We start from the raw sequence: 142,410 nt of genomic DNA, 5'->3' as shown, positions 1-142,410 counted from the left end.
GGCGTTATCAGTTGTAATACCTTGAATTTTCGATTCTAAACCAAAGTTTTTTAAATTAGTCTGAGAAAAGTCTTTAGAAATGCCATAAACAAATAGTATATTTTCTTTTTTTTTTTTCTTTTACTTCATCGAATTTTTTTCCAAGAAGTAAATCATTGCTTTTGAAACATCGAATACAAAAAATATCAGTTGAGGAAAATATAATTGGCGTAACTTAAGTCTTTACAATTTTCATTGATATACATAAGGCTTGTAAATATCTTGTGACTCTGGCGTCAGTGCCCTACTGTGCAGTGTCTTACTGTGCAGGAATATAACAGTTCTTTTTTTTCAATATGATTCGATACGGTAAGAAGGAAAATATTATTTAAAATTTTCAAGTCGCGAGACTGGCAAGGACTTTCGAACTGACTCTCTCGGTCTCGGTCTCGGTATCGTTTTATTGATTCAAGGCGGTCTCGGTCTCGGTCTCGGTCTCGGTCTCGGTCTCGCGTCTCGCGAGACGACGCATGCGAGACCGAGACTAGTCTCGGTACCGCATGAAGCCCTACTGACTAAGCGGAGTTCTATTACAAATGCGTCATGAAAACACATGACGCAATACAACATCAGGCCATAGCTTTTTCTAAGAAAAAGCAAATATAAACAACATAAACAAAATCCCAACGGCCGGGCCCTGTTGGACCCACTACTTCCTCTTGGTCGTCACTCGTCTCGGTGTGGTCTCATGAAGCGTATCGATCCAGATACATTTTAATTAATCTTGCGTCCATCTCGGATTGTCAACTGACTTATCATATTTAATAAATAATACTTATTAAAATATTTGTGTTGATTAAATTATTTCTAACAATAAATCATAGTAAAATAACTCTGTGTTTTAAAATAAATAATTTACATAAACTTGGATTATTTATTTTTTCTCTATTCACAAACTTTGTTTTATAGTCGTTTTGTCTAATAATAAAAAAAAAATATATAAACCAACATAATTATTATGAAATAAATGAATCATTGAAGGTTTTATCTTGTTGTTTTTTTTACTGATAAGCCCAAGTACTGTAGTGAGTCATGAATTCTGAAAAACTGAATAAGCAAGCTTTTTTTTTTATCATTTCAATTTTTATTATTATGAATTTTAAATATTATCAATGTAGTCATGATAATTTATCATGAATACATGAGAGTTGAATTTCGAAACAAAATAAAATATTTTTTAAAAACAAACTTAACTACTAAAAAACGGATAATGAGGTTTCTAAAAAAATAGGTCTATATTGATAAAATTTTATTTTTCAATATTTTTTTTTTATTACAATAGTGGTTTAGAAAAAAATTAAGTAATTAATCTCAAAATTTTTAATATAAAATCAATAAAACTGCTTTTTTTTACTTATTTTTTTTTTTTTTGTTTAAACAAAACCAATGGAACTTCTTCATTTTACGACTTTCTTAACTATAACTAACTATATTTGCTGACAACAGCAACTCCCCAAGAACATTTACAAAAATTTCAGGATGTTTTTTTTTGTAAGCTTTAAATGTTTCATTTTTCAAAACAGCTTGTAAATTTTTTTTCATAAATTCTAAACATTTTTCATTCAGTTTTTTAAGATTATATTTATCAGAAAAAACAAATATACTTGCAAAATTATCAAAATTTACCGTTCCGCTTATTATTTTTTCACAAACATTTTTAAGACAATCAACCTGATATTTTTCAGCAACAGCAAGTAGTTCAATTGGCATTTTGTTAACATTTGGCGATTCACCAGTATACATGAAATGTAGAAATTCTTCAAAAACATCTTCATCAATATCTTCAATGACAACTTCGTTTTTTTTATTTTCTTTTAATTGTTCGTGATTAAACAATGCAGAAAAAACTGGACTGCGTACTGCAAGAATTCCTTTGATTGCAGGAAATGATTTTTGACCCACTTGAATTGTAACATCAGATAATTGTTCATTTGACAAAAGTTTTTTCAAGTCTGCACTCAGTTGTTGTGTTGCATCAAATGTTGAAATTACATCAGAATTATTATTCGTTGGTTTTTTCGACATTGTTATTCTACAACAAATTTTGAGTACATTAGTATGTTGTATAGTATCATGTCCATTCACTTGTACAATTTGTTGGGGATTTCGACGTGCATTTGAGAAGTTTGATCTAGAAATATCCCATTTAATTTTGTCTGGAAATTTACTGAATGTATGTTCTCTATATATTTCATTATAATTATTTGATATTTTACATTCTATTTGTAATAAATATTGTGAAATATTATTAAATGATTGAAGTCGTAGCTCCACCCATAGGTATTGGCCTATATGTTCTATTTCCAAAAACCATTCATCATTAACATCAGAATAATGAGATGAAAAACTTGATGATATAATTTTTTCCGTGGCCGACTGACAGAAGTTCATAATTGTCCCCTCACATGCAAATTCAAAAGTTTCCATGCCATTAACAGAGTCTTGTTTTGACATTATCTGTTGCATATAAACCTTAGGAGATCCAGCATGGAACATGATTGTGTTGATTAATATTTCTTCTAGACCAATAAATTTTTTTTTTGGCACAATTGTGTTTGCGTATCTGTACAACTTAACTCAGACACTATGGTTGAACCGGTTGATAGCACTGGGCACTAAACAAGGCACTGGCACTGAATGAACCTCGAGAGTTGCGATCGCTTGCGATGCTAGAAGTGAAGGAGCCTCAAATTATCCGAGTTATATCCCCACTAGTCAGACGTAGCCACCACTTTTTAAATCCGTCACTCGGAAATATTCGGTATAGTGGATATATAACTTGAGGCTCTTTCTCTATTTCCTTCTAGCATCACGAGGTTCATTTAGTGGTTCAACCCGTTCACCATACTCAGGCATAATGGATTTTGGGTATTATGGTTGAATAAACTTATATCGATTAATCAAAAAATCTATACAAATTGATTGACATACGCGTTGATAACTATGATGATAATATACAACAATTAAAATTGAAAATTTTTTATTATAAAACAATATTTCTCAATAATAAACAAACACAGTTTTTTTTCGAAATAACTTTCATGTTGCGTTGGTTTTTTGTTCGATTTTTTTGACGATTTGTATACGAACTCTAAATCATATAAAACAGCTGTCCAGACCTCAAACGATATGTACCAATAGTATCAACATATGAGATATAGGTATAGCATTATTTTTCATTCAGATTTTTATACATAACTATATATATATAAAATTTATTTTTTTCACATACACAATATATTGTCATATATATAAATGATTCAATCATCAAAAATATATTGAATGCGATGTAAAGAACAATAACAACAAATAAAATAGAAAAAAAAAAACTGTAGTTATTTCAGAAGAAGCTGCAGAATCTGATGATGAAACTGTTGATATAAAAAGTGTAAGTAATTATTGTGATATAGAATAGCTGATTGTAAAAAGTGATTATCATTCTTTCAGCTTGTTGGTACAATAATTATCACTTACGAAGTTATACTATTACAAGTTGTAAAACATTAACATGACTATAAGCTGCAGATTATTTTATAAATTTGATATAGATAATCCTACAAATATTTTTGATTTAATGAGGATTAAAAAAGTGTACACGAATTTCTTCAGATTCCTACGTAACTTTTATGGATTAGCACATAAATTTAAAGTGATTTCAAGATGTTTTTGTGGATTTTCCGTAACTTTATTTAAGTATATTCCGTAATATTATTTTTACAAATTGGTATAATTTTATTTTGATAAAAGTATAAAACTTTTACAGTGTATATAAAATCGATAATTTAACACATTTAAAAAAAAACTAAACAGGTACAATATTGAATCTTAAATCATATGTTATTGACTCATTTTTATTATTTTTGTATTTAAAATAAATTATTATATGTTATAATTTTTATATTTAAATATGATATTTCAATTAACTATTTATTCATTTATTTAACTGTATAATTTAATATTAATTAAATCAGATCTCAAATATATTTAGGTAGGTTAAATAATTAGACAACATGTAGATGTAAATTATATATGTTCCTTTTAATGACAAAGCTATACATATAGTATAAACGATCATGCCAATGCAATTAATTTCGGGACCAAGGCCAAAGACTCAAAGGCCAAGACCGAATGTTCATCATAAACCAATACTTTTATTACCTATTCAGCTGGCTTCACGAATATTCCAATAAAACATTCAAGGCCACACGTGTACTATTTCGTATTACAAACACACCATAGGCATGTAAAATCTCATCCAAAAATTCAACATAACATAAATAAATTATGAATATAATGGAAGGCAAAAAAAAAAATAATTGAATTGGCACTTGCGATGGTGTTATTATTGTTGCAAGTTACAATATGTAACGTCAGTATATTTAAAAGTGATCAATCAACTTCTTCAAGCATGGTATATAAAATTAATTTAAATTATTTAAAACTATTAATTAACAAATTACTTAATTAATTTTTACTCAAGTGGAAGAATTAATATGATGTATATTTTTGTTTCATTTCCTTTGAATATGAAGACGAGCGTGAAATTTAAAGCTGAGCTCGCAAAACGTGTCAAAGTATTCACCAAGATTCCAAGAATATATGATAATGTTTGGTCAATAGGACTTGCTTTATCAAAACTTGAAATTTATTAACAAACTTAACTATCAATGAGTATACACTGTCAATTAGACGTAATGTTATTCAACGGCTATTGAAAGAATTTAAAAGTTTAAGTTTCAATGGTATGTCGGGAAGTAAATACAAACAAAATATAATAATTTGCGAATATATAAATATTTAATTGAATGTATTGACTTAATTCATTTAAAGTTTGAATGATTGATTATTTTGATTGGGGTCCAGTGTCTTTTGAAGGTGCTGATAAAATTGGCATTACAGGATTTTATCAAATACATGGTCAGTGCAAATAGTCATGATTTTTTCGAACTTAAGTCGAACATGTGTTCATCTAAAATAACTCATCAGTACCATCAATACCAGCACATTTTTTAAAAATGTTTTGATAAAGAACATAAATATCCTCTTATTTTATATTTGAGTCCTGGCATTGACAAATCATAATAAAATAACTCTGCGTTTTAAAATAAATAATTTACATTAACTTGAATTATTTATTTTATCTCTTATACTCACAAATTTTGTTCTACAGTCGTTTTAGCTAATAATAAAAAAATATATAAACCAAGATAATTATAATGAAATAAATGAATCATTGAAGGTTTTATCTTGTGGTTTTTATTACTGATAAGCCCAAGTACCGTAGTGAGTTATCAATTTATTCTTATTAGAATTTATACTTTACTTTTATATATTATTTCTGTAAATATTAAATTTCATTATTTATAAATATCAAGAAAAAATTATTTAGGATTAATTATAAGGTGATCAAATAAATAATGAACGCAGTGATATAATATTTAGTTTTGTCTTTAATGTTGTAAGTATAAGGTGATCTAGACAGAGCTATATGACGGTCAAAGTTAGACTATTAATTATCTACGCTTTTCCTTTCAAAAACGAAAAAAAATCAAAGACATATTTCGGCAAGGACATTTTAACATTGGGCATTGTTTGGTATACATTTGGGCTCACAGAACCACTCATAAAAAAAGAGAAACTTATAAACCCTTATACCTGAGACTTACAGCATAAAACATCCTTATTTTATTACTTCGTTTCACTTTTACCCTCTTGTTCAAAATAAAACTAAATTGTATTTAAAAGATACTTTTCCAACAATTCTGACAAACTGAATAAGAAGCTGGGTATTTTTTTTTTTTTTTTTTATCATTTGAATTTTTATTATTATGAATTTTAAAGATTATCAATGTAGTCATGATAACTTATCATGAATACATGACAGTTGAATTTTATAAAAAAATAAAAAATTTAATAATAATATTAATTTTTTAAAAACAAACTTTAACGAAAAAAAAGATAATAATTAATAAGGTTTTTAAGAAAATAAGTCTATTGATAAAAATTTATTTGTCAATATTTTTTTTTATTAAAAAAGTGATTTAGAAAAAAATTATGTAAGTTATTTTGAAATGTTTAATATAAAATATATAAAACTGCTATATTTAAATTGAATCAATGAAATTTTTTATTTTATGAGTCATAAATTATGACTTACTTAACTATAATTAACTGATTTTGCTGACAACAGCAACTCCCCAAGAACACTTACAAAAATTTCAGGATGTTTTTTTTTGTAAACTTTAAATGTTTCATTTTTCAAAACAGCTTGTAAATTTTTTTTCATAAATTCTAAACATTTTTTATTCAGTTTTTCAAGATTATATTTATCAGAAAAAACAAATATACTTGCAAAATTATCAAAATTTATCGTTCCGCTTATTATTTTTTCACAAACATTTTTAAGACCATCAACCTGATATTTTTCAGCAACAGCAAGTAGTTCCATTGGCATTTTGTTAACATTTGGAGATTCACCAGTATAAATATAATGTAGAAATTCTTCAAAAACATCTTCATCAATATCTTCAATGGCAACTTTATTATTTTCATTTTCTTTTAATTGTTCGTGATTAAACGTTGCAGAAAAAACTGGACTGCGTACAGCAAGAATTCCTTTGATCGCACGAAATGATTTTTGACCCACTTGAATGGTAACATCAGCTGATTTTTCATTTAACAAAAGTTTTTTCAAGTCTGCACTTAACTGTTGTGTTGCATCAAATGTTGAAATCACATCAGAAATATCATTCGTTGGTTTTTTAGACATTGTTATTCTACAACAAATTTTAAGTTCATTATTTTGTAAATTATTATCATTTTGTATATTGTAATATCCAACCATTGGTACAACATGTTTGCGATGTCGAAGTCCCTTTAAGAAGTTTGTTCTAGAAATATCCCATCTAATTTTGTCTGGAAATTTACTGAAAGTATGTTCTTTATATATATCATCATAATTATTTGATATTGTACATTCTGTTTGTAATAAATATCGTGAAATATTATGAAATGATTGAAGTTGTAGCACCACCCATAGATAACGGCCTGTCTGTTCTATTTCCAATAACCATTTATCTTCAGAATCAGAATAATTAGATGAAAAACTTGGTGATGTAAGTTTATGTCCTTCCCCCTGACCGAAGTTTTTAATTGTCCACTCATATGCAAATTCAAAAGTTTCCATGTCATTAACATAGTCTTCTCTTGACATTATCTTTTTTATAGTAACCTGGCCAGGAAAAGCACATAACAACATGATTGTGTTGATTAATATTCCTTCTAAACTTATCAATTTTTTTTTATTTGCGTATCTGTACAACTTAACTCAGACTGATCCACGATAAAAATGTAAAATTCCCACTATGGTCGAATCGGTTGATAGCACTAGGCACTAAACAAGGCACTGGCACTGAAGCCCTGAAGGAACCTCGCGAGTTACGCTCGCTCGTGATGGCTAGAAGTGAAGGAGCCTCAATCCTCAAATTATCTGAGTTATCCCCACTAGTCAGACATAGCCACCACTTTTTAAATCCGTCACTCGGAAGTATTCAGTAGTGGACATAACTTGAGGCTCTATTTCTCTCCCTTCTTCTAGCATCACGAGGTTCATTGAGAGATTTAACCCGTTCACTATGTAGTCTGCTCAAAAAATCTGGAAGGTCGTCATGGTCGGGGAAAACTGAAAAAAAAAATATGAGCGGGTCCGCCGGGAGATTAGAAATGGGGTGGTGGGTGGGAAAGTTGCATTAGGTCGCGGTTAAAAAATAAAACGTTTTTTGCGATATCTTGAGGAAAAGGTAATAGGGAAAAAAAGTTCAAATGAAAGTTGTAGGGAAAAAAATTTAGGAAATTTTTGGTATCTATGTTTTTTTTTTTAAATTGAATAGTTTAGGAGTAAATTAAGGTCAAAGTTCAGGAAAGTCATAAAGTAGTGGGGTAAGCAGCGCGAAGAGGAGAAATGAGAAAGAAAGAAAACCGTCACGTCTCACGCACTCATATAGTATACGGCGCGCGTTTCGGTAGGCTTCGGTCGTTTTCGGGATTCGGGCATACTACATTAGTGCTGTGTGTTGAAGAAGGACGAAGGATGAATCGGTTTTTATATTTTTTTTATTATTATTATTATCTTACTCTCGCGCGCTCACATATATTTCTTGGTTTTTCTTTAACTTTAATTATTTCTAAGCAAACGAAAAATAGAAAAATTATAAAATTTATGTAAAATGTCAATTAATTATCAAAGAATATGATGGGTTTTTTTATTTGTTAACTATAATATTTGTTTATAAAATATTAAATAAATAAACAATTACGACATAGCAAACATTGGCTATACCGAGGTTGTTCATTTATTTAATATTTTATAAACAAATATTATAGTTAACAAATAAAAAAACCCATCATATTCCTCGATAGTTAATTAATAATTGTGGTAAATTTTATAATTTTCCTATTTTTCGTTTTCCCAGAAATAATTAAAGAAAAACCCAGAAATATATGTGACTCGGTGATTAAGCATATTTTTTATTTAGTTTTTCTTCAATTATTTCTGAGAAAACGCAAATAGAAAAAATTATGAAATTTGCAACAATTATTAATTAACTATCAAGGAATATAATGGGTATTTTTATTTGTCAACCATGATATTTGTTTATAAAATATTAAATAAATAAAAAATCTCGGTAAACTCACGAGCTTTGTTCTTTTCCTAATTATCAATTACACATACTAATACATCGAATAACCTTTTGAAAATTTGACCAGAGTTTTATTATTACATAACAATGATAAAACAATTAATATTGTAGAGTTATTAGACGTAATTGTTTATAATAATAATTATTTAAAATCAAAAAAATAAAAAAAAAACTTTTTTTTTTTGCTTATTTTTTTTTTTACAAGTAATTACGTCTAATAACTTTACAAAGTTAATTGTTTTATTAATGACATGATGTAATGAACCTGTGGTCAAATTTTCATCAAGTTATTCCATGTATTAGTATGTGTAAATAATTTTCCAAGTTGTATGTGTAAGTGTGTTTATGTTTAAACGCATTGGCTCGGGGTATTTTAATTTTTTTCTAACACTAATACATCGGATAACCTTTTGAAAATTTGACCAGAGTTTTATTATTACATAACAATGATAAAACAATAAATATTGTTAAGTTATTAGATGTAATAGTTTATAATAATATTTAATTAAAATCAAAAAAAATAAAGAAAAAATTTTTTTTTTTGCTTATTTTTTTTTTTTTACAAGTAATTACGTCTAATAACTTTACAATGCTAATTGCTTTATTAATGACATGATGTAATGAACCTGTGGTCAAATTTTCATCAAGTTATTCCATGAATTAGTATGTGTAAATGATTTTTCAAGTTGTATGTGTAAGTGTGTTTAAACGCATTGTCTCGGGGTATTTTAATTTTTTTCTAACACTAATACATCGGATAACCTTTTGAAAATTTGACCAGAGTTTTATTATTACATAACAATGATAAAACAATAAATATTGTTAAGTTATTAGATGTAGTAGCTTATAATAATTATTATTTAAAATCAAAAAAATTAAAAAAAAAATTTTTTTTTTTTGCTAATTTTTTTTTTTTCCGAGTAATTACGTCTAATAACTTTACAATGTAAATTGTTCTATTAATGACATGATGTAATGAACCTGTGGTCAAATTTTCATCAAGTTTTTCCATGTATTAGTCTGTGTAAATAATTTTCCAAGTTGTATGTGTAAGTGTGTATAAATGCATTGTCTCGGGGTATTTTAATTTTTTTCTAACACTAATACATCGAATAACTTTTTGAAATATTAAATAAATGAACAACCTCGGTATAGCCAATGTTTGCTATGTCGTAATTGTTTATTTATTTAATATTTTATAAACAAATATTATAGTTAACAAATAAAAAAACCCATCATATTCTTTGATAATTAATTGACATTTTACATAAATTTTATAATTTTTCTATTTTTCGTTTGCTTAGAAATAATTAAAGTTAAAGAAAAACCAAGAAATATATGTGAGCGCGCGAGAGTAAGATAATAATAATAATAAAAAAAATATAAAAACCGATTCATCCTTCGTCCTTCTTCAACACACAGCACTAATGTAGTATGCCCGAATCCCGAAAACGACCGAAGCCTACCGAAACGCGCGCCGTATACTATATGAGTGCGTGAGACGTGACGGTTTTCTTTCTTTCTCATTTCTCCTCTTCGCGCTGCTTACCCCACTACTTTATGACTTTCCTGAACTTTGACCTTAATTTACTCCTAAACTATTCAATTTAAAAAAAAAAACATAGATACCAAAAATTTCCTAAATTTTTTTCCCTACAACTTTCATTTGAACTTTTTTTCCCTATTACCTTTTCCCTCCAAGATATCGCGAAAAAAAAACGTTTTTATTTTTTTTTAACCCTTTCCCGCGACCTAATGCAACTTTCCCACCCACCACCCCATTTCTAATCTCCCGACGGACCCGCTCATATTTTTTTTTTCAGTTTTCCCCGACCATGACGACCTTCCAGATTTTTTGAGCAGACTATGGTATTATGGTTAAATAAACTTAGATCGATTAATCGAAAAATCTATACAAATCCATTGACATACGCGTTGATAACTATGATGATAATATACAACACTAAAATTGAAAATTTTTTATTATAAAACAATACTTCTTAATAATAAAAAAACACAGTATTTTCTCGAAATAACTTTCATGTTGCGTTGGTTTTTTTGTTCAATTTTTTCGACGTTTTGTACAAACTCTAAATCATATAAAACAGCTGTCCAGACCTCAAACGATATGTACCAAGTACCAACAGGATGAGATATGCGCAGCATTATTTTTCATTCATATTTTTATATACATGTAACTATATGAAATTTATTTTTTTTTACATACCCTGGCAGAACTGGCGTGATCGCTTTTGTCGCCAAAGCCAGAGCAAAACCAGAGCAAAGCCAGAGATAATAAATACAGAATATTAACGATATCAAACGTTAATTTGGGCTTTATATAGATATATTATTTAAATTCAATTATTATTTAACTTATTTTTGGCAATAATATTGATGTAAAGAAATAAATATAAGTAGAACAAGTAATGTAAAAGTTGACAGATTTTGACGTTTTGAGGTTGACTTGAATCGACTAAACACAAAAATCCCTAGCGTGAAGCAATAGTAAATCCAGAACTTTTCCAGAGTAAAGCCAGACATTGTAAAAAAAACATTTATTTATAACAATTCTGGCAATACAAAAGCCAGAGGAAAGCCAGAGTAAAGCCAGAAAGAAAGATATTGATGATTAATTACAAAATTTTATTTTCGGAGTCACGGAACTGCACGGAACTGATTAACATTGGAATCTGTCAAAATTTTATTGAGGCAGATTAGTCGCACGAAGTTGGCAGCCCTGCTCAGTAAAACGCACTCACACAGATGAACATATGTTTATAATAATATTCCGTAGTAAACAAAACGACATAACCTATGAGCAATTGGACATTTATTTAAAAAAAAAAAAAAATGAACCAATTAATAATTGCACATGACCCACCGGAGTATTGAAAATTTTAATTTTCGTCACAAGTGATTTTTTAATTATTTATTTCTTTTTAAATCCATATGAAACGAAGTCCATAAATGAAAAAAGGATAATGAGGTTTTTTAAAAAATAAGTCTACTGATAAAAATTTATTTTTCAATATTTTTTTTTTTTTATTACAATACAGATTTAAGAAAAATTGAGGAAGTTATTTTAAAATGTTGATAAAATTGTTTTTTTTTTTTTCACTTAAACAAAACACCAATGAATATATCTTTCATTTTATGACAACACCATTAATTTCTCAAGAACACTTAAAAAAAATTCCGGACGTTTTTTTTTGTTAACTTTAAATGTTTCATTTGACCAAACAGCTTGTAAATTTCTTTTGATAAATTCAAAACATTTTTTATCCAGTTTTTTAAGATTATATCTATCAGAAAAATCAAGTATACTTGCAACATTATCAAAATTTATCGTTTCGCATATTGTTTCTTCACAAATACTTTTAAGACAATCCAACTGATATTTTTCAGCGACGGCAAGTAGTTCCATTGGCATTTTGTTAACATTTGGTGATTCACCAGTATAAATAAAATGTAGAAATTCTTCAAAAACATCTTCATCAATATCTTCAATGACAACTTTATTTTTTTTATTTTCTTCTAATTGTTCATGATTAAACATTGCAGAAAAAACAGGACTGCGTGCTCCAAGAATGCATTTGATTGCAGGAAATGATTTTTGACCCACTTGAATGGTAACATCAGATATTTGTTCATTTAACAAAAGTTTTTCAAAGTCTACACTCAATTGTTGTGTTGCATTTAATCTCGAAATTACATTAGGATTATTCATTTGTTTTTTATATATTGTTATTGTACAACGAATAATCATTTCATCACTGTCAAAATATTCAAGGCATGCATCGATAGTTTCGGGCGTACTCACATCCCATTTAATTGTTTCTAGAAACTCACTAAAAATTTTTCTTTTGGGTTCTTTTTTTTTTTTATTAATTGAAATTTTACATTCTGTATGTAATTGTGAAGTTTTATTGAATGATTGAAGTTGTAGCTCCACTGACTCACAAGTCGAATCATATCGAAAACTTGGATATATAACCAAAATCCATTCATCGTCGAAATCCGAATAATGAGATGAAAAATTTGGCGATACAATTTTTTCTCCATACATCCGTCGCCTGAAGTCTTTAATTTTCCATTCATATGTAAATTCACAACTTTCCATATCAATATCATTGTTTTGTGCTTGGTATGATGTTTTAAGTTTAATGGAATTTTCGGTAGTTCTAGCAACTACTGACATGATTGTGTTAATTAATATTCGTTTTTAGACTAATAAACTTTATTTTGGCAAAATCGTATTTGCGTATTTGTTAAACTTAACTCCGGCTGAACGGTGATGAAAATGTGAGTTTTCCACGAGGCAGTCGTCTTATACTGAATGATTTCCATCCAGTTCTCTGATCTTCCCAAGCCTAAGGCTTCCCCTTCCATAAGCGCTATCAAATGCGTAAGTCCCAAAATGAATTAACTGCGCACAATTAAACGTAGGACGCAAAGACGACTGTAGGCACAATAAACTAATCGATCAATCGAAAAGTCTAAACAAACGATTGTTATACGTATTATACACGCGTTGATAACTATAATGATAATAATATACAACACTATAAATATGTTTATTATAAAATAAGATTATTTTTTAATAAATAAAAAGCACAGCATTTTCAAAATAACTTTCATGTTGTCAATGTTTTTTTTTTTATTCGATTTCTCGACGTTTCGTACGAACCTCAAATCATAGAAAACAGTACGCAAAGCCTGAACGATACCAATTGGAATTTTAACTATTTTTAATTGTTGTCAACTATTCTTTTTACTATCATTATGACATGTCACGTTTTAATTGAACATCGGATTATTATATGATGTAAAGTCTTATAATCTATATAATAAAAAGACGTGGCCGGATCCTTGGAAACTTTTAAAAATGGACAAGACACCGTCAGTTAACTTCACGTGGCAACGTTTATTCGTTACTCTATTGGCTGACGCTGTCGACACATTTATTTCTATTGGCTCACGCATACATCCACGTTTTTCGTTCGATACATGCGATGCATCGATATATTTATAATAGTAGCTATGTTAATTCAATGCAATTTAAATATTTATTATTTGAACACTAATATTGAGTGGACAAAATAGTAGAAAAATACATTGCCACATCGTCAAGATTCACATGTGATGTGCAATAATGTCAAATATATTTTATTTATTTATGATATTTTTTCGATAATATATTTAATTATAATTATAAAATAAACATCTTGAAGTATATATTTTTTTTTTGGTTTCTACACTTATGCATTTGTTTATATAACAATAAAAACAATAATAAACAATCGGTAACATGTACGGACTTGTGATCGACCGCGCGACACCACAGATGTTTATTGTTATTATTGTTATAAAAAAATTCATCAGTAGAAATCCAAAAAAAAAAAAATATTTTATTTCTTCAAGATGTCCTTCATTCAATGGGATATTTTATAAATACTGTGCAAGGAATATTTATTGTAAAAAAAATTGTTTAAACTTTTAAGGATTTTTAACTTCATAATTTTTTATTGGTTTTTATTTTTAATATTTTTTTTTACAATAAATATCCGTTGCACAGTATTTCTGAAATATCCATCAAATAAAAGACATCTTAAAGAAGTAAAATATATTTTTTTCTGAAATTCTACTGATGCATTTTTTATAACAATAATAACAATAAACATCTGAAGTGTCGCGCGGTTGATCACAAGTCCGTATATATGTTATCGTATATTGTTTATTATTGTTATAAAAAAATGCATCAGTAGAAATTCGAAAAAAAAAATATATTTCTTCTTCACGATATCTTCCATTCAAAGAATATTTTAGAAATACTGTGCAACGAATATTTATTGTAAAAAAAAGATGGAAAATAAAGACCAATAGAAAATTATGAAATTAAAAATCTCTAAAAGTTTAAACAATTTTTTTGAGTATAAAGAAATATACTAAAAACCGTAACTATATTCCCATATATATTACATCGACATTCAAGTTGTATAAACACGACCGCGCAAGCGGGTGCTTAGTCTCGTTTCGAAAAAAAAAACATAACCGTTTATATCTGTACACTTTTAAAAAAAAAACCAAACGTAATTAGATTATTGGTACAAAACATTTCAGTCATTTTTAAAATTCAAATAAGTAATATTTAATAAAAATTAGTTTTTAATAAATTAATCAATAAATTTACAAATATTATTTTTTCAGTGGCTTTAGTATAATTGATATAAATAAAATCATCAAAATAACTGTTATAGTGATTAACTAATCTTAAGATATTTCAATAGTTACCACGTGATGTCCAAGCACTACACTATACATTTTACTTTATGCCTATCAAAATATGTAGATACTATAATTTTTAACATTATAACACATTCAAGTTATAGAATAAAAAAATTAAAATTTTAGTATTTTTAAATTAATCAGTTATTTTTTATTTTATACAAATTTATTAAAAATCATTTTAAAAATTGATACAATATTTGTGGCTATAAAAAATCATAGTACATTAAATAAATTAAATTTACAAAATGTTAAATTGAATTTTTTAAAAAAGTCATACATATATATAACAAATTCACTTGGATGGTAATAAATTAATGACACAAGGTAAAAATAGAAAGAAGTTTTGTGATAGTAAAAAAATATCCTAAAGATATTTTCTAATTTTATAAAAGTTCATATCGTGGTTTACTGTGGTTATATAATATTCTTTTTTAAGAAAGTTTGTAAAATCTGCAACAAGTTTAGTAACAGGATATGGTCAGTTATTTAATCAAAAATAATCTGACGCTGATAAATAGACTTTTATATATTTAGTAATCATTTTCAAAAATTATTTACTCATATATGTGCTATTATGAGTAAAACTTTTATTCTCAAGTAGATCTGGTGCAGCAAGTTCTTCAGACATTGACCAGTTTTCATCACAAGCTTCACAATCACGTGGAAATTGAAAAGGCCTTGATCATTCATGACGACCTTGTTTATCTTGCAAAAACCAATATGCACGATAATTGTCAAAACTTTGTTAACCTTTCATAATTGGACACATTGCTATCATGGCTAAATTTTCATTACGATGAGTACAATCGATACACTTTTTCCATTTGATAATAGTGAAATATCAAATGAATTATATTGTGCTACATTTATAAATTTGCTAACAGTTGTGCTTGTGTTTTACAATTTATTGTGCAAAATACAACTTGGCTACAATTATCACATGGTATACCAGTCCAAGTTTGTTTTTTACAATGCCAGCAGACATAACTATATCTCACATTCATCATGACAACACTTACATATGGCTTTTGAATGCCAATAACTTCACCAGTTTGGATATCTTGTGTTGCAATAACATGCCATCCATATTTTTTCGAGAATTTCAATTCAACTGAGTTAAATAACCCAAGTATTATTAGACTTTTTGACTTTAAACTTCCAAGATCTTACATTACCTGCAATTGGTAATATCACGGCAAGTTTAATGAAAAATTTTTTTGTCTAATAATATTTCTTCTTGATCATCTCCAATATTTGAACGATATTGAGCTTGATCAAGAATTTTTTAAAATAATTTTTTTTTTTTATTTTAAATTGTTTTATGGCACATGCAGTTTTTCAAGAGTATCATTCTGATTTTAATCTATCAGGATAATACCAAGTTGTTTTGCGGGTTTGATATTAATAACACAATCATTAATATAATTACCAAAGAAATAGCGCAATACTGCAAATAGCATAACCAATTGACAGTATTTCAATTTTTAAGCAGGGGCATGAACAATATACCGTGTGTAAATCCTTTATGAGCAGCTAGCCTAAATATTTTGCTTCTTCAAAAGTCCAGTCGACGATTCGGTCTCTAGCTTGGTTTTCCACAAAACGGTAGTCTCCATTGACCCTCCTTTTGTCTCTGAAATAATTTATAAAAAAAAAAAATTCATTAGATCAAAATTTTATTTAAAAGAAATTAAAAAAATTTTAATAAAAAAAAAAAAAAAAAATACCTGGATTATTCGACTCAGTTGAATTGAAATGCTCGGAAAAATATAGATGGGATGCTATTGCAACAAAAGATATCCAAACTGGTGAAGTTATTGGCATTCAAAAGCCATATGCAAGTGTTGTCATGATGAATGTGAGGTATAATTATGTCTGCTGGCATTGTAAAAAACAAACTTGGACTGGTATACCATGTGATAATTGTAGCCAAGTTGTATTTTGCTCAATAAAGTGTAAAACACAAGCACAACTTGACTATCATGATATTGAGTGTCTTGTTTTGCATGCAATTGTTAGCAAGTGTATAAATGTAACACAATATAATTCATTTGATTTTTCACTATTATCAAAAAGAAAAAGTGTATCAATTGCATCATCAATAATACCAAGTTTGAGTTTTTTTAATCACAGTTGTAGTCCAAGTGTAATACGTACACATCGTAATGGAAATTTAGTCATGATAGCAATGTGTCCAATTATGAAAGGTTAACAAAGTTTTGATAGTTATCGTGCATATTGATTTTTAAAAGATTAACAAGGTCGTCATGAACTGCTTTTTCAAGTAATTTTTTGACATCTTTATCTTCATCTTCATATTTAAAATCATTAAAATTAAATTCATCCCCAGCTTCATCTTCATTATTATCTTCATCTCCATTATCTTTATCTTCATCATCATCTTTATATTCAAACATGTATTCTCTACAGCATGGATCAACGAAATTGTCACATCGATTTTTGCATACTGAAAAATTAATTAAATATTAAAACAAAATTATTTTTTCTCTTTCACTCAAAATGATACTGTTTATTATTTCTTACTTTTTTCAAATTGTGGTAGACCCGCAAATAGTCGACGCATCCGAATCATTCCCATATCATATTGTGCTGCGGCTTTATTTCTAAGTTTTTTGTCAAACCTTATATGCTGGGTAAAATTAAAATCCGATGGTGGATCTTCATCGGGATTGACTCTGTCTGACGGTGAGTTAAACTATAAACAAAAAATTTATTTATAGTTAACAGAAAACAATTATAGCAACAATAAACTCAATTAATCCTTATATAAATCGCAACACAAAACAATAATTAATATATATATAAACATATACGTGGGTATAATTTAAAACTTACTCCGTCCTGCGAAATGAAAATTAGTTTTTCATGCCACTTAGTTGGACTCAAAATTATCCTCATTTTGATTTTATTGATTAACCTAAAAAAAAAGTTAATGAATTATTGTAATAGCTTTGAATAATAAATTTAAAAAATTCGATGAAAAATATTGAGTAAATTAATTGCACTTTATATATGTATAATATATATATACCTCTTTTCCAATGAACGTGAATGAATTCGTATCTATAACGTCCATTGCCACGTGGTTTATATAACCTGACTTTTAACTTGATGCAAATTTGATGGCTTCAAAGTTCTGGTCTTTTCTGGATTCTGGTCACCCTGGCCACAGACAACGTAGCTGTGCAATTTAGTTCTCTACTGCACTCTACTCAACTTAACTCCACCCTTTGATGCTATGTACTGTATGTATTTATAATCAATTTTTACTATAAGGGATCTGACCTATTCACCATGGCATCTGATGGCGCACAGTGAACCATTTCCAGACCATGAAAAAATTTTATATGGTATAGTTTGTTGACGATAGCTTACTATAGTAAAACGGTCTGGAATGCGCCATATTGCTTCACAGATAAGCTTTTACACAATAAATGTGTGCGTGAGCGACCAAACCCCGCCCATAGGTCAGATCCCTTATAGGAATAAAAAAAAAAAAAAATTATATTCGCTAAGGTAGCGGTGTCACGGTGTGTTAAGTGTTGAAAGCCGAAAAGATTAATGGAATCAGATGGAAATGATGGCTGATGCTAGCTAATGCCAGATTGCCAGCAGACACCGTCAGTTAACTTCACGTGGCAACGTTTATTCGTCACTCTATTGGCTGTGATTGGCTGACGCTGTCGATTTCTATTGGCCCACCCACACATCCACGTTTTTCGTTCAATACATTCGATGCATCGATATATTTATAATGGTGGCTAGGGGGCGGTTTTATTGTCCATAGTTAAGTTAACATGGTATAGTTTAGGGCCGGTTTTGTAGTCCATAGTTACAGTTTTTTGGTATAGGGATCTGACCTATGGGCGGGGTTTGACCGGTCACGCACACATTTATTGTGTAAAAGCTTATCTGTGAGGCAATATGGCGTATTCCCAACGATTTTACTATAGTATGCTATGGTTAACAAACTATACCATATAAAATTTTCAATGTGATTTCAATTATTTGGAAATAGTTCACTATGCGCCACCAGATGCCATGGCGAATAGGTTAGAACCCTTATAGTCTAACGTTTCTCTTCCCTATACTATACTATACATAGTTAAGTTAACATTGTATTACTATATGGACAATAAAACCGGCCCTAAGTCATATATGTAATACTACATTACTAAATAGTATTACATATATGGGTTAGGTTGACATTTTTGGTTACTTTTGATGATAGTTTCAACTTTCACCGCCAGAGAGAGATGTTTTATACAAATGGATAAAAGATAGAATTTCTCTAAAGAAATTAACATTTGTCAACATCCATTATTCCTCAGCTTGTTGATAGCTTTTATTTGTTTAAAAAAAAAATATTAACTCATGACTATTGGGCTAATGAATGGATGTTGCCAAATGTTAATTTCTCTGGAGAAATTTACAACAGTGGAGAAATTAATTTATTGAAAATTATCATTTTGCCAAATAATAATTTTTAATGAATTAATTTCCACATAATTTTTTGGGCTACATTAATTCCTTAGCTTCATTTTTTTCTTAGCTACTGCTTGTCCTTGGTTTTCTAATTTATTAAAATAATAAGCAAAAAAATTAGGTGGTAAGCAACATTAATTCCTTCCAAAAATAACTACATCAATAATTCTTTAGACATTTATTTTGTTTGTTTTGAACGGTTTTTAATAATCAATAAAAAAAAATATTTGTCGGTAACAACAGTATTTTCTGAAAAAAATATACCCGATATTTGTTAGAAAAAATATCGGATATCAATATATCGGGGTCAAAAAATATCGGCGATAATATACCGATATATATCGGTGACCATCGCACATCCCTAAGCGTGTGGCACTACTACTTTTTAATATTTATTTCATTTACATTATTAACACTGGTGTATACAACATGTTTATCAGCTCTTCTTCTTTCAATTCTTATCAAATCATCAATTTACCAGAAACAAGTTAAAATAAGTTCAGAATAAAATATACACATGTGTATATATGCATATATACTGAAGCAACTGAATCAGACAATGGTCAGTTTATAAAATATTTAAATTCAATATTTTGTTATCTAAGTAATTTACACAATTATTAATTGAATAAATTATACACATTTAAAGAAAGTGCAAGTTGGAGCAATTCTAGTATAGCTATCGATGTATGCAACAGCATGTGCACCATACGTTGATTTACAAACAGCAAACACTAAAAAAAATTTCAGCAAGTACAACAGTATTCTCCACAGAAAACTGAATATGTTTAAACAAATAATTTATGTTATAAATTGATAATAATATATAATATAAAAAGATCTGGTAACGTTTGTTGGGGCGTGTGGCCCGCGTTACCGTTGAAAATTAAAAATTTTCAATACTCCGGCTAGGGCCGTGTTAAATTTTATCTCTTAAATAGTTTTTAAAAGTAACAATACAATAATAGTACATTTTTTTTTATTTTTCTAAAAATCAATTTTTTTTTTTTTCTTTTTCGTTCAAGTTAAGGCAAGCTATAACTTCTGTTAGAATCAACGGAATTACTTCATATTAAGCTAAAAAAAACGTGGTTTTTAAAACTCTATCGCCCCTTGAGGAGTTCATCCTGATTCCAATAGTCAATTTTTTTCTATTTTTGAAACAAAAGAGACAAAAATATTTCAAAAATTCTATTTTTTACTATTTTATGAAAACTATAATTTTTTTTGAAAAAAGTTTCGACTAAAAGTTGTAGGATTTTACCACTCATGCTTTTTAAGTCTTATACAAAGTATCTAGGACGATTTTGTCGAAAGTTAGAGCGTTTTTCAGAAATTACTCGAAAACTAGGAATGCAATAACTTTTGATAAAATTGTAGTAGAGACTTCGTATTAGGCTCACACAACGCGTCTTCTGAAACTCCATCGCCCTTCATGAGAAAGAGCATTATCTGTTCACTCACTTTTTTTTTTTTTTTTAAAAACTAAATTTAAAAAAAAAAAAAAACGGTTTTTTTTTTATTTTTGTGAAAAATATGATTCATAGATCAAAATTTTTTCAAAGAGGCGATAGAATTTTCGAATACGCATGTTTTAAGCCTAATATGAAGTCTCTAACACCATTTGATCATGAGTTATCGTTTGCCTAAAAAATGAAAACGGCACAAGCTAGAGTAAAATATTACTCAAAATAGAGTAATCGCAGAGGTTTTATATTAGGCTTAAAATAATCGTTTTTCAAAATTCTATAACTTTTTCAAATGAATTTTTATCGTACGAATAGTATTTTTCGTGCAAAAAAAAAAATGGCCGAATAGATAATGTTTTTTTTTATTAGGGGCGATAGAATTCCCAGAGCCGCTTCTTTTGAGCCAAATCCGAAGTCTTTACGACAATTAGTTTAGAAGTTATGAACGTTTTTTTTTTTTGGGGATAAATCCAATACTGCGGCTGAGCCTTTCGGCTCCTAGCCTCCGTAATTTCTCTGAATCCGTATAAAGCAAAGTCAATAAATGAGAAGAGGATAATAGGGTTTTTTAAAAAATAAGTCTATTGATAAAAATTTATTTTACAATATTTTTTTATTTTATTACAACAGAGATTTCGAAAAAATTAAGGAAGTTATTTTAAAATGTTGATAAAATTGTCTTTTTTTTTCACTCAAACAAAACACCAATGAATATCTTTTATTTTATGACAAGGACAACACCATCAATTTCTCAAGAACACTCAAACAAGTAAACCTACAATTAGATTGATTTTTACTCATCGTATCAGATTGTTAAACACACAATAATAAAAAATAAAAAAATCCAAACACGACAGTAATTCATAAGCTTTTGTAGAGCTACATTCGGTTAGTAATATTTTTTAAATTAAAACATCATGTTACCAGAGAGTAGTGAAAATTTCAAGTCGACTAGTAATCGTCTCATCAAAAGAAGTCAGAAAAGTAAAATTTATCCTTTTAATAGTGCCAGCATCATCACTAAAGTTCGAAATACTTCAAAATTAAAAGTAAGATATAAGAATTCTATTTTTATTAATTTTCATTTTTAAGCAGTTATTATTATTTTTAATATTTTTTTAATTCAAAATCACAGAGTGCTGAGACCTTCAATAATGCTATGAAACCTATCATAATATTCAGTCAATTATTCGGAATGTTTCCCATCGAAGGAGTATCAAATAGTGATCCAACAATGATGACATTTAAAATCAAATCATTTAAAACATATTACAGTATTTTTATTGTTGCATCAATATTATGCATTTTCATGACTATGGTGGTTTTACTTATCCAAGGTATAAAATCTGGTGCACCGAAAATTTTAGGTAATAATTTTATCACTTTCTATGATTCATCACATGATTATTCAATGATTTTTTATATGTAATACTTCTATTTTCAGATTCAATAACACACGTTGTTTTTTTCGGTAGCAATTTGATGGTAGTTATGTTTTTTTTTTTAATCTGTCAAGCGTGGATAACACTTCAAAAAAAATGGGCAATTACAGAAAAACATATAAACAGGTTTAAAAAATGTTTATATATAGGCTTATGATAAAATAAAAACTAATTATTTTATATGCATGTAAGTATATGTATTTTTTTTTTTTTTTTTAAATTTATATAATAATTTTTCTAGTTTTTGTGATGAAAATTCAAACCTACGATTTAAATTAATCACAATATCATCAATAATGATGTTAGCTGCAACAATTGAACACAGTTTAAATTATTTCAACACAAAAAAAGCTTTTAGTATGTCCAAAGATTTATCTGTATTGTATAATCATTTTGCTGAAGCTTATAATTTAGAAAAATCTTATGATGTTTCTGCAATCTGTAAGTAGTATTTAAAAGAATAAAAATTTCTATTTTTTCTAGAGAAAATATTTCATATTTGATTGAGAATATATATATCTAATTTTAATGGAAATTTTAAATTGAATATTTTTTATTTATATATATCTTAAATGTAACAACCAAAATGTTCATCATAAACCAAGACTTTTATGACCCATTCTGGCCGCACAAATATTCCAAGAAAACATTCAAGGCCTAGTTCAAACTAGTTCGTTTTACACCATAGACATGTACAATCTCATCCAAAAATTCAATGCATGAATAAAATATTAAATAATCTTTTATTGTATTTCATTATTGCTGTCTTGAATAAACTAAAGTTATTAAATAAATTATATCAAAATTCCAACATTATAAATAGGTACACTGGAAGGCAAAAAAAAATAATTGAATTAAGTAAAAGAATATGATGTGTTTTTGTTTCAGTTGCTTTGAATATAAAAACGATAGTGTAATTTAAAGCTGAGCTTGCAAAGTGTGGTGTAACTGAGTCAAAGTATTCAGCAACAATATATCGTCGTCGTTTTGTCTAATAATAAAAAAAAAATATATAAACCAACATAATTATTATGAAATAAATGAATCATTGAAGGTTTTATCTTGTTGTTTTTTTTACTGATAAGCCCAAGTACTGTAGTGAGTCATGAATTCTGAAAAACTGAATAAGCAAGCTTTTTTTTTTATCATTTCAATTTTTATTATTATGAATTTTGAATATTATCAATGTAGTCATGATAATTTATCATGAATACATGAGAGTTGAATTTGGTAACAAAATAACGAATTTATAAAAAATTGATTTTTTAAAAACAAACTTAACTACTAGAAAACGGATAATAAGGTTTTTAAAAAAATAGGTCTATATTGATAAAATTTTATTTTTCAATATTTTTTTTTTATTACAATAGTGGTTTAGAAAAAAATTAAGTAATTAATCTCAAAATTTTTAATATAAAATCAATAAAACTGCTTTTATTTATTTATTTATTTTTTTTTGTTTAAACAAAACCAATGGAACTTCTTCATTTTACGACTTTCTTAACTATAACTAACTATATTTGCTGACAACAGCAACTCCCCAAGAACATTTACAAAAATTTCAGGATGTTTTTTTTTGTAAACTTTAAATGTTTTATTTAACAAAACAGCTTGTAAATTTTTTTTCATAAATTCTAAACATTTTTTATTTAGTTTTTCAAGATTATATTTATCAGAAAAAACGAATATACTTGCAAAATTATCAAAATTTATTGTTCCGCTTATTATTTTTTCACAAACATTTTTAAGAGAATCAACCTGATATTTTTCAGCGACAGCAAGTAGTTCCATTGGCATTTTGTTAACATTTGGTGATTCACCAGTATAAATAAAATGTAAAAATTCTTCAAAAACATCTTCATCAATATCTTCAATGACAACTTTGTTTTTTTGATTTTCTGTTAATTGTTCATGATTAAACATTGCAGAAAAAACAGGACTGCGTGAACTAAGAATGCATTTGATTGCAGGAAATGATTTTTGACCCACTTTAATGGTAACATCAGATATTTGTTCATTTAACAAAAGTTTTTTAAAGTCTACAATCAATTGTTGTGTTGCATTCAATCTTGAAATTACATCAGAATTATTTATTTTTAAAAAAAAACTTGACTTAACTTAACTAAAAAAAATAATAGGGTTTGTAAAAAAAATAGTAGTCTATTGATCAAAATTTATTTTTTAATATTTTATTTTTTTCTTTATTACAATAGTGGTTTAGAAAAAAATTAAGTAAATCATTTCAAACTTTTAATATAAAATATATAATTAGTTTTTTTTTATTCTATTTTTTTTAAACAAAACCAATGAAAACTTTTTACTTTTATTTATAATCAACTGAATTTTCTGACAACAATAATTTCTCAAGAACATTTAAAAAAAATTCAGAATGTTTTTTTTTCTCAACTTTAAATGTCTCTTAACAAAACAGATTGTAATTTTTTTTTCATAAATAGTGGTTTAAAAAAAAAATTAAGTAAGTTATATCAAAATGTCTTCAAAAAATCGTTACAATTGCTTTCTTTTACTTTTTTTTTTTTTAAACAAAACCAATAGAAGTTTTTCATTTTACGACTTACTTAAATATAACCAACTATATTTGCAGACAACAGCAACTCCTCAAGAACATTTACAAAAACCTTAGGATGTTTTTGTTTGTAATTTTTAAATGTTTTATTTGACATAACAGATCGTAAATGTTTTTTCATAAATTCTACACACCTTTCATTCAGTTTTTCAAGATTATATCTATCAGAAAAAACGAGTAAACTTGCAACATTATTTAAATTTATCGTTCCACATATTATTTTTTCACAAGCAATTTTAAGACAATCAACCTGATATTTTTCAGCCGCAGCAAGTAGTTCCATTGGCATTTTGTTTATATTTGGTGATTTACCAGTATAAATATAATGTAAAAAATCTTCAAAAACATCTTCATCAATATCTTCAATGACAACTTTGTTTTTTTCATTTTCTTTGAATTGTTCATGATTAAACATTGCACAAAAAACAGGACTACGTACTGCAAGAATTCCTTTGATGGCAGGAAATGATTTTTGACCGACTTGAATGGTAACATCAGATAATTGTTCATTTGACAAAAGTTTTTTTAAATCTGCACTCAATTGTTGTGCTGCATTTAATCTCGAAATTACATTAGGATTATTCATTTGTTTTTTATTTATTGTTATTGTACAACAAATTTTAAGTTCATCCCTGTCCAAATATTCAAGGCATGCATCGATCATTTCGGGGCCAAACACATACCATTCAATTGTTTCTAGAAATTTACTAAAAATTTTTCTTTTGGGTTCTTTTTTTTTGTTATTAATTGAAATTTTACATTCTGTATGTAATTGTGAAGTTTTATTGAATGATTGAAGTTGTAGTTCCACTGACTGATGTATAATCAAAATCCATTCATCGTCGAAATCCGAATAATGAGATGAAAAATTTGGCGATACAATTTTTTCTTTATGCATCCGTGGCAAGAAGTTTTTAATTGTCCATTCATATGTAAATTCACAACTTTCCATACCATTGTTTTGTGCTTGGTGTGATTTTAGAAGTTTAATGGAATTTTCGGTAGTCCTAGTAACTACTGACATGATTATGTTAATTAATATTCGTTTTTAGACTAATAAACTTTATTTTGACAAAATCGTATTTGCGTATTTGTTAAACTTAACTCCGGCTGAACGGCGATGAAAATGTGAGTTTTCCACGAGGCAGTCGTCCTATACTGAATGATTTCCATCCAGTTCTCTGATCTTCCCGAGCCTAAGGCTTCCCCTTCCATAAGCGCTATCAAATGTGTAAGTCCCAAAATGAATTAACTGCGCACAATTGAACGTAGGACGCAAGGACGACTGTAGGCACAATAAACTAATCGATCAATCGAAAAGTCTAAACAAACGATTGTTATACGTATTATACACGCGTTGATAACTATAATGATAATAATATACAACACTATAAATATTTTTTATTATAAAATAATATTATTTTTCATTAAAGCATTTTCAAAATAACTTTCATGTTGTCAATGTTTTTTTTTTTATTCGATTTCTAGCTATTCTAGACATAATTGACATGTACACGGGATAACATGAAAACGCTCGAAAGCGATATATCGATATAGTCGTTTGATGAAAACCATTCAAAAAAAGATACAAAAAAAGCTAAAAATTAAGGTAAATTTCCACAAAATAGTTATCCCAGTCGCTCGGGACAGGGATGGGCATGTATTTAACTTAATAAATTATTTAAACTAGTTTCAAACATCCTTAGTTTTATCCATCTGTATAAAACATCTCCCTTTACCGGAGAAAATTGGAACTATCATCAAAAGTAACCGAAATGGATAACAATCCCGGAAAAAGCTCAGGAATTGATGTAAAATATTTAGGACAAGCAGTAGCTAAGAAAATAATGTAGCTAAAAACATAATTTTTTCGGCTACATTAATTCCTTAGCCACTGCTTATCTTTGGACATTTTTATTCTTTATAAATGAATTACATGTATTCTATTTGTTAAATAAATAAATGACTTAGGACAAACAGTAGCTAAGGAAAAGATGTAGCTAAAAAAAATTATATGGTAAAAATTCTAGCTACTGAGAGATCACGTGGGTTTTATCCGTTTTATCCTGTTTTAAACGTTTTATCCATGGATAATTGTAAACAACTCAAAAACTCACAATATGCCCATCCCTGGATAACTTGCGAATAATTATGTCGAGAATAGCTATTCTGGATTGGTCAATCAAATAACCCATTGCAACTCCACCGTCCAATAAAATCAATGCTGGATCCGGCGTATCTCTTCTACACCTGACTAGACCGTCGGCACGGTCGGCACCAGTCGACACTACACTGCAGTTTCCAACACCTATACGTGCATTCAAGGTGCATCACTGTGACTCGCTGTATTACTTTTCATACTCCAAGTGATATATAACAAAAAGTGAAATTTTTTAACATTTGTCATTTCAAAGTTCAACTTGAAAAAATAACAATACAAGGTATTTATAAATATATTATAAATTTGTCGTTTATATTGTGATAAGAACTCAAAAAAAAAATTTTTAGTAACGGATTCGTTCTATTGAAAATTGAAAATTTTCAAAACTCCGGCGAAAGCCGGATTCATTTTAGTATTTTTTTAAATTAATAATTTTAAATTATATGATTAAATATTTTTTGTTTTTTTCGCGCTGTTTTTCACCTGTCAAATGATGTACAATGTACATAAATCAAAATATGTACAGATGAAAAAAATTTGAGGTTATACCACTTGTAATTAATGATTTTATTAGATTCGTTCAAAAAAGAAATCAATACAAATATAAAAAAAATAAATCGTTCAATTCACTTTTTTTTTAACTAAACAAATTTTTTTTAGAACCATTTTGTTTATTACTTTTATTTATAAAATTTGTCCATCGTAGTTTTTTTTTTTTCTTTTCAATAACATGATAATTTGAATAACTATTTTATCGATCAAGCAAATTATATAACCACAGCAAAGAAAGTTTTACGCATGCGCTTTGAACTCTTTTTTGAAGAAAAAATGTTTAAAATAAAAATCGGTAATTGTTTATATTTTGGATAACTTTTGAACAAATTAACATAAAAAAGTTTTCTTGATAAAAATCGCTAAAATCACTCCTTCGTTACTATTTTTCAACTGTAACATAAAGGATGATAGTGATTGTTATAAACAATTGCTGATATCTAATTAACAAATGATCAGAGCAAATTTTATCAAGAGAGGGTGGCTCTCGGTATCGAAAAGACAATTAATTTGAGCCATAAAAAAAGCTTATAATATAAGTTAAAATTTTAAAGAGTTATGCAAAATATAAAAAAACAGCAATTTTGTTTTTTTGTTTATGAACAATCTTCTAACGACAATAAAAACAATTTTCAACTTGATTATTATAAATTTTGTCATTCCTAATATCCTGGCAAAAAATCGCATCCATGATTTGTTCTCAGTTTTCTTATTATGTGGCTTTGAAAATTATACGGTGATCGTTTTTTGTTAATAATAAATTAACTAACATTGAAATTACTTTTTGTAAGTTCCCAGTTTTAGTATTTTCATAGACGAATAATTTGGTCCTAATACGATCCTTCTAACTTTATTACTTTGCAAGATATGATCATTTTTTAAAAAACGCGAGTGAATTCATTACTATAGGCTTCGCCTACGTAAAACTCTTTTTTAAGCACTATATATAAACACTATAGTGATAAAAATTTGAATTTTTGCCTGAGCTACGATTTGATAAAAATTAATAACTTTTGAACATTGAAAACAAAAATATTGACTTTGACGTAGCCATAAACACAAGCATACATTTTCGTATTCAGTGTACGTTTGGCATACTGCTTATAGATCAAATTTTTTGAGCACTAGTGATACTATAGTAGTCATGCTATAGCTAGTAGCACAAAATGTTTGCTCTTTATAATTATTCTTTATAAGTATTCTTTATATACATAGGTATATTATATATTTATATTTTTTCATTGTCAGAATTCGATGATGAGTAGGACAGAAATAAGTTATATAAAGAAGAAAAAACAACAATTTTTCGCTGATGTTGACCAAAAAAAAGATGTCATTAACTTCCTGGATACTTATTCATTAGCAGAAATATTCATGCTGCTGCCAATACCTGATAGAATGGCCATGGAAAAAGGTATAATAATTATTGAATAAAATTTTTATTGTATTTTATTGATGTTTTCACTGATCACTTTCATATCGTGATATTTTTTTTTTAGTTTGTCCAAAATGGAAAGAAGCCAGTAAACTTGCTTGGTCTCATATTAAAAAATACGAATGTAGCCATTCAATAGGTCGTGCTTATAAAGACCAGTTGCTGACACAATCATACGTCAAAAAATTATTACTACGATTTGGTATTTATTTGAAAGAATTGTCCCTTTCAAAAATTTGCAACTCAAGTATCATGCCAATGATTGGTAGACATTGCAAGTATTTAACGAGACTTGAATTTTCATTTAACCAAAGTTTGAAAGTCAATACTAATGACTACATTCGAGCTTTTAAAAAGTTAGATAAATTGAAATTTATCAAGATAAAATCAACTCCTTTGAGATATCGTGAGCAAACAAAGTTGAATCATGAAATACTTGATAGTCTTCCGAAAGAAATCAATGAAATTCATTTAATTAATCAGAGCAATACTTTCGAGACACCAGTAATTTTCGTAAGTACTTGTTGATAACTATATCAGTCGGAAATAAATAAATCCATCAAATTTTACCTCAATATATATGGGGCATTCTTAGTCAAATCACGGGGTCATCTGCCTGACCCCCTGCGATTTTGATAAGATGAGCTATTTTTGGTTGATTTTCGGCTGAAATTAAGTCTCTAATATTTTATTTTGATTTTTAAAAATTTTATTTACAGCAAAGAAAATTTTTGTTTTCAAAAAAAAATTTTTTTTTTTTCAAAATGGATATTTTATAAGTTTTCGATTTCAAAAAATTTAAATGAAACTAGATTTCTGCTCGGTGAATTTTTAGTTTCTGCTTTTTTAGAAATTGATTTTGCTGTAAATAAAATTTTTAAAAATCAAAATAAAATATTTATATTTCTGGGCCCAGATTTTTGCGATGCTTAAAATGCGTGTATTGTGTACCTTATTTTGTAAAAAAAAATTCAGGAAATAAAAAAGGGTCCCTTTTGAGAAATTCCATAATTAGTGATATTTAAGATAATGGAGTCTAGAAAAATTGATGAAAGAATTCAAAAAAATTAGAGGCTTAATTTCAGCCCAAAATCAACCAAAAATAGCTCATCTTATCAAAATCGCAGGGGATCAGGCAGATGACCCCGTGATTTGACTAAGAACGCCATATATACTTAAATTAATTTTAATAAATTTTATTAATTAATTAATTTTAATTTTTCAGAAATTAAAAAAGTATAAACATCTTCACCGTTTGACATTGAGGGGCTGGATCGTAGACAATATTATACAACAAATATCTGAACAAATATCACTAGTTTATCTAGATCTTAAATATTCTTTGGTGACTAAGAAATGCACGTTTACAGATACTTATATTTTCAATCGGCTTGTAAATTTGGAACATTTTTATTGTTTAGATAATTGGGAAAAAATTACTTCAAATTCCCCATGTACTATGTTCAATACGTGTCCAAATATGAGATACTTCAACGGGTCAACTGGTGAATCATGTCATATTTTACCTGAAAACTGGGTAAATCTTGAGAAGTTGGAAGATTTCACTATTTATTGGATACTCAATGATGAGTTGGCACTTAATATTGTAAAGTATTGCAAGAATCTAAAAAACTTAAATATACAACATGCAACTGAGAAGGATATTTTGGCAAAATTAACAGAGTTAGAAAATCTTGAACGTTTATTATATCCGTTATCTGAAATCAGTATTGAATCAGTAAATGCAATTGTAACCAATTGTAAAAAACTCAAACATCTGAGTACAAAATGGTGTGAAGATCGTGGTTATGATCATTATTTTGATCATAATGATTTGGAAGATGGTGTTGGTGACTTTAATTTTGATGTCGTCGAATATTATAATGCTATGAATGATAACACTGATGATGATAGTGATGATCGAGTTCTTTCTGCTAGTGTTTTTGATAAGTTATCAAAATTGGAATACCTTGAATATTTAAATGTGGAATATGTGAAAAACTTTCGAGACAGTAGTCTTATTGCTATTGCCAAGAAATGTAAAAATCTCGAGTATTTGAACATAAATAATTGCAAATATATCACTGAAAAAGGTTTAAAATTTGTAACCAAAATAAAATCATTACGAAGATTAGATGTTAGCTATCTCGAATGTGTTACAGACAGTTTTCTGGGAAAATTAAAAAGATTAAATCTCTTAGACTGTGGCGATTGTCAAAACGTTACTGATGTTGGTATTATTCAATTCATAAAAAATTGTCCAGATCTTGAACATCTTTTTCTCCAATTCAGTCGTATGACAATTAAAACTATTATTGCTGCCGACCAGGTAACCAAATATCGTAAAAATAATATTGTTTTGCATATATATGTAACTCGCGAAGAGTTTAAAAAAGCTTTTAAATCAAAAATTAAATCTAAATGGTTGGTTGCATCCTATTTGTGATAAGTTATCACTGATAACTTATAAATTATATGTTATTGACTACCCGTATATTGTATTTATTAATAAAAATTTAATAAAGTGTATTTATGTAAAATTATTGAAAAAGTAAAATTATATCACTATTTCAAATTCAGTTAAAATAAATACAATAAAGTTATTTTATAAAAATTAAATATTATATTATATTAATGTGTGTATATGGTATTTTAATTACGATGAATCATTATTAAATTTTTAAAAATATAATACTTGTGCGGTATTTGTGTAATGCTTAATAAGTTATTACTATAATAAACCTTTAAATGTGAGATGAAAAAATTTTGTGAATTTATTTTGATGTTATTTTCAACAAAACAAAAAAATAAAAAAACTACAGCATATATTGTTTTTTGTTAATGATAATAATTATGATAACCGTGTCATTGTAACTTGAACTGCTGTCTAATTACCTATGACTTTTTACGTATCATTGACTGTTACTATTAAAAAAAAAAAAATTTGATATCATCTATCGAATTTACTAAAATTTATTAAAATATCAAAAAATCATGATCGCGTGACTTATCTTTAACTGATAAAAATTATTTTTCATAAAATACCAAACTGACTTCATGAAAATTGTCAAGTTCATAATATGATTTGTTATCTGTAGGGCTGTATACAAGACCGCGATGATACCGCGTAGACAACCACCGAGACGATACCTAGGACTTTTTACTTCTGACTATATAGATTTTTTTCATATACTCTCAATACTTTTCTATACTTTTTCAGGCCTCAAGACTTTATCGGTATTCAAAATTTTCATCCTGAGACCTCAACCTTCAGACATAATCATAGGTAAACGTTTTACAGATGCAATTAATAGTCATTGAAATTAATTTAAATTTTAAAGAAACACATGTTGCTTATGATCTTTATAAAGATTTGGATCACGTAAATTTTACGGGAGTCTCCTTTGAAACATCAACAGACAGTGAAAGAAAATAAAAATTTATTTTTACGGGAATTTCACCTAATATTTAAAGTGCAATCACGGAAAACTTTCATGAATGCCCCCATAATATATTTTTTTTAATCTTCGTAAATAATTAAGTATGAAATACCTGCAATTAGTGGATGTTTACAAAATGATGAACTTAAAATTTGTTGTACAATAACAATGTCTAAAAAAAAAATGAATAATCCTAATGTAATTTCGAGATTAAATGCAGCACAAGAATTGAGTGCAGATTTAAAAAACTTTTGTCAAATGAACAATTATCTGATGTTACCATTCAAGTCGGTCAAAAATCATTTCCTGCAATCAAAGGAATTCTTGCAGTACGTAGTCCTGTTTTTTGTGCAATGTTTAAGGCAATATCCAAATTCAGCCCCGTGGCACTCCTATGGTGAGGGACGTGATTTATCGTCCATTCTGGTTTCCATGACCGTCCGTAGTCATTTTTATTTTTTGACTAGTTTCGTCTAGTTTTGCCAAATTTAAAATAATGAACTTCGAAAAAAAAATGAAATTTTACAAAAAAAAAACCAAGTCTCTTAAAAAACAAAAAAACTTAGATTTCTACATTATTCTACTTAGCTGTAATTGTAGCCACACAATCAATATCTGCATTATTTTACTTAGCTAAATTTTCTACGTAGCTTCAATTATAGCCAAACAATCAATATCTACATAATTTTACCAGCTTAAATTTTCCCTTAGCTGGATTTTTTACTTAGCTGTAATTGTAGCCACGGAACAATATCTGCATTATTTTACTTAGCTAAATTTTCTACGTAGCTTCAATTATAGCCAAACAATCAATATCTACATAATTTTACCAGCTTAATTTTTCCCTTAGCTACATTTTTTACTTAGCTTGATTTTTTACTTAGCTTTAATTATAACCAAACAAACAATATCTACATAATTTTACCAGCTTAATTTTTTCCTTAGCTATATTTTTTCTTAGTTAGATTTTTTACTTAGCTGTAATTGTAGCCACACACTAATATTTGCATTATTTTACTCAGCTAGATTGTTTACTTAGCTAGATTTTTTACTTAGCTTCAATTATAGCCAAACAAACAATATCTACATAATTTTACCAGCTTAATTTTTCCCTTAGCTGGATTTTTTACTTAGTTTTAATTATAGCCAAACACGCAATATCTGCATAATTTTACCAGCTTAATTTTTTTATTAACAAGAACCACCGGGCGCGCTTCGCGCGCCTGTTTTTCTTATAACAATAAGAAAATAGTTTTTTAAAAATAATTATCACAATCATACTCTCTCTTGTTGTCATTTTTCATTGAGCTATTTTGTAAAAATAGTAACTCACATTTATGTTTTAATTATTTTCATTGTTATTTAGTAATAATTTAAAAAAAAAAACAACACTCTCCCGAGTAGAAACTTGTTCAGGATAGCCTGAACACTGATCCAGGCCTGATCAGGATATCGTAAGGCTATCCCTATTCAAGTAACTCTATCACATCCTGATCAAGCCTGGATCAGGCAACTACATCTTTTCTTAGATAGCCTGATCCAGTCCGGATCAGGACTTGATCAAGATAAAAGTATTAAATTTATTCAATTTTTAAATAATTTCATCTTGATCAAGTCCTGATCCGACTGGATCAGGTTATCTGTATTTATTCCTTATAGAGTAGCCTGATCCATTCTGGATCAAATCTTGATCAAGAAAAATTATTGAATTTATTTTTTTCAAATAATTTTTTCTTGATCAAGATTTGATCCAGAATGGATCAGGCTACTCTAATAGGATAAGTACGGCTAGCTGCATCCAAAATGGATATAGAAAAAAGTATCACATTTTGCGTCTTTGAATTTTACAAATTGCCTGATCCGGATGGCATCAGGCTATCTGTATTTTATCCTTAATAGAGTAGCTTGATCCATTCTGGATCAAATCTTGATCAAGAAAAATTATTGAATTTATTTTTTTCAAATAATTTTTCTTGATCAAGATTTGATCCAGAATGATGGCTACTCTATTAAGGATAGAGTAAACTAGCTGGATCCAAAATGGATAAAGAAAAAAGTATCAAATTTGCGTCTTTGAATTTTACAAATTGCCTGATCAGGATAGCATCAGGCTTATCATTTTATCCTTAATTAGCCTGATCCATTCTGGATCGAATCTTGATCAAGAAAAAATTATTGAATTTATTTTTTCAAATAATTTTTCTTGATCAAGATTTGATCCAGAATGGATCAAACTATATTGAGAATAAGTAAGGCTACTGGATCCAAACTGGATGAAGAAACAAGTATCAAATTTGCATCGTGGCACTATACAAATTGCCTGACCAGGATATCATCAGGCTATCCGTATTTTATCCTTAATATAGCCTGATCCATTCTGGATCGAATCTTGATCAGAAAAAATTATTGAATTTATTTTTCAAATAATTTTTCTTGATCAAGATTTGATCCAGAATGGATCAGGCTACTCTATTGAGGATAGAGTAAACTAGCTGGATCCAAAATGGATGAAGAAACAAGTATCAAATTTGCGTCTTTGGATTTTACAAATTGCCTGATCAGGATAGCATCAGGCTATCTGTATTTTATCCTTAATAGAGTAGCCTGATCCATTCTGGATCAAATCTTGATCAAGAAAAAATTATTGAATTTATTTTTTTTTCAAATAATTTTTTCTTGATCCAGTCTTGTTCCAGAATGGATCAGGCTATCCCTATTAAGGATAAAATATAGATAATAACCTGATACTATCTGATCAGGCAATTTGTAGAACCTATGAGGACAAAAAGTTAGTACGAATTATCGAATGCCTCAATGGCCGAGCGTGTCAAGTACTAGCGTTGTAATCCCGTGTCGAAGGGTTCGAACCCCGGTCGTAGCAATAATTAGTTAGGTAAATTATCAATTAGGTCAGTTTGTAATAATAAAGTTTATCTGTATTCTGTTAAGCGTTAGATTTCAAATTAAAAAAAAAATAAATTTGAAATTATTAATTTTTTTTTTTTTTTTTTGAATAAATCATGTATCCTGATCCAGTTTTGATCCGGAATCTGGATCCATTATGGATCCTGTATCTTTACCACAGCCTGATCAGGTATCCTGATCCATTCTGGATCCGAACCTTACGAAAAAGCGTTACATCCTGATCAGGTTCGGATCCAGTATCTGGATCCATTATGGATCATGTATCTTTACTACAGCCTGATCAGGTATCCTGATCCATTCTGGATCCAAACCTTACGAAAAAGCGTTACATCCTGATCAGGTTACGATCCAGTATCTGGATCCAGATTGGATTTGAAATCAGGCAAGCCTGATCAGGGCTTGATCCGAACCTGACCTGAATTTCTACTCGGGCTGTTCACACGAATAAAAGACAATTTCTAAAAAAGATAGAGTTGAAACAAAACTCATTTCTTTATGACATTTTTGTGGATGTTTAGTTTGAATATTTTTTATTTTACTATTCAGTTGTTCATGGCTGAGTATTTTCGATAACTTAATCATTCAGTTACAAAAAGAGCAAACTATCATTATATTTTCTTGTGTCTTTTAAAAAACCCTTCACACAATTTACCCATAATACTTCATTCATCAAAGTCTCGATCACTTTATTTTCAATTCTTTTATTTCTGTGATGCTATTGCAAATTAATTAAATATTTCATTTCAAAATTACTCATGTTCATAATAAAATATTTCTAAATAGAATTTTCCCGAAATCATGATTCCTATATTCAAAAAAAAACCTCATGAAAAAAACTACAAAAAAATGAAAAGTAAATTTTATGAATTAATATAGTTAACCTTGTGTGCCTATTTTAAAATCTTCTTTTTCAATTATTTTTTATTAATGTTGATTATTAATTTTCAAAAAAATTTCGACATTATATTTTCACGAATAACAGATAATTTAAAAAACAATAAAATTTCCGGCAACCTTTGTTGAATAAAAATCCATTTCTTTGTAACATTTTTGTGCTTACTTTAAACATTTTTCATTGTACTATTCCGTTTTCAGGGGTATGTAAATTTTTGATGAATTAATTATTCATTTACACAGAGCAAATTATTATGTTCTTATGTATTTAAAAAAAAACCCTTCTTCATACATATGATCCCGAGTGAAAATCTGGTCAGGCTAGCCTGATTTGACCTCAAGTCTTGATCAAGATGTTTTCTTAACTCGGGAAGCCTGATCAAAATTCGATCAAGATGCTTGATTAAGGATAACTCGATCAAGATGCTTGATTAAGGATAACTCGATCAAGATTGGATCAAGGAAACCTTAACTCATCCTTATTAAGGCCAGCCTGATCAAGAATTGATCAAACCTGATCAAAAATTGATCAATTATTATACATTTTAGTACTTCTTATTTTTTCAAGAGCATTTTGATCAAGATTGGATTAAGAAAACCTTTACTCATCTTTACAAAGGCCAGCCTGATTAAGAATTGATCAAGGAAACCTTAACTTATCCTTAATAAGGCCAGCCTGATCGAGAATTAATCAAGGAAACCTTAACTTATCTTTATTAAAGCCAGCCTAATCAAGAATTGATCAAGAATTGATCAATTAGTATATATTTCGGTACTTGTATCTTTTTGAAAATCACGATCGAGATTGGATCAAGGAAACCTTAACTTATCCTTAATAAGGCTGATTTGATCCAAACTTGATCACACGGAAAAAAATTTTTAGCTGCAGTCACGAGGCGTTTGGATACTTAAAAAAGGATAGTTGATTTAATAATCAAGCCCGATATATTAAAAAGACAATCGGTTAGTTATTCCAGCCGACTGGATAGCTAGCGTGGCTAACCAACTCGTCAGATTCGACATAATCTCAATGTCAACAGCTGTTGTGTTCATAACCTCTCTTTTTTGACAGATCCACCAAATTATTATTAACAATGACTAAAATAATCCATATAGTTATTAAAAATTTAGCATAAGATTTTGTATTCAAGTTGGCGTTTATTTGGTGCATCAAATTTAGTATAAAATTAATTAGATAATAATTTTAAAAATTAGTAAATGTACATTAATATATTGTTTGTACTTCGTATGTCTATATACTTATAGTTATGCATATACGCAATCCTAAATAGCTACTACAGCGATACCAGCTTGTCAGGCTTTGGATAGCTACCACAGCTATCCAAAGTGTAGCTAATGTAACGAGTAGGCACGCTGTTTTCACAAGAATAGTAACCTGTCAAATGTGGATTGCCAAAATAACAATCCTCTGCTAACTATCCAAAGGTTAGTTAGCCGTGGATAGGAGAGACAGCTATCCAGCTCGTTGCTGCAGCTAAAAATTTTTTTCCGTGCAAGAATTGATCAGTTATTATATATTTCGGTACTTGTATTTTTTACATTATTAATTACATTAATTACATTATTCTTTCACTAATAAAATGATTTTTTCTAATAAAAACGACGCTAAGCATGGCCTAGTTGTGTTTCAAGACTGGTAGGGTAATTAGAAAAAAGTGTTATAATTAGAAATAATATTATCATTTTTGTTTTTTGATCAAGTAAACATCATCAAGTTTTGATTAAGCATCTTGATCAAGAATGGATTTGAATTTAATGTTGCCTGATCAAGTTTCGATCAAGACTTGATTTCAATTTCCACTCGGGATATACTTCATTCATCAAACTCTCGATTACTTTAGCAATACGTAACTGAATTCTGTGATGTAAATATATATTTTGTCATTTAATTGTCAAAAAAATGTTTGAGAACTTCATCGAAAAAATTGCCTATAGCTTAGATACATGAAAATCTTGTGAGACTAAAATATAATTTAAAAACTATTTTTTGTTCAAGCGATCTGTCAAATCTTGATTTCAAAATATATAAATAACAACAAATAAAATAGAAAAAACAAATCCGTAGTTATTTCGGAAGAAGCTGCATGCAAATCTGATGATGAAACTGTTGATATAAAATTTGTAAGCTTACTCATAATTTTTATTGTTTATTTCATTTACATTATTAACACTGGTGCATACAATATTTTTATCAGCTCTTCTTCTTTAAATTCTTATTAAATTATCAATTTACCAGAAACAAGTTAAAATAAGTTCCGAATAAAATATACACATTTGTGTATGCATATATACTGAAGCAACTAAATCAGACAATGGTCAGTTTATAAAATATTTAAATTCAATATTTCGTTATCTAAGTAATTTACACAATTGTCTTTATTTATAATAAATTTATATGAAACAATAAAAAATCAACATTTTATAGGTTTTTCCCCACTTTTTTTTTTTACCTCGTTTAGTCTCGTTTTAGCCTCGTTTTGACGTCGAATAGCGTAACATTCCGACATCGAATAAAGCTCGCTGCCGACGTCGATCCGAGCGTAAAGCCTCGATCCCCAAGACTAATTTCTACCTGGATAACAACAAATAAAATAAAAAAAAAAAATCTGTACTTATTTCAGAAAAAGCTGCAAAATCTGATGAAGCTGTTGATATAAAAAGTGTAAGCTTAATAATAATTTTTAGTGTTTATTTCATTTATATTATTAAAACTGGTGTATACAACATGATTATCAGCTCTTCTTCTTTAAATTCTTATTAAATTTTCAATTTACCCGAAACAAGTTAGAATAAGTTCAGAATAAAATATCCGCATGTGTATATGCATATACTGAAGCAACTAAATCAGACAATGGTCAGTTTATAAAATATTTAAATTCAATATTTTGTTATCTAAGTAATTTACACAATTATTAATTGAATAAAATATACACATTTAAAAAAAGTCCAAGTTGGAGCAATTCTAGTATAGCTATATTGATATATGCAACAGCATGTGCACCATATAATATATGTTAATTTACAAACAGCAAACGCTAAAAAACATTTCAGCAAGTACAATAGTATTCTCCACAAAAAACTGAATATGTTTAAATAAATAATTTATGTTATAAATTTATAACTTACAAAATATATAACTTGTTTAATAAAATAAAATAGAAATAAATAATAAAAAATGTTTTTAATTATTTATTTCTTTTTGAATCCATATGAAACAAAGTCCATAAATGAAAAAAGGATAATGGGGTTTTTTAAAAAATAAGTCTACTGATAAAAATTTAATTTTCTATATTTTTTTTTTTTATTACAATACAGATTAAAGAAAAATTAAGGAAGTCATTTTAAAATGTTGATAAAATTGTTTTTTTTTTTTTCACTTAAACAAAACACCAATGAATATTTTTTATTTTATGACAACAACATCAATTTCTCAAGAACACTTAAAAAAAATTCCGGACGTTTTTTTTTGTTAACTTTAAATGTTTCATTTGACCAAACAGCTTGTAAATTTCTTTTGATAAATTCAAAACATTTTTCATCCAGTTTTTTAAGATTATATCTATCAGAAAAAACAAGTATACTTGCAACATTATCAAAATTTATTGTTCCGCATATTATTTCTTCACAAATATTTTTAAGACAATCCAACTGATATTTTTCAGCAACGGCAAGTAGTTCCATTGGCATTTTGTTAACATTTAGTGATTCACCGGTATAAATATAATGTAGAAATTCTTCAAAAACATCTTCATCAATATCTTCAATGACAACTTTGTTTTTTTGATTTTCTGTCAACTGTTCATGATTAAACATTGCAGAAAAAACAGGACTGCGTGCTCCAAGAATGCATTTGATTGCAGGAAATGATTTTTGACCCACTTGAATGATAACATCAGATATTTGTTCATTTAACAAAAGTTTTTTAAAGTCTGCACTCAATTGTTGTGTTGCATTTAATCTCGAAATTACATTAGGATTATTCATTTTTTTTTTATATATTGTTATTGTACAACAAATAATAATTTCATCCTTGTCAAAATATCCATGGCATTCGGGCGTATTCACATCCCATTCAATTGTTTCTGGAAATTTACTAAAAATTTTTCTTTTAGGTTCTTCTTTTTTTTTATCAATTGAAATTTTACATTCTGTATGTAATTGTGAAGTTTTATTGAATGATTGAAGTTGTAGCTCCACTGACATACAAGTCGGAACGGGTGGACAAATTGGATATATAATTAAAATCCATTCATCGTGAAAATCCGAATAATGAGATGAAAAACTTGGCGATACAATTATATCTTCATTCATCTCTTGTCTGAAGTTTTTAATTTTCCATTCATATGTAAATTCACAACTTTCCATATCGATATCATTGTTTTGTGCTTGGTATGATGTTGTAAGTTTAATGGAATTTTCAGTAGTCCTAGCAACTACTGACATGGTTGTGTTAATTAGTATTCGTTTTTAGACTAATAAACTTTATTTCGGCAAAATCGTATTTGCGTATTTGTAAAACTTGGTAAAACTTAACTCCGGCTGAACGGTGATGAAAATGTGAGATTTCTACGAGGCAGTCGTCCTACTGAATGATATCGATGATATTCTTCCAGTTCTCTGATCTTCCCGAGCCTAAGGCTTCCCCTTCCATAAGCACTATCAAATGTGTAAGTCCCAAAACGAATTAACTGCGCACAATTGAACGTAGGACGCAAGGACGACTGTAGGCATAAGAAACTAATCGATCAATCGAAAAGTCTAAACAAACGATTGTTATACACTGAGAAAAAAAAATAACAATTTTTACAACTAAAATCAAATAAAAATTACTGTGCTGCGTAGTAAAGGCCGGGTATTTTGTAAGTTTAACATATATTACAATGGGAACAATAATTTTTACCCTTCGTGCCATTTAATTTTGTATGTTTGATAAAAAAAAATTACCATGCCAAGCACAGTAATTTTAACTATACATACACACTAAAAAATATAGTGTCGATAAGTAAAGTTTGATGTATTACCAACAATTTTTATTATTTGAATTAATAAAAATTCCAAATATATTATCTTTTTTTAAATATTGCTTAAAAAATAAATGAAAGGGAAATTAAATAACGATACTCAAAATAAAATTTTTATTTAATGTATTTTTTTTTATATCCAATTTTTAACAATAAATTCTGTATTTGGTGTTTGTGTTATATATGTTAACTTATAATTATATATTTTATTCAAATCTAAATTTTTCACGACAAAATTTTTTTTATTAACTTCATAATGCTCGGTGTGTTCATTTAAAAATACAGCTAATAATTTTTTTGTTATAAAATAATATTGTGTGGATGTTTCCATTAAAATATTGTTTATAATATAAAAATTGAGACCATCCTCACTGCTATCAAATTCACGATAAACAAATGAAAACTGCACACAAATTATGTTCACACTTCCATTTCACTAGTGATATCTATAAATAATTAGCGAGTAAAAGTACTCAAATTAAGTCGTAGATTTTTCTTAGATAACTGCACTTTTTTATTCACTTGAATTAATTAATATCAATATTATGTATAATTACGGAGGCCGTTAGACCGTTGGACGTACAAATACCTAAATGTGCGTCTCACAATAACAAAAATAACAAAAGCCTGACACGATAATTATCGAACAGCGCCGAAGATTACCGAGGGTTGAATTTTACCATGCTGCAAAGTAATGTTTAGTGTTCAGCACAATAAAATTATCCAAAGCTCAGTATTTTATTTGAATAAACCTATAATGGCTGTTTATCAATATTTGTTATACCAATAAATACTACCCTGGCATATCCCAATTTTTACTGTGCTGCAAAGTAATTTATATAATCTAAACAATAATTTTTATATATCAGAACATGAAAAAACCCCAAAATCGAGTTTTACCCGACGATTACCCTGCTAGCATAGTAAAAATTGTTATTTTTTTTTCTCAGTGTACGTATTATACATGCGTTGATAACTATAATGATAATAATATACAACACTATAAATATTTTTTATTAATTATTTTTTTTTTTTATAATATTATTTTTTAATAAATCACAAGCACAGCATTTTCCAAAATAGCTTTCATGTTGTCAATGTTTTTTTTTTTTTCTACTCGATTTCTTGACGTTTCGTACGAACTTCAAATCATAGAAAACAGTACGCAAAGCCTGAACGATACCAACGAGATTTTTAACAATTTTTAATTATCAACTATTATTTTAACTATCAATAGTGACATGTTCCATTTTAATTGAACATCTGATTATTATATGATGTAAAGTCTTATAATCTATATAATAAAAAGACGTGGCTGGATCCTTGGAAACATATAAAAATGTACAAGACACCGTCAGTTAACTTCATGTGGCAACGTTTATTCGTCACTCTATCGTGATTGGCTGACGCTGTCGATTTCTATTGGCCCACGCACACATCCACGTTTTTCGTTCGATACATTCGATGCATCGATATATTTATAATGCTAGCTAGGTTAATTCAATGCAATTTAAATTTTAATAGTTGAACACTAATATTGAGTGGACAAAATAGTAGAAAAATACATTGCCACATCGTCAAAATTCACATGTGATATGCAATAATGTCAAATATATTTTATTTATTTATGATATTTTTTCAATAATATATTTAATTATAATTATAAAAAAGACATCTTGAAGAAGTAAAATATATATTTTTTTTTTGGCTTCTATACTTATGCATTTGTTTATATAACAATAAAAACAATAATAAACAATCGGTAACATGTACGGACCTGTGATCGACCGCGCGACTCCACAGATGTTTATTGTTATTATTGTTATAAAAAAATGCATCAGTAGAAATCCAAAAAAAAAATATATTTTATTTCTTCAAGATATCTTCCATTCAAAGAATATTTTAGAAATACTGTGCAACGAATATTTATTGTAAAAAAAAAATATGGAAAATAAAGACCAGTAGAAAATTATGAAATTAAAAATCTCTAAAAGTTTAAACAATTTTTTTGAGTATAAAGAAATATACTAAAAACCGTAACTATTCCCATATACATATATAACATCGACATTCAAGTTGTATAAACACGACCGCACAAGCAGGCGCTTAGTCTCGTTTCGAAAAAAAAAAAAACATAATCGTTTATATCTGTACACATTTAAAAAAAAAAAAACCAAACGTAATTAGATTATTTGTACAAAACATTTCAGTCATTTTCAAAATTCAAATAAATAATATTTAATAAAAATTATTTTTTCATAAATTAATCAATAAATTTACAAATTTTATTTTTTCAGTGGCTTTAGTATAATTGATATAATTAAAATCATCAAAATAACTGTTATAGTGATTAACTAATCTTAAGATATTTCAATAGTTACCACGTGATCTCCAAGCACTACACTATACATTTTACTTTATGCATATCAAAATATGTAGCTAGATGTATCTAGATACTATAATTTTAAACATTAACATTAAAATTGTATTTAAACACACATTCAAGTTATAGAATAAAAAAATTAAAAATTTAGTATTTTTGAATTAATCACTTATTTTTTATTTTATACAAATTTATTAAAAATCATTTTAAAAATTGATACAATATTTGTGGCTATAAAAAATAATGGTACATTAAATAAATTAAATTTACAAAATGTTAAATTGAATTTTTAAAAAAAGTCATACATATATATAACAAATTCACTTGGATGGTAATAAATTAATGACACAAGGTAAAAATAGAAAGAAGTTTTGTGATAGCAAAAAAATATCCTAAAGATATTTTCCAATTTTATAAAACTTCATATCGTGGTTTACTGTGGTTATAATATTCTTTTTTAAGAAAGTTTGTAAAATCAGCAACAAGTTTAGTAACAGGATATGGTTGGTTATTTAATCAAATATAATCTGACGCTGATAAATAGACTTTTATATATTTGGAAATTATTTCCAAAACTTCTTTACTCATATATGTGCTACCGTGAGTAAAACTTTTATTCTCAAGTGGAGCTGGTGCAGCAAGTTCTTCAGACATTGACCGGTTTTCATCACAAGCTTCACAATTACATGAAAATTGAGAAAGTTTAGATCATTTATGACGACCTTGTTCATTTTGCAAAAACCAATATGCATGATAATTATCAAAACTTTGTTGACCTTTCATAATTGGACACATTGCTATCATGGCTAAATTTCCATTACGATTAGTACGTATTACACTTGGACTACAACTGTGATTAAAAAAACTCAAACTTGGTATTATTGATGATGCAATTGATACACTTTTTCCATTTGATAATAGTGAAATATCAAATGAATTATATTGTGCTACATTTATAAATTTGCTAACAATTGTATGCAAAACAAGACACTCAATATCATGATAGTCAAGTTGTGCTTGTGTTTTACAATTTATTGAGCAAAATACAACTTGGCTACAATTATCACATGGTATACCAGTCCAAGTTTGTTTTTTACAATGCCAGCAGACATAACTATACCTCACATTCATCATGACAACACTTGCATATGGCTTTTGAATGCCAATAACTTCACCAGTTTGGATATCTTGTGTTGCAATAACATGCCATCCATATTTTTTCGAGAATTTCAATTCAACTGAGTTAAATAACCCAAGTATTATTAGACTTTTTGACTTTAAACTTCCAAGATCTTACATTACCTGCAATTAGTAATATCACGGCAAGTTTAATGAAAAATTTTTTTGTCTAATAATATTTCTTCTTGATCATCTCCAATATTTGAACGATATTGAGCTTGATCAAGAATTTTTTAAAATAATTTTTATTTTTATTTTAAATTGTTTTATGGCACATGCAGTTTTTCAAGAGTATCATTCTGATTTTAATCTATCAGGATAATACCAAGTTGTTTTGCGGGTTTGATATTAATAACACAATCATTAATATAATTACCGAAGAAATAGCGCAATACTGCAATTGGCATAACCAATTGAAAGTATTTCAATTTTTAAGCAGGGGCATGAACAATATACCGTGTGTAAATCCTTTATGAGCAGCTAGCCTAAATATTTTGCTTTCTCAAAAGTCCAGTCGTCGATTCCGTCTCTAGCTTGGTTTTCCACAAAACGGTAGTCTCCATTGACCCTTCTTTTGTATCTGAAATAATTTATAAAAAAAAAAAATTCATTAGATCAAAATTTTATTTAAAATAAATTTAAAAAATTTTAACAAAAAAAAAAAAAAATACCTGGATTATTCGACTCAGTTGAATTGAAATGCTCGGAAAAATATAGATGGGATGCTATTGCAACAAAAGATATCCAAACTGGTGAAGTTATTGGCATTCAAAAGCCATATGCAAGTGTTGTCATGATGAATGTGAGGTATAATTATGTCCTCATTTTGATTTTATTGATTAACCTAAAAAAAAAAAGTTAATGAATTATTGTAATAGCTTTGAATAATAAATTTAAAAAATTCGATGAAAAATATTGAGTAAATTAATTGCACTTTATATATGTATAATATATATATACCTCTTTTCCTAGCTGATTAACCCGGCTTCGCTCGAGATTATTTTTACAATTTTAGAGATGTTATCATTTGTTCAAAAAAATTAAAGACTCGCTAGCTCCAAATAATATTCCTATTCCAAACTTGAGGTTAAAGTTAAATAAAATGTTGTCTAATATCTTTTCGACTTTTGGTAGCAAATAAAGTCAGAATTTTTTCAAATTTTCTTTCATGCTAGTTTTTTTTTTTCATTAATAGATGTCAAAAGTGACAACTTCCCACATAAGAATAGGGGAAGAATACACATTTATGCTTAATGTTAAAAAATTTTACTACTACACCATTTTTAATTATCAGTCTGTTTTCTTTACAATACGGATTACATACTATTGGGCCCAAACTTTGTTTTGACGATGGGATTTACTAACTTCAATTGTTTAAATGAAATTTTTAATTTTTTTGAATGGATTGATAAGGTATGATGATGATTATTAAATATTTCGTGCTGCCATTTTCATTATCATTAAAAAACAGAATTAATGAAAATCTAAACCAAGGTTAACTCAACAAAAAATTTTGAACGTAAACATTTTTATTTTATTAAACATTTTCTATTGATAACACATTTCATTTAAACCAAATATTTACCAAAATTTTTAAACTTGTAACTATATTTTTACCTACACTTCTATTTATCTATTGGTCTGATGATTCCTAAGCTAGTTGATTCAAAAATATTATTGTTAATTTTTTTTCAATTTTTGATTATGTTTAAAATGCAAATAGATAAATCATTTGGGACTATGGCGCATTCTCTTTTCCAAACTCTGTGATTGTATGCGTAAAGCAGCCACTACCGAAGCGCCGCCTGTTGACTCTGCCGCGTAGCAGGCTATTATTTATAATAATTAATAACTCGGTTGTTTATTGCTATAAATCGAATAAAAAAGCAAGAACGATCTCCGTGATAAGCTCTTTAATTTAAAAAAAAAATCATAATGACCGGTTGGGTAGTTGCTGAGAACATTTGCCTCAAAGGTTTTTATTTTCACATATATATATATAGATAATATATATATACCTCTTTTCCAATGAACGTGAATGAATTCGTATCTATAACGTCCATTGCCACGTGGTTTATATAACCTGACTTTTAACTTGATGCAAATTTGATGGCTTCAAAGTTCTGGTTTTTTCTGGATTCTGGTCACCCTGGCCACAGACAACGTAGCTGTGCAATTTAGTTCTCTACTGCACTCTACTCAACTTAACTCCACCCTTTGATGCTATGTACTGTATGTATTTATAATCAATTTTTACTATAAGGGATCTGACCTGTTCACCATGGCATCTGGTGGCGCACAGTGAACTATTTCCAGACCATTAAAACTACATAAAAAAATTTTATATATGGTATAGTTTGTTGACGATAGCATACTATAGTAAAACGGTCTTGAATGCGCCATGTTGCCTCACAGATAAGCTTTTACACAATAAATGTGTGCGTGAGCAACCAAACTCCGCCCATAGGTCAGATTCCCTTATAGGAAAAAAAAAAAAAAAAATTATATTCGCTAAGGTAGCGGTGTGCAGGGATGGGCATATTGTGAGTTTTTGAGTTGTTTACAATTATCCATGGATAAAACGGATAAAACCCACGTGATCTCTCAGTAACTCAAATTTTAACCATATAATTTTTTTTAGCTACATCTTTTCTTAGCTACTGCTTGTCTTTGGGATTTTTATTCATTAAATGAATAAAATACATGTAATTCTATTTTTAAAAAATAAAAATGTCCAAGAAAAGGCAGTAGCTAAGGAATTAATGTGACCAGAAAAATTTTCTTTTTCGGGATTTTGGTTACTTTTAATGATAGTTCCAAGTTTTACCGCTAGAGAGAGATGTTTTATACAAATGGATAAAACTAGGGATGTTTAAAACTATGTTTTAAAAATAGTTTCAAACATGGTTTAAAACATTATGTTTTATACATGCCCATCCCTGCCGGTGTGTTAAGTATTGAAACCCACCCACACATCCACGTTTTTCGTTCAATACATTCGATGCATCGATATATTTATAATGGTGGCTAGGGGGCGGTTTTATTGTCCATAGTTAAGTTAACATGGTATAGTTTAGGGCCGGTTTCGTAGTCCATAGTTACAGTTTTTTGGTATAGTCTAACGTTTTTTTTCCCTATACTATACTATACTATACTATACAATGTTAACTTGACTATGGACTACAAAACCGGCCCTTAACGTTCCTCTTTCCTATACTATACTATACTATGTCAACTTCACTATGGACAATAAAACCAGCCCTAAGTCATATATGTAATACTACATCCCTGGTAGAAATATTTCTCCAACTTTCTTCCAACTTTTCTCCGCCATTTCTCCACTTCTTTACGAAAATGACCCATGGTTGGAGAAATGGCGGACAAATTTCTCCAACCAAAAATTTACTCCAACTTTTTTCCGACTTTTCTCCAACTTTTTTCCGCCATTTCTCCAACCTGAAATTTACTCCAACTTCCAACCTTTCTCCAACCAAAAATTTACTCTAATTTTTTTCCAATTTTTTCCCAACTTTTTTCCAACCATGGGTCATTTTCGTAAGGTGGAGAAAGTTGGAAAAAAGGCGGAGAAAGTTAGAAAAATATTTCTACCAGAGAATTGTGCTCGATGAAAAAAAAGATGATGTATTGAAGCAACTAAAAGAATATTACAATGGGTATAAATTCAATAAACGGAGTAAAGACACTGTATATAATGCTTGGTTCGTGCTACAGTGCTTCGACAATAACGACATAATACCGTATTGGCCAGAAAAATGTCTAACTTTGTATCATGATATTATTATGAGGGATGCAGAAAGTATTTTGCTTATGATGAAAAATCCTTCATTCTTTGCGAATTCCACAGAATTAAATTTTGACAAGGAACTTGATCACATATCACTAAAATCACTGTTATTTCAGACTGGGTATTTAACCATCAAAGAATATGATTGAATATGATAGAGAAAATGAAATATATACATTAACTATACCTAATATAAAGAAGTTGAGACATTATTGAAAGAAATGATTGCTAATGATGGCTTCTTTATTAATGTAAAAAAAAAAAAGTCAGTACTACTAGAAGCTTTAAAAAATGAAAAATGAAAATATTAAACTATTTATTGACTGTCTATGGTCACATTATAGTACTTGGCCGTATTTTACTAAAATGTGTGAGGCATCAGTACACATGTATTTGCATGCCATACTACAAGGACTTGGTGAAATGACTGATGAAAACCGATGCACGAGTGAACGTATGACTTACCTAGGTAGATCAGATGTAACCATTTGCACTTCAGAAAAGATTTATATTAGTAAGTTAAAATGGGATAGTGCTGAAACAGATGATGTTTCAACAGAGAACGACTCAACAAAGCTCACAGAAGCAGCATCAAAACAAATAAGTAGAAAACAATACTATTTAAAATATATCAATTCTCCTAAAACTGTTATATTTCTAGTTATCGTTTATAATATAACAGGCATAATTAGTTACAAGAAAGAATATATATGAAAGATGCAATTAAAGAATATGAAGCAATTTTCCATAAAAAAGTTACTGATTAACACATTGAAATGGTTATTTTTTTATTTTTCTATTTTGTATTTTTATAAATTTATGTAATCCTCGGTAGAAATATTTCTCCAACTTTTTTCCAACTTTTCTCCGCCATTTCTCAACCTCTTTACGAAAATGACCCATGGTTGGAGAAATGGCGGACAAATTTCTCCAACCAAAAATTTACTCCAACTTTTTTCTGATTTTCTCCGGATTTCCCCGGATTTTCTACGTAATTGAGACTTCCGGAGATATTTACGGAGTAATCTCCAGACTATTTCTATAATATCTCCGGATTTTTTCCGGAATTTTGACTCAAAAAAACAAACACAAAAAAATGGAAAAATTGATAAAAAAAACCAGAAATAAGAGTTTACATACGATAAATAAAAAAGAAATTTTTTCTGAAAAAATCCGAAGAAAATCCGGAGAAAACCCGAAAAAACTCCGGAATAATATCTCCGGAAGTCTCAATTGCGTAAAAAATCCGAAGAATCCGGAGACGATCCGGAGAAATCTGGAGAAAGTCAGGAGAAAATCCGGAGATAATCCCGAGAAATCCGGAGAAAATCCGGAGAGATTATTTCTACCAGGGTTTATTGAGTATTTGATTTTTTAAGGGAAAAAGAGTATATTGATAAGGGTTATGAGACATTATCTCGTGACGCAGAAATGTTAAAACAAGATATATTTTCATATTCGGAAAGTACAGCTTCCAGGTACTGATCGTTTATCAAGATTGATGAATGTTGGTAAATACATTCCTTCTGATTTATCACCAGAATGTCGTCAAAAAAGACGTCACAATGATTATGGTGAAAATAAAAAAAAACCAGAGAAGAAATTTTGTCTTAATTTCCAAAAAATACCTGTTGAATTGATCAAAAGTGAAACAATTGATAAAGACGACCAGGTTGAAAAAGTTATTGGTTCTATTCAAACAAAAAAATCTAAAGATGACTGTTAAAATAACCATGTTAAAGATGATAAAGAAGTGATTTTAAATGATGTAACAATTGAATCATCATCGGTGACCATTGAAAATAAGCTGAATACGTTGAATTTTTTTCGTCAAAATTTTCATCAATCAGAAAGTGATTTTGGATTGACATCAGTGGGTCTTGACTTGTTGCATGATTTAAAGCAGGATGTAACATTCATCAGAACAATGAAAGTATACAATTTTATATTTGATAAAATGTTTGCTGCGTCAAAAAAGAACGAACAAATAACACCAGAAATATTTATAGAATGGGCAGTAGAAGCTGTTCAACTTTTTCCTTATCCCAAGGAATATAACACCTCAAAAAGAAGTATGTCCTGAATGGCTTGTTGGATTTGATTGTTGGCTTGAAATCATTGAATACAGTTTAGCTATGAAAAATCAATTGAGAGTACCATTTGATAAGTAATAAATAATAATTATTATTATTATTTCAACTTGATTATCATTTATGTTAAATAAATAAAAATAATAAAATTGTTAATTAGTTACAGATAATAAAGAAAAAAAACTACTGAAGGAATAAGATAATCATCCAGTCATTAACTGATGACTCAACTGATATTCAACAATTAGAGACAACAACATCAACAACATCAACAACAACAAGTGACTCAATAGTGAAGCTGATAACTCTGAATCATTATCAGTCCAAACAAGAAAAACCAATGAAAAATTAAATAAATATATAACATTTGAAGAAAAAGAAAAAGTTGTTCAAGCTGCAAATGCTCATCCTAAATATACTCTTGAACAAATAAAAATTGAAACTGGTTGTCAACAATTAAAAAACAAGAAACAATTGAAACAATGGAAAAAACATGTTGAATCAGGTAGTTCACTCGTTGATAAAAAAAACAAAAATTGAACGATGGGTTTATTCAAAATGTATAGATCATGATAAAGATATTACTTTACAACGAATTAAAATGTGGTTTGATGAGGCTGAAGAAAAGTATCAATTAAAAGAATTGAATTATAACGCTTCTAATCGATAGATTTCGAGATTTATCAACACTCATGGTATAACTATATAACGTCAAACGCATCAAAAATTTAATTTACTTATATTTTATGAATTATTATTGTCACTTCTTGATATTTCTTTTTCATTAACATTATTATTATTATTATTATCCCCTGCCAGAAATAATCTCTCCGTATTTTCTACGCAATTGAGACTTCCGGAGATATTATTCCGGACTTTTTTCGGGTTTTCTCCGGATTTTCTTCGAATTTTCTCAGAAAAAATTTCTTTTTTATTTTTCGTATGTAAACTCTTATTTCTAGTTTTTTGTATTAATTTTTCCATTTTTTTGTGTTTGTTTTTTTAAGTCAAAATTCCGGAAAAAATCCGAAGATATTATAGAAATAGTCTAGAGATTACTCCGTAAATATTTCCGGCAGTCTCAATTACGTAGAAAATCCGGAGAGATCCGGAGAAATACGGAAAAATCATGAGAAATCCGGAGAAATCCCGAGAAAGTCTGGAGAGATTATTTCTACCAGAGTCAATTCAGTATGTATGAGTACACTTATTTATACATTTGTGTAATTTATTTTTTTTTTCAAATAAACAAAAATATTAAAAGACCAGCAACACTTACCCTAGCGGAAGAGTCATTAATGACATGGGCGCTTATTCAATAGCAAATTAGTAGCAAGTCAATAGCAAAAAGAATTATGGATTACAAAGGCTCTACATTACACTAAACATATTAAATGATCTATAAATTAAGGAAAAATTAACAATGTTCCTACTATTATTATAGCTATTCGATGTCATTTCTCACAATGATAGCGAAGAATGATGTTAAATTTTTAGGTTATGTCCGAGCTGTCATTCGTTGTTGTCTGAGTTTTGGTAATTTATGGAAACTTACCGCGAGAATGGAATGACATGAAATATTCACTATTAGTTATTCATAAAAGTACAAAACACGATATTTATCATTATTATTGTTTAATTGTTTATTATATTGTTTTTTTAAAAGTTTTCAACAACAATACATGAAATTTAAAAATAAACAATATAATAAACAATTAAACAATAACAATGATAAATATCGTATTTTGTACTTTTTTTTTTTTTTGCTATTGACTAGCTATTGACTAGCTATTGAGTTGCTACGAATTTGCTATTGACCCATGTCATTAACAAGTCGCTATCAAACTGTTGTTGAGTGTTCCGCTAGGGTAGTGAAGAACTATAGTGTTTGCACCAATAGGTATACATATAAGAAGTAATTAAATAATTAATGATCTCTCTCATCACTACTGACTCGGCATTTGTCCAGTTTTTTAATAATTTAACATCCATATTTTTTAAATAAAACTATAATTTTCAAGTATTTTAAATTTTTTTATTCAAAAACATAAACAAATATAAAGCTTATAAATTATATTGTGACATATTCAACGAAACAGCTTAGCTTAATAATTAAGTATTAATTAATTTTTCTTACTTTTTAAACATATCTTTATAACTAGTTAATCTTTAGATTAATCAAAATAACAGCTCAATAGGCACAATAATTAATGAAAATATTAAATTTATTGTAAAATTTTATATATTTATATATTTTAAAAAAAGAAAACACCTTTTGAAAACTAATCAAAGGTTATGTGTGTGTGTGTGTGTGTGTGTGTATTTTTATCAAATTGACACAATTATTAATTCAATAAAAATTGACAGAAATCAACAACAATTAGTTGAAAGTAAACTAACAGTTCAATCTTTTTTTTATTTTTTTCAGAAATTATCCATTATTGCTATGGAAATTGTACATGTTGCTTTTAAAAGAATTCAAAAGATAGTTTGAACTGAAAGATCTGTGAAAAAAAAAAAAAAGAATTTATCTAGATAATTATTAAATTTGGTATAAATTTTAAATATGATTATTACAGACATTTAAATTTGATAACAAAATGAGTTCAAAAATAATATTCTATAAATAATATAATTTCAATTTTTTTTATTGATTTATTTTCCAATTTATTTTCATTTATTTATGACAACAACAATTTCTCAAGAACACTTAAAAAAAATTCAGAATGTTTTTTTTTCTCAACTTTAAATGTCTCACTTGACAAAACAGATTGTAAATTGTTTTTCATAAATTCTAAACACTTGTCATTCAGTATTTCAAGATTATAACTATCAGAACAAACAAGTATACTTGCAACATTATCAAAATTTATCCTTTTACCAATAACTTTTTCACAAACATTTTTAAGACAATCAACCTGATATTTTTCAGCCACAGCAAGTAGATCCATTGGCATTTTGGCAACATTTGGTGATTCACCAGTATAAATGAAATGTAAAAATTCTTCAAAAACATCTTCATCAATATCTTCAATGACAACTTTATTTTTTTCATTTTCTTTTAATTGTTCATGACTAAACATTGCAGCAAAAACAGGACTACGTACTGCAAGAATGCCTCTGATGACAGGAAATGATTTTTTACCCACCTGAATGGTAACATCAGATAATTGCTCATTTAACAAAAGTTCTTTCAAGTCTGCACTCAATTTTTGTGTTGCATTCAATCTTGAAATTACATCAGAATTATTTATTTTTGTTCTATACATTGTTATAGTACAACAAACTTTAATTTCATCATTTTTAACATATCCATAGAATGGTTCCCATGGACCGAATCCGAAAATATTTACATTCCATTCAGTTTTTCCTCGAGATTTAGTGAAAATTTTTTTATGAATTTCTTCATTTTTTTTATGAATTGAAAATATACATTCTGTCTGAAATTTCGAAGTATTATTGAATGATTGAAGTTGTAGCTGAACTGACATATAAGTAAGACTAGTTCGATAATTTGAATCTATTCTCAAAATCCATTCATCGTTAAAATCCGAATAATGAGATGAAAAACTTGGTGATTCAATTATTTCTTGATGATACCGATTCCAGTTTTTAATTGTCCATTCATATGCCAATCCACAAGTTTCCATATCAGTACGATTGTCTAGTAAATGTTGTGATGTTACAAGTCTAATGGAATCCTGGGGAGCTCTAGCAACTTCTGACATCATTATGTATATTAATTATAATTGATTTTCAAACTAACAAATAAATTCCTCTTAGACACAATTATATTTCAGTATTTGCACAGGTTAACTTGACTGAGAAGCAATGACATTGAATGACATCATGGAAAACATTAGAAACCTCATGGCTGGTGGGAGCACATGGCAGCACATATGGTTCATCATCGATAAACCTCTTAATAAATTTATCGATTTATCAATAAATCTATTTAATCTATCGATATATTATATACATCGATAATTATTCATGATCATCATAATAATGCATAACATAATTATAAAAATTTTCTATCATAAAATAACATTTTTTAATACAAAAATAAACACATGATTTTTCAAAATTTTTATGTTTTTGTAGTCTTGGTTTTTTTTTGTTCGATATCTCTCGACATTTCATATAAACATTCATACCAACATCAAATCATAATATCCTGAAATTCTTGAATAAAAAAATTTTATCGGTGACAGGTGACCTGTGTTGTTGTTGTTGTGTGGTTGTTTATAAACACGTGTAACGAGTAACGACCCTCGTGGTTAAAAAATTTGTCGTAGAAGTTTTTCGAAAGAAAAATTATACTCCAGTATACATTAGAGAAACGTTTAATTATTAATTGTTGAAATTAAATTATCGAAAATGGATACATTAAAAAATCAAGTTGATGTCGACAACGATGTTGGGAATCTTTCTATTTCGAATTACAATAAAATTGCTGTCGAAAATTTGAGGTTAGTACTACCAGAGCACCAGCGTAATAAAACCATAATAACTCCAATTATTTATTAGTTTTTTATTGTTTTATTTTGTTATTATAGAGAAAATACAGAAAATTATTTGTGGTCTAAAAACAAGGACAACACACAACTTCTCGTTAATGATATATTTTTTGATTAGATAGACAGAAAGAAAAGATAATGAACTTATTGCTGAGTTACCAAAAATTTGTACTCTATTACCAAGAGCAAGAACACTGCCTAAGCAAAAGGTACCTACCAAATGGCAACAATTTGCCAAGGAAAAAGGCATTAAAAATAAAAAGAAACCTAAGCTTAATTGGGACGAGGAACTTAAGGTAAGATCATTAATCTCACAGTAAAATGTAAAAATAATTTTTTATAAAATTAATAAATTTTATTTGTGTTAATTTGTTAAACAGAAATGGATACCCACATTTGGGTATAAAAAGGTTGCTGCTGAATATCAAAAAAATTGGGTTGTTGAATTAAAAACAGGGGACACTCCACAAGAAACCAAAGTAAGCTCAGCAAAAAGTGAAAAAATAGCAAAAAATGAATTGCAAAGATTACGCAATTTAGCTAAAGCTAAAAAAATTTCAATACCCAGAGTTGGCTATCTATCCATTCAATAAAAAAATATATATTATTAAATAATTATGTATTAATTGTTTGAAATATATTCAATTCATTCAGGATAAACATTTTAAAAAACAGTCATAAAAATAAATATGCAAGTGTTGTTTTTAAAAAAAAAAGATCAACTAATCTTTTTTTCTCTTGGAAATTCAACACATACACACTTGACACTCCACACACGAGTTGTTAAATTCAATATTATTATTAAATTTTAAGTAGCATATATACTTGCAGGATCAACAAAGTACATTGACTTCTAAAGTATACTATAATTATTTCAAATTACTAAATACCAAGTATCTACGAATAATAAAAAATGATATTATTATCAGTGTACTTGTTAATTGCTACACTTGTAACAGCATCAACAACAGCTAACAAAATAACTGACTCACAAAAAGAATATCGTCCATAAGGTCTTTAAATAATTATGATTGTTTATTATATTGAGTTATTTTTTTGTTTAAACTTATGGAATTTATGATAAACTGACTGATCACAAAGGCAACAGAACAGCTAAAAAAGTTGATGAAGGACTTGGATGTGGCAAGGCAAACAATCGAATGGTAAATTTGATAAATAAATAACTCTGTGTTTTTATTTTTTTAAATATGATTGAATATCATGATGAACGTGAATTCAAACGTAGTGGGTTCCATGTATTAAATTCAGTGGACATTATTTTACACTGACATTGATGTACAGTATATTTTATTGGGTATTTTTAGAAAAGGATAGATTTTGTCTTGGTCAAACTGGTACTGCTGTTGGTAAATTATTAACTCATGATGATCTTGGTGTATGGTGGATTATTAATGTATTTTTACTTGTTAAAAATTCACTACTACCTGAGAATTGAAGTCAATTAGAATCCATATGTGTAAAAATGATAATAGAGCCATAAAAATTTATCCAAGTAAATAATTGAAAAATTAATTTTTTGTTATACAAAATATAATTAATATTTATTTATAATTCATCATTTTCAGGATGATAAAGTTCAGATAAAATTCGATATACATAAGATGGTTCATTTCCTCCACTGAAAAAGCAAATAATCTTGTTTTGATATTTCTCCTGTCGTTACAAGGCGATTCGCTGAACTTGTCACCAGTAATATCCAATTAATTTGTGGAAAAAAAATTATATTAATGACGTTAGTATATACATTAACTTTCATATTATATAATTTATTTTTCATTTAAATTTTTATCTTTTCATTTTAAATGATAAAAAATAAAGTACTGTCTCGTATCATTCTTATTCCTTTGACAGGGAAAAAAATATCATGATAAAAATTAAAATTTAATTTATTAAAAAATTAAAGATAGCATTTGATTTTATCAAATAACGTCTAGATAATTTTTGCGCAGTTGTTGATTGTTTTTTTCTTTTATATATGCATTTATCACTAATAGCAGAGATGACCTCAGACCGACTTGATCAATGTAACCTTGAGATGATTATTTTTTATTAAACGACATTCACTTTAACAAACAACTGTGTGTATTAAAGTTTGAGCATCAGACTGAAATACTCAGTTGATTTGACACTTGCAAGACGAACAGATCTTCGACTATATAATATGTATATTTAAATATTTCGTTTTTTAATAATGGATATTTGGACGATACTTTTGAGTATTTTAGTTATTATAATTGTATATCTTTATTATGAATATGGAAAAGTGAAATATTTTGAAGAACATGGAATTCCACATGAAAAACCATGGCCACTATTGGGAAATGTTGGAGAAACATTGCTCAAGAAAAGAACAATATTTCAATATGTCCAAGATGTCTATAATTTAAATAAGGACGCTCAATACGTTGGCATATATCAGTTTAGTAAACCAATTGTATTTATACGTAATCCAGAATTGATCAAATCAATTGCCATAAAAAATTTTGATCATTTTGTTAATCATCCGACGTTTATTGATGCAAAAACAGAACCACTTTTTGGTAACAATCTTATCTCATTGCATGATAATAGATGGCAATGATGATGACATCACAAGCTTTTATTTTTTTTTTTGGAGTAAGTTATAATTATGTTAAAATTAAAATAAATATTATGTATATTATAATTAATTAAATATAATTTAAAAATCAGGGCTTTGAATCATCATCAAGCCTCATGTCATTTGCTGCACACGAAATCGCTGCTAATCCTGAAATTCAAAAAAAACTCCAAAACGAAATTGATGAAATGTTTGAAAAAACAAATGAAGATGTTACATATGAAGCTGTAAATGGACTTGTTTATCTTGATGCAGTCATTAATGAAGCACTCAGATGTTATCCCATTCTTGGCGTTCTTGACAGAGTTTGTACAAAAAGTTTTGAATTACCTCCAACGTTACCAGGAAAAAAACCACTTCGTCTTGAACCTGGTGATTTTATATGGATGCCCGTCTATCCAATTCAGAGAGATCCAATGTATTTCGATGATCCAGATAAATTTAATCCTGATAGATTTATTAAAGACCCTAAAGGCACTTTGAATTCACCAGCATATATGCCATTTGGTTTAGGTAATTGTATTGTTAATAATTATTTTAAAAATAGAATTGTATTGTTAATTGTTTTGAAATTTTTTTCAGGTCCACGAATGTGTATTGGAAATCGATTTGCATTATTAGAGACTAAAGTGTTATTAGTGCATCTTGTTGCTAAATGTCAACTCAAACTGGGCAAAAAAATGATTATGCCACTTGAGTTCAGTAACAGCATGATGATGAGTGCTAAAGGAGGTTTTTGGTTGGAAATTCAACCAAGAAAAAAATAAACAGCTATAATAATAAATAGCTAAATTTATTTAATATATTTTTGGTAAAGGAATGAAATTAATTTGAAAATTATTTTCTAAATAAAAATTAATATTATTTCTAAATAATTGTAAGGTCAATAGTGGCCAGAAACATGCAGTACATTTTAATCGAGATGATTGAAAAACAAAAACAAATCAAAATTAATAAACGAGATATTTTGCAACAAAAAAATTGAATATGTGGCCGTAGAAAGTTGATCCATTCACATATTAATGAGAAATTTATGTCAATCTATTTTGTATAAATGAATTTATCTATGAAATTTTGATTTTTATATATACATTGATTTGTTTCTTACATTACAAATTGATTCAATATTTTATAATAATTGTTTCGATTTAAAACCTAACATTATAAAAATATCTATATTTCTTTTTTTATTGTTATTCATTCATTGTTATTATTTTTACAACTTCGAGTTCAACAACTATTGTGTGTGCATGTGTGTGGATTTTTTTAATCAATCAATGATAAGGATATGCACTTATTAATTTAGGGATATTTCAAAATTATATTTTAATAATTTTTCTTTCTTTCTATTTTCGATCTGTCCATCAAGTTAAAAATAAAATGAGAGTGAATGGAAGAAACAGTAACAAATGTTGAAAAGCCAGTTGTTGTTTTTGACTAATGATTAGAATTTACAAATAATTATTGATATATGACAGATGAAGTTTATAAGAAAATTATTAAAATTAAAAATAGTATTTATTTTTCAAAAAAAAACTTGACAGCTAAAAAAAGAATAATAAGGTTTGTAAAAAAATAGTCTATTGATAAAGATTTATTTTTAAATATGTATTTTATTTTTTTTTTATTACAATATAGTGGTTTAGAAAAAAATTAAGTAAATCATTTCAAAATTTTTAATATAAAATATATAAAACAGTTTTTTTTTATTCTCTTTTTTTTTTTTTTTTAAACCAAACCAATGAAAATTTTTTACTCTTTTTTATAATCAACTTAATTTTCTAACAACAACAATTTCTCAAGAACACTTAAAAAAAATTCAGTATGTTTTTTTTTCTCAATGTTAAATGTTTCACTTGACAAAACAGATTGTAAATTTTTTTTCATAAATCCTAAACACTTTTCATCCAGTTTTTCAAGATTATATCTATCAGAAAAAACGAGTAAACTTGCAACATTATTTAAATTTATCGTTTCACATATTATTTTTTCACAAACATTTTTAAGATAATCAACCTGATATTTTTCAGCAACAGCAAGTAGTTCCATTGGCATTTTTTCAATATTTAGTGATTTACCAGTATAAATAAAATATAAAAATTCTTCAAAAACATCTTCATCAATATCTTCAATGACAACTTCGTTTTTTTGATTTTCTTTTAATTGTTCATGACTAAACATTGCAAAAAAAACAGGACTACGTACTGCAAGAATTCCTTTGATGGCAGGAAATGATTTTTGACCCACTTGAATTGTAACATCAGATAATTGTTCATTTGACAAAAGTTTTTTCAAATCTGCACTCAATTGTTGTGTTGCATTGAATCTTGAAATTACATTAGGATCATTCATTTTTTTTTTAGATATTGTTATTGTACAACAAATTTTAAGTTCATTATTTTGTAAACATCCACTAATTGCAGGTATTTCATACATAACTATTTGCGGTGATTGATTGAATCTATGTGTACCACATGTACATAATATATCATCATCTTTATTTGATATTTCACATTCTGCTTTTAATAAATAATGTGAAAAATTATTAAATGATTGAAGTTGTACCCTCATCCATAGATGTTGGCCTGAACGTTCTATTTGCAAAACCCATTCATCATTAGCGTCAGAATAATGAGATGAAAAGCTTGGTGATATAATTTTTGGCTTGGCCCATTGACCGAAGTTTTTAATTGTCCACATGTATGCAAATTCATAAGTTTCCATGCTATTAACATATCCTTCTTTTGACATTATAAGGTTAATGGAACCATGGGTTTTCGGTCCATTAACTGCTGACATGATTGTGTTAATTAATATTCGTTTTGCGATTAATAAGTTTTTTTTTGGCACAACGTATTTGCGTATATGTACAACTCAACTCAGTGGACCCGCGATGAAAATTGAAAATGACAGATTCAGAGAGATTCCCACTACATATGATAGGCAGCGTCCAGATAGATACACTGCCAGATATAGAGTATAGACACTGCTAGACACCTAGACACACTGAAATATAATAAAACTGGAAGCCGAACTCTGGCGTCATAAGTGTCGCCGAGAGAGAAACGAATTGGGTGTGTTCTTGTCTTTGTCGGTACAGTCACGTCAACTTAAATTGGTTGAGACTACTGAAATATAATGTATAACTTTTATATTGTGTAGTATCAATTTGTTTTGACGTTGACTGTACAGGATTAAATGTGCGCATGCGCGAGTGAGAGGTAAATACAGGTAAATACACCCAAATGTTGCTGTCTCTGGCTACACTCCCGTGCATTGGCTAAACCAGGCTAAACATAGGAATCATAGGAATTCTCAATTCAGCTTCCAGTTAAATATGTTTACATATATTTCAGTGTCTAGAGTCTAGACACAAAAAGCCACAATGGGAATCCCCTCATCCTCATGGGACGCTTTATCATCGATAAATCGTACATTAACTAATCAATTAATCGAAAAATCTATGCAAATTAATGATTAATATATGTACCTACCTTTTATATACGCCTTGATAACTATAATGTTAATCATATGATATATGAACACTTTTTAAATATAATCAATCAATTATTATTATTAATTATTATTAAAGGTTATTCTTTTTATACACACACACACAATATTATTGTTGCAAACTGACAATGTCAACATTACAGTGTCATGTCACATTCTCATTAAATAACTGATTCAATTATTAACAATATTAGATAATGTAAAGTACAATAATAATTAATAACAAATAAAATAGAAAAAAAAAATCTGTACTTAAAAATCGGAAGAAGCTGCAGAATCTGTTGATGAAACTGTTGATATAAAAAATGTAAGTTAAATAATAATTTTTTTGTTTATTTCATTTACATTATCAACACTGTTATATGGAACATTTTTATCAGCTTCTATAGACTTGGTTATCTTATCAAATTTTCAAATTACTAGGATCAATTATACTTGGTGAATCAACTGAATCAGATGATGGTCAGTTTATAAAATATTTAAATTCAATATTTTATTACGTAATTAACACAATTATTAATTGAATGAAATATACACATTTAATGAAGGTGCAAGTTGGAGCAGTGCTAGTATCGCTATTGATATATATGCACCAACATGTGCAACATATATTGATTTACAATCAGCAAACGCTAAAAAAAATTTCAACAAGTACAACAGTAATCTCCACAATAAACTCCGTATGTATATCAATATAATCAATATTTTTAAAATAGTAAATAAATAGTTTATGTAATAATAATAAAATGTTCATATTTATTTATTTTTCTTTAAAACTAGATGAAAGCAATAGGTCATTGAGAAATAACGTACGTTTAACTATCAATGAGTATACACTGTCAAGTAGACGTAATGTTATTCAACGACTATTGAAAGAATTTAAAAGTTTAAATTTCAATGATATATTAGGAAGTAAATAAAAACAAAATATATTAATTTAAATAGGTAAATATTCAGTTAAATGTATTCAATTAATTATTTAAAAAATTGAATAACTAATTATTGAAAAATAATATTTATTTTTCAAATAAAACTTAATAACTAAAAAAAAGATAATAAGGTTTGTAAAAAAATATTAGTCTATTGATAAAAATTTATTTTCCAATATTCCATTTTTTTTTTTTATTACAATAGTGGTTTAGAAAAAAATTAAGTAAGTTATTTCAAAATGTTAATATTTCATTAACAAACCACTGATGAATATTCTTTATTTTATGACAACAACAACAATTTCTCAAAAACACTTAAAAAAAAATCAGAATGTTTTTCTTTGTCAACTTTAAATGTCTCATTTGACATAAGAGCTCGTAAATTTTTTTTCATAAATTCTAAACACTTTTCATTCAGTTTTTTAAGATTATATCTATCAGAACAAACAAGTGTACTTGCAACATTATCAAAATTTATAGTTTCACAAAGTACTTTTTCACAAACATTTTTAAGACAATCCACCTGATATTTTTCAGCAACAGCAATTAGTTCCATTGGCATTTTGTTAACATTTGGTGATTTACCAGAATAAATAAAATGTAAAAATTCTTCAAAAACATCTTCATCAATATCTTCAATGACAACTTCGTTTTTTTGATTTTCTTTGAATTGTTCATGATTAAACATTGCAGCAAAAACAGGACTACGTACTGCAAGAATGCATTTGATAGCAGGAAATGATTTTTGACCCACTTGAATGATAACATCAGATACGTCTTCATTTAACAAAAGTTCTTCCAAATCTGCACTCAATTGTTGTGTTGCATCAAATGTTGGAATTACATCAGAATTTTTTATTCGTTTTTGGGACATTGTTATTGTACAACAAATTTTAAGTTCATCATTTTGTAAATATCCATTAATCGGTTTTAACAAGTCTGAAGTCAAAATATATCCACCCCATGTAATTGTTTCTAGAAACTCATAAAAACCATTCGTTTTAGTATTTTCGTTTCTATTATTAATTGATATTTTACATTCTGTTTCTAAATGTGAGGTATTATTAAATGATTGAATCTGTAGATCAACATTTAACCTATAAGTTCCACAATCTATTTTCAAAATCCAATTATCTTTAAAATCAGAAAAATGAGATGAAAAAATTGGTGATTCAATTGTTTTATGCTTCCACTCACTGAAGTTTTTAATTGTCCACTCATATGTAAATTGACAAGTTTCCATACCAGTAACATAGTCTTGTTTTGACATTAAAAGTTTAATGAAACCCTGGGTTATAGGTCCATCAAGTACTGACATGATTGTGTTAATTAATATTTGTTTTGAGATTATAATTTCTTTTTAGCACAACGTATTTGTGTATTTGTAAAACTTAACTCAGCTGGACTCGCGATGAAAATGCGAAATTTTCACTGGACACTGCTGAGTACTGGGCAAAGACAGCAAAGATTCTTTTAGACTGTTTGTCTGTTTTAGACAATAGACCACATATGCATGTAAATATATTGTGTAAGTGTAGAGTGTACACGCAATAAGGCACAATCAGGCACAATGGGAATGATGGGAATCCCCTGATCCTCATGGGACGCTTTATCATCGACATCATGGCGCTTTATAATTGATTAATCACAGTGATTACATCGAAATGTCTATACAATACGACTATGATACTACGCTGATAACTATAATAATAATAATAATAATAATAATAATATACAACATTATAATTGAAGTTTTTTTATTATAAAATAATATTTCTTGATAATAAACAAACACAGTACAGCATTATTTCGAAATAACTTTCATGTTGCGTTGGTTTTTTTGTTCGATTTTTTCGACGTTTTGCACGAACTTCAAATCATAAAAAACAGCTGTCCAGACCTGATTCAATTCTTGACAATATTATAAATGGTGTAAAGTACAATAATAACAAATAAAGTAGAAAAAAAATTGGTATAGTTATTACAGAAGAAGCTGCAGAATCTGGTGATGAAACTGTTGATATAAAAAGTGTAATAGTTTGATAATAATTCTTATTGTTAATTTCATTTACATTGTCAATACACTGGTATATAAAATATTTTTATCAGCACATCTTCTAGACTTAGTTTGTATCAAGTTTTTAAATTACCAGGATCAATTATACTTGGTGAATCAACTAAATCAGACGATGGTCAGTTTATAAAATATTTAAATTCAATATTTTATTACGTAATTAGCACAGTTATTAATAATTGAATAAAAAATACACATTTAAAGAAAGTGCAAGTGTAGATATTGATATATGCAACAGCATGTGCACAATATACGTTGATTTACAATCAGCAAATGCTAAAGAACATTTTAACAAGCACAACACTAGTCTCTATAAAAAACTACGTATGTATATCTATATAATTAATATTTTTTAAATAGTAAATGAGTATCTTATGTTATAAAATGTTGTTATTTATTTATTTTTCTTTAAAACTAGATGAAAGCAGTGGATCATTGAGAAATAACGTACTACGTCTTACTGATGAATCATATGATAATCTTACTGATCAATCAGTGATGATACTAAATTGACAATGGTGTCCATGAGTTGGGAGAAATCAACAAACATTTAGTCAAACGTGAATTAACTGTTCAAGAACTTGCATGTCAATTGAGAAATGGATCAGATGGTTGGAAAAGTACATTAGACACTATATAAACTATATATACTAAATAATTGATGCTAATTTTTTCAACACCTTAAAATTAATATTATTTTTAATTTTTTAAGAAGTTGTCCCCATTGATATGAAGATTGTAGATGTTGCTTTAAAAAAAGAACATGATCTTTGAAAAAAACAAGAAAAATAAATTCATCATCAAAGTGTTGCTTCATGTCCATAGATATACTACTTGTATTTGATGCAGCAAGTATTGCATCACAAAATTCAGCCACTCAAGATGTAATTCGAGAATTACATTTGAGAATGCATGTGACAACTCGAGATCTTGATATACTTAGAAATCTTAGAATAAAATCAAGCTTTTTTTTTTTTTTTTTAATTTGTATTTATAATTATTATTATTGTAGAATTTAAATATCATGAATACATGACAGTTGAATTTTATAACAAGATAATAATGAATTTAAAAATCATGCTTATTTTTCAAGAAAAACTTAATAAATAAAAAAAGGATAATAAGATTTAAAAAAAAATAAGTCTATATTCATAAAAATTTATTTTTCAATATTTTGTTTTTTTTTTTATTACAATAGTGGTTTAGAAAAAAATTAAGTAAGTTATATCAAAATATTTAATATAAAATCTATAAAACTGTTTTTTTTATTTTTTAAACAAAACCAATAAAAAAATTTTATTTTACGACTTATTTAACTATTAAAAATTAACTGGTTTTGCTGACAACAACTCCTCAGGAACTCTTAAAAAAACTTGAGGATATTTTTGTCTGTAATTTAAAAGTGTTTTTTTTGACAAAACACCTCGAAAATTCTTTTTCATAAATTTGAAACATTCTTCATCCAGTTTTTTGAGACTATATTTATCAGAAAAAACAAGAATACTTTCAACATTCTCAGAATTTATCGTTTCGCATAATATTTCTTCACAAATATTTTTAAGGCAATCCACTTGGTATTTTTCAGCAACAGCAAGTAGTTTCATCGGCATTTTGTTAATATTTGGTGATTCACCAGTATAAATGAAATGTAAAAATTCTTCAAAAACATCTTCATCAATATCTTCAATAACAACTTCGTTTTTTTGATTTTCTTTTAATTGTTCATGATTAAACATTGCAGCAAACACAGGACTACGTACTGCAAGAATTCCTTTGATGGCAGGAAATGATTTTTGACCCATTAGAATGGTAACATCAGCTGATTGTCCACTTAACAAAAGTTTTTTCCAGTTGACACTCAGTTGTTGTCTTGCATGATCCAATGTCGAAATTACATTAGTTTTTTTTGTTAGTTTTTTAGACATTGTTATTGTGCAATAAATTTTAAGTTCATCATTTTGTAAATGTCCATTAATTGGTTTTAACAAGTCTGAACTGAAAATATAATCATCCCATGTAATTTTTTCTTGATATTTATTAAAATTATATTCTTTAGTGACTTCTTTATCATTAATTGATATTTTACATTTTGTTTGTAATTTCGTAGCAAGATTATTGAGGGACTGAAAATTGAGATCAACCCACACATGTTTCGAAGTTTCCCAAGAACCTTTACTTGGATGTATGCTCAAAATCCATTCATCGTTGAAATCAGAGTAATCCGATGAAAAACTTGATGATACAATTTTTTCTATTGTCTTCTGACTGAAGTTTCTAATTGTCCATTCATATTTGAATTCACAAGTTTACATACCAGTAACATAGTCTTGTGCTTGTTGTGATGTTACAAGGCGAATGAAATTCTGTGTAAGTCCAGCAGGTACTGACATGATTGTCAATGATTAGAATGTGTTAACCAATATTCGTTTTTAGACTAATAAAATTCTTTTTGGCACAAACGTATTTGCTTATTTGTACAACTTAATTTAAACTGATCTGTGATAAAAATGCAAGATATAGATAATAGGCACAATGAGTTTTCGACTTTTCGGTATTATGGCAATCCCGGGAATCCCTTGATGAGACGCTTCATCATGGATAAACCCGATAAACCGTTACATAAACTAATCGATTAATCGAAAAATCTATACAAGTCAATTGATATACATATTATATGCGCCCATGATTAATTTGATTATAATATACAAAACTATAGTTAAAAATTCGATATACATAAGATTGTTCATTTCCTCCACTGAAAAAGCAAATAATCTTGTCTAGCTGTCTCTAAATATCTTAATCAGTAATATCCAGTTAATCTGTGGAAAAAAAATTATATTAATAACGTTAATATATACATTGACTTTCATATTATATAATTTATTTTTAATTTAAGTTTTTATCTTTTCATTTTAATTGATAAATAATAAAGTTCTGTCTCGTATAATTCTTTTTCCTTTGTCAGAGAAAAAAAAAATCTTGATAAAAATTAAAATTCAGTTTTTTAAAAAAATTAGAGATAGGCTTGATAACATTTGATTTTATCAAATAACGTCTAGATAATTTTTGCGCAGTTGTTGATTATTATTTTTTTTTTTTATTCAATGTATGTTACTTGTTTTCTTTCCGTGTATAGATACACAAAAAAAAAAATGTATTATGTAACCAGTAATAGCTGAGATGACCTCAGACTGGCTTGATCAATGTGACCTTGAAATGATTATTTTTTATTAAACGACATTTACTCAAACAAACAACTGCATGAGCATCAGACTAAAAGATTCAGTTGATTTAACACTTACAAAGCAAACAGGTCTTTGACTAAATTTCCATATTCTTTTCAATATTTTTTTTCCTTTTTTTAAAAATGGATATTTGGACGATACTTTTTAGTATTTTAGTTATTATAATTGTATATCTTTATTATGAATATAGAAAAGTGAAATATTTTGAAAAACATGGAATTCCACATGAAAAACCATGGCCACTTTTGGGAAATGTGGGAGAAACATTGCTAAAAAGAAGAACAATATTTCAATATATTCAAGATGTGTATAATTTAAATAAGGACGCTCAATACGTTGGCATATATCAATTTAGTAAACCAGTTGTATGTATACGTAATCCAGAATTGATCAAATCAATTGCTATAAAAAATTTTGATCATTTTGTTAATCATCCGGTGTTTATTGATGCAAAAACAGAACCACTTTTTGGTAACAATCTTATCTCATTGCATGATGATAGATGGCGAGAAGTAAGAAATCTTCTGACACCTGCATTTACATCAAGTAAAATGAAAGGAATGTTTAAATTAATGTCAAATATTGGTGAAAACTTTATTGACTATCTGATAGAAGATTCAAAAGATGGACCAGTTGAAATAAATTCAAAAGATGCATTTTGTCGTTATACAAATGATGTTATAGCAACTTGTGCGTTTGGAATATCAATAAATTCAATGAAAGATAAAGATAATGAATTTTATACACTTGGTAGAAAAGGTACAAAGTTTGAAGGTGCCTTAGCCATGATAAAAATGATGTTTATACAGAGTTTTCCAAATTTATCAAAATTATTTAACATCCAATTTATTGATAGTAAAGTAGATAGATTTTTTCAAAACGTTGTCGAAGATACAATTCGTACAAGAGATGAGAAAGGAATAACAAGACCAGACATGATTCAATTGATGATGGAGACAAGAGCTAATGAAACAGGACCAACTCTTTCAATTCAAGAAATGACATCACAAGCTTTTATTTTCTTTTTTGGAGTGAGTTATAATTATGTTAAAATTAAAATTATGTATATTATAATTAATTAAATATAATTTAAAAATCAGGGCTTTGAATCATCATCAAGCCTCATGTCATTTGCTGCACACGAAATCGCTGCTAATCCTGAAATTCAAAAAAAACTCCAAAACGAAATTGATGAAATGTTTGAAAAAACAAATGAAGATGTTACATATGAAGCTGTAAATGGACTTGTTTATCTTGATGCAGTCATTAATGAAGCACTCAGATGTTATCCCATTCTTGGCGTTCTTGACAGAGTTTGTACAAAAAGTTTTGAATTACCTCCAACGTTACCAGGAAAAAAACCACTTCGTCTTGAACCTGGTGATTTTATATGGATGCCGGTCTATCCAATTCAGAGAGATCCAATATATTTTGATGATCCAGATAAATTTAATCCTGATAGATTTATTAAAGACCCTAAAGGCACTTTGAATTCACCAGCTGGTTTAGGTTGATATTGTGTAATAATTGTTAAAATAATTATTTTAAAAATAGAATTGTATTGTTAATTGTTTTGAAATTTTTTTCAGGTCCACGAATGTGTATTGGAAATCGATTTGCATTATTAGAGACTAAAGTGTTATTAGTGCATCTTGTTGCTAAATGTCAACTCAAACTGGGCAAAAAAATGATTATGCCACTTGAGTTCAGTAACAGCATGATGATGAGTGCTAAAGGAGGTTTTTGGTTGGAAATTCAACCAAGAAAAAAATAAACAGCTAAATTTATTAAATTTTTAAAAGTCGAAATTCAAGTGAATTAATTTGAAAATTATTTCCTGAATAAAAATTAATATCATTTGTAAATAATTGTAGAATCAGTAGTGGCTAGAAAATACAGTAATCGAAATGATTAAAAAACAAAAAAAATTCAAACCAAAAAACGAAATATTTTGTAATAAAAAAATTGAATATGTGGCTATAGAAAGTTAATGAATTTCTATATTAATGGAAAATTTATGTCAATCTATTTTGTATTAATAAATTTATCTATGAAAATTTTGATTTTTATATACGTTGATTTGTTATTATTTTTACAACTTTAAGTTTAACAACTCTTGTGGGTGCATATGTGTGGATTTTTTTAATCCATCAATAATAAGCATATGCACTTATTAATTTAGGGATATTTCAAAATTATATTTTAATAATTTTTTTTTCTTTTTATCTGTCCATCAAGTTAAAAATAACATGAGAGTGAATGGAAGAAACATTAACAAATGTTGAGAAGCCAGTTGTTGTTTTTGACTAATGATTAAAATTTACAAATAATTATTGATATATGACAGATAAATTCTATAAGAAAATTATTAAAATTAAAAATAGTATTTATTTTTCAAAAAAAACTTGACTTAACTTAACTAAAAAAAAATAATAGGGTTTGTAAAAAATAGTATAGTCTATTGATCGAAATTTATTTTTTAATATTTTATTTTTTTCTTTATTACAATAGTGGTTTAGAAAAAAATTAAGTAAATCATTTCAAACTTTTAATATAAAATATATAATTAGTTTTTTTTTATTCTATTTTTTTTTAAACAAAACCAATGAAAACTTTCTACTTTTATTCATAATCAACTGAATTTTCTGACAACAACAATTTCTCAAGAACATTTAGAAAAAATTCAGAATGTTTTTTTTTCTCAACTTTAAATGTCTCACTTGACAAAACAGATTGTAATTTTTTTTTCATAAATAGTGGTTTAAAAAAAAAATTAAGTAAGTTATATCAAAATGTCTTCAAAAAATCGTTACAATTGCTTTCTTTTTACTTTTTTTTTAAACAAAACCAATAGAAGTTTTTCATTTTACGACTTACTTAAATATAACCAACTATATTTGCAGACATGCAACTCCTCAAGAACATTTACAAAAAACTTAGGATGTTTTTGTTTGTAATTTTAAATAAATTATTTGACATAACAGATCGTAAATGTTTTTTCATAAATTCTACACACCTTTCATTCAGTTTTTCAAGATTATATCTATCAGAAAAAACGAGTAAACTTGCAACATTATTTAAATTTATCGTTCCACATATTATTTTTTCACAAGCAATTTTAAGACAATCAACCTGATATTTTTCAGCCGCAGCAAGTAGTTCCATTGGCATTTTGTTTATATTTGGTGATTTACCAGTATAAATATAATGTAAAAAATCTTCAAAAACATCTTCATCAATATCTTCAATGACAACTTTGTTTTTTTCATTTTCTTTGAATTGTTCATGATTAAACATTGCACAAAAAACAGGACTACGTACTGCAAGAATTTCTTTGATTGCAGGAAATGATTTTTGACCCACTTGAATGGTAACATCAGATAATTGTTCATTTGACAAAAGTTTTTTTAAATCTGCACTCAATTGTTGTGCTGCATTTAATCTCGAAATTACATTAGGATTATTCATTTTTTTTTTAGACATTGTTATTGTACAACAAATTTTAAGTTCATCATTTTGTAAACATCCACTCATTGCAGGTATTTCATACTTATTCATTTGCGGAGATTGATTGAATTTATGTGTATTACATGTACATAATATATCATTATCTTTATTCGATATTTTACATTCTGCTTTTAATAAATAATGTGAAATATTATTAAATGATTGAAGTTGTACGCTCACCCATAGATGTTGGCCTGAATGTTCTATTTGCAAAAACCATTCATCATTAGCGTCAGAGTAATGAGATGAAAAGCTTGGTGATATAATTTTTGGTCTGGCCCATTGACCGAAGTTTTTAATTGTCCACATGTATGCAAATTCATAAGTTTCCATGCTATTAACATATCCTTCTTTTGACATTATAAGGTTAATGGAACCATGGGTCTTCGGTCCATTAACTGCTGACATGATCGTGTTAATTAATATTCGTTTTGCGATTAATAAGTTTTTTTTTGGCACAACGTATTTGCGTATATGTACAACTCAACTCAGTGGACCCGCGATGAAAATTGAAAATGACAGATTCAGAGAGATTCCCACTACATATGATAGGTAGAGTCCAGATAGATATCTAGTTATATCTAGACACAAAAAGGCACAATGGGAATCCCCTCATCCTCATGGGACGCTTCATCATCGATAAATCGTTACATTAACTAATCGCAATTAATCGAAAAATCTGTACAAACTACAAATTAATGATTAATATACCTTTTATATTGCCTTGATAACTATAATGTTAATCATATTACATATAGAATGCTATAATTAAAAATTTTTTATTAGAAATAATATTTTTTATAAATTATAATAATAAGACAAAGTACAATATTCTTTTATGTTGCCAAAGTCTTGGTTTTTTTTTTATTCGATTTTTCTACGTTTTGTACGAACTTCAAATCATAAACAAACAGCTGTCCAAAGACTCCGGACTTCAGAGAGTCTAAACGTTTTTTATATATAATAAATTATTATTATTATATTATTATTCTTTTTACACACACACACACACACACACACACACACACACACACACACACACACACACACACACACACACACACACACACACACACACACACACACACACACACACACACACACACACACACACACACACACACACACACACACACACACACACACACACACACACACAATATTATTGTTGCAAACTGACAATGTCAACATTACAGTGTCATATCACATTCTCATTAAATAACTGATTCAATTGTATTATTATTATTAACAATATTAGATTATAAAAAGTACAATAATAATTAATAACAAATAAAATAGAAAAAAAAAATCTGTACTTATTTTGGAAGAAGCTGCAGAATCTGATAATGAAACTGTTGATATAAAAAATGTAAGTTTGATATAGTATTTTTTGTTTATTTCATTTACATTATCAGCACTGTTATATGAAACATTTTTATCAGCACATCTTCTCATGAAATATACACATTATGTATCATAATAAAAAGACTCTGCGTTTTAAATCAAATAATTTACAACTTATACTGTTGATTTTTTCTCTATATTCAAGAATTTTGTTTTACAGTCATTTTGTCTAATAATAAAAAAAAAATATGTAGAATCAGATAAGTATAATAAAACGACTCTGTGTTTTAAAATAAATAATTTACAACTTTTATTGTTAATTTTTTTGTCTATATTCATAAATTTTGTTTTAGTCATTTTGTCTAATAATAATAAAAAATATACAGAACAAAATAAATATAATAGAATGAATAAATCATTAAATGTTTTATCTTTTTGTTTGTATTACTGATAAGCCAAAATTCTGTAGTGAGTCATCGATTCTAAATAAAACTGATAACATATAATAAGCAGGCATGCTTATCCAAGATTTTTTTTTTTTATCATTTGGGAATACATCTGACACCTGAAAAGCTTGATATACTTTAAGGATATAATTTTTTTTTTTTTTAAGTTGTATATATATAATATTACAGAATCCAAATATTATTATGAATATATGCACGACAGATGAATTTTATAAGAAAATAGTCTATTGATAAAAATTTATTTTTGAATATTCTATTTTTTTTTTTTATTACAATAGAGTTTTAGAAAAAATTAAGTAAGTTATTTCAAAATGTTAATAAAATATATAAAACTGAAAGTTTTTTTTTTTTTTTGTTCAAACAAAACACCAATGAATATTTTTTATTTTATGACAACAACAACAATTTCTCAAGAACATTTAAAAAAAATTCAGAATGTTTTTTTTTCTCAACTTTAAATGTTTCATTTGACCAAACAGCTCGTAAATTTTTTTTCATAAATTCTAAACAATTTTCATTCAGTATTTCAAGATTATATTTATCAGAAATAACGAGTAAACTTGCAACATTATTTAAATTTATCGTTCCACATATAACTTTTTCACAAGCATTTTTAAGACAATCAACCTGATATTTTTCAGCCGCAGCAAGTAGTTCCATTGGCATTTTTTCAATATTTGGTGATTTATCAGTATAAATAAAAAGTAAAAATTCTTCAAAAACATCTTCATCAATATCTTCAATAACAACTTCGTTTTTTTGATTTTCTTTTAATTGTTTATGATTAAACATTGCAAAAAAAACAGGACTGCGTGCTCCAAGAATTCCTTTGATGGCAGGAAATGATTTTTGACCCACTTGAATGGTAACATCAGATAATTGTTTAGTTAACAAAATTTTTTTTAAGTCTGCACTCAATTGTTGTGTTGCATCAAATGTTGAAATTACATCAGAATTGTTCATTCGTTTTTTGGACATTGTTATTGTACAACAAATTTTAAGTTCATCATTTTGTAAATATCCATTATTTGGTTCTAACAAGTTTGAAGTCAAAATATATCTATCCCATGTAATTCTTTGTAGAAATTTTTTAAAATCATATTTTCGAGTTTGTTCGTTTTTATTATTAATTGACATTTTACATTCTGTTTGTAAATGTGAGGTATTATTAAATGATTGAATCTGTAGATCAACCGCTTTATATAATCTATCATCACCAAGAATGTTACAAGTTCCACGATATATTTTCAAAGTCCAATTATCTTTAAAATCAGAAAAATGAGAAGAAAAACTTGGTGATTCAATTATTTTATGGTTCCACTCACTGAAGTTTTTAATTTTCCACTCATATGTAAATTCACAAGTTTCCATACCAGTAACATAGTTTTGTTTTGACATTACAAGATTCATGGAACCGTGGGTTATAAGTCCATCAAGTACTGACATGATTGTGTTAATTAATATTCGTTTTTATATTGATAAACTTTTTTTTGGCACAACGTATTTGCGTATTTGTACAACTTAACTAAGATGGACCCGCGATAAAAATAAGAAATTCTCACCAATTCTCACTATAGGCAGAGTCCAGATAAAATAGAATTTACCACAGTTAGTTTGTATTGGGAGAAGGAGACACGGCATCAAATATTTTTAAGGATAAGTAGGGGAAATTTTATGCCCTGAACTATAGCTATTAACTAACTTCAGTAAATTGCCTTATATAACTCCCCTCATATCAACTTCTTGGGATGTTTTATCATCACATCTATAAATCGTTACATAAACCACTCGATTAATCGAAAAGTCTATACAAACTACAAACGATTGATTGCAATTGATATAAATACCCTTTTATATATGCCGCTTAATAACTATAATGATAATCATATATAAACTATAATTAGCAATTTTTATTATAAAATAATATTTTTTATAATAAACAAACAGTAAGTACAGCATTTTTTCGAAATAACTTTTATGCTGCGAGTCTTGGTTTTTTTTGTTCGATTTTTTAACGTTTTGTACGAACTTCAAATCATAAAAAACAGCTGTCCAGAGCAGTCCAGAGTCTCCATACTTCAGAAAGCCTAAACGATTTTTATAAATAAAATTTATTTTTTTCACACAAACACACACTTTCATATACATATTATTGTCGCAAAATGACAATGTCAACATTACATCCTCATTAAATAACTGATTCAATTATTGACAATATTAGATAATGTAAAGTACAATAATAACAAATAAAATAGAAAAAAAAATCTGTACTTATTTCAGAAGAAGCTGCAGAATCTGATGATGGAACTGTTGATATAAAAAATGTAAGTTTAATAATTTTTTTTGTTTATTTCATTTACATTATCAGCACTGTTATAAGAAACATTTTTATCAGCTCAGCTTCTAGGCTTAGTTATCTTATCAAATTTTTAAATTACTAGGATCAATTATACTTGGTGAATCGCAACTGAATCAGATGATGGTCAGTTTATAAAATATTTGAATTCAATATGAATTCAAGTTAATTACGTAATTAACACAATTATTAATTGAATGAGCATGTGCACCATACGTTGATTTACAATCAGCAAATTCTTATGCTAAAGAATTAAGAACAACATTTCAACAAGTACAACAGTAGTCTCCACAAAAAACTCCGTATGTATATTAATATAATTAATATTTTTGAAATAGTAAATGAGTATCTTATGTTATAAAATGTTCTAATTCATTTATTTTTCTTTAAATTCAGATTAAAGCAACAAGTCACTGAGAAATAACGTACTCCGTTTTACTGATGATACTATACTGACAATGCGGTATATCCAAGAGTTCGGAGAAATCAACAAACAATTAGTCAAACTTGCATCAACTATTCAGGAACTTGCATGTCAATTGAAAAATGGATCAGATGGTTGAAAAAATACTTTAAACACTATATACATTTTAAATAATTGATGCTAATTTTTTTAACACCTTAGAAATTAATATTCTTTTTTATTTTTTTAAGGAAATTGTCCATTGATGTAGAAATTGTAGTTAAAAAAAAAACTAGAAAATCAGTGGAAACAAGGGAAGAATTTATCTATAGGTATTTATTTAGATATTAGTGTTATAAATTTTGAATATTATTATGAATACATGACAGTTGAATTTTATATCAAAATGAGAAATTTAAAAATAATATTTCTTTTCCAAAAACAAACTTAAAAACTGGAAAAAAAAAAACAATAATAATAACAAAACCAATGGAAATTTTTTATTTTACGACTTACTTAACTATTAAAAATTAACTGATTTAGCTGACAATAGCAACTCTTCAAGAACACTCAAAAAAAATTCAGGATGTTTTTTTTTGTCAACTTTAAATGTTTCATTTAACATAACAGCTCGTAAATTTCTTTTCATAAATTTTAAACATTTTTCATTCAGTTGTTCAAGATTATATCTATCAGAACAAACAAGTAAACTTGCAACATTATCAAAATTTATCGTTCCACCAATAACTTTTTCACAAACATTTTTAAGACAATCAACCTGATATTTTTCAGCAACAGCAAGTAGTTCCATTGGCATTTTGTTAATATTTGGTGATTCACCAGTATAAATATAATGTAAAAATTCTTCAAAAACATCTTCATCAATATCTTCAATGACAACTTCATTATTTTCATTTTCTTTTAATTGTTCGTGATTAAACATTGCAGAAAAAACAGGACTACGTACTGCAAGAATTCCTTTGATGGCAGGAAATGATTTTTGACCCACTTGAATGGTAACATCAGCTGATTTTCCACTTAACAAAAGTTTTTTCCAGTTGACATTCAGTTGTTGTGTTGCATTAAATGTTGAAATTATATCAGAATAATTATTCGTTGGTTTTTTAGACATTGTTATTGTACAACAAATTTTAAGTTCATTCTTTTGTAAAAAACTATCCATAAATTCAGTTGATAAGGTTGATCTTAAAATATAATTATTCCATGCAATTTTTTCTTGATGTTTACTAAAATTATATTCTTTAGTTATTACATTTTTATCATTAAATGATATTTTACATTTTGTTTCTAATTGTAAAGTATTTTTGAATAGACTAAGTGATAAGAGTTGTAGCTGTACTGAAACATATGTACCTTCTTCATATATTATGGATTTAAAATTCGGCCTTATTTTCAAAATCCATTCATCGTTAAAATCAGAGTAATTAGATGAAAAAATTGGAGAATCAATTGTTGTTTTGCCAAGAAACTGACTGGGGTTTTTAAGTTCCCATTCATATGTAAATTCACAAGTTTCCGTATCATTAACATAGTCTTGGTTCGACATGATAAGTGTAACAACACCGGAATCCTGGCTAGGTCCAGCAAGCACTGACATGATGACGTATATTAATTATAATTGGTTTTCAAACTGATAAATAAATAAATTTCTCTTAGGTACAATTATGTTCCAGTATTTGCACAGGTTAACTTAGACTGCTTTTGCTTTAGACAGCTGTCAGCTGATGGCTAATGGAATATCATCGATAAATTTTTTAATAAATTAATCGATTTATCGAAAGATTTATACATTCGATTGATATATTATAAACGTCGATAATTATTATTGATTATCATGATAATATGCATAAGATTTTCTATCATAAAATAACATTTCTATTAATACAAAAATTAATTTAAAAAAAATAAATTGCTTTGGTTTTTTTTTGTTCGATTTTTCTCGACATGTCGTACAAACATTCATAGCAACATCAAATTATCATAGAAAAATTTATATAAATTTTAAATGAATCACCAAAAATCGTAGAATTTCGAATGAAATCAGTGCATGTATAGCATGGATGTACTGATTGATGAGTCATGACTCCATTTATTTTAATAACACAATTAATTAAATAAAATTTCAAAAACCTGAAGTTAAAAAACCTGCGAAAAAAAAGAGAAAAATTTATCTTGATATTTATATAATATGTGTTATAAATTATAAGTTATATATAACACATTAAATGTTATTATAATAACATTTAAAATTTATAAATTATAAGTTATATATAACACATATTATATAAATATCAAGATAAATTTTTCTCTTTTTTTTGAATACTTATTATGAATACATGACAGTTGAATTTCATAACAATGCAACAAATTTAAAAATAATATTTATTCTCTAAAAACAAACTTAAAAACTAGAAAATGATTATAAGGTTTTTTTTTGAAAAAAAGTCTATTGATAAAAAATTATTTTTCATATTTTTTATTTCTTTTTTATTACAATAGTAGTTTAAAAAAAAATTAAGTATGTAAGTAAGTTATATCAAAATGTCTTCAAAAAATCGTTACAATTGCTTTCTTTTACTTTTTTTTTTTAAACAAAACCAATAGAAGTTTTTCATTTTACGACTTACTTAAATATAACCAACTATATTTGCTGACAACAGCAACTCCTCAAGAACATTTACAAAAACCTTAGGATGTTTTTGTTTGTAATTTTTAAATGTTTCATTTGACATAACAGATCGTAATTTTTTTTTCATAAATTCTATACACTTTTCATTCAGTTTTTCAAGATTATATCTATCAGAACAAACAAGTATACTTGCAACATTATCAATATCTATCATTCCACACATAAATTTTTCACAAATAATTTTAAGACAATCAACCTGATATTTTTCAGCAACAATAAGTAGTTCCATTGGCATTGAGACAATATTTGGTGATTTACCAGTATAAATAAAATGTAAAAATTCTTCAAAAACATCTTCATCAATATCTTCAATGACAACTTCGTTTTTTTTATTTTCTTTTAATTGTTCATGATTAAACATTGCAGCAAACACAGGACTACGTGCTGCAAGAATTCCTTTGATGGCATGAAATGATTTTTGACCCACTTGAATGGTAACATCAGATAATTGTTCATTTAACAAAATTTTTTCCAAATCTGCACTTAATTGTTGTGTTGCAGGAAATGTTGAAATTACATCAGAATAATAATTCGTTTGTTTTTTAGACATTGTTATTGTACAACAAATTTTAAGCTTTCTCTTTTCTAACAACATTGGAGTTGTTAAGGTTGATCTTAAAATATAATTATCCCATGTAATTTTTTCTTGATGTTTACTAAAATTATATTCTTTAGTTATTTTATTTTTCTCATTAATTGATATTTTACATTTTGTTTGCAATTGTGAAGCATTTTTAAATACATCAATTGATAAAAGTTGTAGCTCTACCGAAACAAATGTATCTTCACACATGGATTTATAATGCGGATTTATTTTTAAAATCCATTCATCGTTAAAATCAGAATAATTAGATGAAAAAGTTGGTGAATCAATTGTTGTTTTGCTAAAAAACTGATTGGACTCTTTAAGTTTCCATTCAAATGTAAATTCACAAGTTTCCGTATCAGTAACATAGTCTCGGTTTGACGTAATAATTTTAACTATAGCCGAATCCTGGCTACGTCCAGCAAATACTGCCATGATTATGTGTGATTATGGATAATTGGTTTTCAAACTGATAAATTTATTTTAAGCACAATTGTATTTTAGTATTTGCACAGGTTAACTCAGACTGAGGCGACTGAGGAGCAATGATATCATGGAAAAACATTGGAAACCTCATGGCTGGTGGGAGCACATGGCAGCACATGGCAGCACATCATCGATAAACCTTTTAATAAATTAATCGATTTATCGAAAAATCTGTTTAATCGATCGATATATTATATACGTCGATAATTATATTATTGATCAATAATTGCACAACATTTCGTTTTCATTCATGTTTTCAAAGTCTTGATTTTTTTTTGTTCGATTTATGTTGACATTTCGCACAAGCCTTCATACCGACATCAAATCATAAAAAAATTTATAAATTTTAAATAAATCACCAAGGATGGTGGAATTTAAAATGAAATCAGTGCATGTATACTAATCTACTGACTAATGAGTCATGACTTCATTTATTATAATTATTAATTAGTAATTATTCAGTTAATTACACAATTTATTGAATAAAATTTTAAATACAATTAATTGTACTTAGATGAAGATCAACTTAGCTTATATTATTGTTCATTGACATCGAGCATTAACAGATGCAATTTTTTTCAACTCGAAGCGATTAATTTTACCTGAGGCAATGTATGGCATGTGATCTAAAAATTTAACACCAGCTCTTAGCCTCATATAATCTGGCAAATTATCCTCAACTAATTTCTCAATATTTTTTTCAGATATCTAAAAACAAAAAATACACTCGTTTTATTAATTTTTTATTAATCGTTATTCATTTTAGAAAATACAAGAAAGATAATTACAATTGCATTTGGCAGTTTTGTAACGAAAGCTAATGGTCTCTCGTCATCTTCAAAATCTGGCACACCAACAACAGCAGCTGTTAGAAAAGATCGTTTAAAATTTAAATAAAGAAGTGACAAAATTTTTCAGACATACCTTCAGCAACTCCAGGAAATGTTTGTATCAAGTGTTCAACAACAACTGTCGGCACGTGATATCCATCCCACCTGAGAAGTTCTTTTAATCTATCTACTATAAAAATAAATCCATTTTCATCGTAATAACATAAATCACCAGTATGCATCCAGCCTTGAAAGAAAAAAACAATAACAATTAAATATCAATGAATTTAAGAATTTAAAAAATGAAAAATAATAATTTGTTTAACAATCATCATTGTCACCATCTGAGTCAACTGCTTCTCTTGTTTTTTCCAAGTCATTGTAATATTCAATCATCATATGAGGTGACTTGAAACATGCCTCTCCTGTTTCATTGGGTCCCAATATTTTTCCACTTACTATATCAATAATTTTCATTTGCATGTTTCTAGCTATTGTTCCAATTGAATTTAATTTTTCATCGTTCGTTTGATGAACTACTAAACCTCCAAACTCTGTCATACCTAGCATTCAAATAAATATTTTTATTTTTATTTAATTTCAAATCTTATAATATAATCTCTTTGATATTTATTCGCCAGTTTTTTTTGTATTTTAATAATTCAAATTTCGATTACCATATCGTTGAAAAATGTGAGCTGATGGAATTAATTTTTGAATTTTTCTTTGTGTTTCTTCTTTAAACATGGAACCTGTGATCCATAAATATTTAATCGATGACATATCGTATTTTGACATTTCTCCTGATGTTACAAGACGATTCGCTAAACTTGTCCCCAGTAATATCCAATTAATCTGTAGAAAAAAAATTTATATCAATGGGACAATCGAATTTTATTATTAATTGATATAATTATACTTTATATTTTTCAACGAATCCACACAGCTGTTTACCACTGAAATCATTTGCAACAATACGTTTACTATTTTGTGCAATAAACGAAAATGGACAAATTATTCCAGTATTCCAGCACAACGAAGAATAAACCAATGCAGTACAACTAGCATCACTAATGTTGGCCATTAATTTGATATTACCATGTATAGATTTGTGCGAAAGAAGTACACCTTAATAAAAATATTTTTTAAACATCAATAAATATATTTTTAAAATAAAATAATTTTACAGTTCAATTATTATATATATTTCACTTTTAAAATACCTTTTTGTAATCCACTTGTACCACTTGTATATAAGATAACAGCTGGTTGATCAACACTTTGAAATTTAGTGCACTCAAAGTTTTCAACTTTTAATTTTTCCTGTTTATTAATTATGTCATTGAAGGACAGGAAACCAGGAACACTACCAAAGACAATTATCTCGATATTAATATTTTCTTCTCTTGCAACTTCAAGTACTGTTTGAATTGTTTCTTCATTGGTAAACAAAACTTTTGGCTTTGTCAAGTTTATAAAATGTCTCATAACATCTATGTAAATTTAAAAAATACTTTTTATTTGTTTGTATTATTAATTTTAAATATACATCAAATGATAAATAGTTTATACCTTTGGTCAATCCAAAGTCAATCCATGGATTAAATACAACTCCAATGTATAAAGATGCTAAACAAAGAATGATTGAATCTAAATGATTATTTGTACAAATTGCAACAACATCACCTGGTTTTAAATTTTTATTTTTCATCCACAAAGCACATCTTATACTTCTGTCCATCATGTCTCCAAATGTATCCTCTTTTCCAGTTTCTGCATCAACCTGGTTTATCATAAAAAACAAATATTATTATCTCTTTTTTTAAAAAAACAAACTAATACAGAAATTTTTTAATTACCTGTCCAACAGTATTTACATTATTTTTCATTTTTTCCAACAACATTTCTCCACAGTTGTTATAATTTGGATCCACAAATGGACATTCTTCTCCTTTAATTATTCCATTTTCAATTTTAAAACTTGAAGCATTCTAAAATATTTAATTTTCATTTGAATAATTATTTACTTTTTAATTAATTTTACCATGTTTTTAACTAAATTTTTTTTCTAGATACAAACTTTCATTGTGAAGAATTTCTGTGCGTTTATCTCAAGTTTTTTTAAAAAGCAATTGATGTGGAGTTACGACGTGAATGAAAATTCTGACTATATTTATTATATTATATGGAATATTTCATACTTATACGGTGAAAAAACAAACAAATATGTACGTTTATTTTTTATATTTTACGTCACTCCTAAAAAATATGACAATATATTCATCTGTCATAATATTTGAGCACAATTACATGTATGATTGATTATTATAAAATAACAAAAAAATGATTCCACTAAATAATTTTATTTATTTTGAATATTTATATATCCATTGTAAATATTTTTCATGCTATAATAACTCTATATCGGTGTAAAAAAAAAATTGGTTTAAATGTAAATAAATTACAATGTAAATCGTTTAAAGTTATTGTACAATTTTGCGATATTCAACTTTTTTTATTCGAAAAAAAATCAAAATAAAATTGTATTTTTTTAATAATCATTTTGTTTATTAATAAAATCGTCCATTTCTAACATAGGGTTTTTTTAATTGATCAATCATAAAGACTTGCACTTATTAATTTAATGATATTCTAAAATTATATTTTATTAGCTTTTTTTTTTCTATTTTCTGTCCATCAAGTTAAAAATTACATGAGAGCGAATTAAAAAAAAAACGAGTACAAATGTTTAAAAGACAGTCGTCATTTTGATTACTTAGCAGTTTTTTTTTTTTGCCAGTGAAATAATAATTAAAATTTACAAATGATAGCTTGTATTATTTTTCGATTAAACACATTAAAAATATTTATATAATTTTTATTTATATTCAATATAAACGTTTAATTTTTTTGTTATTTTTGTTTATTGTCATCTTTTTTCTTGTGCACCAAAGTACCACAAAGCAACACTATTATCTCGTGGAGATTCTTCATCATCACAAATTCTTCGTCCAGTACTTACAGCAAGTATTGGTAAACTTTTATGAATATCAACACCATTAACACAATCTTTTGATAATTTAATACTTGTAAATGGTTCAATAGCATCACAATCAGATTCAGAAATTCGCCAAATTGAAGCATGTCCATCTGTACCACCTGTAATTTATAAACACATTCATTAAAATTTAGTTATAATTTTGTATAATCCAAAGAAAAAATAATATATTACCAGAAATCATATCATTTCCATCGTACGACATGGAAAATTGAATTCTTTGATTTGTATCTGATTGTCGTTTTTCAAATGAATAAAGTATAATACCAGGATTTCGTAAATCCCAACAAACAAATTGACCATTTTTACGAACAACTGAGTATAATTTAGTACCACAAGGACTAAATTCAATTTGTGTTACACCACTGTCAGTTTTTAACAAACACAAAGGTCCATCTTTATACAAACCTGTTAAAAAATAAAATATATTAATTTAATTTATTATTGTAATATTAAATTTTTAATAATTACCAATGCATTTGGAGTATGTTCCAAAGGCTAGTAATCCGGGCATTGTTGGATTTTCACGTATACACGATACAATTCCTCTTGCATTTGGAAAATCATTTTTTAATGAAATATCATCAACTTGTCTACCAGGTCTATCAGTATCAAATGATCTTAAGACACCTTTGTAACCAGCCCAAATTTTTTTTCCATCATCAGTAAATTGTACACTAAGAGCAGCTTCAACCTCATCAACTCTAAAATATTTTTAAATAAACATTGTAATTAGTATTATGATTATTATGATTAAATCATGATAATATATTGATAACATACTGATTGTAAGCACGATAAGTTGCTCTTAATTGTCCAGTAAATGCATCCCACAAATGAACAGGTGTTTCTTTACTTGTACTAATAAAACAACAAGTTGCTGGTTCCCATGAATTCATTAATGGATACCAAGCACAATCATATATAAGTCCACCGTCTTTAATTGTTAATGCTGGTTTTAATGATGGTAGTGGTGATGTTGGTTCTTTGCCAGAATAAAGTTCACGTGGTAAATCATATAATCTACATCTGAAATCTTCACATGGTACTAAAAGACAAGTTCCATCAGGTGACCAATGACAACCTTTTGTAAAATTTTCACAATCATCATTTGGCATGTATTCTTCAACTGCTGATGTTAGTAAAATTGGAGTTCTATTCCATTCATAAGAAACAGGAATATATGATTCTTCAGTTGTTACTGTTGTTGTTGTTGTTGATATTTCAGTCACTGTCTGGTCTATATTTTCATCTAACTCTGCTGGTTTTTCATTAATATTTTTCTCAGTTTCATCAATTGGTAAATCTGCCGGTGTATTGTCAACATCATCTAGCTCAATTTTAGACACTTCTACTATTGATTCTTCAATAGATTCAACTGTTTTAGGCACTTGAACATCATCAACACTCATAGTCGTTACATCCATTTTGTTATAATTAATTTTAATTTGTCAATTTTATTATTTTTTAATAATCAAATACATTCTTTTAAAATGTCAACAAATGTTTACACATTGTTTACAACATAAACATGTGTTTTTTTTTTTAATATGATGCCAACGATGTGTGGCCATTTGTTGAACTAAATACAAACTATTGCTCCAAAATATTATTATTATTTTTAAGTGGTTTTTTTTTCTTCTATCACACAAAACTCATTGATGCTTCAATTTGAATGAATTAATAAATATAAATAAATGACATTTTAATAAATAATAAACACAGTAGTTAATGTTTAAAAAAAAAAAAAAAAAAAAACATTTTTATTTTCATCAACGTTTACAACATTTCGAAATGATACTAATATATTTTATTAAATTTTTTTTTGATAATATTGTATCGTTATTATATTAATATATTTACATGATTAAAGAAATAATCAATTTAATTAAAAATTCAATGTCAAATACAGAGTAAAATTAAAAAATAATAATATGAAAAAAAAAATTGCCAATATTTTAATTCATTCACTCATGATGATTGTGAATTTATTTACAATGCTGGAAATATATACGATGGTACGATTTATTAATTTTATTAAATACCTCTTAATAATATTTATAAATTTTTTTTTTTTCTTCTTTCAATAAATCATACTGATTATAATTCATATTAATTATTATTACTATTACTAATATTAATAGAGATTAAAAAAAAAAAAAAAAATAATGTAAAAATATATATTTAACTATTGGTCCTGGTTTCTTCGAGAGATATGCAAGGATCACCACTGGTTGTACCAACAACAAGCATAACTGTTTCATGAGTTTCATGAGTTTCATGAGCACGTACACATTCAATTTGATGACTAGCCCAATCTTTGCGTTGACAAAATGTTGAACAGTATGATGTACGCCGACACATTGAACATTCAGATAATGCATCACGATCACAATTAACACACTGTAAATAATTTAAGAAAAAAAAAGAAATTAATAATCATCAAACAAGGAAAAGAAGAAAACAATTTTTAATATTTAAAATAATTACTTTTTTACTGTGTGTATTTGCTGATAATTGAAATCCAACTGTTTCAATAATTTCTTCTCTTGAATCAAGTGTTACAATTTGTTGCTGTTGTTGTTGCTGCTGTTGTTGCTGCTGTTGCTGCTGTTGTTGTTGTTGTTGTTGTTCTTTTTTTCTTTGTTTACCAAGTTCAATAGCTTCTTCAACAGTACGACGAAATTCATATGACATTTGTAACATTTTTTTTGATAATTCATCCCATTTTTTTAATGATTCATCAATTGGAATATTCTCTTGTACTGTATGAACATTTTGTATAATTTCTTGTTCACCTGATTGATGTACAACAAGACCATCTGTTGTTAAAAATTGTGGCCATACATCTTTATTTTCAGTATTATCAATATCACTATCATCATTATTACTACCATCATGTGAATTATCATTTTTCATTTTTCTAACTGGTGGTTCACCATCAATTGGTTCACGTGTTCTTCTACGTCTTTTATATGGTGTAAATAAACGTATTGGTCCAGTTGCACTTTCATCATCACAACATGCTGAACATGTACAACTTGTTGCATGTGGTTTAAGTATATTTTCTTCAATTAATGTTTGTAATGATCTACCACCAAATCTAATACTACGTTTCCAATCTTTACTTGATGCACGTCCACATACTGCTTCAAATTCACTTGGTGTATACCATTTATTATCAAGTTTAATACATTTGCCACGTCCACCAGATCCAAAACGTTCTTTATATAAATCAGCATTTGTATTTTTACATCTAACTGGTAATACAGACATATTTGCTGATTCAGTCCATGAACATAATGGTTGATTATTACTTGTTGTCATACGTATATCACTATCATTATCTTCATGTAAAACAAAATGAGCTGTTTTTACTTCTCCATTCCAATCTTTGTCGTGTACATATGCATTATCAACGCATAGCATGTGCTTGTAATTTCCAGAGGCAGGAAGCTTTAATTAATATTTACATTTCATCCATTCACATTCATCATATAGAAAATAACAGATCAATATTTCATTTTATATTAATCTATTATTTTCTATCATATTAGAAGATGTAAGATATAGATGTTTATGAAGAAAATATGGAAATGAGTAGTGAAAGTATAATTAGTGATGGTGATGATGGATGAATGAATGTTAAAATGATAATAACAATATGAAGCTGATTCTTACCTGTAATTGGTCAGAAGTGATGACGTTGTAGGTGCCATTGCTGCTATTAGCAACACCAATGAGTGAACCAAGTGGTACTGATACTGGTACACCCTGGACATTTGATACACCTTGTAATGATGTTGTTGTTGTTACAGCAACAGGATGTGCCTCGTGTTCAGTCGTCAAATTTGATGATTCCTCGGTTTCACTCGCTAATGATTCGGACATGTCCGGTATTATAGCGACATTTTCCGATGTTTGATTATCTTCCATTTCGGCAATTGTCGAGTTGTTGAAACGTTTTGTTATTCCCAACCTCTATTCAACATCTAATGATGGCGTCCACGTTTTTTTATTAGAACAACATATAACACTATTTACAATACTATCACTTGTCAAAATTTTTATTATTTTATTTATATATTTTTAGTTTATTGTTACTTACCCATTAAATATTTTATTACATTTACAAACTTCTTTTGTTGTAACAATTGTTACAACATTAGAATCTTTAAAGCTTTCTTAATTATTAGTTTTTTTGTTTAATACTTCAATTTAGGTGGTCGGTTTTTTTTTTTTTTTTACGGTGTTTATGTTGATAGTAACAAAATTATTATTTGATTATTCATAACACACTAGAAGGAGAGATGTTATAACAATACAACTGTACAGAAGACCTAGATGTTAATACTGTAATTTTTTTTTTTTTTTTGTTTTTATTTATTTTTGATTTTTTGTTTTTTTTTTTCTTCTTTTTTTTTGGCTTTTTGATGTCTTTCAGTGAGTAGCCATTTTGATTACACACCAAATTTAACCGTTGAGATGCTGCTAAGCGCCACCAACAATGCAACGTCCACCATTTTGTGTATTTTTTATTTTTATTTTTTATATTATTTAGCGGAAAATTCAAAAATGAAAACAACAAAATTCATAAACTCTCTATTTTTTGCTTTAAAAAATATATTTTTTAAATTTTTGTTTTGTTTTATTGTTTTATAATCTTTTAAAATTTAGTTCAATCATTATTGCAACATAGAAAATTTTTGTTTTTAGTTTATAAATTATTATTTTTTATTATTGTCGGTTATAAAGAACACTGTTAAATCGATTGAGTTAATTCGCGTTTCTTGGAAAAGAGGGAAGACAATAGTTTCGATTAAAAAAAAAAAGAAAAAAGAGAAGCCATTCCCGTTTTGGGGGGTATTGATCATCTTGATTTATGAATATATATATTCGTGTGTTGACCTATGACATTAAATCATTTTAATAAGTTTAAAAATACACACAAATATAATATTCGTACTTATTACATTGTGATTATAATAAACAAAAACTCGGTGTAATATTTTATATTTAAAAAAATTAATAATTATTATTTTTATCATTAATCTAAACATTGATTTTTGCGACGCAATAAGCCACGTTCTTTTTAATTTTTTTTTTTTTTTCTTTCTATAAACGCGGTAATGACGTCACTCGCGAGTTATACAAGCGTCATCGGTCAAGTCTATTTGATAAATTTTGAGACAAAAACACACCAACAACAATCTTGTAATTGTTAAAAAAAATATATATATAATATAATAAATGTAACTGTTGTTACAGTGTTTATATACTGATATATAAATTATATTTATTATTTAAAATTACTAATTATAAAATTGAAATATAAAAAATTATTTTTTCATCAAATGTTTGTGTCAAATGGAGTAACTTTATCATCGTTTTTTTTTTTATCTCATTTGATACTAAATATGCGACAAGAGGTAAATTAATAACTCGTCTGACTTCAAAAGAAATATAAAAAAAAAAAAAGATATACATTTATCAATAAAAAGCAGTAAAAATAATATAAATAAGGTAAATAAATTAAATGTTTACATTAAAATGTACAATTAACACTTAGTAATAAAAAATAATAAAAAAAAAAAATGAAAAAAAAAATTAAGAAAAAATAAAAAAAAACCAGCTTTCAAAGTAGTAATAAAAGAAAAAAAATTTGAAAATGAAACTTTCTCTTTTGTTACAGTTTAATAATCAAGAAAAAATAGTAAAAATAATTTAAAAAAACATTTAAAACATTAAATAAAGTATAAAAAAAATAGAAAAAAAAAAAAAAAAAAATGTCTATGCAACAATATTGTCTACGATGGAATAATCATCAGCCAAATTTCATTTCAGTATTTTCATCATTACTGAGTAATGAGACATTGGTTGATGTAACATTGGCTGCTGAAGGAAGGCATTTACAAGCGCATAAAGTTGTACTATCAGCATGTAGTACATATTTTCAATCATTATTTACAGTTAATCCATGTCAACATCCAATTGTTATACTTAAAGATGTTAAATATACGGATTTAAAGATTATGGTTGATTTCATGTATTATGGAGAAGTTAATGTATCACAAGATCAGTTGCCTTCTATCATCAAGGTAAATAAATAAATAAAAAAAACGAAAACAAAATAAAAATAAATAAATAATAATATTAATTTTAAATATAATAATATAATAGACTGCTGAGAGTTTAAAAATAAAAGGACTTGCTGATATGCACACAGCTCAATTAACAAAATGGCCAAGTGGTAGTAGTGAACCAAGTGAAGTTAATTGTGGTGAATCTTGTTCACCAAGTCCATCACCAATATCACCATCATTTAGAAGAAAAAGATTACGTAAAACATCAACTGGTTCAACATCTGGATCTGGTGAAAAACCAGAAGATTGTAATGAAATAACACTTGTTGCAATGAATGTCGTTAAACCAGAACCAGCAATTGTTAATCAAGAAGTTATTGATAACAGACGTCCAATTAATGTCAGTAATGAATCACAAGGAAGTATCGAAGAAGATCAAATATCAATTGTATGTTTTATTTATCATTAAATATTTTATTTTCATTAACAATTTAATTAATAATTTATTATTATTTTTAGATGAGCAATATGGAGAGTAATTCAGCAGTAACACCAGCCCAAAATGATAATTCAATGCAAAATGTTAATCAACAACCAACTACAAATGTCGCACAAACACCTGGACCTACTGGACATACACCAGCACATCAAGGTAAATTATAATTATATATTGTTTTTAAGCAATATTTATTTTGTTTTATTTGTTATTTGCGTTTAATCCCAATATTGATAAATATGCATGATTTAATTGTTAGCGAAATAAATTATTTATTTATTTATTTTCTTTTTAATTTATTTAATAAACAATAATTGTCTTTGAGAGTTAAATTATTATGTAATTAATGCATGTTTAAGAGTTATTAAGCTCAATTGTGTAAAATATGCTGGCACAGATGCGTTCAAGTATGTTGCACAATGGAATCAACAGACGTTTGACATGAAAATAGAGCGAATAAATATATTTAATTATTAAAATTTAAAGAAAAATTTTTTAAAGATACTTAACAAGTTAATCAATCACTCAATCAATCGTAAAAAAAAAGTGGCACACAGATACATAGCACACTAGTCATTATTAATAATTCATATTTATTCATTTTTTTTTTTTATCAAAATTATTTTCAAATTCAAGTGTCTATGTGTGCCTTTTCCTTCATTATTATCATTAAAAAATAAATAAACAAAATCAAATTCAAATAAACAAAAAAAAAAAACATAATTTAAAAAAAAACAAAACGAAAATCATACATGATGCTGTGCTTGAAAATGTATCTGTGCCATACCATGAAATTTTAATTAATAATTTTTAAAAATTATCTTTTTTAATTATTTTTCCTATTATATTTATTTCTAGATTTGTTTTTTTTTTATTTTTTTGTTTACATTAAATCATTACAAAAACAAATAAAAAATATTAAATTAGAATTTTTTTTTTATTTTATTTTATTTTAAATAGTATAATATTTTAACAGTAAAAACAAAAATATTAGTATATTAAATAAAATAGTTTTTTGATTGACAAAACAAAAAAAATGATTTGTTAAGTTATTGAAATAGACAAAAAGTGTGAGGTAAATAAATAAAAAAAAAAAGAAAGAAAAAAAAAAAACAAAATTGGTCTGTTCCACAGGATTGCAATGGACAATCATGGAGCACACGTACCCACGTTTCGCTCTATCCTCGTGTCAAACAAATCTGTCGATTCAAGCATCATCAGCATTTACAACCCCCGATATGTCTGGACCCCCAAATATCACGGATACATATGGTGGAACAAATACACCAGGACCAAGTTGTGCATTAACAAATTATGGTAATTCACCACATGGACAAATGGCACAACAACATAACAATAATAATAATAATAACAATAATAATAATAGTAATAGCAATAATAATAGTAATAATAATAATAATAATAATGGATCATCGTCATCATCATCATCATCATCAACAACCCCAACAACAAATAATAATCCATGTAATACAAATTGTCAATCACCATGTGCAAGTCCACAACAACCTGGACCACAAAAACGTAAAAGATCAACAAATCCACAAGCTGATGAAAATTTTATACGTGCACTTGATGCTGTTAGATATGGTGGTATTGGTTTTTGTAAAGCAGCTAGAATGTATGGTGTTAATAATCGTACATTATGGTTGGAATATAAAAAACGTGGTTATCCAAATAATCGTCCAAGTGTTAAAACAAGAGTTAAACAAGAAAATAATTCATCATCACCACCATCAATAACACAACAACAACAACAACAGCAACAACATCAACAACAACAACAACAGCAACAACAACAACAGCAAACAAATCCATCAAGTCCAACATCAATGGGACCACCAACAACACCACATAGTACACACAATCAACACAGTTCACCAACAATGATAACACCACATAGTCCACATGCAACAATGCTTGCAACTCACAGTCCACATTCAATGCTCAGTAATTATGTTGATACAAGACATACTGATTATTCAATACCAAATTCAGCAATGCCTATTAATTTACATGGTGTTAATTATAATTCCATGTGAGGTGGCGTTTATTCCTGGATGTACAAAATATAAACAAACAAAAATACAACAACTGCAACAAATATTTTTAAGTTAATTTTTTTTTTTTTTTTCTATTAGTAATTAATTTGTAATTTAATTAATTTTTATATGATCGACGTTTGATGATTTAAAACACAAAACACACACATTTTTTCTTTCTAAGGAATTTATAATTCATTTTTTTAGGTTTTTTTTTGTTTCGATTTATCAAGTGTTTAGCTGTTTAATGTAATACGATGCTTATTTATCATATATTTAGTAATTATTGTAAATGTTTTAATGTCAGTGATAAAATCAATTTATTTATATTTTTTTTTGTAAATATTTTGATTATTGATATTGTAAGAATAATTCAAGATAATTTATATATACATATATACACGTATATATTTATATAATTTTTTTTTTTTTTTAATTTTATTTCATTGTACCAGTGATTAGAAATTAGGATGTATTTTCATGGCATCTTTTAAGATAATAATTGATAAAGAATAATAATAAAACTTTGATACTCTTGATGCGTAAAAAATCGTACTGACGAAGGTATATAATATTAAATAAATATATATATTATATAAATAAGTTTAATAAACATTGTAATTAGGATTTAAATAACAGAAAAATTTAAAAAAATTGGCGTTTACTAAATTTTTTTTAGAAATAACATTAATGAGATAAATAATAATAATAAAAAATTGATTGAAGGAATAGATAAGTTAGTGTGTTTGAGGGAAAACGAAAATAAAAAAAAAAAACAAAAAAAAAAATGTTAATAATGAATATTCAATAGACTTAGTGTAAACGTTATTATTATTGTTTAACAAGTAACAAAGTATTACGAGTAAAAAAAAAAAGAAAATTCATGTAATGTCTGGACACAATTGGAGTATTAATGAGCGATAAATGAGTTCATGTAATTAGCAACATCACTATTATTATTATTATCATCATCATTATCATTTATTTTTGTTTTGTTAATTATTATTTTCTTGTTATTTCGTAGCATCGTTGGACATTGGTTGGCTAAACAACGATGTTCTAAATAATTTTTTTCTTTTTTTATTATACACCAATATAATAATAAATTATTGACCAGCCAATTTTTATTAATTAACAATAGCCTATTTAAAATTTTCAATTTATTTGACCGTAATTATTTATCAACTGTAATGCAGTTTATACTTAATAAAATTCCACTATAAAATTAAAGCTGTAAATTATCAATAATCCCATTTAAAAAACAAAAATTATTCAACTATTATATAATGCTTGATGTTTATATTTTTTTTTTTTTTATATTTATTTTTCTTCTTTATTTTTTTATTTGTTTTTTTTTTTTTTTTTTGTTTTTTTTTGTTTTTATATGTTTAGGATTTCAAGGAAGACATGTTGGAACAAAAAAAAGTCGACTTATGTTGGTGAGACAGCCACGAGTTAAAAAAGATGCTGAACCAGATCATAGATCACCAGAAATCGAGCCAAATCCATCAAGAATAGTATCACCAGGTTGTTCTGTTACACCAACACTTAGTATTCCATCAACATCACAAGAATGGCATAATAATGAACCATCAACACCATCAGCACAAAATTTATTAACATTAACAAGTACAACAAATTTACTTGCTGTACCACAATCACAATATTTAGTTAAACAACATTCACATCCATTATTACCAAGTCAACAACAAAGTGGATCTGTACAACACTGGATACCAAGACAACATTCAAATCCAGAATATCCAAGAGTAACAAGAACAATGTCAACAACATCAACAACAACAACAACTGATACAATACCATTAATTAAAATTGAAGAAGGACAAAATGATGATAAATTAACAAAAGATTGTGGTAATACATCAAGTACTGGACTTAGAATTGTACCTCCTGAATTTTTAAGAAGCAGCTCGACACCTCAGGTGTGCAAAAAATATAAAAAAAATGTATTATTATTTTTATTTTATTATTTTTTATCAGTTTTTCATTTAAAACATCCTTTTTTTTATTATTTAGATAACATTTTAATTTTTTCATATATTTATAGATTAGTACAACGTCGTCATCTTTGGAGCCACGAAGTAGTGATCAAAGACAAGGACATTGTCCTGTTCAAAGACCTGGTCCAGCTCTTGGTTGTAATCATTGTTGGAATACAGTTGACACACATGGAAGAACTCTCAGACGTAATTATAATACTTAATTTTATTATTTTCAGCTTAATAATATTGATGTATTTTTTTTTTACAGGAAAAACAAAATATCATTGTCCAGAATGCCAAATAAATTTATGTATTGTGCCATGCTTTCAAGAATTTCATGAACGTAGTAGGGAACCAACAACAACTATGTTAAAAACTTTACCAAAAACTAGCTCAATATAATTTTATAAATGTTTTATTGACTAGAATCAAAAAAACAAAAAAAAAAAACAACAAAACTTATTATTAAAAATAATAAAAAATATATATTCTTCTGATTAATTGATGTACATAACAAAACAAAAAAGATCTTTTTTATTTATTAATATAATTTTCCTTCATTTTAAATTGATACTTTTTTTTTTTCATTTATTATTTAGGTTTTATAAAATATACAAGTAAACGTATAAATTTTTTTCATAAATTTTATTCAAACTTACAATATATAAATTCAAACAAAAGAAAAAAAAAATATATATTTATAATTAAATAACCATTGCATCAATCTGAAATTCTGCATGTTAAAAGAAAAAAAATTTCGAGTCAATTTCTTTTAAATAATTCATAATAATATCAATTATTGAATATACCTCCCGATGATTGAATCAATGACTAAGAATTCTCAAATTTCCAGAAACAATTTTATTTTCAAGAATACTACCAGATGGTAGATCAATACGATCACCATGATTGGCAATGATAATAACAGTACCACGTAATGATACATCACGACCGAATGTAACATCACCAGATACTGTTAAATGATCAAGCTCCAAAAGATCCGGAATATTGATAAATCTTCTTTCAAATTCTTCAACCTAAATCGAAAAAAAAAACCATATATATTAATACACAATTAGCAAATATAAAAAAAACAGCAAACAAATTGATTAATACCTTTGAAAAATCTTTATCACCAAGTTTAATAAGTGGTGTTATTGGAAACATACGTTTTGGACTCATAACTAATGATCCATTTTTAAGTACATATAAATTACTTTTAACAAGCATTAAATCAGATGTTTTTTTAACTGGTAAAAATCTACTACGTGGTACATGTATACCAACACTTCCTTCAAATGATTTCATAGCAGCACCAACAGCTGTTTCAAGTTGTATTATATTCATACCATTTTCCAATACTTTTGGATTAACAATTATTTCCATATTTAATGAACCCTCAGTTAATATTCTTTTAATTGCACTTAATTTTGCCCATAAATTATTTGTATTAAAAAATTTAAATGTTTTTATTGATTTAAATTCATCAACATGTTCTTTTGGTACTTGTGCAATTTCTAATAAACGTAATTTATTTTCATATTGTATCAGTGTACCACCCTGTAAAATAAATAACAATATTAATTTTATTCAAATTAAATATGTCAATATTGATAATGATGATGATATTAATAATTATTACTTTAACATCTGCTCTTGTTTTGTCAGTAACTTCCATAACAAATTCATGTGATCTACCACTTGGTTCAAGTACCATTCTAAGTATTTTATTATCAACAGTTGCCCCAAGGTTATCAATATTTGATATAAAACAATATTCTCTTCCTTCATTTATAAATTCATCAAGTAAACCACTACGTTGAAAACTTTCATAAAAATCACCGTGTCCTGGTGGATACCATGAATCAATATCTTCATCAATATCACAATTTTTAGCAATTGGTAATAATGATTCTCTACATATACGTGGATGACAACTTTGATTAAATGTTTTAATATTAACATCAAGACCACGATATTTACGTATTATTCTTTCAGTATCAGCATCTGTGTTAAATGAATTCATCAACACAAGTGGAACACTGACATTAAAAGTCTTGTTTAATGACTATACAACATAGAAAAAAAGAAAAAAATAATGATGTATCATTTGAATATTCATTTATTGATGATGTAATATTTATACGTTGATAATATTTACCTCAATTTGTTGAACAGTTAAATCTAAAAATGTTAAATCATTACGTATAACAATTGATGATTTTGGTCCATGACAACCCATACTTGTACCAAGACCACCATTTAATTTAACAACAATTAATTTATTCAACATCATACGTATTTCTTCATGACTTGGTTCTTGTAATGAATCATAATCTCTAATCTGTGGAAAAAAACAGGAATTATTAATGAATAATAAATTACAGTTTAATAAAAGAAAAAAAAAAATCATAAAAAACATAAAAATAACTTACAGAATCTGGTGGAAGTTTTTGTATTTGTTCCCAAGCAACAGATGGTCCTTGATCTTGTAAAAATTTTTGAAATAATTTAGTAAAATCAGCAAATTCTGATTTAACACGTTCACGTGATTCTGGTGTTGCTGTTGATTCAAGATTTCCAAGTTCACGTACAAGTTCATTTTCAGCATCACGTTTTGTCCTTTCACGAAATGCCTGTGTATCTGATGGCTGACGGGCATGTCCCCGTGACTAATTAATTTAATTTATTATGATAATATTAATGAATGAATATAGTGACAAATAATGCTACCTATATCTCATCAAAACTAATTACAAGATATACATTTTCTTAAATTACATAACGTCAATATATTATAGTTAAAATTGTAAAAGTATTAATAAATTGAAAAATAAATTATATAGAAAAAACATATCATCTATTATTAGTAATAGTAATCGTTGAGCTCTGGCACTTGTTGTACAATATACACACAGTTCAAGGACACTGGAAATTTACTCAAATACGTCATAGTATTTATTATAATTACTGAAATAACATGAAAAATAAATTAAATAATATTTTTCATCAATAAAGTTATATAATTTATATCCAAACCATTATTTTTAATATTGTTTTGATCGAAATAAAAAATCATACGATTGAGATGACCAGTTAACGATAGAAATATCCGATATTTTTATATTCAAATTTTAATGAACTTGGCATTTTCGAGATTCTTTTTATTGATAATGATTAATGACAGTGAAATGAGGTGACTTGTTGATTTTGTTTTTTTAAAAAAACAAATTTTATTTACTTACTTTGAATAAATAATCCATTTTAAATAGATTTATAAAATTTTTTTTCTTTTTGCTTTATAAAGTTTCGAAAAATTGTTTTCTTACTATGTTTTTTTTTGATGATTTTAAATTGTAAATAATGACTGTTATTGCTGAGAGTCTTCAGAACGTTATGAGTGCTTCTTACAATTGTTAATGATGATATACTCTTAGTAAGAGAGAACGTTATGTATTCTTTCGTTATCAACACAACGCTATCAGTCGCCAGTTCTTAATTGACCAAACAAAAATTAAAAAAATAAATAAATAATAAATAAATCTGGATTTATTTTTGAACAATATAATATTAAATACTGTTTTTTATTTTGTTAATAATTAATTTTTTTATTTGATAAATTTCATTGTTGATGAAAAGAAATAAATCCTTGTTTATTTAGACAGACTAAATTTAAATTTTTCCCTCAATTAATAAAAATGTATTATGAATTTAATTGATAATATTAAATTAATGAATATTTTTCAAGCAACATTTATATTGATGTAATAATAATTCAAGTCCCCTAAGCCTAAAGATAACTTTAAGAATTTATGTCAATTTTTTTTTTTTTTCCTTCTTTTTTTGGTGTGTCAAGGCTAAATTATTTATCAAAAAATAATTCTTGATTTTTTTAAAAAATAATTCTAAATTATTTCATAATCATGATGACGTTGTTATATTTTATTGTAACATGAAAATATATATGATTTAATAATAATATCTTCGTTCTCGAAAATGCCACTTGTCATTGTTTATTTATCTAATTATTTGTTTTATTTTTTTTTTGTTATATTGAGGTTAAAGTACCAATTTGACTCCAATTCTGCTTGCTCGATCATGAACCTTGAAAAAATTATTAATTTACAATTTTTATGATATTTAATTGTTAATATTATTAATTACAATTCAATTTTAATTTAATGTTAACAAATAGATGAAAAATCGAAAAAGGGTTATTTTTTTTTTTAAATTTATTTTTTTATCAATGTCAGTTTTTGCTTTTTAATTTTGAAATTTTTTAATTTTAAAAAGAAATTATTAAAGATTGTTTTGTTAATTATTACCTTTTTATCATCAACTGACAGCATTGTTTGTTTGTTTTTTTTTTAAGGGAATTATAATTGTGACTTTGACACTTTACACCTGTACACTTACTACAGTCAGTAATACTTACTTTTGTCCTCTAATTTGCGTTAAAAGGTCACGAAGTTTACCGAAACTTAAATCGTACTAACCGACTATGTATGTATATATTTTAATTATTAAAAATAATATTATTATATCATTAAATAAATTGTTATAAATAATCATTAATATTATATTTAAAATATTCAAGAAAAATAAAATTTATCTTTAACCCTGATTATTTAAATTTTAAAACATATTTAGATTAAATTTTTTTTTTTTTTCTGTTTTTAATATATGTTAATTAAACTAATTTTTATCGTATGTATTAATGTTATCTTTTAAAAATTCAAAAGTAGATCATGATAATGTTTAAACTTCATAAAGAAAAATAATTTTTTAAATTTATTAAATTCATTTCGAGTGAATATATTTGCAGAATATTTATAAATTATTATTTTATTTTTTAAATCATTTATTACTTAAATTAATTTTTATAAATAAACAAAGATAATAATAATTATTTACATATTATAAAATATATTTAATTTATGACGTTAAATATTTTTTTCCATAAAGCTGAGCTTTTTTAACAAACCCAACTGAATTTATTGGTGTATTTATTCTGTAAAATGGATTCATAGAGTACTGAAAAAATAAATAAATAAATATTTATTAAAAAGCATATAAATATTGATAATATTTTTTTGTTTTTATTGCAAATGATAGATGACAATATATTGATAATTCATACCTTGATATAAGTCTCATACATTTCATTGAAAAAATTTTTAATTCCATCATCATTTTTAGTATCATGTACCATGATAAAACGTATTTGTGTTGCTGTCACAAATGCTGTTACAAACCATTGATTAAATTTATCAATCATTTTTAAATGCATATTTGTTGTTTTCCATTTATGTTCATCAACTAAATCCAATGCTGCATGAGCAATAAATTGATTTAAATGTGCATGATCCTCTTTCTACATGTAAAACAAAAAAAAAAAACTATAATTAATTTATCAATCAACAATTTGATTGTTTACTTATTTTGACATTTGTTTACCTTTGTATCTTTGTTGGAATTTGAAAATTCAATTTCATACAATGGATTATCAGCATTGCCCACAATAACAAAATAGTAATTTGCAGACATTTTTTTTCTATTTATTTTATTGTTAATTAATTATGTTTATTATTATTAAATAGTGGTATATTTATTTGTTGATATGTTGATAAAAAAAAGTGACATTTGCTTGACACATTTGTTAATCTGAACTCTGAAGTTGGCAACAATAACTTTTTTTTTTTTTTTTTTTTTAAACTAACCTGAGTGACCTCTGAAGTAAGCAACTTATTGATCCTTCGACGCCTTTTTCGCCGGATAAACATCTCATATTCTCAAAAAAAAAAAAATTACAAACAAATAATTTGTTTACAAAATTTATTTAAAATTAATAGACTTTACAAATGCCGCTCAAGGGTAAATTTCAAGAAGGTAAATATCTACATTATAAACATATTAAATAATAAAAAATTTATAACAACAAAAACTAATAGATATTGATAATTAAGAGATAGAAAAAAAATCTCCATTTTTTACAACAGGTGAAAAGGTACTTTGTTTCCATGGACCATTAATATATGAAGCGAAATGTTTAAAGCATCAAATAACAAAAGAAAAAACAGTTAAATATTTGATTCACTATGCTGGCTGGAATAAAAAGTAATGTATAACAACAATATAAATATTTAAAAACAAAAAAAAAAAATTGACATAACCTCAAAATATGTTGTCAAAATACATACATAAATGTTGTTATTGTTGTTTTTTTTTTTTTCTATAGTTAATTATTATATTAATTATAATTTATAAATTACAGTTGGGATGAATGGGTACCAGAAAGTCGTGTTTTAAAATTTAGTGATATTAATGTACAAAAACAAAAAGATGTACAACGTGCACATTCAGCTCAACAATCATCATCACAAAAAGGTAAAAAAAGTACATCAGTTGTTAAAACAAGTGGTAGAAAATCAGATGTTGGTAAAGATAAAGATTCAGACAGTCGTGCAAGTACACCGTTGCCAAATAGTGAAAAATTAACTGGAAGAGTACATAAAAATAGTAGTGGTTCTGTAACACCATCATCACATGATTCATCATCAGATGCACCAAGAAAAAAACGAAGGTATTATATTAAAACAAAGCATAATATTTATTCTCAATCATTATTTAATTTTGTTTTATTTTTTTTATTTTTTAGTCGTGTAGATCCATCAGTTGAAACTGAAGAACAATTTTTAACAAAAGTTGAAGTAAAAGTTAAATTACCAGAAGAACTTAAACCTTGGCTTGTTGATGATTGGGATGCAATTAATAGACAAAAAAAATTAGTTATTTTACCAGCAAGACATACTATGGATAAAATATTAGATGATTATGTCAAATTTAAAACGTCCAGTAAAACAAATACACCAAACAAGTATGTTTTATTATTAATTTAAAAAAAAACCAATATAATTTTACATTATTTAACTGAGTTTTTGTTTTTTTTTTTTTGTTCAGAGAAAGTGCTGTTGTAGAAGTAACAAAAGGCCTTCGGGAATATTTTAATGTCATGTTAGGTACACAACTGTTGTACAGATGGGAACGACAACAGTATGCTGAAATAATGATAGAAAAACCAAATGTACCACCTTGTGGAATTTATGGAGCCATTCATTTACTTCGGCTATTTGGTAATGAAATAATTATTAATGATATTTATTATCATGTTAATATATTCTTCATTTATTTATAAATATATATATTTTTTTTTATTTTAGTAAAACTCGGAAGTAACTTGTCCTACACACCACTTGATGAAAAAAGTATTCAACTATTATTGGCACATATGCATGATTTTCTTCGGTACCTTCATAAAAACAGCAATGACTTATTCAGTCTTCAAGACTACGGTGCTGCACCACCAGAATATCATCGTAAATGTGGATAAAGTGTCAATTAATTTATCAAAATATTACACAAATAATGATTGATTATTTTTTTTTTTTTTATTTCGATTATTTAAAATTTTCATCATAATTAAATGGAGAATTTAATTAGCAAATAGCAAGCTTAAAAATTATAGATAATTACAAGTTATATAAATTTGTAATTTCTATATATTTCATCAACTTGATTATCTGTGCCGACAAAAAAAAAAAAAAAATATCTATGAGTAGTGAAAGAACATTTTTATTTGACGTGACTCACTAGAAGTGAAAAATTTTATTGTAATGTTCAGTTTACTTAACAATCATATCATAAATTTGTTTTTTAAGAAAGAAGATGAAATAAATGGAAAAAAAAAACAATAAAATTGTGAGTATGATTAGATTATAAAATATAAAAAAAACAGAACATCGATAAGATACAAGTGACTGATTTAAAAAAAAAGAAAAGAGATATTGATTTACAGATTTTTTTAATTTCTCGTTGTATATAATTTTTTTAAAATAAAACCAACAATTAAAATAATTGAAAAATTTTACAAATAAACAAGTAACATCATTTTATTTTAGTTTTTTTCATTCTTTATTGATAATACATATTCATAACATATATATTTAATTATTGAAAATATTTTTTCGCATTTATATATCAATAAAAATTTAAAATAAAAAATATTCCACTGATTTTTTTTTTTACAGTTAATATTATTTTTTTTTGTTTTTATAATAATTTCTTTATTATTTTCTAAACATGACACAGATATTTTTTCAATAAACATACAGACAGCTGAATAATACAATTTTTTTCGTTCAATATACTTCTTTTTATTACAACATTCATCAAATATATTTTTTCATATTTAAAATTAAAATCATCATTCATTTAATCAAGCTTAATTGTATAATTAATTTGGCTAATTATACATATTAAATACCTAAAATTGGCAATGTTTAAATATTCATCACGGTAAAATATATTGCAACAAAAAAAAAAAAATATGTGTGCTTTATATTATATAAAAAATAATTAAAATGAAAAAAAAAAAATAGATCCTGCATATTTTTAACTAACCAAAATAATAGTGCATATATATAAAATTTATTTGTGCACAAACAAAAAAAAAAACAAACAGCCAATAATTATATAATTTAAAAACTAAAAAGACACCTAAAGATTTAAAAAATATAACAAATATTTACGACAATAAACTATGGAGAGAAAAAAAAAAAAGAAAATTAAAAATCCATTGGAATAATAAATGAATAACTTATTCATTGAGAAGACATGTACGAACAAGTGCATCAGTAACAGCATATGGATCACAATTACTACTTGGTCGTCTATCTTCAAGATATCCTTTACCATCTTCAGCAACACCACGTGGTATACGAATACTAACATTTCTATTAGCAACACCAGAACTAAAATCATGAATACTTGATGTTTCACATATACCAGTAAGACGACGTGCATTATCTTTTCCTCCACGTGGATCATATGCAGCAATATGACGTTCATGTTTTTTACTTAATTTAGCAATAGCTTTTTCAATTTCAGCAAGACCACCATCATTTCTCATTGGTTTTGTTGAGAAATTTGTATGTGCACCAGCACCATTCCAACTTCCACTAACTGGTTTTGGATCAAGTGTTGCAATAACACCAAAATCTTCAGCAATACGATGTAATAAAAATCTTGCAATCCATAAATCATCACCAGCACTAATACCAACACATGGACCAACTTGAAATTCCCATTGTGATGGCATTACTTCAGCATTTGTACCGGCAATTTTAACACCAGCATAAAGACATGCACGATAATGTGCTTCAACAATATCACGTCCAATAACTTTATCAGCACCAACACCACAATAATATGGTCCTTGTGGTCCTGGAAAACCATTTTTTGGCCAACCAAGTGGTTTACCATCAAAATCAAGAAATGTATATTCTTGTTCAATACCAAACCATGGCTCTAGTGATTTAATTGCTTCCATTCCTTTATTTGCAATATAACGAAGATTTGTTTTTGTTGGTGTTCTATCACTGTTAAATGTTTCACATAAAACAAGACGATTATTACCACGACGAATTGGATCTTTATATATTGCAACTGGTTTTAAATAAATATCACTGTTAGCACCATCAGCTTGGTAAGTTGAACTACCATCAAATGTCCATTCAGGAAGTTCTAAAATATTAATTTTAATTATTATTATATAATCATTTAATTATAAAATCAAGATACAAGCTTATTTTATTTACACAGTATAAATTACAAAATTAAATTTTTTATTTTTTTCATGATAACAAAGTATAAATGTTGATTGTTGAATTTAATAATTTATTATCTTTATACATTTATATATTTATTGCTTGATTATATTGATAAATTCCAAGAAAGATAATCTTAATTGTCGTTAAAATATAATACTGATAATATTTGCAAAAAAAAATATGAGTAAAAATTTACCTGATGGATCCTTTGGAAGAAAATCAAGTGTTCGGGTTTTTGATCTTAAACCTTCACCAGTTCCATCAATCCAAATATATTTTGCTTGAATTTTTCCATCAGGTTGAGGAAGTTCCATGTATCGGTTGATAATTGTTTTGTCCAAAGCTGCGTTTGGTGATTCTTTTAGCATTGTTCTCGACATTGTTGTGCTGGAAACAATAAAAAAAAATTAACAACAATTATAAAAAATATAAAATACTCATTTTAATATAAATACAATTTTTAATCGAATCAAAGTTTGCTTTCTTTTTTTAAATTATTTATCATTTTGAAATTACCACAGCTTTTACCAAGATTACTCGAATAAATAAGCCATTAATAATTTATTCAAATCAACAAATAGATATGTAATTTAACAGCAAAATTAAATGAACATGAGTGATGCATTCAACTGAGTAGTTATCAATCAACAGTGAATTATCAAGAACAAAGTTCAAATATAAAAACATTTTAACAACAAAATGATAAATTTCAATTTATTCTTTAAAATAATATATCAATGAAAAAAATAGTTTTTTTCTTTAAATTGAGTTGTGTAATACTTTTTAATAATTAAAATATTTATAAATAAATTGAATAATTATTTCCAATTGTCATTCATACGTCAAAGAAGTTTAATGAATAAATTTATGTCTCAATCTTACCCCTATAGTCTTGTTGTCAATAGAAACATAAGATAAATTTCGTTGAGTACATAGAAAATTTCGAATATTATTTTATTTTGATGGTTTTTCTTTTCCTAAAAATTAGTAAAGTTTAGTAATGAACTGAAGGCTCTTAATTATTATTTTCTATTATTTTTCTATTTCTTATATTTTTTTTTTTAAGAAAGAAGAAATCATTTCAGGTTACCTAAATAATCACTAAATAAAAAAAATTAATAAGCTAATATTTTGTCTATTTTAAGTTATAAATTTCTTACCTCAAACAACGATTCAATGCCATCAATTTCGGTAGAGAATTATTGACTAAATTTTTCGAAAATACTCCCATATAATTTATTCTCATAAAAACCCTATGACCCATTGATTAAATAATATTATTATTCTTTTTATAAATTAAACTATGCTTGTTTTGAATTAACTATAAAATATTGTACGTTAATTTTAATTAAATTCAATCATTAATTTTTATAAAGGACTATTTTTTATTATTAAATGAGTATTTTTTTTTTTTTTTCACAATGACATTTCCAAGGGCAAATGTTTTTCACTAATACAACTAAATTTTCACGTAGTAGATAAATAGTGGATATATGCATTGAAGGGGAAGTTTTCTTCCCCTAAATTTCGCCATAAAATTCGAAAATTAATATTTATATTGAAGAAAATTTGATTAAAAATTAATTTAACAATAAAGATAAAAAATATAAATTAATTTTAATTAACTCCTATTCAAATTAGTGAAATAAAAATAATGAGAAAATTAGTAATTCTAAAGTTACTGAATGATGACTTAATGGATAAATCATTGCGTTAATTTGATGATTGTTTCTACTGTGTGTATTCTTGGTACATGATTACGAAATAGTAAATACCAAATAATCACCGTGTTTATGTATATATCTTTCTCTTTTTATTATTAAAATTTAAATATCAAAATAAATAAATAAATTTTTAAAATGTTAAATTATTGTAATTTTGTTTTTTTAATAATATTACACAATTTTTTTTGAAATAAAATTTAACGATAATATTTATCTTTATGTTTGTTACAATTGAATATTTAAATAAAATTTTCTAATTTTTATTTTAAATATAAAAACAAATCTATTAATTTTTGTAATTATTTTTTAAATTTTATTTAATAAATTTTTACTTTTACAATTTTTTTATTATTTAAATTTTTTTGGCAACAATAATTTCTTTTGTTTTTTAAATATTTTACAACAAAGAAAAAAGAAATAAAATTATTTATTTTTAATAAGATTTGAATTTTTTGTAGACTCAGAAAAAAGAACATAAAATTTTTTATGTATTTTTAATTTTTTTCTTTGAAGAAAAAAATTTGGTAGAAATAATTTCTCCATCTTATTTTCGAAATACGTCATTTTATTTCGAAACTTGTCTTATTTTTTTAAAATTTATTTTATGTCGTTTCGGTTTATTTTATTATTATGTTTTATTTATTTTTTTTTTATTTCTATCTTTCTCATCAAGTGCCAGACTTTTCACGTGTCCAGTGCATGCACGATACATGTGTTTGGTAGGAGGTCTCATGATCTCATTGAAATTTTACGACTAGTACTTTTTTTTTTCTTTTAAATTTATGCTTTTTTAATAACTAAATACTGTAATTATTTAATTATTTTTTTTTTTGTATATATTTTGTTTGCTAATTATCTGAAATATATTCAATTTTTTAGACCTCATTATTTTTGTTTTCAATTTAAAAATTTATCTATTTATTATTTTTATAAGATTACATTTAATTTTTGATATTATTATTTCAAATAAATATTTTAATGATAAGTTTTTTTTTTTATCATTATTAGCAATTGATGTTATAATTTATCATTATTTTTATAATTTTATATTCTTTATTTGACCCAAAGATTGCATGCAAACTGATGTTGACTTTATATTGAATAAAAAAAATTATTATTGACTCGTTTCATTCAGTAATTTATTTAGAATAATAATTTCAAAGAGAAATTATTTCAATATATTTAATTATTAATGTTATACTTTATTTAATAAATAATTATTAATATATATTTTTTAAATCAACGCAGTGTTTCTCTTGATAAATTTCTCTCTTGTATATCGAGCACAATTTATCATTGACATGATCAACTCAGAAACCTTTTATTATCATTGAAAACAAATTCAAAAATAAAATAACACAAGGACAAAATTTTTTATTTGCCTAATTATTTATCTAAATGTTATTTATTTTCATTTACCATATATTAATAGTTATTTTATTTACAATAATACATTAAGTTTAATTTAAAAATACATTTTTCATATGCAAATCAGTTAAAATATTGACATCGTGAAGAAATTATTTTAAAAATAATTTACACATATCATATTTTGCTTATTTATTTTCTCTGTAATTTACAGAAAGATAATTTATTTTTACCTGAAAATTTAATCCATCAAAATGAGTAATTTATAATTTTTTTTTTTTTGAGTAAAAAAACAGCTGAGTTGAATAATTATTTGTCCTTCATCGATTATTATATCGTTCAACGAAATCATTGACTGATGAAATATTTATCCAGAATAACCAACATATGATTAACAAAACGTCAGTCTGGCTGTTCAATTTTTTACTTTATTCAGGATCAGAAAGTATCATTATTATTTCAACGAAGGCCACGATGTCTTTGATACACATTCAAGGAAACCCGAAAAAAAAAATATTAAAAAAATGACTATATACTTATTTAATAATAAATCTTAAACTCATAAAACAGTTCAAAAATTTATTTAAAAATATACAAAAAAGAGTAAAATAAAAAAAAAGTTTTCAACATGAATTTTAAAACGAAATTCTGTAATGTTTTTTTATTTTTTTATTTGAAATTTTTATCTACACGTTTATTAAATTTAAAAAAAAAAAAATTTATATACTATTACGTTTATAAACAATCTAATTAACTTTTTTTTATCAAGTACTTTTATGACTAAAAATTAGTATAAATTAAAACTTCAAGCGCAAAATAGATTACTTAATTGACTTATGACACAATTAACTAGTCTAACGAGAATAAATGTTACCATTTAAAAAAACAAAATAAAAAAAAAACTTTTTTTACTTTCTATTAATTTACTTAAAAAAAAAAAAACCAAAATAAAATAAATAAAACTTGATCACACGATGATGAAATTCCATTGGAGAAATTAAATTTTTAAATTTTAAAAATATTTTGTAATTTTTTTTTTGATAAATATGTATTTTTTAAATTGAAAATTCATTGTAAATAAATAATAATAAATTAAAACAAGATTGACCTGAATTTATATGTTAATTTTTTTTATTTGTTTTTATTAGTTATTATTTTTATTATATTTTATTAGGATAAATTTATTCAACTTTGTTGCACGTGTACAACTACTTTATTTCGATTATGATGAAAACAAAGATAAAAAAAAAATACGTTTCTATCGATTGTTTACGAAGGAAAAATTTATTTATCAGATGAGTTTGTGAATGGTATGAATTTTTTATTAAACCAATACGTAAACAAATTTTTTTTTTCTTTTATTGTTCTATATATGGTTTTCTATCCATAAATATTGTAAGTTGATTATTAGATTTACTTCCTTATTTTTCTTTTATTCTAGTCACTTTTTTTCTTTCATTTCATTGTGCTTTAATCAATGTTTCGTTTTTCTTCATTTATTTATCATAATGACTTGTTAGTAAAAATAAATCTCAATAGTGTTAAAATATATCTCATTATTTCATGTGTTCAACCCTTCCATCATGATATTCACAATCAATGCCAGCCCTATATAATAACTGATTTAAACAACGAACAATTTAAAACCGATAAGAATAAACTTTACCAAAGGAAAAAAACATACTGAAGCTTCTGCGCTCCAGCGACATTTAAGTATCAATTGGACAGCTACACACTCAACATCACTCAGTTAAACTTTTTACCCTCACCACAAATATTTTTTAAACTAAAACACCAAGGCGATACAATAAACTACACATACGTTGTATTGCATATACACATAATTCAACCTTGATTTAACTTCCATGACATAAGGATGATTAAAAACATGAACCAATGATCAACCAGCCATAATGGTAACATGTCATATTCCCTCTTTACATATACTTTTTTTTCAAACTAATCATCAATATTATGTAGATAAATTTGTCCTTCTCTTACCCTCACAATATCATTGTCCCCTTAAAAATTATTATTTTTTTTCATCATCAAACATCAAATTGTTCAGACAAATAAATCAAAAAAATATGTTTTTTTTTTTAATACAAATTTCATTGCATGTTTCATTTCATTATCATTCACATGATATACAGTTAAAATATTTGCATGATAAAATAAAAAATATTACAAAAAAATAAAATAAAAATATAATGCTTATTTTAATGTCTGAAATGATGATGATAATTTTTTTATTTTACTTACAATAATGCTCATTTTTTTAGTAAATAATATTTTTGTTGTTGTTGAATTTGAAGGAGAATAGTACAAATAAATCAATAATTTAATTATCATAATGAATAAAATGATAATGATTAATGTAAGTATATATACTTTTGTATTTTAATGATGATAATGATTTTTTATTAGGCATGTTTGTTTGGCTACATGCAACTGCATTTTGAATTAAACTTGGATCATCTTTTTGAATTTGTCCTTGAAGAATTATAATAGTATTATTATCAATAATAATAATATTGTTTTACAGCTGATCTTGTGTATTTAAAAAGTTAATTTATTGCGTAGTTTGTTGGCACTAGGAATGATGTTGCTATAAAAATATATGTGTTGAATAGGGTCTCACGGTGATGACATCCCTCCTGGGGTTACTCTGTGACGACATCCCGTACAGCTTCAATTCCCCTACTCATTCTAATGAGACTCTTTTTATATAAATATATATATGTTTTTTTTTGTTCCTTTTGTAAATGAATGCAACCGCAATTTATAAACCAGCTCATCGGAAGTAAAATACTGGGGATTTAAAAAAATAAAAAGTAATTATTTTTAATAATAATTTCAATCGACTATTTGATTGACCTCAATCACATATTTTTTTTCAACTCATAAAATCATGAATAATATAGTTATGATACATTGAAATTATTCAATGATGTGTTGAAAAATAATAATTAGTTATTGAAATGAAAAGCTAAAAAATTAATGATAATAAATATCGTATTTCTTGTTGTTGTTTTTTTCGATTTTTCTACTATTTTTATTATGATGTTTATGATGATTAGAATAAAAATAACATGATGAAATTAAAAACAAATTAAAAATAACAAATTATTCAAAATAATATTTATGTTTTTATGATAAATAAATAATATTTATTTATATCAAATGATTATTTTTTTTCAGGTCACGAATTTCCTAGAAATTTATGTCATTTGATTAATTTCGATAACTAGTTAATAATAAGTATAATAAAAACTAGTAAATAATAAAAAAATATTAATATTCATCTTGTTATTATTTTTTCACACCTTCATTAATAATTGTGCATTTTTGTTGATCAAGTAATTCAAAACCAATGTTATTATTTTATTTTTTTCATTCAAATATTGATGTATTATTTGCAAAATAACAATTACATGTTTTTTTGTTTTGATAAATAATAAATCGTGATGATTAAATGATAACAGCCATCATGATTTATTAATCAATTGAAAATTAATTAAATTCGAAAATAAATTAAGTATGTTTATTGATAAATTTGACAAGTAAGTAGATTTACCATAAACATTATTTACTTTTCTTTAAAAACATAAATTTATTCTTTCCAGGGTCTGGTAATTCGTACGTTTTCCCAATTAGTCGTATCAATCTGTAAAAAAAACATTAATTATTTATTTTTAACTCATTAATTAGATATAATTCTTTTCTTTTTTTTTTTTTGCTTTTGTTGGAGTAATCATTGCAAAAGTAGATTTATTTAATTTACCTCTTTTACTTTGTCATAAACTTTTTCAAGACTAACATCCTCTGGTTTATTAATTTCAACTCCAGAATGTTTTAATTTATCATTAAATGATAGTGTATTACGATATTGATAACGTAAACTTGTAAATTCACGTAAACCAATTGATCCACCAACGACAAAAAGTACAAATGGAATAAAATATTTTACTGATTTTTTTTTGAAAAAATTTTCAATATTTTTTCTAACATTTGTTGGATTGAGTGTCATTTTTATTTATTTTTCCTAAAAAATAAGATACAGAAAAACATTAGAATTTAAAGATAATTTTTTTTAGATTAAATTATTTATTTTATAATGATTTTTTAATGTGGGCAGTTGATTGTTATAAAAGGTTAAATTGGAGCTAAATGGTCCCTAACAATAATAACATCAAGTTAATGAAAAACAACATGCAATTTTTGATTTGAAATATTTTATATGATTATTAAATACAGCATTAAATGATTTATAATTATTTATAAATGTTAAATAACTATTTTGATTAAAAATTACCAAGAAAAAATTATGATGAAATTTGTTATTAAATTATTGATGAGTACCTTGATTGTCCTTCAAAAATGTTTACGATTTCGATAAATTTTTAATTAATAATTACTAATGTCATGAGCATTGTTTTAAATAATTACTAATAATAATAACTATTAACACTGTTAATCACATGTAACTTTATTTATTTATTTTTATTTTTCACGTTTTTTATTAACCGGTTTTTGCGGCCATTTTGAAACGACTGGTCGCCATCTGTGAGTCTTTCCAATCATCAATTGACAACGATGGTCCGACATTTTGTAAGAGAGACGGTGCTGACCCGGGTGTAAAGGAAGAAGAAATTCCAGACTGAAAAAAGAGAGAAAAAAAGGTAACGCTGGCTTGGCCATTGACGGTAAAAAACACACAAAACAATATCTTATTTTTTTTTTGGGTTAGTTAGCGAATGATCCCGGTAAACATTTGGTATTTAATAACAAATAAACATTCTAAATTAAAAGGGTAACCATTAAATTATAATTTTTAATATTATTGTGGCTAAGTTATTAATAAGTTGATTGTTGATCAGTGGTTTTAATTGCAAATAAGTCTATGGGCCATACGTGGCCCGTACACTGATTATCAATTTTTTTTTACCCCTTTTTTTTCATTTGTAATAAAAAAAAAATGTATTTATTATTATAAAAGTTTTTTGATTATTATTTAACAAAGTGTCTGGCTTAATAAACAAGTGAATTATTTATTCCAATTTTTTTCTAATTGTTATTATTAATTGACTTGTTAATTTTTGTTGCCAACAACCACTCGACACTTGACATCATTTATTTATTATTATTACAACAACAACTAATTAATTAATTTATTTTTGATCATTGTTATACTCTCTAGAACACGATTCAATTTTTTTAAATGATTATTTGTATTTTAGGACATTATTAAAATGCAGTCTCCAACTAATCAGTCCAAGCAATCACCATCACCAGGTTTAAAACAATTTAAAGTTGATAATTGGAGTTCATATTTTCTTCAACGACTTCAAGTACTTTATTCTGAAGATGAATTACTTGATTTAACAATTAAATTTCCTACTAGTGAATTTACAATTCAGGTAATGAATAATAAAAATATAAATTATCCAATCATTTAATATAAATAATTACTTTAATTTATAATTATTAAATAGGCTCATCGTCTTGTTGTCACAACATGTACTGATTATTTTGTACAACTTGAACGTATGCAAAAAAAAATTGAAAATTTTAATGGAATACTCATGATGCCACCAGATATGCCCTATGAATGTGTCAAAGCAATAATAAGGTAAATTAAATAAAGTGAATTGTATAAATCTAAATTTTTATTGTTTAACAAAGAAAGTAATGTTTTAATATTTTTATTTAGTTTCATGTATACAGGACAACTTGAATACTGGACATCTGAACAAACAGCACTTTATAAAACAGCTGAAAAAATGAATATGACTGTATTAACAAAGCTACTTGATGCACAATCATCAACACCAGTAACTCAATCATCATTATCATCACCACCACCATCATCATCATCACCATCATCAACTGTTAATGAAGAAAAACAAATGTCATTAGGTCAACAATCATTAAATTCATATAAAAAAACAAATCAAGAATTACCATTAACACCATTACCAGGAAGAAAACTTCCAATATGGCGTAGAAAAATTGATACACCATCATCAACATCAACGTCATCACCATCATCATCAATGAATAATTCATTAAATTATGGAAAACGTAAATATCAATCAACATCTGGTCCATCACGTTTTGAACTTCCTGATGTTGATGATATGACACTTGGTGTATTTTCATCATTTGATGATATAACATATAATACAAAACCAATAGTTAAAGCAGAAAAAAATAATAGAGATGATGATAGTAATAATCATACATCATATAATCGTTCATTAAATATTGATACATCTAAAAATGATACAACTGAAGATGAAGATGATGATATGAAAACTATTAAACAATGGGATAATGATAATAATTCTGATGATGATTGGTCTGGACCAAAAGGTATATTACGTGATCCAGTTGATGGACAACAAACACCATCAAAACGTGTACGTTTTGAACTTGAAGAAAAAGAAAATCTTGAAAAACAAGAAAAAAATACAAATGATTCAATGAATAATCATGCTAAAATAGTACGTGAAGTATTAAAAAAATATCCTCATTTAGTTAAAAATCATCAAAATATACGTTTAAAAATAATGCAAAAAGATAATAAATCAAATGATACAAATACACCAAGTAAAACAAAAGTATCATATGTTGTATTAAAATCAGATCATTTAATGGGTGATAATAATGATGATACACAAATAAATAGAACACAAACATCAGAGAATGGTGAAAATGGTATATGGAAATGTCCAAAATGTGATGATATATCACAAGAATATACAAAATATTATATGTATAGACGTCATATGCAAGATGTACATGATGAAAAATTTGATCCACGTATATGTGAACAATGTGGTTATAAAGCAACTAAAAGAAATATATTAATGTATCATATGTATACTAAACACAATATACAGCCACCAAAAAATATGTCATTTCCAAAATGTCATGCATGTAATTATGTTGCATTATCTGATACATTATTAGCACGTCATCAAATTAGTCAAAATCATCGTCAAACATCAAAAACATCACGTGATCAAATACAATGTGTTGATTGTCCTTTAAAATTTACTGATATTAATGATTTAGCAAGTCATGAAATAAGTTCTGGACATGGTAAAGTTACAAATAGTAAAGAACATCGTGGTTATCGTTGTTCAAAATGTTCAAAATGTTTTGTACGTCCAGTTAATTTACAAACACATATTGAAACAATGCATAAAAATACAAATGATAATGAAGATTTGGAATTGCCAATATTTCGTACAACACTTGAACCATCATCTGAAGCTGAAGCATTAAGTACTGTTGCTAGTGGTATTGCAGCATCACTTGGTGTTGATAATAATGATGATGTTGTTAATAATACAATTATAATTGATAATAATCAACAACAACCACAAATTGTTGCAACAAGTGATGGTGATTATTTAGTACCAGAAATTGATATTAATCAATTAACACAAGAGGCAAATTTTAATGGACAAATGATATATCTTATTGATGATAATACATATCAACAACAACAAGTACAACAATTACAATTACAACATCAACAACCACAACAATTAGAATTATCAAGTAATGAACAAATTGTTATGCAAGGTACTGATGATGGTATGCTTGTTTATATTGCTGGTAATGATGATAATAATCAACAACAAAATGATAATCAAATATATCAAACTTATGAGATAGAACAAAATGATAATCAAATAACTGAAGAAGAAGAAGAAATTTTTGAAGAAGAAGAAGAAGTTGTAGAAGAAGTTGAAGAAGTTGTTGAAGAAATTGTAGAAGAAATTAATGATACAATTGACAATAATAGTCAGCAGCATGATGATGATGATGATGATGATGATAATGGTGGTAATATTGATGAAAATATTGAGCGTGAAATACAGTATGTTGAAGAAACTGAAATTGTTGAGTATGATGATGAACAAGTTAACAATGAACAAAATCAAAATGAACAAGATTCAACAACAATTATTGAAGAGGAACAAATTGATAATCAGGATGACAAAACGACAGAAGAAACTAGTGCTTTTGCTGCTGAATGGGATGAAAGTAGCGAGGAAGTTCATCAATCGTGAATATCTTTTATTTTTAAATGATTGTTTTTTTTCTTAATACAATTTCCCAAGTGTTGGAATTTAGAAATAAAAAAAAAAAATATACATAATACTATATAAAGATATATTTATATCTATTATACATAAAATTTATTAATCAGTTTTTTTTTCTTTTTATTATTTTTCGTGAATTTTTTAAAAAATTTTCCAAGAACGCAATTTGTAAGTTTGTATAATTGGACAGTTTTTGACATAATAAATTGAATAAAAATAATAAATTTTATCTCAATTATTGATAACATAATAACATTATCGATGATTTATTCTTTTAAATTAATTTTTTTTTTATAATAAATATGGTTATTATTTATTGATTGAAATTGTAATCATTTTTTAATTTATATTTTTCAAAAAATTGAGCTTCATTCAATTTAACAATGATTTTAGTATTCAGTCATGATATATTGATCGACTTTTTTTTTTTTTTCCATATAATTTTCAAATAATTTATCTAACTAAAAAAAAATACGTAAAAAAATTTTTACTTTGAATTAATTATAAATATAAAAAAAAAAAAAACTTAAACTGTTAATTTAGTAAAAATCAAAATTTACAAATAAACAAGATTTAAAACAAAAAAAAAAAACATTAACAAATTATTCTATAAAACAATTGTATAATTTTATTTCATTATGAGGTCAAATAATATTTTGTGCACTGAATAAATATATATATTTAATCTATATTACAGTTGTTTTTATTTAAATAAAAAAACTAAAATAAATATACAAATTATTTAGCACAAAAAATTAACAATTAAAATTGTCAATAAAATAATTATTTAAAAAAAAAAAAAAAACAAAAAAAATAGAAATGTTTTTTGAAAGATTATTAATTAATTTTTATTTTCATTTGACTGTAAAAGTTCTTACATTTATCATTTGGTTGTATTGGATGACCTTAGCCTGTTTTTTTTTTTAAATTTTATTTATCATATTTGGCTGATTATTATATTTTAAAAAACTTTATCATGAAAAATAAAAATTATCAACACAATAATAATTATTTTATCACGATGTTGGACGTTTTTTTTAAATTTTTTTTTGTTGCTGAAGAGAAAACTTAAATCCAGTCAGGATTGTTATTATCATTATCATTGGTAACGCAGAGTGAATTATTAATTTGAATCTACATAATATAAAAATTTTATTTTTTTCTTTTTCGTTTAGTTGAAAAAAACAAATAATAATAATAATAATTTTATAAGGTTTTTATTTATGTGCTGGTCACGCCCTTTCTTGCAACTAATAAATTCAATACAGGATGTTTTCTAATGTATCCAACAGCTTTTTTATGTGTCACCATTGTAAAGTCATAACCATTGCATTGTAGAATTTTATCATGCATTCTTAGACCACTTTTAGCTGCTGGTGAACCTTCATGTACTTCTGTCACATAAATACCCTGAATGAAAATATAAAAAAAATGTTTAGTTTAATTCATATAAATATATATTATTTGTTGATAATTAATTTATACATTATCAGTATAGCCTTGAGGACTTTTTCGAAAGTCTTGATCAATTCCACCACCAATTTTAAAGCCACATTTCATGACCTCTTCACCATTTGCAGTAATATCAGTCTCTTTATGTAGTGTTATTGGTATCTGTAATAATAAATTAATCAATTAAAATTAAATATTATTTTTTTTTTTTTATTATTATTAAATTGTTATTAATATTTTACTTACACTTAAACACTCCATTGCTGTACCAGCTTGATGCTGGAATGCCATTTTAGCACACATCTTGAATGTTTTTTTTTTTCTCTTGTTTTTATACTTAATTAACAATTAAATTTATTGTATAAATAGTTAAATTATGTTTACTGTTTTTAAATAATATATTTTTTCTATAAATTTTATATTTTTTCTGTTAAGTTTAGCTACTTTTTGTAATATATATTTTGATGTACAGAATAAAAACAAATACAGGTTCTATGTGTAGACACTGTTGAAGCTTGTCCAATGACTAATATTGATATTTTGGAGTATGAATCACAGAGATTAAATGACAAGTTATTTTATTATTTAACTGTCATAAAATAATAATTATTTTTAGTGTTATAAATTAATTATCAAGTTGAAAAAAAAATATAAATAACAATCTAACTACAAACACAAGCAACCACTGTTGTCACCAATGTTATCTACTCCAAAAAAAAAGTCTACGCCTTGTAGATTGTAGTTTTGTATGGTTTTGTACACGCCAAACAATATCCACATTGTTATTATCCATTATTGTTATTATTTTTTAGTTCAATAAATGACCACGATAAAGCTTTGAGAAAAAAAAAAACCAAAAAAAACGCTTGACATTTTGTTGAATAAAAAATAAATTAAAAATACCTATATATCCGTCAAACAAGGTAAAGATTTAAAAATTTGTAATTTATTAATTTATTAATGACTATTGTTTTCTTTATAACTTATAAATTATAAGTAATTAAATATATTTTTTTTTAACCTCAAATTTAGGCTGATTTAACCGGCGAAATTTTAAGTGATAATTTGTTTCGATAAAAATCAAATTTATAATTTATTTACTTACTATTTCGTTTTGCGAAATAAAAAGTAATTATGATAAATAATTAGATGCATTTATTTATTAAATAAATAATATTTTATTTCTATTTTATATTTATTTGTTTAAAAATTCCCGCTTAAGACGCCATTTCGTTTTAGTTATCGATCTCAGCCGGTCATTTCTGTGAGCACTTGTAACACACCAACACCACTCTATTTGAAGCCTTTCTTTCTCTTTCCGATTCGTCTAGCAACAAAAACGGTGTAGTAAGTTTTTTACTAATAATTTAAATAAATAAAACAATTCATAATTTTTAATTAAGAAAAAGTGAAAAATGTAGAAATTAATTTTATCCAAGTGAATACTAAATATTTTCTTCAAAAACTGTCAAGTATAATAGAAAATAAGAAAAAAAAACAAAAAACGTGGCTAACCTCAAAAAAAAATAATAATTTGTTTAAATAAAAATTATCTTTATTGTATTAATTGATATAAAATATCTGGAATAAATTTTTATTATTATTAATTAATAATTGATATTAATTGTTTTAGGTGCAAACATCATCCAATATGCAACTCCAAATCAGAGGTCAAGAGACACATGTTGTCGATTGTCAAGGCAATGAAACAATTGCTGACATCAAAGCTAAACTTTCAGCAATTGAAAGTGTTGGAACAACTGAGTTCACCCTTCACTGTGCTGGTGCACCATTATCAGATGACATTTGTGTTGCTGATTTAGCTTCATCCAGTCTTGATTTGACTGTTCCACTTCTTGGAGGTAAAAAATTAAACATAATTGTTGTTATTATTATTATTATTATTACTATTATTATTATTTTTTAATTATAAAACCAAACTAATTCTGTGATTATTTTTTGTGTTAATTAGGTAAAGTCCATGGTTCTTTAGCTCGTGCTGGTAAAGTCAAGGGACAAACCCCAAAGGTAATTTATTAATGTACTAAATTAAATATGTGCAATGTTTGCAAAGTCATTTATCATAATATTTTGATGATAATTAATATGTTTGATTATTTATTTATAGGTTGAAAAACAAGAAAAAAGCAAGAAAAAGACTGGACGTGCCAAAAGACGTATCCAATACAACCGTAGATTCGTTACTGTTGTCCCAACATTTGGACGCAGACGTGGACCAAATGCTAACCCCAATTCATAGATATTTACAATTTTCAACTTTATGATTTAATTAAAATTGAAATTGGTTATTAAATAAAAAATGAATAAATAAAAAATACAAAGTGTGTTAAAGTTTATTTAAAAGTCATAATATTTACAATTTAATTTTCTTTTTTGTGATTCGATTTTCTCTTCGTTTTTTTTTTTTTTTTTACTATAACATAATGGCTGATTTTAATTCTACAATTTTTTACATGTAATCGTATTAATTCGACGAGTTATTTTGGTTGTAAATTAATTTTATGGCTCCTGAATTTTCTTTGATAAAAAAAATTTATTTCGAAAGACGAATTATCAACTGAGAATGATAAAAATATGATACCAATTTAATTGATTTGTTTTCTCAATTGTATTTTGATTTTTTTTTTAATCGACGATTGATTTTGAAATTTATTTTTTATTACTCAAAATAGTGTCATTGATTTTTATTGAGAGAATAATATTTTGTTGATTCAAGAAAATTAAGCATCTGATGAATTTCAAGTTTATTTTCTTAGCAACGATTTGGCTATTGGTCTATTGGTGAATTTTATGTCAAATTCAGGTAATTTTAATTTTAAAAGACAATAATTTTTTAACGTATTCTTGGTCAATAATATATTTTTTAAAAAAAACAATAAATTAACTATTTATTATGTAGTAAAAAATAATTCAATTGTCAAGTTTGTTATATAACTTTTATTATTTTTCATGTTTTACATAAAAGCTTGCTTTCTTTTTTTATTTTATTTATTATTATTGGACTTTACATCATATAATAATTAGTTGTTTAATTAGCATATGACATGTCATTTTTGGCAGTTAAAATAATAGCTAACAACAATTAAAAGTTACTAAAAACTCAGTTGGTATCGTTTAGGCTCTGTATACTGTTTTCTATGATTTAAAGTTCGTACGAAACGTCGCAAGAAATTGAATAAAAAAAAAACTTTAACAACATGAAAGTTATTTTGAAAAATGCTGTGCCAGTTTATTATTTAGAAATATTATTTTATAATAAAAATAATTATGTAAATCATTCAATTATATTATATTGTCGCATTAAAAACAATTAAATATATAATATTAAGTAGTTATTTTATTAGCAATAAATTACATGGTTTTTTTTTTTAATTTAAAAAATTTTCAATAAATTAAAATACAAGATAATTCATTAAAAAACAATACTTAATTATAAACGTTTTATTATAAATTATATCAACTAATGGCATTTATTTAATATTACCTCGGAAATTGGTGGACTCGGATCTGGTTTCAATGGTAATATCTTACAGATTTCTTCAGATTATCTTCACTGCATTTTGTCAAAAAGTATTTTTCAAAATCATCGAAATTTGCCCTGTAAATAAAAATTAACAAATTATGTTATTTGTGTATTAGATAAATAATTTGAATGATGTATCAATCAAATCAACTTACTCATACGAAAGATTTCCAACAAATAAAACAAAAGTTTTTTTTTGATGAATCGTTATCATCATCATCATCATCTTGTTCCATACTAACATCTGCTGATGTATCGTTATCAGTATAATTGTGTTCAAAATACTATCAGCATCAGCAGTTGTGTTTAATGTGGTATCAGCTTCTTCATCATCATCTTCATCATCACTTTCAGTTTTTGGCTTTTCTTTAACAACTTTTTTTTCTTTTAACTGTTGAGTATTTTTGACATTTTTTTTCTCTGCCTTAACAGGTGTTACTTTTACAGTATTAACTTTTTTATCTTTTTTTACTTTGGTAGCTGTATTTTTTTTTCAACTTGAGCTGGTTTTTTTTTTTTTTTTCAATTTTTAATGAAGCACCACCATCAGCTGCTGCTTTCAACTTGATTTTAGCCATATTTTTACGTAATCTCATTTTTTTATTTTGATTTAATGTTGGTACTACATATTTTTTTGTTTTTGTAAAAGTTCTAATTTTCTACGAGCTGTTTTTGTCAATTCTGGACGACTTTTAATTGATGCATAATTTGTTCTTTTTTCATTTTTATTTCTTTTCTTCCATTTCCTTTTATTTATTAGCTAACTTTTTTTCTTTTTTAGCAAAAATTCTTGCTTTTTATATCTTTCAAGAAATTCTTCTAGTGTAAACTTCATTTTTTTTTCTTTTTTAACTCCATTAACAATATATCATGTTTTTTTTTGGCTGTTGAGTGTAAGCAGCAATATGAATAAACTGGAATAAATTAAATAGGAACACGCAGAGTTGCCCCCCGAGACGTTCGCAGGATTATGCAGGATGGTAGTGGGCGTAGTGGGAGGGGAGGGCATTTGGATGGTATCTGGGAGGTACTGAGAGGCCATAATGGTATCAGTCAGTAAAGAATCTTTTTTTCGATTACTTTAAAAAACCATTCAATATAATTTTGAACAAGTGAATAAAAAAGATTGAGAATTTATGAAAAAAAAAAATTGACGTGCTATTTAAAAAAAATTTAAATTTAAAAAAATCCTCGTTCAATTTTAATTTGAGATTTTCAGTGCATTCTCAAATAAAAATCAATTAAACAAAGTTTTTTTTTTATTTTATTTAAACACACTATATGCACGCAATTTTATTTAATTAAACTTTCAATTAACATTTTTTTTAAATCAAAGCCTAAAACTTTCAAACAAAATTTTGCTATATTTAAGCAACTTTTCTTTTAAATGCAGACATTATTTTTCTCAGTGCAAAAGGTGGTTTGACATATTTTTCAGACCTTCGTTATGATCGACCTGATCATAAAATGTAACATATAGCTTGTTTTGCTGGTAAATTATTTGAAATTAACAATGACATTATTTAATTTATATATTATTTCGATGGAACTTATAATGATTTTTGTTTGTTTATTTTTTAATCAGGTGGTATGTTTGCACTTGGTGCTCAAGTAAATGAAAATAAAGTGTCAAATCAGTATATGGATATTGGTGCTGAATTAACAAACACATATATTCATATTATTTTTTTTTTTACACGCAGTAAGAAAACGCGGCCATTACCCATGGAATATTTTTATTAATATATTTACGACAAGTATGACAATTAAATATCAACAAAGCACTGTTATGAATGACAAGAGTGAGTTATATTTCAATTTACATATATATTTATACAGTTATGCATATTAACAGAGAAAATATTAAAAAAAAACAAATAAATTGTGAATGATAGTAATATGATCAATGTAACTATAATTTGTTTTCTCAATTGTATTGTAACTTTCTAATCGACGATTGGTTTTTAAATTATTTGTGTACATATTTTTAATTACTCAAAACAATGTCTTCTATTTGTATTGTAAAAAAAAAAAAAAAAAATTATAAAATCGATTAAACTCATTGAAATATCGAGAGAATAATATTTATAAAATTAATTCAATAAATTAAGCATCTAATGAATTTTCAATCATAAAAATAAAAAAAAAAAAATTTTTATGCAAATTAAACTAAAATATAGATAATATAAATTCAGTTTTTTTTATTAATTTCAAATTCTCATTATAATGATTAAAAAAATATGAATAATGAAAATAATCTAATATGCTTATGTCCAAATAATGTGAATGGCCACAGTACTCTTTCATTTACAGTAAATTAGTTTTGAATAAACTCTGTTATGTTTTAATTAATGTTTAATAATTATTGAAAAAACCAAAAAAAAAAAAACAAAATCCAACTTGACTTTATATTGTTAATTAATAATAGGGGGAAGCGGGGCAAAATGGAACACTTAAGGAAAAAATATAAATCGATGTATGACAATAGTATTTTCCGATTAGTTTTTCTCACTCATTAATAAAAAAAACATAAATAATTTTTAAAAATTTATAAAAATAATTATTATTATAAATTTATTTATCGTTGTTTAATATATTTTTATAAAATGTGATATTAATCACAAAAATTAATTTTTTTTTATTTCTCTCCATTTATAATTACGAACAATATTGCTTTTAAATTAATTTATCACCATTTTTCTCGACGAACAAAAAAAAACATATAAAAAATAATTTTCTTTGTTTTTTAAAAAAATGCTCAAAAAATTTTCTAAAAATTTTTTTTTTTATTGCATCTATTTTCTTCCGGCTTTTTTAATCGAAGAGTGACGAAAAAATGAAAAAAAGTATGAGTCAAAATATTTTTTTGGGTGTTCCATTTTGCCCCGCTTTCCCCTATATACTTACTTATATATTTGTATTTTTTTTTTTTTTTCGTATCAAGATACCATTTATAGATCAGTTTGATATGACATGAAAAATCATACAAAGTCATATAAAATATTAACTTTGAAAAAAAATAAAGTATCTATTTGGGATGGAGAACATTATGGATGTTAAAGTGATGATTATTATTATATGACTCGTATATATATATATATATATATGGGGTAAATCTGGTTTTTACTTTTTGCAATAAATAAATTGAACCTTTGCGCAATCAATTTTTTTATTATTTCGAATATTTAAATTAATTTAAATTAAAAAATAAAAATCATAATAGCTAAAAAAAAATATTACAATATTAAAACCATATATTGTCGACTTTGAAGTTTTTTTTTTTAATTATTTGAAAAAAAAAAAAATAGTCAAATATTTAATTATTATTATTATTATTCTGTGTTTAAATAAAATTTTCAATTCAGAAAAAAATTGTTAATTTAATTTAACAATTGGAGATATTCAAAATTTTTAAAATTTATACAATTGTTTTTTATATATTTTTGATTGTATTATTTGTCTTTTGAAATTCTTTAGAATATCCCAAAAAAAATTAATTAAAAATGAATAAAAAATAATTATTATTATCATGATAATATTAGAAAAAAGAATATCATTGTTGACAATATTATTTAATACTGGTTTTTATTGTCTTTTTATTATAGTTTTTTTTTTAAATATATAAAAAAAAAATTGTTTCTTTTTAAATACGAAAATAGTTGTCCAATTTATAAATTTTTTTAGATGTTATTATGTATTTATTTAAAACAACTCAGTTGTAAAATTGATTTGATAAATAATTATAACAAGCATGAATTTCATCAATTAAAATAAATTATAATTTTATTTTGTCAATTTATGTGGTTATTTTTATTGAGTGTTGAATAGAGGAACATGAAATAAAGATGTCAGTATATATATAGAAAATTCGAATTACCAATGTGGATATTAGAATCCTCAATCTGTAAATATCTATTGGATATATTCAAAAATGATTTCCAGCAGGTGCTTTCGTTCAACCGGATGGTCTAATCTATGAAAGCTGCAGAGTATATTTTGGTTAAATATACTCAAAGTGTCTATTCCAAATGAATCTATTCTGGTATCATAATACCTTTTGCAAAATTGAATAGAATCTCTCTAAAACTATAACGAAGCTATATACATATACGAAGCTATGATAATTATTTTTATATATATTTTTATTATTGTTGAATTGATCTAGTTGATATCGATTAAATATCATAAATCATATAATGTTAATTACTTTTAAATGTGTATAAAGCAGCATTAAATTTATGAATCTGATACTAGTATATTAATGAAAATAAATACCATCAACACAAACTAGTGTTACCATTAGTTTAATTGATAGCCGCAATAGTTATTTAATACAAATTTAATGGTAACATCTATTTTTCAGCTTGATTAAAAGCATGAATACTATTATTAAAAGTCATTCAAAGAATTTATATAAAATAATTATTTTTATGAAAATTTTGTACTTCATATGTTTTAATTTCCAGAGAAGAACTTTTCTGTAATTACGTTATGACTATATATAAGCCACAACTTTCTTGGTAAAATTCTCGAGAAATTTGCGCATGACAATCTGGAGGTTAATTTTTACTTGAAAATAATATTGAATTAAAATTAAATTACTTTTAAAAAGTTTACATTATAAAATAAACGTGTATAAAAAATTACAGTATTTTCAATTTACAAAATTAAATTTTTTTCTATAAAGAAAAAATAATTGATTATGAAAATTGGGAGGTACATTTCGCTTCGAGATATTTTTTGTTGAAATTGTTGAAATAATATTTTTGTTATGTTTTATGCTACTATCGATTATCAAAGATATCGATGAATCGACGAAAACCGTATATATTTTATATTTTAATACTCAGCTTCAGCAGCTCAAAACTACTACTATTTTATTTTTTTTATTTTTTCAACTGAAAAAAAACCAAGTAAAAGCTAGTAGAAATTTAAGAAAAAAAAAACTGAAAAATTCAAAATGAAAAAATAAAACATTTTAAACAAAAGAAAATTTAATGTATTGATTTTTTTTTTCTAATTGTTTTAATCGATCCGATTAAAATCTCTAAATAAATAGTAATTTGTATTATTACATTTCACATATAACTATGCCAAGTAACGTATAGAAAAAATTGTTAAAAAAACAAGCTGAAATGTAAAATACTAATTATTAAATGATTAAAAAATTAGCACCAATTATTAAGTTAAATTTGGATATTTTTCATTCATAGTTCAATTTATTTATATATGTACAAATTATCATCACATTGGAAAATCGCTATAGTTAATTATAATTATAATTGCGCGTACGGTTGATAATAACCAGGGTGTGGATATTGATGACTATTGTAAAAGCCAGTATATTGACTATTATTGTCAGGTACTGAAGTCTGAGGTGTAACTGTTGAAACAACCCAAGAATGACTATAATCAACATATGGCTGATGTAGACTATGTTGATACGATATGTTGTTGATGATAGTGTTGGTGTATCTGGATTTTGTGGTTGTTATTGTTATGAAAATATGTATAATAAAGATAAAATATCTTGTGACATGTAAAGAGCTACATTTAAGTTTTGTGTAAAAAAAAATTATACCATTAGAAAAAATAATCAAGAAATTATGTGTTCAAAAAAAGAATCAAATAAAGAAATTCAAATTGATATTTGAAAATATTAAAATTAGTAATTATATAAAGTATTTCTAACTGTCTATACTCGTAACCAGTCACTCATTGCAATTTCAAACTTTTACACCTGTTGCAAAGATAGGGTTTTATTTTATTTAAATTGAAAATAATACAAGTTCTTAAGGCAGTATGTCAAAATATTGAAAAAAAATTCCCTCTCACAGATTTTGATCAAAGAAGGCTTATTTTTTAATTGAAATAAAGATCTATTTTATCAAATTTTTTTTGTAATTTTCTACCACGATTTAAGTGAGATAATTAAGGTCAAAGTTGACAACAATTAGCACTTTTTACACACGCATAGGAAGCATTGTCACGTTTTCCCTTCTATTGAAAAAACGCTCTCACAGAAAACCTTCATTTTACTACAGCTTATACTTCATTAAATTACAAAAATAATAAAAAAAAAATCATTGATTTCTACCACGGATTTTGAAAGTTATTAATTATTTAAGACAAAAGTTTAGAGTCAAAAAGTACCGGGCGAAGCATTGAAAATCTGCTGAAGTAGATTAGTGTGTGTAAATACGAGCCGCCCACACTCATACTTCTAAAGACGCGGCAGTCAAGTATAAAAATTTTAGACATTAGGGGGCGCTTATTATTTTTTTGAACTATGGTTATTAGGGTACCCCTTTGCACCCAAAGAGTCGTCCTACTTTGGGATTTACATACTGCCTTAAGTAACAATTGTACTGACCAGCTAAAATTTTTATGATAGGATGCAATCCATATAAATAATCATATATATTTTTTGATGATTCAATTTAATATTAACTGAAAGTGTAATATCACTTTCAACTATAAGTATGAATGACACTTTATTAATATAATTTTTTTTTTAAATACTAATAATATCATTTATCATTAGTCTATTTTCAGAAAATTTGTCTTTAATTGTCGACAATTTTATTTAACAAAATATTACAATAAATAATAGCAAAACTAAAATTATTATTGAATATTGAGGTACAAATTTTTTTGTTATCAGTACAAATTCGCTTTCGTTTTTTCCTTATAGCTACATCTTTTTCTCAGCTACTCATTGTCCTCATACATTTTAATTTATAAAAATAAATTACACGTTCATTTAAATTTTTTTTTATATCATCATTATTAAGGTACGAATTCTACATTTATCGGTACAAATTAGTGTACATACGTTCTTCTGTCAATAACAAAAAAAAGCTTGTTTAAAAATAAGGAATTTTAAAGGCATTTGTTAAATAAATATTTTTTATTTACAATTGCATAGTGCCTTTAAAAACAATTATTTATAGATAATTTTTATCCATTTAAACGAAAAAAAAGAAAATTAATTTTTCACCGATAATAATAAAATTTCTACCTCAATAATAATAATAATAATAATAAAACAGGTTACTCCAAAATTCTAATTTACAATTATTGAGAGTACAAATTATTATTATTGAGGGTACAAATTTTAATTTTATCGATACAAATTAGCTTGCGTTCTGCTTTTAAAAATAAAGAAAAAATAATTTAAAAATATTGATTTTCGAAGGAACAATGCAAATGTTAATTATAAAGATTTGTTTGGAAGACATTTTTTAACCTATTCAGTCTACTCCCTAACTAAAAATTCTACCATGAAACTACGTCATGTACTCCCACTTTCACTAAGAAGGGACCTATGGCTGTGGGACTTATTTCTTGGGCCTGTAACGACGAGTCTGATTGGTAGAGGTGCATACAGTTCCACACACACACACACACACACATAAACATGGAACAGTATCTACGGTAATAAAATAGGCTCGTATGTTGTGTTTAGCCACAGTGCAATTAGTGTAGTCACAACGTGAATAGGCGTTTAAATTTTTCGTGTTTTTTTTTTTTTTTTTAAATTCATTAAAAGTGACATACAGTGTATTTTTAGTGTAATTTTTAGTTATTATCCGCGAGTGATAAAAATATGAATAGCTGTAGTGGTATAGATATTTATAAGTCCACAAATGAACTGTGGAACGATATTTTTTCCGGAATATGTGAATTGACAGAACACGATAATCCACAGGTTTGGAATTTTTCTATTTTAAATTAGCACGTGTTTCGGGCATATTTTTTAAAATTTTTCTCCAAGTTTAAGTTTATTATTTTTTTTATTCATGATTAGATTTATTAAATTATTTAATTTGATTTGATTTGTTTTTTTTTTTTTTTTTTATCAACGCACATGGTTTTTTTTTTTGTATAATAGTGTAACGAAAGGGTTATTTTACTGTCAAGTCAAAAATTTTGCATTTAAAGAGCAACGGCTCCAATTTTTTTTGAGACAGTAAAATAACACTTTCGTTCAAATTTCATATAATTTTTCTTCGCGTAAAAAAAATACAAATAATTAATTCTTCTCGTTTATATTTATTGTTACAGCCGAGTCATCAAGTGCATATTGACATCGACCCAAATTTGACAGAGGTGTCGGTGGATAATTTAATACCATGGATCACGGTATCATCCACACAAATGTCATTGCCATCACCGTCTCCAGTATATTCATCTGCACCACGAGTACCAGTGACAGTTGGACCAGTAGCCCAACAAAATCAACAATACCACATGGCACAGGCATCAGCTCCATCTACAATAGTGTCATCAGGGCAGTATAACAACAATTTGGTTTCTGGGGCACGAGCATCAATGGATTCACACAGATATCCAATGACGTATACGAAGGATGATTATGCACAAAGTCCTAGCCTTCAGTACCATCGTGGACAGATGCATCCAGCCAGCCATCCATATGCACATGGTACTCGTGCTAATCACACCATAACAAGCGGGCCAATGCATTCACTTGAGAATGGATCGCCTCAAAACATGCCTGCAGGTGAATAAATTTTTTAAAACTTATTTTTAATAAAGAAAAAAAAACATAAATTTATTTAACATATTAATAATAATAATAATAATAATATTTTAATAATAAATTTTTATTTTGTATAATGAATTACAGAAAATACACATAAAAAACCAAGACGTACCTGGATACAATATACTCGTGCTCAGATAAAAGTTTTGCAGGCATTGTTTGACAAGAACGAGTACCCAAACATGGGTGATCGAGAAGAGTGTGCTAGAATAATTAATTCTGATGAAGCTCGAATCCAGGTAATAAAATAATTAAATATTAATTAACTTTTTAAAGTATTTTTTATATGAAAAATATTAATGAATTGATGATGATTGAAATTAATTTTAATTTTATGTTTATATGTTTTTTTTGTTAAAGGGTTGGTTTAAAAATCGTCGTGCAAAATGTAAGCAACAAGCCCCACAACGAAAAAAACCAGATTCAACAACAAATGATTTTACATCATCAAATGGAAGTGCAACAAGTGAGGCAATGTCACCTATAATTACAAATAATGTATGTCCATTGCCAATGGGAAGTGCTGATAGTAAGGCAAGTAGTGCAAGTAGTGCGACTATTCCAACACCATCACCACAAATTCCAGATGAACCAACACAATCATCAACATCATATCAACATAGTGTACATCAGCCACATGTTGATTATAGTCATTCTTGGGTTCTTCCAACAGTAACACCTCAGACTTCAGTACCTGATAATAATAGTCAATATACTGGTTGTTACAATAGTTATCAAAATCCATACCCTGGAAATCCATCAACCGTACAATTATAATTATAATTAAATAGCAATTTCCCAATGATAATTTGTACATATAAATAAATTGACGTATTATAAATAAAAAATATCCAGATTTAACTTAATAATTGTTGTTAATTTTTTTAATTATTTATTAATTAATATTTTACATTTCAACTAGTGTTTTTCTATAACAATTATTTTTACATTACTTAACATAGTTACATGTGAAATTCTACTAGCTTTTACTTAATTTTTTTCAGTTGAAAAAATAAAAAAATAAACAAGTAGTGTCTGAGCTGCTGAAGCTGTGTATATTAAAACATAAAATATATGCGGTTATCGTCGATTTATCGATATCTTTGATAATCGATAGTAGCATGTGACAAAAAAAAACAAAAAAAAAGTATTATGCCTTGATTTAAAAGAATGCAAAGCTAGCTTAATTTGCGGTGAATTTAATTATTGTAAAAAAAAAAGAAAAATTATTATTTTTATAAAATTTTTATCATGAATTGAATGATCAATATATATGTTTTTTTTTTTATTGTAGCTGCTATGAGGGTATTCTTATGGTAACGGTAAAAAAATTGCTATCGTTAAGGGCTATTTTCAGTACGCATATGAATGAACTGTGAATGACTGTATGAATTTTTAAATCCAGCAGGCAACGTATTCTGGTCGTGCGATTTTTATTTCTCCCGGGCCTTTGATGTCGAAAATTTTCGTACGCTACTTGCCACAATGTGCAACAACACATCAGCAGGATATACTAATCTTACAACACTGTAGATGTTTTTTCGTGCCACGTGCTTATATTTGATTTATGGAAGACACCAAGTCCATGAAAGAAAAGACTAAACGTATTGTGGTGTTGCCAAATTTTATTAAAAATTTTATATTTAAATTGCATTTATTGTTTTAACGCAAACACTGGGTATTATCAATTTTTTTTCATAATTATACTTTAAAGTACAAAATTTTTATAAAAAAAATCATTTTATAAAATGATATATATAAATTAATTGAATTATTTATAATAATAGTATTCATACAATTTACAATATGATTTTAAATTCATATTAACATAATTTTTATTAAAATTATAATTTTAATTTACTATAATTCGTTAAACACCCGGTATGTACTCAAACACCACAATTTGTAAACTTATGACTTATGTTATCTTTTGTGAATTATAGATAACTTTATTTAACCAAAACAAAAACGCATAGTGAGATTATTAAAGAGCGTTATTTAGAACAAAACATGTGTGGAATCATTTATAATATTTAAAATTCAATTTATATATAGGTATACGTATATTATTTTTGTATTTTTCCGAATTCCAATATTATAAGTTCATAAGTGACAATTGTACCAACCAGCTGAAATAATAGAATTCAGTTTTTATGAAATAAAATACAATATATAAAAATAATGATATCATTTTTTATGATCAATTAACTTACAGTAAACAGGAACTTTCGGGTAATTGAAAAAAACTTCATTCCAGTCAATGTGATTTCATCGGCTGTTAATTGGAACTGAAGACGATAAGTCTTAAAAAATTGATAATAAATTAAAAACATAGTAATTTAAATGAACACTAATAAAAATTTATCAAAGTATATGCTAAAAATTAAAACGACAATTTTACGAGGGGCCATTCAAGTTCTGATTCAGTGATATTATGATGAATACGAGTGACTGGAGTCGAAAAAACTTGTGACAATCTTTGACTACATATGACTACGTGTCAGTTACACTTCAGCATAATCAAAGAAATTTACGAAAAATAATAATTACTATAATAACAAATTAATAAATAATTACTGTTAATAAAAAAATTAATAAATATGTATATATAAATTTTCGTAACAATTTTTGGTGACTATACACTTGGCTACACCATGACTACGACTTGACTAAGAGACAAGAGTCGAGTGACACCACGTCTTACATTCATGAATGGCTCCTCGCAATTTTACTAACCACGCGGTTCCGTGAAGGACAACAATAAATTTTTGGTAAAATAATTGCACTTTGATTGTGAATTCTAGCTGCTGATAGTGAAACAGCGAATAATCTTCCAACAATAAGTATGAATGACATAAAATAATATACAAGAGCCAATTTTCCATTTGCGCTGACACTGAAATTATAAAAAACTTATTTATCAAAAAAATCATTTGATAAAAAATATTATTACTTACAAAATTCCATTAAACAATTGTATGCAAATAAAATATAAATTTGTAAAATACGACAAGAGTATCAATGGAGAAAGTGCATTATCGGTTTCTTTTACCAAATTACTCAATAATGTATATTTTTTTCTATACTGATTTTGCCAATTAATTGCATCACATCCTCGTTTACTGAGTGAATTTATCACTGATTCATTTAAATGTTTGTATCTTTCTGCCAAACCAGTTGCCACCTACATATAGAACGTTAATTTATTATTTAAATAATTTGATTTTTAGTTAACAATTATCTACCTAAACTTACAATAACGATAAAAATGTCTGTAAAATTCCAAATAATCGTGGAGACTTCATTGGCAACACACAAATATAAAATGACCACAAATTCGAAAAGAGCTGATAAAAAAAAATAATAAAATAAATGTATATTATATGTGTACATAAAACAAATGGTTTTTATTGTAAATTTTTGTTTTTTTTTTAAATACTACTTACAAATCTCGGAAAATTCTTGAATAATTTTAAAATTATAAGCTTGTGCACATTGATTGTATGATAGAAAGAAAATTGCAGAAATTGTTTTATCTGCCACAAAATTTATATAACATAAAACGTGTTCAATACTTGCAACTCCCATCATTATCAATAATATTGTCATAAACTTGCGACGAAGTTGTAAGTTTTGATCAGAAAAACTATAAAAAAATTATACAAAAATAAACATTGAATAAAAATTTATTATTGATTTACAGTTGAAAATATATAATTATAATATGAAAGTTTAACTTGTATTTTGTTTTTTTATATTTAAATCCGTTTCAACTAAAAATTTTGGGTAAATTTTATTGAAATATTCAACAGTAATCAAAAACTATAATATTTTTTAAAAATCACATAATATTATAAAAGTTTACAAACCTCTGCAATTTACATTCTGTTATTGTCCATTTTTGCTGAAGTTTTATCCATTTTGAACACATAAGAAAAAAGCATAAAGCTCCAAACAATGCGCTACCAAAATAAATTATTCTCGACACTCCGTCTAGAAGAAAAAAAGAAAATATATGTATCCATTAATTAAAAAAATGTGATGAACTGTAACTATAAATATATAATGACTATACGAATAATTTCTGAAGGATTTTCTCGAACATTTTCGATGAGAATCATGACCGCAGCCGAAAACATAAATAAATTTGTCATAATAACGATAATACTATACAATGTTTTGACTGATTTAATTTTAAAAGTCATATTTCTTGAAAAATCATTTAAAATTCCTTCAATCGGAAATAGTCCAAATAATTGACCAAATTTAAGTACGGGTTTGATATCATTGACAAAACCGTCAAGATCCTGTGAAAATAATTTTTAAATGAAATTTACACATAAATATTGAATAAACAAATAAAAATTTGAAGACTATCCTTACGCTTAATTTTGAAATGTGTGGAACGTGATCCAGAGCCTGAATTGTGCTAATCTTTTGCTTTCTTTTTTTAAGATTATCACTTGTTGACTCAAAATTTCTAACAGTTTTGAAATACATAGTGTCTTGTTAATTAACGAAACAAAATAAATAATTTTTATGCGTGCAAAATATGTGGGCTATTCAATAGTTTACAAACGACTGTCATTGTTTTTTTTCCTACTAGTGATTATGAGAGTTTTGATGCGCATAGTTACTGAATCGAACATATGAAATATTTAATACCACCACAATGTTTAAATCAACATACAAGAAAAAATAATAAAAAACTAATAAATTATACTCTATTTTAGAATAACGAAATAATGTATAATTTAACAAACACAATATGTAGTAATCATCACGCTATCTGATTATTATTATGTGACAATGAAATATTATTCAACATGATTTTGAAACGAATGCATACTCAATACCCGTTCAAATAATTATAAATTATTTCTATTCAATTGGAATCAATATGATATAAATGGTTTATGTATATGTAAAAAAAATAGAATTCAATTCACAATATATATCTATACTTTTTATAAAATCTTTTTTCAATTTTCGATTTAAGTAATGAGTATACTAAACAGCCTATAATAGTTTTATTGATTATTGTTTTATTATAGTATAAAAAAAAAAATTAATTAGAATAAAACTCAGTTTATTTTCTTAAAATGAAATCCAATTCAGAATATAATTTTATGTTCACATTAACATAATCTTTATTAAAATACAAATTATAGAAGAACAATTCATATAATCATTCATATAATTATGAAGGCAAGACCATCAGGTGCTAATTGATATTGTCGTTTTGTCTAGAACCAAAGTTTTTTTTTAAATATAGCTACAAAAGATCCACGTTCTATAACTATATCCATTTCTGATATTAGAAGGTTAATCATTTTATAATAAAATTGTCAATAAATCAAAAAAAAATTTAACAAATTCCTAAGAAAACTAATTGACAGTTTATATTATTTTGAACAGATTAAACAAATAAATTAATTAACTAATTGATTTATTTAACGCTAAGTAGCATGTACTTTTTCAGTGAAAGCTGAAGATGGATACATAAATAAATAGTATTTAGTATATGACCAATTAACTCTCAGTGCGTTGATTCTTGATTTTGAAAGTACAACTGCAATTTTTTTTTGACATGTATATATAAAAGTATTCAATTATTCAGTCCTAAAACGAAAAAAAATCAATGAAATTTTTCTATTGTCAACACACTCATGAACAACAGAATAGATAACAATTTTAATAAATTACAACTAACCTTTTAAAAAATACAATGTAGAAAAAATAATAATGATCATTATCAAAACACGCTAGATGTGTGTATACATACCACTAAATAATATTCCACTCGATTTAATCCACAATATATGATTTTATACTCCCATTATAACATAATCTTTATCACTTTGTTTTGATGTGGAAATTTCAAATGACAATTTTTATTGATCGTTGACATTGGAACTCATTCATTGTGACAATTAATTGCAACAAGATAGTATGTTAATTTTCAATTGATTATATCCCTATCCTATGGAACTATCCTTGGTGGGAATAATTCTCCGACATTATGTTCCATTGTCTGCTATCCTAGAGAAACTACTCTGCATAAAACTACAAGACTATTGGGAGAATATTTTTACCATAGAACGTGAAAATGTAAGTTGCATTTTCCTTTTTTTTTTCTTTTATGATAATCATTTTTAAAAAAAAATGTTTTTTCCAATTGAAAAAAACAATTATAATGAATAGGAATAAATAAAACCAGAAATAGTTCTTGAGAAATTAAATTTAAAAAAATTTTAATATTAATATGTGTTTGTAATAATATGTATACATAATAAGATAAATTTATTATAATTAATTTCATAGTTTATTTAAAACATTAATTTTATAAACTAAAGATAACTTTACATTTATAACTTCAAATTCTCACTTCAATTTTAACAAATGAGATTACATTTAATTTCGCAAACAAGTTGAAAAATTTATAACCAAAACAATCGTGGAATTACAGATTTCATTCTCTAAAATTGAATTTATTGTGATTAATGATAATCACTGATGATCTATTTAGTGGTTCAAAATTAGAAAACACTATTGATCTTATTATCATGATTTCCATACTTTCGATTTAACCAAAACAAAGATTCTTAGTGAGATTATTAACGAGTGTTATTTAAACGAAAATATGTGTGGAATTACTCATAATATTTGTAATTTAATATCTGTATATATATTATTATTGTATTTTACCTAATTGTAATATTATAAGTTCATAAGTGACAATTGTCCCAACCAGCTGAAATAATAATATTCAGTGTTTATGATAAAATACAATATATATAAAAATAATCGTATAATTTTTTTTTTGATTAATTAATAACTCACAGTCAGTATGAACTTTCGGGTAATTGAAAAAAAATTCATTCCTGTTAATGTGATTTCATCAGCTGTTAATTGGAATTGAAGACGATCAGTCTTAAAAAATTAATAATAAATTAAAAACATAATAAATTAAACGAACACTAGTAAAAATCTAATCTATATCAAAGTATATGTTTGAAATAAAAATAAAAATTTTTACGAGGGGCCATTCAAGCCCTGATTAATATTTAAGATAATATTTTTCCATTTTTTCTTAATTTCAAAGTTATCTAAAATTTAGTATACGTAGAAATCTTTTCAGTATGATTTGATTTCATTAGAAGCCGCGAGTGTTGAATTTTCACAACTTGAAATTTATCAAATTAATTTAGAACGGTTTTAGGTATATATTGACCGCAAAAAATTTTCGGTGACTGCGCATCAGTGACTATATACTTATAGCTACCCAAATGAAAAAAATATATTTATTGGAAATCTAAATTTAATTTATATTTGTTCTAAATCTTTTCTAAATTTTTTCTAAATTTAATTTTAGTATGTCGAAAACTATATATCCATTAAATTTAATTTAATATATATAAATTCATGAATGGCCCCTTGCAATTTTACTAACCTCGAGGCTCCGTGAAGGACAACAATAAATTTGTGGTAAAATAATTGTACTTTGATTGTGAATTCTAGCTGCTGAAAGTGAAATAGCGAAAGTTCTTCCGAGGGTGAGTATGAATGACATTAAAAAAAAAACATACGACATGTTTCCATTTGCACCGACACTAAAATAATAAAAAGTTTGTTTATCAAAAAAACGATTTGATAAAAAATATAATTACTTACGAAATTCCTTTTACCAGTTGAATGCAAATAAAATATAAATTTGTAAAATACGACAAGAGTATCAATGGAGAAAATTATTTTACCAAAACAATAATATTTTTCTATAATGAAATAAATTCTTGACAGAAATTTTTGAATGATTAATTTTTTATATAAATTATAAATGTTTTACTTAATAAAAGAAAAAGTCTTGAAATAATCGAAATTTTATTATTTCATACAGATTACGTTTTTGTAAAGATTGATAGATCATTTTCGTGGAAAAACAAAATGAAATGCCCACAACATAGAACACTAATTAATATACATTCCTAAATAATTACATTTTGTTTCAACAAATTATTTTTAAGGAATAAACTTTTAATTATGCCACAATATGTTTGACTAAAATAGTAAATGTTTGATAGAAAATTTTTATCGTTTTTTAAATAAGTACCATTTTTTAATTAAAAATTGTTTAATTCAAATGATAATAAAAGCTAATGTAGGAAGTAATTTTGTTTCAAAATAAAAAATTTGAAATTTCTTACAAACAATTTAAAATTTACAAACAATTAAATTATTGTTTAATACAAAGTCAATTTTAGTTTAATTTAAATAATTAAAAAGTTTAATAAATTTTGATAATTAAAAAAAATTATTGAAAAAAGAAATTTCATTTTTTTATTAATTTTTTCTGTCATTGTATTTATTCATCATTAATTTTTGTTTTGTCATAAGATTCTAATTATTTACTTAAGTTTTTTTCATTTATTTATTCCTAAAATCTACCTAAATACTAAAACTAAGCCTAAATTGCCGTAACCGGGATTATAAAGCAAACCCTCAGTAAGGGAATCGAACAATCTTAACCGCTGGCCAAGTATTCCATATTGAATGTAAAATTTATTTCTTGTACTTGATAAATTTGGATATTAGAAAAAATGTTAATGGTTATGTTTTTATTTTTTTAATCATGTAAATCAATTGAAAATCCAATGAAATAACTTCAAGCGCTCAAGTCAAATAAACGCTATATTACTGTGGGTGAAAAATAGGAAAAAATTAAAATTGAAAATAAAAAAATAAAATACAATGTGATATAATTAAAAAATACATAATTTTCTTCAATAAATTTTTTTTTATAATAATTAGTTAACGAGATAAAAATATAAATAAATTTTTTTTTAGAAAAAATACTTTTCAATAATTTAACTGAATAATTTTTAAAATTAATAAGTTTTGAATTTTTACTGAAATTCATTATAAATACCGATTGCAAAGTATGATTAAAAAATATATTTATTAATATTGTTTAATTTTTTATTATATGATTGTTTTAATGTCGATGAAAAATTCAATTTGTCTAATTTTAACAGAAAAAAGTCAAGAGAAATTTAATAATTAAATTATATAACTTGTCAGTTGCAATATTGTTAAGCAATTATCAAGAATTTTATAGAAATTTTAAGATATTTTTATTAATTATTGACTGAGTTATTAATTTAACAACAAATTGACGCGCATACTGTTTTGTAACATTATATAAATATACTAAGTGAACATAGGCTTCACTTGAGATAAATGGCTGACGATGAGCCTTATAGTGTAACTTTAGCTCGCAATTTTGTTTTTGATGCTCAATTAATAAAATTTCACAAAATTTCTGTAAAACATTCTTGATATACTGTTAACATTGCCGCTGACAAATAACTATGAATATTGTTCAAACCATTATTAGACAAGTGAACCACTACATCACGACAAACAATAATATAATAAAATTAAACAATAATAAATACATTTTTATTCAACAATGACATGGCTAACAAAAATTATATTTTAAAGAAACCTAATTAAATATTTAAAAATTTCATTTATATTCAGTAATTATTATAAAAAATTTTTTGAAATGATATTATTTTCAATTATCATTTATATTTAAATGCATTTTCAATTTTTCATTTCAAACAACAACATAATTTCCTGGTTTTGGAATGGATGATATTAAATATCAAAGAAAAAAATTTATTGTTTTATTATAATAAATATAGTAAATGTAGAAAACTTGCTTGACATAAAAAAAAAAAAAAAAAAATTGTTTTTTTTAACTAGAATTATTTTATTTTTTTCATCATAACTGAGGTATATAATACATAAAGTATATATAAAAAACAATATTTAATGTTGTTGAAATATAGTTATTAAGACAATTAGAATTAAATAAAACTGTAATTTTTATATTTAGAATTAATATCTCGGTTATGATGAAAAAATAAAATAATTTAGTTAAAAAAAACAATTTTTTTTTTTTATGTCTAATGAAGTTTTTTACATGCATTATATTTATTATAATAAAACAATAAATTTTTTTTCTTGATAACTAAACAATGATATAAGATGATTAAAAGAAAAAAATAAAACAACAATTCTATGTGAAAGTGCATCAGTACAGAAATAATTCAACTTGTGCGATGATGGCAGCATTTAAAACGTCCGTTCATGTATCGGTACAGTGAACCCGTGATTTAGTATTTAAATAAATGCATGAATAAATAAATGAAAACAAATAAACTATAGACCTTCTAATTTAAACAAAAATAATTATGAAAATAATATAAATGACGAAAAAAAATTAATAAAATGAGATTTCTTTTCAATATTTTTAATTGTTTCAAATGTTTAATTCATAAAATTAAACTAAAATTATTTGTACAAACAATAATTTATTGTTTGTAACACCAAATTGTTTGTGAAATGTCAAATAATTTGAAAGCGAAATATATAATTAACTTATCATTTGATTAACCGTGGTAAAATGATACTTCATTTAAAAAACATAAAATACTCATCAACATTTATTCAGTCGGCATATTATTATTTAAGTTTATTCGCTTTAAGCCGTTCAGTCAGCTTATAAACTCGCAGGAACGGCAATGACGCGTGTCAGGCATAATACGAGAAGTTTTCGCTGACAAATATTCGTTTTACAAACTGAAATTTCGATTATTTTCTTCAGGCAAAAATTTAATTATATTTATAAAAATTGGCAAAAATATAACTGCCAAGTTATTTCTATTAATCGAGAAAATATTCACTATTTTAAATCAAAATTTCTCAGATGTATAATATAATATATTAAATTTTAAAATTTGCATAATAATTGTATAATAAATTTAAAGAAACATGATTCAAAAATAAATGAATAAAATTTAAAGTTTATTAATCGCAATAAAATTATGTTGTTTTTTTTTTTCAATATCAAATTGTAAATTGAAAAAAATATTTATGTTATCGTGTAATTTATTTAGTAGTAGTAACAATGATTTATACAACTACAAAAAAAAAATTTTATTCAATCGTAATGAGAGTTTTTATTAATTAATATTGTAATAAACTATTATTTAGAAAAATCAATAATGATCATTATCAAAACACGCTAGATGTGTAGCCTGGTGGCATGTACACTACTCGGCAATTATTTTAATACAATGCTGCAGACAAAGCTTATTTAAAAAATATTTCTAATCTGTACTACTATAATTCGTGAAATATTTATAAAACATCAAGATAACCAGTTTTATCACTTACATAATTATCAATATTTATTATACTAAATCGATCAGTTTTTTTTGTTTAAAAAATATATACTTACACTGTAAAAAAAAATACTAAGTTTAGAACATTTTTACAGTGTACTCTATAGAGATGTATATATATATACATATATCTTCGCGTTAATGGAAGAAAGGCGTAAATGCAAATTTATTAATTTTTGGGTTTTTCATCTAATCTTAAGGCTTAAAAAAGGAAAAAGAGCGTAACAACTTTCGATAAAAAATAAAAGGCGTATGTCCAAGGATTTGCGCCTTTTTTCCGTTATCAAAATTATTTTTGATAAAAGATGAAGGGCGTATTTTCAATTTTATTTTTAATGTATTCAAAGGCAGTGTTCTTAAGTTGATTATTAATAATATAAATTTATATTTATTGATAATTATGAATAAATAATCAATACTTCAAAAACACTACCTTTGAATATATACCTATTTAAAATAAAATTGGAAATACGCCCTTCATCTTTTATCAAAAATTATTTTGATAGTAGAAAAAAAGACATAAGTCCCTGGGTTGTTATGCCCTTTTACGTAGGCGAAGCCTATAGTATTAAATTCATACACGTTTTTTTTAAAATGATCATATCTTGTAAAGTAATAAAGGTAGAAGGATCGTATTAGGACCAAATTATTCGTCTATGAAAATACTAAAACCAGGGACTTACTCAAAGTAATTTTAATTGTTAGTTAATTTATTATTAACAAAAAACGATCACCGTGTAATTTTCAAAGTCAAATAATAAGAAAACTAAGAACAAATCATGGATGCGATTTTTTGCCAGGATATTAAGAATGACGGAATTTATAATAATTAAGTTGAAAATTGTTTTTAATGTCGTTGGAAGATTGTTAATAAACAAAAACAAAATTATGCTGTTTTTATGTTTTGCAACTCTTTAAAATTTTTAACTTACAAGCTTTGTTTATAGCTCAAATTAATTGTCTTTTCGATACCGAAGAAGCCTCTCTTGATAAAATTTGCTCTGATCATTCGTTAATTAGATATCAGCAATTGTTTATAACAATCAAATCAGCCTTTAATATTTACAGTGAAAATAGTAACAAAGGAATGATTTTGGCTATTTTTATCAAGACAAAGGTGGCTCTCAAATTAATTTCAAAATTTTTTGAGCTTAATAAAAACTTTTATGTTAATTTGTTCAAAAGTTATCCTTAAACAATTACCGATTTTTATTTTAACATTTTTTATTCAAAAGAGTTTAAAGCGCATGAAAACTTTCTTTGCTTGGTTACAATTTGCTTGATCGATAAAATAGTTATTTATATTACCATGTTATTAAAAAGAAAAAACTACCATGGACAAATTTTTATAAATAAACAGTAATAAACAAATGGTTCTAAAAAGATTTGTTTAGTTAAAAAAAAAGTAAATTGAACGATTTATTTTTTTTTTTTTTTATATTTTCATTAGTACTTTCTTTTAACGAATCTAATAAAATTATTAGTACAAATTATGAGTATAACCTCAAAATTTTTTTCATCACTGTATTTTTGATTTATGTACATAATTTGACAGGTGAAAAACAAGCGCAGAAAAAAACAAAAATATTTAATCATATAATTTAAAATTATTAATAAAAAGCTAAAATGAATTTGGAATAATCAAGAGGAACCACACGGGCTTTCGCCGGAGTTTTGAAAATTTTCAATTTTCAATAGAACGAATCCGTTACTAAAATTTTTTCCGTTTTTTTTTAAAAGCCTTAAAATTAGATAAAAAACCCAAAATTAAAAAATTTGCACTTAGGCCACTTACGCCCTTCTTTCTTTAAAATGGACGTTTTTGGCACTTACGCCTTTCATCCTTTGATGTGACGATATATTTTTTAAATCCATTGTCAATAAAATGATTTTTTTTCTTTTGTTTTTAATTGAATGTATGTGGATATAAATGTTTTTATTTTTTTAAACATATATCAATTAATATTCCCAGGTAAAAATGAGTTTCGAGGATCGAGGCTTTAGGGGCTTTAGGCTCGCATCGACGTCGGCGGCAAGCTCTGTTTTAGTGGAATGTTACGCTAATCAAATATTCGGAAGATCGATGACAACTGTCTTTTTTATATAAGGAATCAGATTAATTATAGCGGATGATAAACTATGCCGTGATCATACTGCTGATTAAATTGATTCCATTAATAAATTATGGCCTATAGAACTCATGTAGATACATTACTATAGCGTATTGTTGCATGCACGCTCTCATTTGTATATAAACTATATGTAAAATTTATTTTAAATATCGATACTGATAATCTATTTGATAATTACAAAAATGGTAATTCCATAACTGACATTGTTTTTCCCCCAAGTCTCGTTTGATGACATTATAACTAAATAACAGATTATTTTTTCTACAATTTGTACTCCGTTCGGAAGTTTTTTTAGTATTGAACGGCATTCAGTCACGGTATTTGCACGACAAAGTTTTTTACCTGAAAAGAGTGT

General features: G+C 26.0%; 22 protein-coding genes and 1 pseudogene across 38 annotated transcripts in view; 8 read left to right on the top strand and 15 right to left on the bottom strand.

Annotated features, from left to right (window-relative positions):
- The window catches only part of LOC122859807 (speckle-type POZ protein-like A), a 4,920-nt gene extending 2,856 nt beyond the window's left edge, over positions 1-2,064 (bottom strand). Inside the window, exon 1 of the mRNA XM_044163494.1 lies at positions 1,666-2,064. Coding sequence (XP_044019429.1) covers positions 1,666-2,064 — 399 coding nt within the window. The remainder of the gene's footprint in view (positions 1-1,665) is intronic.
- Positions 2,065-22,805: 20,741 nt separating this feature from the next.
- Positions 22,806-50,575, top strand: LOC122859806 (F-box/LRR-repeat protein 4-like). Its single transcript, XM_044163493.1, has 3 exons — positions 22,806-22,887; positions 30,603-31,510; positions 50,321-50,575. Exons 1-3 carry the CDS (start codon positions 22,806-22,808, stop codon positions 50,573-50,575), a joined length of 1,245 nt encoding a protein of 414 aa, XP_044019428.1.
- Positions 50,576-53,620: 3,045 nt separating this feature from the next.
- LOC122859805 (protein roadkill-like) lies at positions 53,621-54,670 on the bottom strand. The gene is made up of 3 exons (XM_044163492.1): positions 54,429-54,670; positions 54,016-54,167; positions 53,621-53,943 (listed from the first exon to the last, which is right to left on the bottom strand). Exons 1-3 carry the CDS (start codon positions 54,668-54,670, stop codon positions 53,621-53,623), a joined length of 717 nt encoding a protein of 238 aa, XP_044019427.1.
- Positions 54,671-57,588: 2,918 nt separating this feature from the next.
- LOC122859427 lies at positions 57,589-59,165 on the top strand (annotated as a pseudogene).
- Positions 59,166-60,000: 835 nt separating this feature from the next.
- On the bottom strand, positions 60,001-60,830 carry LOC122859804 (speckle-type POZ protein-like A). Its single transcript, XM_044163491.1, has 3 exons — positions 60,514-60,830; positions 60,078-60,405; positions 60,001-60,006 (listed from the first exon to the last, which is right to left on the bottom strand). Exons 1-3 carry the CDS (start codon positions 60,828-60,830, stop codon positions 60,001-60,003), a joined length of 651 nt encoding a protein of 216 aa, XP_044019426.1.
- Positions 60,831-61,844: 1,014 nt separating this feature from the next.
- On the bottom strand, positions 61,845-63,839 carry LOC122859803 (speckle-type POZ protein-like B). The gene is made up of 2 exons (XM_044163490.1): positions 62,978-63,839; positions 61,845-61,882 (listed from the first exon to the last, which is right to left on the bottom strand). Exons 1-2 carry the CDS (start codon positions 63,837-63,839, stop codon positions 61,845-61,847), a joined length of 900 nt encoding a protein of 299 aa, XP_044019425.1.
- A 2,075-nt stretch (positions 63,840-65,914) lies between these two features.
- Positions 65,915-66,985, bottom strand: LOC122859802 (speckle-type POZ protein-like B). Its single transcript, XM_044163489.1, has 2 exons — positions 66,910-66,985; positions 65,915-66,585 (listed from the first exon to the last, which is right to left on the bottom strand). Exons 1-2 carry the CDS (start codon positions 66,983-66,985, stop codon positions 65,915-65,917), a joined length of 747 nt encoding a protein of 248 aa, XP_044019424.1.
- A 914-nt stretch (positions 66,986-67,899) lies between these two features.
- LOC122859426 (cytochrome P450 9e2-like) lies at positions 67,900-69,812 on the top strand. Its single transcript, XM_044163015.1, has 3 exons — positions 67,900-68,871; positions 68,941-69,349; positions 69,430-69,812. Exons 1-3 carry the CDS (start codon positions 67,963-67,965, stop codon positions 69,612-69,614), a joined length of 1,503 nt encoding a protein of 500 aa, XP_044018950.1. The 5' UTR covers positions 67,900-67,962; the 3' UTR covers positions 69,615-69,812.
- Positions 69,813-73,044: 3,232 nt separating this feature from the next.
- LOC122859801 (speckle-type POZ protein-like B) lies at positions 73,045-74,604 on the bottom strand. The gene is made up of 3 exons (XM_044163487.1): positions 73,968-74,604; positions 73,612-73,925; positions 73,045-73,053 (listed from the first exon to the last, which is right to left on the bottom strand). Exons 1-3 carry the CDS (start codon positions 74,602-74,604, stop codon positions 73,045-73,047), a joined length of 960 nt encoding a protein of 319 aa, XP_044019422.1.
- A 5,632-nt stretch (positions 74,605-80,236) lies between these two features.
- On the bottom strand, positions 80,237-82,691 carry LOC122859425 (4-coumarate--CoA ligase 1-like). Its single transcript, XM_044163014.1, has 10 exons — positions 82,610-82,691; positions 82,389-82,520; positions 82,102-82,312; positions 81,753-82,022; positions 81,449-81,657; positions 81,207-81,384; positions 80,871-81,092; positions 80,624-80,776; positions 80,488-80,564; positions 80,237-80,407 (listed from the first exon to the last, which is right to left on the bottom strand). Exons 1-10 carry the CDS (start codon positions 82,613-82,615, stop codon positions 80,243-80,245), a joined length of 1,623 nt encoding a protein of 540 aa, XP_044018949.1. The 5' UTR covers positions 82,616-82,691; the 3' UTR covers positions 80,237-80,242.
- Positions 82,692-83,202: 511 nt separating this feature from the next.
- On the bottom strand, positions 83,203-85,194 carry LOC122859423 (telomerase Cajal body protein 1). The gene is made up of 4 exons (XM_044163013.1): positions 84,371-85,194; positions 84,059-84,291; positions 83,762-83,995; positions 83,203-83,688 (listed from the first exon to the last, which is right to left on the bottom strand). The coding sequence occupies exons 1-4, from the start codon at positions 85,012-85,014 to the stop codon at positions 83,459-83,461; spliced, it is 1,341 nt and encodes a 446-aa protein (XP_044018948.1). The 5' UTR covers positions 85,015-85,194; the 3' UTR covers positions 83,203-83,458.
- A 406-nt stretch (positions 85,195-85,600) lies between these two features.
- On the bottom strand, positions 85,601-88,060 carry LOC122859422 (deformed epidermal autoregulatory factor 1-like). 3 transcript variants are annotated; one of them, XM_044163010.1, is made up of 4 exons: positions 87,696-88,060; positions 87,269-87,579; positions 86,078-87,043; positions 85,601-85,990 (listed from the first exon to the last, which is right to left on the bottom strand). In XM_044163010.1, the coding sequence occupies exons 2-4, from the start codon at positions 87,521-87,523 to the stop codon at positions 85,772-85,774; spliced, it is 1,440 nt and encodes a 479-aa protein (XP_044018945.1). In that variant the 5' UTR covers positions 87,524-87,579; positions 87,696-88,060; the 3' UTR covers positions 85,601-85,771. The 3 variants fall into 3 exon arrangements, with proteins under 3 accessions (XP_044018945.1, XP_044018946.1, XP_044018947.1); XM_044163011.1 differs by having other exon boundaries at positions 87,269-87,623; positions 87,696-88,042; XM_044163012.1 differs by having other exon boundaries at positions 86,078-87,019; positions 87,269-87,623; positions 87,696-87,955.
- A 368-nt stretch (positions 88,061-88,428) lies between these two features.
- On the top strand, positions 88,429-94,755 carry LOC122859412 (homeobox protein 5-like). 6 transcript variants are annotated; one of them, XM_044162994.1, is made up of 7 exons: positions 88,435-89,110; positions 89,432-89,685; positions 89,768-90,118; positions 90,190-90,322; positions 93,619-94,169; positions 94,295-94,433; positions 94,498-94,755. In XM_044162994.1, the coding sequence occupies exons 2-7, from the start codon at positions 89,620-89,622 to the stop codon at positions 94,629-94,631; spliced, it is 1,374 nt and encodes a 457-aa protein (XP_044018929.1). In that variant the 5' UTR covers positions 88,435-89,110; positions 89,432-89,619; the 3' UTR covers positions 94,632-94,755. The 6 variants fall into 6 exon arrangements, with proteins under 6 accessions (XP_044018927.1, XP_044018929.1, XP_044018928.1 ...); XM_044162993.1 differs by having other exon boundaries at positions 93,619-94,193; XM_044162991.1 differs by lacking the exon at positions 88,435-89,110 and having other exon boundaries at positions 89,283-89,685.
- A 30-nt stretch (positions 94,756-94,785) lies between these two features.
- LOC122859413 (UTP--glucose-1-phosphate uridylyltransferase) lies at positions 94,786-98,722 on the bottom strand. 6 transcript variants are annotated; one of them, XM_044162995.1, is made up of 7 exons: positions 98,555-98,675; positions 98,298-98,333; positions 96,665-96,901; positions 96,391-96,573; positions 95,872-96,297; positions 95,346-95,789; positions 94,786-95,266 (listed from the first exon to the last, which is right to left on the bottom strand). In XM_044162995.1, exons 1-7 carry the CDS (start codon positions 98,576-98,578, stop codon positions 95,054-95,056), a joined length of 1,563 nt encoding a protein of 520 aa, XP_044018930.1. In that variant the 5' UTR covers positions 98,579-98,675; the 3' UTR covers positions 94,786-95,053. The 6 variants fall into 6 exon arrangements, with proteins under 6 accessions (XP_044018930.1, XP_044018932.1, XP_044018934.1 ...); XM_044162996.1 differs by having other exon boundaries at positions 94,917-95,266; positions 96,665-96,880; positions 98,555-98,660; XM_044162997.1 differs by lacking the exon at positions 98,298-98,333 and having other exon boundaries at positions 98,555-98,722.
- Positions 98,723-98,731: 9 nt separating this feature from the next.
- LOC122859417 (probable trafficking protein particle complex subunit 2) lies at positions 98,732-99,797 on the bottom strand. The gene is made up of 3 exons (XM_044163005.1): positions 99,687-99,797; positions 99,370-99,603; positions 98,732-99,263 (listed from the first exon to the last, which is right to left on the bottom strand). The coding sequence occupies exons 1-3, from the start codon at positions 99,774-99,776 to the stop codon at positions 99,165-99,167; spliced, it is 423 nt and encodes a 140-aa protein (XP_044018940.1). The 5' UTR covers positions 99,777-99,797; the 3' UTR covers positions 98,732-99,164.
- A 101-nt stretch (positions 99,798-99,898) lies between these two features.
- LOC122859416 (mortality factor 4-like protein 1) lies at positions 99,899-102,012 on the top strand. 3 transcript variants are annotated; one of them, XM_044163003.1, is made up of 6 exons: positions 99,899-100,118; positions 100,202-100,346; positions 100,504-100,812; positions 100,888-101,106; positions 101,190-101,362; positions 101,450-102,012. In XM_044163003.1, exons 1-6 carry the CDS (start codon positions 100,091-100,093, stop codon positions 101,617-101,619), a joined length of 1,044 nt encoding a protein of 347 aa, XP_044018938.1. In that variant the 5' UTR covers positions 99,899-100,090; the 3' UTR covers positions 101,620-102,012. The 3 variants fall into 3 exon arrangements, with proteins under 3 accessions (XP_044018938.1, XP_044018939.1, XP_044018937.1); XM_044163004.1 differs by having other exon boundaries at positions 99,967-100,118; positions 100,229-100,346; XM_044163002.1 differs by having other exon boundaries at positions 99,967-100,118; positions 100,196-100,346.
- Positions 102,013-102,816: 804 nt separating this feature from the next.
- On the bottom strand, positions 102,817-106,978 carry LOC122859415 (glutamine synthetase 2 cytoplasmic-like). Its single transcript, XM_044163001.1, has 3 exons — positions 105,058-106,978; positions 104,094-104,284; positions 102,817-103,811 (listed from the first exon to the last, which is right to left on the bottom strand). The coding sequence occupies exons 1-3, from the start codon at positions 105,159-105,161 to the stop codon at positions 102,886-102,888; spliced, it is 1,221 nt and encodes a 406-aa protein (XP_044018936.1). The 5' UTR covers positions 105,162-106,978; the 3' UTR covers positions 102,817-102,885.
- A 3,331-nt stretch (positions 106,979-110,309) lies between these two features.
- On the bottom strand, positions 110,310-111,479 carry LOC122859421 (cytochrome c oxidase assembly protein COX16 homolog, mitochondrial). Of its 2 annotated transcripts, none has more exons than XM_044163008.1 (3): positions 111,305-111,479; positions 110,774-111,034; positions 110,310-110,656 (listed from the first exon to the last, which is right to left on the bottom strand). In XM_044163008.1, the coding sequence occupies exons 2-3, from the start codon at positions 111,017-111,019 to the stop codon at positions 110,603-110,605; spliced, it is 300 nt and encodes a 99-aa protein (XP_044018943.1). In that variant the 5' UTR covers positions 111,020-111,034; positions 111,305-111,479; the 3' UTR covers positions 110,310-110,602. The 2 variants fall into 2 exon arrangements, with proteins under 2 accessions (XP_044018943.1, XP_044018944.1); XM_044163009.1 differs by having other exon boundaries at positions 111,352-111,470.
- A 116-nt stretch (positions 111,480-111,595) lies between these two features.
- LOC122859411 (centrosome-associated zinc finger protein CP190) lies at positions 111,596-115,805 on the top strand. Of its 2 annotated transcripts, none has more exons than XM_044162987.1 (4): positions 111,596-111,671; positions 112,230-112,409; positions 112,485-112,621; positions 112,703-115,798. In XM_044162987.1, exons 2-4 carry the CDS (start codon positions 112,242-112,244, stop codon positions 115,074-115,076), a joined length of 2,679 nt encoding a protein of 892 aa, XP_044018922.1. In that variant the 5' UTR covers positions 111,596-111,671; positions 112,230-112,241; the 3' UTR covers positions 115,077-115,798. The 2 variants fall into 2 exon arrangements, with proteins under 2 accessions (XP_044018922.1, XP_044018921.1); XM_044162986.1 differs by lacking the exon at positions 111,596-111,671 and adding an exon at positions 111,678-111,802 and having other exon boundaries at positions 112,703-115,805.
- Positions 115,806-116,244: 439 nt separating this feature from the next.
- On the bottom strand, positions 116,245-117,312 carry LOC122859420 (tax1-binding protein 3 homolog). The gene is made up of 3 exons (XM_044163007.1): positions 116,808-117,312; positions 116,595-116,723; positions 116,245-116,519 (listed from the first exon to the last, which is right to left on the bottom strand). The coding sequence occupies exons 1-3, from the start codon at positions 116,862-116,864 to the stop codon at positions 116,331-116,333; spliced, it is 375 nt and encodes a 124-aa protein (XP_044018942.1). The 5' UTR covers positions 116,865-117,312; the 3' UTR covers positions 116,245-116,330.
- Positions 117,313-117,800: 488 nt separating this feature from the next.
- LOC122859418 (ubiquitin-like protein FUBI) lies at positions 117,801-118,899 on the top strand. Its single transcript, XM_044163006.1, has 4 exons — positions 117,801-117,908; positions 118,195-118,423; positions 118,534-118,589; positions 118,690-118,899. The coding sequence occupies exons 2-4, from the start codon at positions 118,213-118,215 to the stop codon at positions 118,819-118,821; spliced, it is 399 nt and encodes a 132-aa protein (XP_044018941.1). The 5' UTR covers positions 117,801-117,908; positions 118,195-118,212; the 3' UTR covers positions 118,822-118,899.
- A 9,459-nt stretch (positions 118,900-128,358) lies between these two features.
- Positions 128,359-129,448, top strand: LOC122859800 (cone-rod homeobox protein-like). The gene is made up of 3 exons (XM_044163486.1): positions 128,359-128,629; positions 128,756-128,910; positions 129,032-129,448. The coding sequence occupies exons 1-3, from the start codon at positions 128,359-128,361 to the stop codon at positions 129,446-129,448; spliced, it is 843 nt and encodes a 280-aa protein (XP_044019421.1).
- A 1,289-nt stretch (positions 129,449-130,737) lies between these two features.
- On the bottom strand, positions 130,738-132,591 carry LOC122859799 (gustatory receptor for sugar taste 64f-like). Its single transcript, XM_044163485.1, has 6 exons — positions 132,554-132,591; positions 132,236-132,317; positions 131,680-131,855; positions 131,408-131,567; positions 130,885-130,974; positions 130,738-130,800 (listed from the first exon to the last, which is right to left on the bottom strand). Exons 1-6 carry the CDS (start codon positions 132,589-132,591, stop codon positions 130,738-130,740), a joined length of 609 nt encoding a protein of 202 aa, XP_044019420.1.
- Between the last annotated feature and the right edge of the window lie 9,819 nt (positions 132,592-142,410).

The sequence above is a fragment of the Aphidius gifuensis genome, linkage group LG6 (genome assembly GCF_014905175.1).
Source record: "Aphidius gifuensis isolate YNYX2018 linkage group LG6, ASM1490517v1, whole genome shotgun sequence".
Taxonomy (NCBI): Eukaryota; Metazoa; Arthropoda; class Insecta; order Hymenoptera; family Braconidae; genus Aphidius; species Aphidius gifuensis.
This window is presented reverse-complemented; position numbering and strand designations above follow the sequence as displayed.

Coding starts and splice junctions, on each gene's coding strand:
- LOC122859799 (XM_044163485.1), bottom strand. CDS start 132,591: ATGGATAAAACTTCAGCAAAAATGGACAATAACAGAAT. Junction 132,318..132,553: donor AAAATGGACAATAACAGAAT/GTAAATTGCAGA, acceptor ATTTTTTTATAG/TTTTTCTGATCAAAACTTAC. Junction 131,568..131,679: donor TCTCCATTGATACTCTTGTC/GTATTTTACAAA, acceptor TTATAATTTCAG/TGTCAGCGCAAATGGAAAAT.
- LOC122859418 (XM_044163006.1), top strand. CDS start 118,213: ATGCAACTCCAAATCAGAGGTCAAGAGACACATGTTGTCGATTGTCAA. Junction 118,424..118,533: donor GACTGTTCCACTTCTTGGAG/GTAAAAAATTAA, acceptor TGTGTTAATTAG/GTAAAGTCCATGGTTCTTTA. Junction 118,590..118,689: donor TCAAGGGACAAACCCCAAAG/GTAATTTATTAA, acceptor ATTTATTTATAG/GTTGAAAAACAAGAAAAAAG.
- LOC122859805 (XM_044163492.1), bottom strand. CDS start 54,670: ATGATGTCAGAAGTTGCTAGAGCTCCCCAGGATTCCATTAGACTTGTA. Junction 54,168..54,428: donor CGAACTAGTCTTACTTATAT/GTCAGTTCAGCT, acceptor TGTAATTTCAAG/ATTGAATGCAACACAAAAAT. Junction 53,944..54,015: donor TGTTTTTGCTGCAATGTTTA/GTCATGAACAAT, acceptor ATGTTTTTGAAG/AATTTTTACATTTCATTTAT.
- LOC122859426 (XM_044163015.1), top strand. CDS start 67,963: ATGGATATTTGGACGATACTTTTTAGTATTTTAGTTATTATAATTGTA. Junction 68,872..68,940: donor CTTTTATTTTCTTTTTTGGA/GTGAGTTATAAT, acceptor TTTAAAAATCAG/GGCTTTGAATCATCATCAAG. Junction 69,350..69,429: donor GAATTCACCAGCTGGTTTAG/GTTGATATTGTG, acceptor AATTTTTTTCAG/GTCCACGAATGTGTATTGGA.
- LOC122859413 (XM_044162995.1), bottom strand. CDS start 98,578: ATGCTGTCAGTTGATGATAAAAAG. Junction 96,902..98,297: donor GCAGAATTGGAGTCAAATTG/GTACTTTAACCT, acceptor TAAATTAATTAG/TCACGGGGACATGCCCGTCA. Junction 95,267..95,345: donor GTGATAAAGATTTTTCAAAG/GTATTAATCAAT, acceptor TTTTCGATTTAG/GTTGAAGAATTTGAAAGAAG.
- LOC122859417 (XM_044163005.1), bottom strand. CDS start 99,776: ATGTCTGCAAATTACTATTTTGTTATTGTGGGCAATGCTGATAATCCA. Junction 99,604..99,686: donor ATTCCAACAAAGATACAAAG/GTAAACAAATGT, acceptor TTTTACATGTAG/AAAGAGGATCATGCACATTT. Junction 99,264..99,369: donor TGTATGAGACTTATATCAAG/GTATGAATTATC, acceptor TTATTTTTTCAG/TACTCTATGAATCCATTTTA.
- LOC122859422 (XM_044163010.1), bottom strand. CDS start 87,523: ATGGAAGATAATCAAACATCGGAAAATGTCGCTATAATACCGGACATG. Junction 87,044..87,268: donor TCACTTCTGACCAATTACAG/GTAAGAATCAGC, acceptor TATTAATTAAAG/CTTCCTGCCTCTGGAAATTA. Junction 85,991..86,077: donor CAAATACACACAGTAAAAAA/GTAATTATTTTA, acceptor AATTATTTACAG/TGTGTTAATTGTGATCGTGA.
- LOC122859411 (XM_044162986.1), top strand. CDS start 112,242: ATGCAGTCTCCAACTAATCAGTCCAAGCAATCACCATCACCAGGTTTA. Junction 112,410..112,484: donor CTAGTGAATTTACAATTCAG/GTAATGAATAAT, acceptor ATTATTAAATAG/GCTCATCGTCTTGTTGTCAC. Junction 112,622..112,702: donor TGTGTCAAAGCAATAATAAG/GTAAATTAAATA, acceptor ATTTTTATTTAG/TTTCATGTATACAGGACAAC.
- LOC122859803 (XM_044163490.1), bottom strand. CDS start 63,839: ATGTCAGTACTTGATGGACCTATAACCCAGGGTTTCATTAAACTTTTA. Junction 61,883..62,977: donor AAATTTTGATAATGTTGCAA/GTACACTTGTTT, acceptor TTATATCAACAG/TTTCATCAACAGATTCTGCA.
- LOC122859423 (XM_044163013.1), bottom strand. CDS start 85,014: ATGGATGTAACGACTATGAGTGTTGATGATGTTCAAGTGCCTAAAACA. Junction 84,292..84,370: donor ACTTATCGTGCTTACAATCA/GTATGTTATCAA, acceptor AAAATATTTTAG/AGTTGATGAGGTTGAAGCTG. Junction 83,689..83,761: donor TGGAAATGATATGATTTCTG/GTAATATATTAT, acceptor TATAAATTACAG/GTGGTACAGATGGACATGCT.
- LOC122859804 (XM_044163491.1), bottom strand. CDS start 60,830: ATGTCAAAAGAAGGATATGTTAATAGCATGGAAACTTATGAATTTGCA. Junction 60,406..60,513: donor CAATCACCGCAAATAGTTAT/GTATGAAATACC, acceptor TGTAATTTCAAG/ATTCAATGCAACACAACAAT.
- LOC122859412 (XM_044162989.1), top strand. CDS start 89,374: ATGTCTATGCAACAATATTGTCTACGATGGAATAATCATCAGCCAAAT. Junction 89,686..89,767: donor AGTTGCCTTCTATCATCAAG/GTAAATAAATAA, acceptor ATAATATAATAG/ACTGCTGAGAGTTTAAAAAT. Junction 90,323..91,300: donor ACATACACCAGCACATCAAG/GTAAATTATAAT, acceptor TCTGTTCCACAG/GATTGCAATGGACAATCATG.
- LOC122859415 (XM_044163001.1), bottom strand. CDS start 105,161: ATGGGTCATAGGGTTTTTATGAGAATAAATTATATGGGAGTATTTTCG. Junction 104,285..105,057: donor GCATTGAATCGTTGTTTGAG/GTAAGAAATTTA, acceptor TATTGTTTCCAG/CACAACAATGTCGAGAACAA. Junction 103,812..104,093: donor TCTTCCAAAGGATCCATCAG/GTAAATTTTTAC, acceptor TTAATATTTTAG/AACTTCCTGAATGGACATTT.
- LOC122859806 (XM_044163493.1), top strand. CDS start 22,806: ATGTCCAAAGATTTATCTGTATTGTATAATCATTTTGCTGAAGCTTAT. Junction 22,888..30,602: donor TTATGATGTTTCTGCAATCT/GTAAGTAGTATT, acceptor TTTATTGTTTAG/ATAATTGGGAAAAAATTACT. Junction 31,511..50,320: donor CTATTATTGCTGCCGACCAG/GTAACCAAATAT, acceptor CGGAAAGTACAG/CTTCCAGGTACTGATCGTTT.
- LOC122859800 (XM_044163486.1), top strand. CDS start 128,359: ATGGCACAGGCATCAGCTCCATCTACAATAGTGTCATCAGGGCAGTAT. Junction 128,630..128,755: donor GCCTCAAAACATGCCTGCAG/GTGAATAAATTT, acceptor AATGAATTACAG/AAAATACACATAAAAAACCA. Junction 128,911..129,031: donor CTGATGAAGCTCGAATCCAG/GTAATAAAATAA, acceptor TTTTTGTTAAAG/GGTTGGTTTAAAAATCGTCG.
- LOC122859802 (XM_044163489.1), bottom strand. CDS start 66,985: ATGTCAGTACCTGCTGGACTTACACAGAATTTCATTCGCCTTGTAACA. Junction 66,586..66,909: donor AGCACAAGACTATGTTACTG/GTATGTAAACTT, acceptor TTTTCAGTTCAG/ACTTGTTAAAACCAATTAAT.
- LOC122859416 (XM_044163002.1), top strand. CDS start 100,091: ATGCCGCTCAAGGGTAAATTTCAAGAAG. Junction 100,119..100,195: donor CAAGGGTAAATTTCAAGAAG/GTAAATATCTAC, acceptor TTGATAATTAAG/AGATAGAAAAAAAATCTCCA. Junction 101,107..101,189: donor AAAACAAATACACCAAACAA/GTATGTTTTATT, acceptor TTTTTTGTTCAG/AGAAAGTGCTGTTGTAGAAG.
- LOC122859425 (XM_044163014.1), bottom strand. Junction 82,023..82,101: donor TGACTTTGGATTGACCAAAG/GTATAAACTATT, acceptor AAATTTACATAG/ATGTTATGAGACATTTTATA. Junction 81,385..81,448: donor GATTCGTTGAAAAATATAAA/GTATAATTATAT, acceptor TTTTTTCTACAG/ATTAATTGGATATTACTGGG.
- LOC122859801 (XM_044163487.1), bottom strand. CDS start 74,604: ATGTCAGTACTTGATGGACTTATAACCCACGGTTCCATGAATCTTGTA. Junction 73,926..73,967: donor AGGAATTCTTGGAGCACGCA/GTCCTGTTTTTT, acceptor AACAATTAAAAG/AAAATCAAAAAAACGAAGTT.
- LOC122859421 (XM_044163008.1), bottom strand. CDS start 111,019: ATGACACTCAATCCAACAAATGTTAGAAAAAATATTGAAAATTTTTTC. Junction 110,657..110,773: donor TTTATGACAAAGTAAAAGAG/GTAAATTAAATA, acceptor TTTTTTTTACAG/ATTGATACGACTAATTGGGA.
- LOC122859420 (XM_044163007.1), bottom strand. CDS start 116,864: ATGTGTGCTAAAATGGCATTCCAGCATCAAGCTGGTACAGCAATGGAG. Junction 116,724..116,807: donor CAGCAATGGAGTGTTTAAGT/GTAAGTAAAATA, acceptor TTATTATTACAG/ATACCAATAACACTACATAA. Junction 116,520..116,594: donor CTCAAGGCTATACTGATAAT/GTATAAATTAAT, acceptor ATTTTCATTCAG/GGTATTTATGTGACAGAAGT.